Below are 139,946 nucleotides of genomic sequence, written 5' to 3'. Positions count from 1 at the left end.
TTGTTGAAGCTTTCAAGGCACTTAATGTAGCTGAACACTTGCTTGACCGCTCGATTTCTCCTCTGATAAGCTTCTCCGGTGATATCGTGCAACCTTTGGGAAGCATACACTTACCTTTCACCATTGGTACATGCCCTTACACAACTACCATTACCACTAACTTCCTGGTGGTTGATTGCCCAACGGCATACAATGTCATTTTTGGACGCACAAGCATCAATGATCTCAAGGCCATGGTATCCACACATATGTTGTTGATGAAATTTCCAACCCCCTATGGCAATGGTTGCATTAGAGGAGATCAACTTAGTGCACGATCATGTTACAACACTTCGGTCAAGCAACATCACCTGCATGTGCCCAAGGAAACCCTTTCTATACATGACCAAGTCATAACGACCAGCCTAGACGAAGCCAACTTGGATTTTCACGGTGTCAACAGTTAACCCGACGATCCTCGAGATGACTCTTTCACCCAGTAAACACAACCCGCTGAAGAGTTGGAGAAGGTCTCTATCTCAAAAGATTATCCAGATCGCATGGTGAAGATTGGTACCACCTTGTCACCACCCATTCGGTTGGCATTGATCTCTTTTTTACAAGAGAACACTGAGGTTTTCACCTGGTCATACGAGGACATGTTAGGCATCTCTCCCAATATAATCTGTCCTTGCTTAAGTATTGACCCCAAGACCAAGCTAGTGAGACAGAAGCGAAGATCTTATGACGCTGAACGGTACGAGGCAATGAAGGCAAAAGTTGAAAAACTCAAAGGCATAGGCCTCGTCCGCAAAGTCAATTATCCAACGTGGGTAGCAAATGTTGTCCTTGTTAAGAAGAATCCGACCAAGGAAAGTCTCATGCTCTAAAAGGTCTTATGGAGAATGTGTGTCGATTACACCGACCTAAACAAATGATGCCTGAAGGATAGCTTTCCTCTTCCTCTCATAAACAGACTTATAGACTTTACGACAAGGTGTGAACTCCTAAGCTTCATGGATTCTTACTCAAGATACAACCAAATCCTCATGAACCCTCCAGACCAAGAACACACAACTTTCACTACTGACAATAGACTATATTGCTATAAAGTCATGCCCTTCGGCCTAAAGAATGCAGGAGCGACTTATCAGAGACTGGTCAATTCAATGTTCGCCGAACAGATTGGGAAGAGCATGGAAGCTTACGTTGATGATATGCTAGTCAAGAGCAAACATGCTGACCAACATATCACCAACCTATCTGAAACTTTCACCATTCTAAAGAGGTATCGAATGAGGTTGAACCCCAATAAATGTGCCTTTGGCGTAGGCTCTGGTAAATTCTTAGGCTTCATGATAAGCCAACGAGGCATTGAGGCTAATCCCGAGAAGATCAAAGAAATCCTCGACATGAAGGAACCGGTAACTTCAAAAGACATCCAGAGCCTTACTGGCAAGGTGGCAGCGTTAACTAGGTTCATCTCTAAGGCCACAGACAGATGTGCTCATTTCTTCAAAGCACTTAAGAGAAGTAAGAAGTACATTACATGGACTGATGAATGTGCTAAGGCATTCAAGAACCTTAAAGACTACACGAGTAAAGCCCATTTGCTCTCCAAACCTGAGGTTGGTGACACTCTCAGTATCTATCTGTCGGTATCGGCTTCAGCAGTAAGTTCCGTTCTCATTCAAAATGATGGTAATGTCGAACGGCCTGTCTACTACACTAGCAAGGCCTTACAAGATGCGGAGACACGATACTCCAACGTTGAGAAATTGGCTCTAGCATTGGTTATGTCTGCTCGAAAACTTCGCCCTTACATCCAAGCACACTCCATCATCGTGCTTACCAATCATCATCTTCAACAAATACTCCAAAGTTCTGACACTTCCGGGTGAATGATCAAATGGGTGATAGCATTGGGTGAGTTTGACATCTCCTACCAACCAAAGCCAGCTGAGAAGGGCCAAGCAGTAACAGACATCATCGCTGACTTCACATATCATGTTGACATTGTTTCTACGCCTAAAGAAGTGGTTACATTACCCTCGGAAGCTCAAAAAATAGAACCAACAGCTTCAGCATAGAGTCTATATGTTGATGGCTCGTCCAACCAATAAGGTTATGGAGCAGGACTAGTCCTTACAACCCCTGACAAAGTGGCGATGAAGTATGCCCTTCGTTTCAAATTCAAGGCGTCGAACAATGAGGCCGAATATTAAGCCCTCCTAGCAGGCTTACGTTTGGCCAAACACTTTGGGGTTAAACGAATTGATATCTTCAGTGACTCCCAATTGGTGGTTAACCAGGTCATCAACAACTTTGATGCTAAGGATAGCTCCATGGCAGCATATCTGGCACAAACACAATTGTTGCTCAAGCACTTCCACTACCAGATCACCCAAATTCCTCGAGCTGCAAACAGTCATGCAGATGCTTTGGCTCGCCTCGCTTCAGCAGTGGAAGACAAGATTGGGAGAAAAATTCAAGTCGAATTGCTGGCAGCACCAAGCACCATGGCTGCGGAAGTGTGCAACTTATAACAAGGAAATAGTTGGATTACCCCGATTTATAGATTCCTTGCTCATGGCACCCTTCCAAATGACAAAGTCTAAGTTAAGCAGATTCGATACAAGGTTACCCGTTACTTGATCATTAATGACCAACTCTACAAGCGGGGTTTTAACCTACCATACCTAAGATGCCTTACGCTCGCAGAGGCGAAAACTCTCATTCGGGAAATACATGAAGGAGTCTGCGGAGATCATGCTGGATCTCGATCCCTAGCACACAAGGCTTTTCGCCAAAGATATTACTGGCCAACACTCCACCAAGATGCCATCAGAATATCCTGCTCATGTGATAAGTGTCAACGCTACGTAACTATTCCTCACTCACCTCCCGAGCCGCTCACTCCTATGATCAGCCTTTGGCCCTTCGCCCAATGGGGACTTGATTTGATCGGCCTAATGCCTACAGGGAAGGGCAAGGTTTGCTATGCAATCTTTGCAGGTGACTACTTCATAAAATGGGCCGAAGTATAACCCTTGGCAACCATTACTGAGGCAAAAATAGAAGACTTCGTATGAAAGAACATCCTTTGCAGATTTGGCATTCCCAATGCGATAGTCACTGACAACGGGCGATAGTTCGACAATAATAAGTTCAGGATGTTCTGTTCTAAGTTCAACATCAACTTATGTTTTGCCTCCCCAGCTCATCCCCAGTCTAATGGATAAGTTGAAGCCATCAACAAAATAATCAAGCGAACTTTGAAAACCAGCTTGGACAAGGCTAAAGGTTGTTAGCCAGAATTTGTACCCCAAGTTCTTTGGTCATACCGCACTTCGTATCGAACATCAACAGGAGAAACCCCATTCTCACTTGCCTTTGGTACAGAGGCAGTTATCCCAGTTGAACTTGAGCAAGCAACGTTCCAAGTCTAGAACTACGTGCAGAGCGAAAATGACAAACAACTTACCCTCAACTTAGATATAGTCGAGGAACACAGAAACCAGGCTCACTTGAGGAATGTCGCCTACAAGCAGTGCATCTCTAATTACTATGACTCAAGGGTCAAACCTTGTTCTTTCAAAGTGAGGGATTGGGTATTGAAGAAAAGATTACTCTACGACAGAGTCCCGAGTGAAGGAACACTTAGTCCAAACTGGGATGGACCGTTTGAAGCTGTTGGCTTCAGTCGCCCTGGCTCCAACAAGCTTAGAAGCTCCGATGGTAAGACCCTTGGCCATCCATGGAACGCTGATCACTTGAAGTACTATTACACGTAAACTTACATTGTACAAGTGTTAAGCTTCAGTCGTTCGGCATCCTATGTAACGAAAACTATTTGGCATGAATTCAATAAAGAGGTGATTTAGACAACTAGATCCTAATCCTCTTACATTCCTAGCAATGAAACATTCGGGTTCAAAGCTTCAACATGAATGCTTCCTAAGTATATGTCAACAAGACTATACAAATAAATGAACAGCTTCACAGTATATTCGTTCAATCATACATTCCAACGCATTCATACATAAGCCAACTGTGCTTTGAAAGGGTTCAACATATTTTGTGTCATTCGACACTTGCTAGAATGTGCCTAGAGACCTTACCATTAGTCTCACCAACAAGGTGATGAAATGTGAAGAAGGAACTCATCTTCATACCACAACCAAGTGATGAAATGTACAACCCGTACTCTCCTTCATGCCACCAACCAGGTGATGAAATGTACAACTCGTACTCTAATATCATTTGGCAACTTGCCACTCATGCCACCAACCAGGTGAAGAAGGAACTCATCTTTATGCCACCAACCATGTGATGAAATGTACAACCTGTACTCTTCTTCATGCCACCAACCAGGTGATGAAATGTACAACCCATACTCTAATATCATTTGGTAACTTGCCATTCATGCCACCAACCAGGTGATGAAATGTACAATCCGTATTCTCCTTCATGCCATCAACCAGGTGATGAAATGTACAACCCGTACTCTAATATCATTTGGCAACTTGCCATTTATGCCACCAACTAGGTGATGAAATGTACAACCCGTACTCTCCTTCATGCCACCAACCAGGTGATGAAATGTACAACCCATACTCTAATATCATTTGGCAACTTGCCACTTATGCCACCAACCAGGTGAAGAAGGAACTCATCTTCATACCACCAACCAGGTGATGAAATGTACAACCTGTACTCTCCTTCATGCCACCAACCAGGTGATGAAATGTACAACCTGTACTCTAATATCATTTGGCAACTTGCCATTCATGCCACCAACCAAGGGAAGAAGGAACTCACCTTCGTACCACCAACTAAGTGATGAAAGCAACTCACCATTCATTCCACTTACCAGAAGACGAGTGGTACAACTTGTACATGTGAACTCCTAGCATTCACAAATAATCGAAAACCCTTAAGCTTGACAACTCAACTAGGGGAGCACTTATGCCCAACAAGAGTTATGTTCACCAACAAAGTCTTATTGCAAGCCAACAACAACTTCAGTGCATGGCATACGAAGATCAAGCTACTCAGCCCTCTTGCATCTGTTTCAAACATTTCCCCTCTGTAACAATACAAACACTACAACTCGTAGAAAGCTTCACACGCTCTTGATCAAGACAGTGTGAAGCAAAACCAATTTATGGTGTCAACAAGAGCTTCATCAATGGAAGGCAACCACAATTCTCAAAAGCTTCACACATTCTTGATCAAGACAGTGTGAAGCAAAACCAATTTATGGTGCAAACAAGAGCTTCATCAATGGAGGGCAACCACAATTCTCAAAAGCTTCACACATTTTTTATCAAGACAGTGTAAAGCAAAACAAATTTATGGTGCCAACAAGAGCTTCATCAAAGGAGTTCAACCACAATTCTCAAAAGCTTCACACACTCTTGATCAAGACAGTGTGAAGCAAAACCAATTTATGGTGCCAATAAGTGCTTCATCAATGGCGGGTAACCACAATTCATAAAAGCTTCACACACTCTTGATCAAGACAGTGTGAAGCAAAACCAATTTATGGTGCCAACAAGAGCTTCATCAAAGGAGTTCAACCATAATTCTCAAAAGCTTCACACACTCTTGATCAAGACAGTGTGCATCAAAACCAATTTATGGTGCCAACAAGAGCTTCATTAAATGAGTTCAACCATAATTCTCAAAAGCTTCACACACTTTTGATCAAGAAAGTATGAAGCAAAACCAATTTATAGTGCCAACAAGAGCTTCATCAATGGAGGGCAACCACAATTCTTAAAAGCTTCACACACTCTTGATCAAGACAATATGAAGCAAAACCAATTTATGGTGCCAACAAGAGCTTCATCAAAGGAGTTCAACCACAATTCTCAAAAGCTTCACACACTCTTGATCAAGACAGTGTGAAGCAAAACCAATTTATGGTGCCAACAAGAGCTTCATCAAAAGAGTTCAACCACAATTCTCAAAAGCTTCACACACTCTTGATCAAGATAATGTGAAGCAAAACCAATTTATGGTGCCAACAAGAGCTTCATCAAAGGAGTTCAACCACAATTCTCAAAAGCTTCACACACTCTTGATCAAGACAGTGTGAAGCAAAACCAATTTATGGTGCCAACAAGAGCTTCATCAATCAAGGGCAACCACAATTCTTAAAAGCTTCACACACTCTTGATCAAGACAGTGTGAAGCAAAACTAATTTATAGTGCCAATAAGAGCTTCATCAAAGGAGTTCAACCACAATTTTTAAAAGCTTGACACACTTGTGATTAAGACAGTGTGAAGCAAAACCAATTTATGGTGCCAATAAAAGCTTCATCAATGGAGGGCAACCATAATTCTCAAAAGCTTCACACACTCTTAATCAAGATAGTGTGAAGCAAAACCAATTTATGGTGCCAACAAGAACTTCATCAAAGAAGTTCAACCACAATTCTCAAAAGCTTCACACACTCTTGATCAAGACAGTATGAAGCAAAACCAATTTATGGTGCTAACAAGAGCTTCATCAATAGAGGGCAACCACAATTATCAAAAGCTTCACACACTCTTGATCAAGACAATATGAAGCAAAACCAATTTATGGTGCCAACAACAAGAGCTTCATCAATGGAGGGCAACCACAATTCTCAAAAGCTTCATACACTCTTGATCAAGACAGTGTGAAGCAAAACCAATTTATGGTGCCAACAAAAGCTTCATCAAAGGAGTTCAACCACAATTCTCAAAAGCTTCACACACTCTTGATCAAGACAGTGTGAAGCAAAACCAATTTATGGTGCCAACAAGAGCTTCATCAATGGAGGGCAACCATAATTCTCAAAAGCTTCACACACTCTTGATCAAGATAGTGTGAAGCAAAACCAATTTATGGTGCCAACAAAAGCTTCATCAAAGGAGGTCAACCACAATTCTCAAAAGCTTCACACACTCTTGATCAAGACAGTATGAAGAAAAACCAATTTATGGTGCCAACAAAAGCTTCATCAATGGAGGGCAACTACAATTCTCAGAACTTTGAAGCAAATTCAATTTATATGGTTCATCCAAACCTTTGACTACTACAAGGTGTGGCTTGCATCACAATCTCTTGCTCAACAGTGTGGAAGCAAAATTTGTATATGTTGTCTCTTCCACATTTTCAAATTCTCAAAAGCTTCACACTATCTTGATCAAGATAGTGTGAAGGAAAATCAATTCATGGTACCCAACAAAAGCTTTAACTCCAAAGATTCACCTACAAAGCTTCAACTCCAAAGCTTCACTTACACAACTTCAACTCCAAAGCTTCACCAACAAAAGCTTCATCAATGGAGGACAACTACAAATTCTCAAAAGTTTCACATTATCTTGATCAAGATAATTTGAAGCAAAATCAATTCATGGTACCCAACAGAAGCTTCAACTCCAAAGCTTCACCTACAAAGCTTCAACTCCAAAGCTTCACCTACAAAAGCTTCAACACAAAAACTTCACCCACAAAAGCTTCAACACAAAAGCTTCACCCAAAAAAACTTGACCCACAAAGCTTGACCTACAAAATCTTCACCCACAAAAGCTTCACCTATAAAAGCTTGACCCACAAAAGCTTGACCCACAAAAGCTTCACCTACAAAAGCTTCACCCACAAAGCTTGACCCACAAAAGCTTGACCCACAAAAGCTTCACCTACAAAAGCTTGACCCACAAAAGCTTTACCCACAAAAGCTTCACCTACAAAGCTTCAACACAAAAGCTTCACCTACAAAAGCTTCACACTATCTTGATCAAGATAGTGTGAAGCAAAATCAATTCATGGTGCCCAACAAAGCTTCAACCTCAAAGCTTCACCTAGAAAACTTTAACACCAAAGCTTCACCTACAAAGCTTTAATATATATATATATATATATATATATATATATATATATATATATATTCGGAAATTCGAAAATTCAAAAATTCGAAAATTCAAAAATTCGAAAAATAAAAAGAAAAAAATCGAAAAAAAAAATTGCCTAGGCCTCCTCTTCTTTGGGCCTAACAACTTTCATAACAAATATATATGAAGAAGGAGTTTTGGGCTACCACTTAGAAAGGAAATGCCTCATTCATCAACTCCCTCGACCGGAGATTTGGGGGACTCCTACCATATGCTACTGCACCTTAATACTCGGAAGTCTCACGACCACTCAGTGACTTGGATTTTTCAAGTCTCCAAACGAGATCACTCGGGAAATTAAGGGAGCATTACCTCAACGTACATGCTTCATTCACAAAACTTCAACATACAAACTTCAACAAAAGGAAAAATTCAAAGAACTTAGTGAAGAAGGCCTTGGTGTATTTAACACAATACGTTGAAATGAAGCAAAACTTGTTTATTGATATCTCCGATAAGTTACAAATATGTACATATACATGAATAAAAATAAACAAAAAAGAGGGTGCCTTCACAAAGGTTGCTCAGGAGAAGTCTTAGTAGTCGGCAGAGCTCTAGAAAGAGGAGGCACCAGTGGGTGATTATTTGGAGCCTCAGTACTAGGCAGAACCCCAGAAGAAGGAGGCACCAAAGGTTGATCATTTGGAGCTTCAATACACGATACAGTCCCAAAAGACAAAACCAATAAATGCCTTTGGAACAAACCTACAAACCTTTAATGATCAAGTAAAATCTGACCATCAGATTCCTGCAGCTGGTCGAGCTTCCTCTTCCTGTTTGTAGCATAGTTATGTGAGAGCCTGTGCAACTGTTTATTCTCATTCTTGAGCCCTCTGATCTCCTATTTGAGACTTATCACTTCAGCCGCCAATGATTCAACTTGGCGGGTTCGAGAAATAGGCATTGAGCCATATTAGACACAGAACCTACACACTGGACACTGAGAGCCAAAGAATCCTTAACAGCCAACTCATCAAACCGTTTGGAAAGTAGTCTGTTATTTTTGGGAGTGAGAAGGTTCTTGGCCACCACCGCAGCGGTCATATCATTCTTCATCACAGAGTCCCTAACGGTAAGATGACCAATAGGGGATAAAAATGATGGGAGCCATAAGTTGTCTTGAGAAGGCATGGCTGCCTCTTCACCAAAGTTCAAGTTAAAACGACGGTCGGATGGGCCATACATTCTCAGAAATGATGAAGGAGAAATGAGGTGCAATAAATCTCTGAAGTAAGGGGAAAATTCCTACAAGCAATAACTCTTTGAATGTACTCCTTGCACATAATTGGTGCCCTTATAAAAGAAAGGGCAACAGGGACGTTGGTTCAAAAATCGAAGAGGCACCACTCTCCGGATTTCGAAGAGGCACCACTTTCCACACTCAACATCAGCTTCTCGGGTACTATAGATAACTTTGCCAAAGATCTCTGTCAAAGTTTAGACACATAAATTTTGAAGGTCCAGCTACCCTACTATTACCCACAAGGGTAAAGGAACAGCACCATTGCTTGATAACTAGAAAGTCCCAATGTGCGTCAACCTCTGTGCTCTGTGGCAAGGCAGACTGGCAAAATGCCCAACCTTTACTCACATTCGAGAAAACACTCCCAACAAGATTGCTTGCTTAAAAATGGAAGAAGAACCATTCTTCGAATCTCGAGAGTCAGACTCCCAACAGGATTACTTTCTCAAAAATCAAAGAGACATTGCTCTCCGAATCTCAAGAGTCAGACTCCTAACAGGATTGTTTTCTCAAAAATTGAAGAGGCACCGTTCTTTGAATCTCGAGAGCCAGATCCCCGATAGGATTGCTTGTTCGAAAATCGAAGAGGCATCGCTCTCCGAACTTCGAGAACCAGATTTCCTTGGATAAAGCTTGTCTGCAATCTTCACACGCAACATCAGCTTTCCAGATACCATATACCACTTTTTCAAAGCGCTCTGAAAGTTAAAACATGTGACGTTTGCAGCTCCCACTACATTGCTATGACCAAGAAGAGTAAAGGAATAGCATTATTACTTACTCAAAAATCAAAGAGGCACCACCCTCTAAATCTCAAGAGCCAGACTCCCAACAGGATTACTTTCTAAAAAATCGAAGAGGCACCGCCCTCCGAATCTCAAGAGCAAGACTCCCAACAGGATTGCTTTCTAAAAAATCGAAGAGGCACCGCTCTCTGAATCTTGAAAGCTAGATCCCCGACAGGATTGCTTGTTTGAAAACTGAAGAGGCATTGCTCTCTGAACTTCGAGAGCCAGATTTCCTTGGATAAAGCTTGTCTGCAATCTTCACACACAACATTAGCTTTCCAGATACCACATACCACTTTTTCAAAGTGCTCTGACAAAGTTGAAACACGTGAAGCTTGCAGCTCCCACTACATTGCTACGACCAAGAAGGGTAAAGGAATAGCATTACTACTTGTTGTTAGGGAGACTCCTATATATGTCGACCTCCATCCTCCACAGACAGGCAGACCTACAAAAATGCTCAACCCTTCCACATATCTGAGAGGGCACTCCCAACGAAGCCTTTTGAAATACTCAGTTTTCTTCCCCCTAATAATACCTAAGCAAACCAGCCACACCAGAGCAAGAGTATCTCATATCATCAGGGTCCAAAGTAAGAATATCACATATCATGTTTTTTCCCTGTCTTTTCCTTTGCCCTTGTTCTTACCTGCAAGACAATGAGAAAAAGAGCAATCAGTCAACACTTGGAATCAAGCTTCCAGTTAGGAACTGACTGCCTGGAACCCTTTGCTTGATTACTTACCTGGCATTGCTCTCAAGTACTCATCTTCAACATCTTATGCTTCCAGAAAAGATACCACATTTGCCTGAGGAACAGATAGGGCAAGTGAGAATGATACAAGGAAGCATGTGGAGACAAGCACAACAGAACACATGCTGATTCATCTATTACTTCGTCAACAGCAAAAGTATCACATATCATTAAGGTCAAACGCACTCTTAATTTGATAGACTTGTTTTGACCCTCAAATTCTTGAGTCGGCCTTATACTCTGGAAGAAACCAAAAAACCCTCCAGCCCAGTTCAAGAATAAGCCTGTGGAAAGTTACTTCTTCAAAAGCAAAAGTATCTCGTATCATCTCTTCTCCATTTGCTTCTCCTTATCCTTGTTGTTGTTTACGACACAAGGAGAATGAGAACAATCAATCAGAAGCTGAAGTCAAACCTCCAATCCAGGTTGCTTGCTTGGAAGTCTAATTGCTTACCTTGTCTGTTACCTCTTTCGACGAATCTCCTAGCTCGGCGACTTAGGGGACCCCTACTATAGGATTTTGTATGAGATCATTATAAGAAAATATTGTGAGAGAATGATCTCTATTTATAGAAGAAAGTTTCTAGTTTCATTCTGACATTGACACGTGTCGTGTTGTGATTGGCTTCTGATGTTGACATGTGTCGCGCTATGATTGGCTACTGATGTCGACACGTGTCGTGCTGTGATTGGCCTCCTGGTTGGAGGGAAACTCTTCTGGGTCCTTGATGGTATAACATTGACCGATGCTTAGTAGTTTCAGGATTGGTTAAGTATGGTACAAACAGTGCTCCCCTAAGTTCCCGAGTGAGGGAAGCTCCTCGGTTAGGGACTTACAAGATCCAAGCCATTGAGTAATCATGAAACTTCTACGTACCGAAGTGTGGTATCACTTTCACTTGCCTTATCTGTCTCATATGTAGATGTGGCATCTTCTCTGGAAATACTTTTCCTTCATCCAGGGGTGGTATCTTTAACCGATGAATATGCACAAGGTAATGTATCAATTTCACTTGAAGCTTACTTGTAGTTTCGGGCTTGGTCAAGTGCGATACAAACTCTATAGTATGAGTCCCCCAAGTCATCGAGCTAGGAGATTTGCCGAAGGAGGTAACAGACAAGGTAAGTAATCAGACTTTCAAGCAAGTAACCTGGATCGGAGGTTCGACTTCGGCTTCCGGTTGATTGTTCTCCTTCTCTTTGTGTCGTAAATAGCAACAAGGATAATAAGAAGCAAATAAAGAAGAGATGATATGAGATACTTTTGCTTTTGAAGAAGTAACTTTCCACAGGTTTATTCTTAAACTGGGCTGGAGGGTTTTCTGGTTTCCTCCAGAGTATAAGGCCGACTCAAGAATTTGAGGGTCAAAACAAGTTCATCAAATCTAGAGTACGTTTGATCCTGATGATATGGGATACTTTTGCTGTTGACAAAGTAGTGGATGTATCGGCACGTGTTCTGTTACACTTGTCTCCACATGCTTCCTTGTATCATTCTCACTTGGCCTATCTGTTCCTCAAGCAGATGTGGTATCTTCTCTGGAAGCATAAGATGTTGAAGATGAGTACATGAGAACAATGCCAGGTAAGTAATCAGGCAAAGGGTTTCAGGTAGTCAGTTCCTGACTGAAAGCTTGATTCCAAGTGCTGACTGATTGCTCTCTTTCTCCTTGTCTTGCAAGTAAGAACAAGGCCAAAGGAAAAGACAAGGAAAAAGCATAATATGGGATACTCTTGCTTTTAACCCTGATGATATGAGATACTTTTGCTCTGGTGTGGCTTGTGTGCAGAGGTATTATTAGGGGGAAAAGAAGCTGAATATTTCGAGAGACTCTGCTGAGAGTGCCCTTTCGGATGTGAAGAAAAGTTGAGCATTTTTTTTATTTACAGGTCTGCCTGACTGTGGAGGATGGAGGTCGACATATATAGGAGTCTCCCTAACAACAAGTAGTAGTGCTATTCCTTTACCCTTCTTGGTCATAGCAATGTAATGGGAGTTGCAAGTTTCATGTGTTTTAACTTTGCCAGAACACTTTGAAAAAGTGGTATGTGGTATCTGGAAAGCTGATGTTGCATGTGAAGATTGAAGACAAGCTTTATCCAAGGAAATCTGGCTCTCGAAGTTCGGAGAGCGATGCCTCTTCGATTTTCGAACAAGCAATCATGTCGGGGATCTGGCTCTCGAGATTTAGATAACGGTGCCTTTTTTATTTTTGAGAAAGCAATCCTGTTGGGAGTCTGACTCTTGAGATTTGGACATCAGTGTCTCTTCGATTTTTTAGAAAGTAATCTTGTTAGAAGCCTGGCTTTTGAGATTCGGAGGGTGGTGCCTCTTCAATTTTTTAGCACGTAATCCTGTTGGGAGTCTGGCTCTCGAGATTCAGATAGCGATGCCTCTTCAATTTTTTAGCAAGCAATCTTGTTGAGAGTGTTTTCTCGAATGTAAGTAAAGGTTAGGCATTTTTACCAGTCTGCCTTACCATGGAGCACAGAGGTTGACACACATTGGGACTTTCTAGTTATCAAGTAGTGGTGTTGTTCCTTTACCTTTGTAGGTAATAGTAGGGTAGCTGGACCTTCAAAGTTTATGTGTCTAAACTTTGTCAGAGATCTTTGGCAAAGTTATATGTGGTACCCGAGGAGCTGATGTTGCATGTGGAAAGTGGTGCCTCTTCGGAATCCGGAGAGTGGTGCCTCTTTGATTTTTGAACCAACGGCCATGTTGCTCTTTCTTTTATAAGGGCACCAATTGTGTGCAAGAAGTACATTCAGAGAGTTATTGCTTGTAGGAATTTTCCCTTTACTTTAGACTACTTTCCAAACGGTTTGATGAGTTGACTGTTAAGGATTCTCTGGCTCTTAGTGTTCAATGTGCAGGTTCTATGTCTAATATGGCCCAATGCCTATTTGCTCGAACCCGCCAAGTTGAATCATTGGCGGCTGAAGTGATAAGTCTCAAATAGGAGATCAGAGGGCTCAAGAATGAGAATAAACAGTTGCACAGGCTCTTACATAACTATGCTACAAACAGGAAGAGGAAGCTCGACCAGCTGCAGGAATCTGATGGTCAGATTTTACTTGATCATTAAAGGTTTGTAGGTTTGTTCCAAAGGCATTTATTGGTTTTGTCTTTTGGGACTGTATCGTGTATTGAAGCTCCAAATGATCAACCTTTGGTGCCTCCTTCTTCTGGGGTTCTGCCTAGTACTGAGGCTCCAAATAATCACCCACTGGTGCCTCCTCTTTCTAGAGCTCTGCCGACTGCTAAGACTTCTCCTGAGCAACCTTTGTGAATGCTCCCTTTTCTTTGTTTATTTTGATTCATGTATATGTACATATTTGTAACTTATCGGATATATCAATAAACAAGTTTTGCTTCATTTCAACGTATTGTGTTAAATACACCAAGACCTTCTTCACTAAGTTCTTTGAATTTTTCCTTTTGTTGAAGCTTTGTGAGTGAAGCATGTAGGTTGAGGTAGTGCTCCTTTAATTTCCCGAGTGAGGAAAACTTCTCGGTTGGAGTCTTGAAAAAATCCAAGTCATTGAGTGGTCATGAGACTTCCGAGTATCAAGGTGCAGTAGCATATGGTAAGAGTCCCCCAAGTCTCCGGTCGAGGGAATTGACGAAAGAGGTGTCTTGCTAATAGCCAAGCTTCTAAAGTAACAAAACTTCATCATTTTCCTTTCTAAGTGGTAGCCCAAAACTCCTCATTCATATATATTTGTTATGAAAGTTGTTGGCCCAAAGAAGATGAGGCCTAAGCAAATTTTTTATTTTTTTTTTCTTTCGAATTTTTGAATTTTTGAATTTTTGAATTTTTGAATTTTTGAATTTTTGAATTTTTGAATTTTTGAATTTTTGAATTTTCGAATTTTCGAATTTTTGAATTTTTGAATTTTTGAATTTCTGAATTTTTGAATTTTTGAATTTTTGAAAAAAAAAAAAATATATATATATATATATATATATATATATATTAAGCTTTGTAGGTGAAGCTTTGATGTTGAAGCTTTGTAGGTGAAGCTTTGAGGTTGAAGCTTTGTTGGGTACCATGAATTGATTTTGCTTCACACTATCTTGATCAAGAGTGTGTGAAGCTTTTGTAGGTGAGGCTTTTGTGGGTCAAGCTTTTATGGGTCAAGCTTTTGTAGGTGAAGCTTTTGTGGGTCAAGCTTTTGTGGGTTTTGTGGGTCAAGCTTTTGTGGGTTAAGCTTTTGTGTTGAAGCTTTTGTAGGTGAAACTTTGGAGTTGAAGATTTGTAGGTGAAGCTTTGGAGTTGAAGCTTTTGTTGGGTACCATGAATTGATTTTGCTTCACACTACCTTAATCAAGATAGTGTGAAGCTTTCGAGAATTTGTAGTTGTCCCCCATTGATGAAGCTTTTGGTGGTGAAGCTTTTGTATTAAAGCTTTGTAGGTAAAGCTTTGAAGTTGAAGCTTTGTAGGTGAAGCTTTGAAGTTGAAGCTTTGTAGGTGAAGCTTTGGAGTTGAAGCTTTTGTTGGGTACCATGAATTGATTTTGCTTCACATTATCTTGATCAGGATAGTGTGAAGCTTTTGAGAATTTGTAGTTGTCCTCCATTGATGAAGCTTTTGTTGGTGAAGCTTTTGTGTTGAAGCTTTGTAGGTGAAGCTTTAGAGTTGAAGCTTTTGTTAGGTACCATGAATTGATTTTGCTTCACACTATCTTGATCAAGATAGTGTGAAGCTTTTGAGAATTGTGGTTGAACTCATTTGATGAAGCTCTTGTTGGCACCATAAATTGGTTTTGCTTCACACTATCTTGATCAAGAGTGTGTGAAGCTTTCTATGAGTTATAGTGTTTGCATTGTTACAGAGGAGAAATGTCTGAAGCAGATTCAAGAGGGCTGAATAGCTTAATCTTCGTATGCCATGCACTAAAGTTGTTGTTGGCTTGCAATAAGACTTTGTTGGTGACTATAACTCTTGTTGGGCATAAGTGCTCCCCTAGCATAGTTGTCAAGCTTGAGGGTTTTTTATTATATGTGAATGCTAGGAGTTCACATGTACAAGTTGTACCACTCGTCTTCTGGTAGGTGGAATGAATGGTAAGTTGCTTTCATCACTTGGTTGGTGGTACGAAGGTAAGTTCCTTCATCACCTTTCATCACATTTCATCACCTGGTTGGTGGCACAAGGATGAGTTCCTTCTTCACCTGGTTGGTGGCATGAATGGCAAATTTCCAAATGATATTAAAGTACGGGTTATACATTTCATCACCTGGTTGGTGGCATGAAGATGAGTGCCTTTTCCACCTGGTTGGTGGCATGAGTGGCAAGTTGCCAAATGATATTAGAGTATGGGTTGTACATTTCATCACTTGGTTGGTGGCATGAATGAGAGTACGGGTTGTACATTTCATCACCTGGTTGGTGGCATGAAGGAGAGTACGGGTTGTGCATTTCATCACCTGGTTGGTGACATGAAGATGGGTTCCTTCTTCACCTGGTTAGTGGCATGAGTGGCAAGTTACCAAATGATATTAGAGTACGGGTTGTACATTTCATCACCTAGTTGGTGGCATGAAGGAGAGTACGGGTTGTACATTACATCACCTGGTTGGTGGCATGAAGATGAGTTCTTTCTTCACCTAGTTGGTGGCATGAGTGGCTAGTTGCCAAATGATATTAGAGTATGGGTTGTACATTTCATCACCTAGTTGGTGGCATGAAGGAGATTACAGGTTGTACATTTCATCACCTGGTTGGTGGCATGAAGATGAGTTCCTTCTTCACATTTCATCACCTGGTTGGTGAGAATAAGGGCAAGGTGTCGAGGCACATTGTAGCAAGTATCGAAGACACAAAGTATGTTGAACCATTTCAAAGCACAGTTGGCTTATGTATAGATGTGTTGGAATTTATGATGTTTATGTATGAATGTGTTGGAACGTATGATGTTTATGTATAAATGTGTTGGAATGTATGATGTTTATGTTGATTTATATGAGTGATGCTTATGAATGTTTTGCTATGCATGAAGGGATTCATGCTTTTGATATGTGAACCATGTTAGTTGTAACACTTAGTATCACATACTTTGTGTCAAAGTACGAATGTTGAAGCTCTAAGTTGGAGTATAAGGGTAGGTCAACATAGACCAAGTGTTCCAGTGCTAGGAACGCATAAGACTCATAAGAAGTTGTCTGAATTCCCTATTCTTTAAATATTTTCCGAATGGCTTGTGTGACAAAAGATCTTAAGCGGTTGAGAGTCAAAACATTTGTAATGTGTATGCCTTTTTATAATAACGTTTCATTCAGTACCTAGTCCTCCACTTTGAAAGAGTGAGGATTGGCCCCATAGTCATAATAGTCGACGGTACGTTCACCCCTGGTTGTCTTGATACGAACTTTTATCCCTTTTGTTGTAATGGGCTTGCTAATAGTAAAAATCTTTCCTCTTACCAAGAGACAGATACGTTTGGTGACTTATCGAGTAGCTAAATGAGGCAGTAGATGATACAATGGGAGTCTGAATGGCCAATATCTCCTCACGTGGTAGAACTTGACTTCCACTTCCCACTTGTTGATAGGGGTTAACCATATAGGGGTTCCCTTGGTATGTCCTCGCTTCGGCGAATGAGTGGTTGTAAACCTGTGCCATCACCTCAAAGTAAGTATTCCATGTGTTGGCATTGATCATGTACTTGAAGAAACAATCACGTAGGCCTGCCGTGAAGGCCTTGAGGGTGGTCTTGTCATCTGTCTCAGTGCAACGAGAATACTCATGGCTGAAGCGACCGGCATACTCTCGTAGTGACTCGTCCGGCTTCTGGCAAACAGTGTACATCATCTGCAGAATGCAAGCGATCGGTCTGGAAGATGTGTTGAGAGATAAATAGTTTCCTCAGTTCCTCAAATGAGTCTACTATCTCAGGTGGAAGACGGTAATACCAATTTAGAGCTCCGTTAGAGAAGGTGGAGGGGAAGAAAAGACATCGCTCTTCATCGGTGTGCATCCGATATGCCATGGTGGACTCAAAAAGGTTAAGATGTTCAATTGGGTTCTCCTTTCCAGTATAGAGTTGTAAACTAACCTTTTGTTTTATCTTTGCTTGAATGGGGTGTCGATGATCCTTCTTGTGAGAGGGCCAGGCCTGGGTTGGTTCCAGCCAGGTATATCGGCCTGACGTTCGGCCTTCAACTTGTTTACTTCCTCAAATAGCTGTAGGACAAGGGGGTCCTGAGTAGAGTCATGTGCCACTGGAATTTTCTTTCGTAAGTCTCCATCGCCTCTTGGAAGTAGGAAAGTTTGAGCAAGGACATGCGGTTTTTTCTTGGACTTGTCGTACTGACTTCTAGGCAAGTCTGTCGGAATACTTATGAGTCCCATGTAAACAAGCTTGGCAAAGATGAAGATAGTGGGAATAAGTGTCGTTCCCACAAACGGCGCCAAATGTTGATGCACAAAATCAGTGAAGACTTTGGTACAATAAAAAGTGTTAAGATTGTGACCTTCGCTAGATTGCTCTGGTCACTAGTATGGATAAGTATGTGAATGGATAGAGAAAGGGAAGCAAAATACAAGATGTACGTGGTTCACCCAGATTGGCTACGTCCACGGAGTAGAGGAGTTCTCATTAGTTGTGAAGGGTTTACACAAGTACATAGGTTCAAGCTCTCCTTTAATGAGTACTAGTGAATGATTTAGTACAAATGACATTAGAAAATATTGTGAAAGAATGATCTCTATTTATAAAAGAGAGTTTCTAGTTTCATTCTGACATTGACACGTGTCGTGTTGTGATTGACTTCTGATGTTGACACGTGTTGCACTATGATTGGCTTCTGATGTCGACACGTGTCGCGCTATGATTGGCCTCCTGGTTGGAGGGAAACTCTTTTGGGTCCTTGACGGTATAACGTTGACCGGTGCTCAGTAGTTTCAGGATTGGTCAAGTATGATACAAACAAAGTTTGTCATCCCAAAGTCATAACATGTCACGTAACCTACAAATTAACATCATGAAAAAAAGTATCAATAGATCAATATGAAAAATAATTATAAATAATTCATCTTAACATGACGATAAGAAGTATCAATAGATCAGTATGGAAAATAATTATCGATAGTTTGATAAGATGCCAATATGTGTATTGATCTCTTTTTTTTTTCTTTGCTTTTTTAGTAAGATATTCATTTTATCAGTGATTAAGTTTTTAGTAAGGTATCTCGACGTGTCCCATTCAAAAAACAACATGCCAATTAAAACATTCCATGACTAAGTCTTAAAATTGTATCTCAACGGTTCAATCAAATACAAAAGTATACTTTATAGATGTACCATTTGGAAAATAAATGAGTCATAATTGTTAGTTAGCATCATGCTTGGATCATCAGCTAGTTAATTAGTTTAATAATATCAAGCTAAGGTTGACTTTTGAAAAATTGAGAGGGGTTGTGACTAAGTCTTAATGTTATTGTTCAAGTTTAGTGTTAATGTGGGTTCACATACATATAATAATCTAAAGTTTCATTCAGTTTTCATTGTAAAAATGTATGTTGGACAACAAAAATGCCCAAAAAATAACAACTATTGATGAAACTGGCAACACTATTTCGTAACAAAAACAATTGTTTATTAAATTCAAAAATATGTTTCATCAAAATCAAATAAGCCTCCTATTACATACTGAGAGTTTATATAAAGTTAAAGCCATTGCACATAACTATCAACTAATTTCAAAACTAAACGAAATAGTAAATAGATATTGAAACCACAAAGCCATAAACTTGGCTACATATTAACTGTTTATCTGACTCAACACACTGTTTCTGTGACAACCCATCCCTAATTTCATGATTTTATAAATTTTAAACGAATGATTTTACGAAAATGCCCTTAGAAGCAAGGTTATTGACTTCTGTTAACCGTCATTTCGTGACACGTACGAGTTACTATTTTACTGTGTTCTCGAAATACTCGATGGTACGAACGCATAGGCGAAAGCCAGTTGTGAATCAGGATTGTAACGGAAAAGTTATGGACATTTGGAATCATTTTATTACATTTTAGATTAGAAATTAATAAGCTCCCATCTTGTGGGAAATAGGCCCAATTAGATTGTTGTTAAGTGACCAATCAGAAATTTAGGGGAAAAAGGATTAGACCAATCAGAAATAAGGGGGAAAAGAAAAAACCAATCAAGATAGGAGAGAGAGAATGACCTCCACAACCTCTTATTTGACTCGTGCACTTAACTCGTTCGTCCTGGTGTAATTCCAGCAAACTTCCACCATTTTTCAGACGAAATTCATCCATCGATCACCTGCAATCTCTTCCTCAACCTCCCCTCTACCATTTCCACCCAAGATCAAAAGGTTTTTGGTTTAAAACTACAAAGAACAGTGTCGGAGAACCCGGGGGTGTTCGACAGCTATTCCGCCATTCCGGCAAGTTACACCACCCACCACCACCCTTAATCAACTCCCTTTGAGCCCAGGAGCAAACCCCAAACAACCTTGGAGGCGGTGGAGCATCAGAAAAGACGAATTGAACACACTAATTTCTAGGGTTCCGATGGGTGCGAGCCAATTTGGGGCCTTTCCCGGCCAAATTGGACTTAGCCATAGGTATAAAACTTGCTCTCTCATTGAGATCTTCATTCCTGTAAAATTTGGGAATTTTTGGAATTGTTCGATTTTCTAGTGAGTCAAGGCGACCGACCGCCACGTGCGGGGGCATGTGGCCAGTGGGTCGACGTTGCCTTTTTTAGTTAAATTTGATGTTTTGATGTCAATTTGATAACTGTTTGCTATAGTTCGATAGTTTGAACCTAGTATGGTATACTACGTCACTTGGCCATTTTATGATTCGACAATCCGACCATTGGATTGTCACCAAACTTTAATACGTTATACTATGTAATATTTGAGGACATTAGGAACTTACGGATCGGGAATCTAACGTACGGATCTTATCCGAATTGGATTTGTAAGTTCATAAAATAAAACGTTGACCGTCACTTAAATTGCAATTGGCGGAGATCCGACCGTTGAATTGTTTCGAAACTTTAGGATGTTATTCTTGAATCTTATTGAAACTCTTGAAAAGTTACGGATTGGAAATCTGAGGTGCAAATCTTCCGAATCGAGTTACGTAGGGTTGTAGACCCTAACCTTTGACCGACGATTGACTTTTGGTCAATGGGTTAAAAATCATTCTAGAACGTCCTTGGGATGTGTTTTATATAAGTTACGTGTTATATCAATAAGAATTCTAAGACGTGATATTTGTTCTAGGCAACGATCGTTCGTGACGCCTCGATATTCGTGCTAAGGAATTGTAGTGCAGACTTCAAGTAAGTGGGTTTTTTCCTTTTATTGTGTGTGTGTGTGTAATTAATAGTTTCCATTTATGCAGTTGAAAAAAAAAATTTCTTAAGTTCACCTAGATTAGACTAAAGTTTATAAGAATTAACGAAATGACAGAAGTTATGAAATATGCTACATCCTACAAGATGCAAAGGTATGCTTATAATCTTTGATGCCATAATTATATCTACGGCTATGAATGTTAGTATGTTGATTAGAACAATTAAATCACTGTGGCATGACTATATTTGTGTTATCTGCTCATCGTTTGTTGCACACGGTGTTAGTGCTTGCCCAGGGCTAGGGCCAGTCTTTCACATGTATGTTCACATCTGCACCACACGCTCACCTTGGATTAGGCAACTCCAACTTGTATGTGACCGCGAATAGCATCAATCTTCATGTGATTGTAGCACTTTAGCTTATATCATTATTACACCCAATCTTGTTCATGTTAGAATAACTCTGCATGAACTCGTGTGTCAGCATGTGTCGATGAGCACTTGGTTTGATATGTTTGCTTATACGAAAGTATAAGATTACTAAAGTCATGCACTTATATATGATCTATTGTGCCGTATTGATATCTTGATATTTTGCAGGCTACGGTGAGTATTTTCATACTATATGTAGTATGCATATTTTGAAAATTATACATGTTTTACGATGAGGAGTTATAACATTTTGAAAGGTTTTTACTAAAACTTTATTTTGCAGGCCCACTCACCATTGTTTTTCACCCCTCTATGTTTTAGTTGCTAAACTTTTGTATCGACGAGGATTCTTGGAAAATCTCAGTATAGATGGCTACCTTTGAGGGTATAATCCTTATCTTATCTTACTGTACTTTACTTATGCTCTGACATCATATGTGAAATGGGTTCACTCCCGCTCACCACACTTTATTGTATTTAGGCACTTTTAGGTTTAAATTTATTCACATTTTCCATAGCACTACACTTTATGGCTTCATCACCTTCTAGGTGTCGGCCAAAATAACTTGATTCAGACTCCAAATGGACATTCCGAGTCGGGGTGTGTCAATTTTGTAAAAACTGGAAATAATCAAACAAAGGTCTAAAACCAGAATTACATCCTCCAAAACATCAATTCAAAACAAAAATAAATAGTCTCCCAAATGAAAATTTGTTACATATCACCAATAAACTCTCATATCTCAAAAGATCAACCATCTTGTATAACAAGTTTACATGAAACCTTGTTATGTCCCGAATATCCATACTTGCTACAAGTGACGATCTTTTTTATCCCACTAATTTCACCAGCAGATTTAATCCTACTTTTCTTTGGTCTTCCAGATGAAATCTTCGTAATTGGAGGCCTCACACTATTTATGATAGTATCAACATTCAGCTTATCCAAATCTGAAAATGGATGCATAAAAAACTGGTATGTTTTTCGATAAAAGCTTGCTTTCTAGTAATCATCAACATACTCATATACATCACGACTATCATGTTGCAACACTTGCAATGCATGAGAACATGGAAAATCATTATGCTGCCATTGCACACAAAAGCATGTCTTATCGTCCAAACAAACAACAAACCGATTCCATTCCATCTTAACTTCAAAAACATCCACATCAGAATGACTAATCCTCTAATGCATATAAAATGAACCCAAAACTAACAATATTTCTAAAACAAAACATCACAAAACAAAATTAAAAAGCAAAAAGTACTTTAATAACAACTGTTTCATAAACTATTATAGAACTACATCCACTATTTATGAAAAATTAAACACATCCAGCGTGATGAATAAATCAAGACTTACCTGCAAATTATTCAAAACAGTAAGATCAAAACTGAAAATTTCAAAAAAATAAAATCAACTACCTTATATATTGTAATTTGAACACAAATTAAGACAAAAATATATCAGTCAATGCAAAAACTTAAAAAACTATGAAACTAGAATCTCATAACCTATAATACAGTGCCAATTACATCCAAACAACGAAACTATGAAGAACGGCGATCAATTACAGAACTCCAGTGAAACAATGAACAACAACGAAGATCACGAATAAAAAAAAACAAAAATCTAAGAACCTTCAATGAACCTGTAATTGAAGAATAATTCTTACTTCGAAAGACCTAAACGAACAACAAAAAAATCAGGATTTAAAAAAAAATCGACTCTTAAAACCTTCACCCAGTTCACAAAAAAAAAAAGTAAAATCTGCAGATTGAAGAACTCTGCAACGTTCGGTTGTGCTAATTTCAAACTAACTAAACAAACAGATTAATTAACGTAAGTTAACCAAAAACCGTTAAGGGAAAATTTGACAAATCAACTTGTTATTTAGGTTGGACCATTTAAGTTGGGCTCATTTAAAAGTGAGTTTTGTACTAACCATTAAATAAACTTACAACATAGTTTTTTTTTTTTGTTAAAAATCAAAATTTTGAAACCTTTTTTATTAGTTTCCTATAAATATATTCAAACAATGTTGTATATATGTGACAGGTAACAATTCCTTCATAAGTAGATTCACTATACTCTAATGTTCTTGAAAAGAACATTACCTACAACCATTAAGTAACAGACACTTATATTAAGAAATGAGAAATGTCTGTCTCTATCTTTATTATTATTTTTGGATAGAAGTGGCCGGTCATGCCCATGTATTAACTTTCCTTTCTTTCTTTTTTTTAAAGTATTGAGAACACAAAAATAAAAACTATTTTTTCTGGGAAACTGTTAACCTAATTTGCTTGAATTCCAAGATAACTTGAACTTTTCAAAAAGGGGCCCCATTGGCCATTGCAAGAAGAAGAAGTCTCAGTTCACATACGACGACCAAGACTACAGAGTCAAAATCGGGCGGTGACACGTGGGATGCTAACATAGGTAAGGTTGGTCAACTCCCTTTTTTGTTGGTAGTAAGAAAATTTTAAAATCGATTTTTTTTATTTTTTATTTTTTATTTCGAAAATAAGGCTTCTCCTGCTTTCGTACGTGCATGTCTCATAGATTTATCTTATTAATAATATAAACTTGTTACATGACGATGGGCACGAGGACTACATATATGCGCATAACACTAAACAACGGATAGTTGATTTGGTAATTTGTCTATTATTAAACAAGGATATTGTTTGCAAGGATGAAGCTAGAAATTATATACAGAGGCAGCTTCCGCTCTTTTGGTACTACTTGTCTTTACTAAATATACTTATACAACATTTCTTTTCATGTTTTGGAAATTGGGGTGGGCTAGAGCCTATGACATACACTACATGACTATACTCTTGATTGTTTGCACATATGTTAGACGGTTGAATTTTAATTTTAATTCAATTTTCAGAATTTTTAGAGTTTTACTGACAATAAAATATGTCATTATATTCAATAGATTTCTTTCTTGTAACAAAATATTCCAAACTACATGCAAGTTCAATATATTCAATAGATTTATTTCTTGTAAATAGAATTTCTTACCCCATATATTGAACCACCTATTAGTCTTCTCCACATCCCTAGACTCTACTAAATGTACGGCGAATTAAGAAAATTAAATTACATGATTCCAACATTTAGTCAAAAAAATCCGCCTAACCAAAAATCACACAACAAACAAGAAACAAAATAAAGAAAGGTCTTCAATTTCCTCCCACCGTATTCCAAATAAAAAAAAACCCCCCGCAATATTCACACAAAACTCATTTAAACTATTCGTAAAATGCAAATTATTCTCTTGGAGATGGTAAAAAATTATGAAAAGTATAAAAAAAAAAATTAAAATTAAAACACAATTAAGTGAAAATTACAAAGAAAAAAAAAGGGGGAATCAGAACAGTCCACAGTTTTTAGTTTACAATTACAAAGGTGGGTTAGAGAGAGAGAGCGAAAGATCCGTACCAATCAAGTTGTATCAGACAGCAGTGTGGTCTGTCGAGGAAAGATACAGAGAGAAAAAAGACACGCAGCGCGAACAAAGAGAGAGCGAACACCTTCCACTCCCTTCTCTTCCTGGTACGGCGCACAACCCGAGGCAGATTTTTGCCCTTTTTCTCTGTTCTTTTTTGTTTTATTTTACTTTTATTGTTTCAGTTTGTTTGATTTGTTTAAAGTTCCATGCTGTAGTTATTCTTTGCTTCTCCAAGTGGGAACTGTTGTTGCTGCTAGAGAGAGAAAGGAAGTTGGAAGGGGTTGGGAAAGTGGAAATCCCTGTGACAAATTAAGATTTCTGGGGTTTGACCAAAGTTTGTTAGTGACCCAGGTGAGCAAAACTCTGCCTTTTCAATTGTACCTGTTTCAGATTTTGATTTGGTTTTTGGAAACAATTTGTTGGGTTGGTTTTTGATTTGGGCAATTGGGTTTGTCTTTTGTTTTGAGAAAGTCATATGCTTGGACTTGGGATAAGATCATTTCAGGATCTGTGTTGGGTTGTGTTTGGTTTTTGCAGTTTGTGGATGTTGTTGTTGGGAAAAAATTTTGAGATTTCTGGTTCTGGATAAGGGAAAAGATTGAATTTTTGGGTTCTTCTGGTATCAAATTCAGAGATTTGATCATAATTTGAGTGTCTGAATTTTTCTGATATTTTTTGGTTGGTTAGATTTTGATTCAGGATTTCATGGGTTGAAAACTGAAAGGAAAATAAAACAGTGAATTGATGGGGACCTTGGGGAGTCCTAGTGAAGAGCGTGAGGATCATTTTTATGATACCCGAGAGGACCTCTCTTCGGTTTCGGATTGGGGTTCAGATTGCTGTGAGGACTTTAGTTCTGGTGCTTCAGGTTTCATAAGGTATGAGGAGGTTTGGGCTAAGAACCTGGAAAGTGTTCATGAGCGCCGCCATAAGTTCCTGGAGTGGATGGGTGTAGATTTGGATACGCATTCGACGATGACAGAAGACTCAGAAGATATCTTTGTTGACCGAATTAAAGTTATTGATAGATTTAGGGAAGATAGAGGGGTAGTCTTGAGAACTTCAGGATTGGAAGTGGCTTCTTGCTCAAGTCAGTCTACAGTGTCTTCTCTGTCAACTGAAGCTCGGGAGCCACTAGGAAATGGTGCTTTGGATGATACACATTCCACATCTGCAATGAGGAATTTGAACAGAGGAATGAATGTCATTGTGAATGAATTAGGTCATGATGGAAGGCTTGGCAGATTAGGTCAAGCTGCGTTAAATCAATTGGTTAATGGGGAAATTCATAGTGCACCGGCACCATCTCCTTCGATTCAGCAATTATTACAGAGAGAAGTTGATAACGCTAGGTTCTTTCTTGATACGAAGAAGAAAGTTAAAAGGGGATGGTTAAGTAAATTAAGAATTGGGATTTGTGTTGCTGATAAACATGAGGCTCCGTTGAGCCCCATCAGTCTTAAATCTGCATCAGGGGTAGGGATGCGAAGAGTCCGAGTTCATCCAAGTAAAAAGCGGACCAAGGAACTATCTTCACTATATGCCGGGCAAGACTTTTCGGCACATGAGGGTTCAATTTTGTCCATGAAGTTCAGTCCTGATGGGCAATACTTGGCCAGTTCTGGTGAAGATGGTATTGTGCGAGTGTGGAAGGTGATTGAGGATGAGAAATTCAACAAATTTGATATTGCTTCTGATCCTTCTTCTCTATACTTCAAGATGCATCCATTTTCCAAGTTAAATTCTCCAAATGTGAATAAAGAAAAACAGACTAAGGCGCAGCAATTGGGGCGATCATCAGAGTCAGCTTGTGTCATTTTCCCTCCAAAGGTATTTCGCTTATTGGAGAAGCCTATTCATGAGTTCCGGGGACACAGAGGGGAGGTCTTAGATCTCTCATGGTCAACGAAAGGGGTTAGTAATACTTTTGGCTGTGCTATCTCGTTTTTAATATATGCTACTTTACTTTTAGAGTGGTAGGAAATTGGATTTTATTTCCTATTGCAATTATTCATTGCACCAGAGTTAGTGTTGATTCACTGAACTTGATTGAACTAATGGTAATTTTTGTGTGCGCAGCAGTTTCTGCTCTCATCCTCAGTTGATAAGACGGTCCGTCTATGGCAAGTGGGATGCGACAGATGCCTGAGAATTTTTTCTCACAGTAATTTTGGTGAGCCTTGCCGCTTGTTGGCATTATCTTTAAGACTGTAGTATATCAATAACTTCGTTTATCTTGGTTTTATATATATATCGTTTGATCTCAATTCTTTTTCCCATTTTGGAAGTGTTCTGCAATGTCTATCTAAAGATGCGATATTTGATGCAGTGACATGTGTTAATTTCAACCCTCTGGATGATAATTATTTCATCAGCGGTTCAATAGACGGAAAAGTTCGCATCTGGGAAATTGTTCGTTGTCTGGTTGTTGATTATATTGATGTTCGCGAGATAGTCACTGCTATATCTTATCGTCCTGACGGAAAGGTCTGTTGGATTTTTTGCTTTGGCAATGAAAAATTAAGCATAAAACTACTTGGATTTTGGTTAACTTTGTTTCTTGATACTTGTAGGGAGGAATTGTGGGTTTGATGACTGGAAATTGCTGCGTATTTAACATCATAGGTATGGAGACCTGATAGTGATTTTTTCTGAATAGTAGGCCACTATAACGCTTCTAACTACAACCCAACTCTTAAGCATAGCAGAAAACTGGGAATTCCTGATAATTAAATGCTAGTTAATCTCCTTTTTTTCTTGAAAATCGTGCTGACTTGAGATGATTATCTTGGTATGTCATTGCAAAATATCTTTTGTTTTGTTTTGTTTGGTTTGATATTGCAAAATATCGAATGTTAGATCCTTACATGCCCTTTGCGAATGTGCTTGTGATATGTTGAAAATGTCTCACGTTGAAAAAAATAAGAACATCTGGGGTTAGTGTATGAGCTCTTGCAAACCAATTTTGCAAGGGCGAGATCTATCCACGGGCCCTTACAACGTTTGCCCATTTTTGTTATTCTGTCTTTGTAGTTTGTGATCGTGGTTTCAATATTTTCAGATGACCATATGGAATTGGATGTTCAGATAAACATACAGGGCAAAAAGAAGTCACCTGGAAAAAAGATAACTGGCTTTCAGGTTTTTATGGACAAAATTTTTTTAAGTTTTTTCTTCAATTTTCACTTTATGGAATGTGGTGTACAGTATACTAATGTAAATATGATTCCTCAGTTTTCTCCAAGCAACCCAAGCAAAGTTATGGTGACGTCTGCTGATTCAGCAGTCCGTTTAATTTCTGGGGGAGATATCGTCTGCAAATATAGGGGTATGCATCATCTTTTATTTATCTTCTTAATTGTTTAAAGTTATTGTTACTCCCCACCCTCCAAAGTCTTTTCATTAAATGTTTTATCATTCCTCATTAGGTCTTCGAAATGGAGGAAACCATACATCTGCGTCCTTTACCACAGACGGAAAGCACATTGTCTCAGCAAGCGATGATTCAAATGTACACATCTGGAACTTCAATAGCCAGGACATGACCTCTTCGCGATTGAGGAAAATATGGTCTTGTGAGAGTTTCGTGTCCCACAACTCCATCATTGCTATACCTTGGAATGGTGTAAACAGCTTGCCGGGAACACTTCCATCCCCCAGATTCATTGGGGATGTGCCACAAAGTAGCATTGATTATCCACTAAAGCATCTCAACTTTGATGAGAAATTAGAACAGAAAATGCACCTCTCTTCGCCCGATTGCTTCTCTTTGGGTCGGGGGTTTTTGCTCGAGTCCTTGCCAAGGGGTACCCCCACTTGGCCCGAGGAGAAGCTTGTAAACTCAAGTCCAGTCCCCGTTTCCCCAACGATGTGTAGCTCCGAGTATAAGTTTTTGAAGAAAGCTTGCCAGAGCATGTCTGGTTCTTCTCACATGTGGGGCCTTGTAATTGTCACTGCCGGCTGGGATGGACGGATTAGAACCTACCACAATTACGGGTTACCTATTCGTCGTTAAAATCCCAGAGACTGCATTTTTTAGGCAGTGGTTTTGCATCCTTGCAAACACAGCTGGTAATTGTTAAATAACCCTTGGTGCTTGTCCGATGCAGTATTACTGACAGTTTGCCAAAAGATTGCTACAAGGTGGATTTACCTAGTTTGTACCCCTGAAGATTTCCAAATGTGTAATAGTCCAGTCAGGTCGTGCCGGGTGGCGACCGTTTATACGATTCAAGTGCAGTCTCACCAGGTGGCTGGGGGATTGGTATTTTTTTTTGTATTTGATCATCTTATACAAGTCAATTATATGATTCTTTAATTTGTTGGTTTCTCAGCTCAAGAAATTCTGGATCCCTGGAAGTATACGTGTATATAGATACAAGTGTGTATGTATAGGTACAGGTGCCCGTGGGGCATCTTATAAAAGCCTGCATTTCGAAATACTGTGTTCTTGACATTCCCTTTATCAAAATTAAATTTTGGGTGGTTTGGGGGGCAGTTGCTCCAGTCTCCTTCCTCTCTCTCTCTCTCTCTCTCTCTCTCTCTCTCTCTCTCTCTCTCTCTCACATCTGAATATCAGAACTGCGAATATATCTGATAGCATTGATGCTGTTCTATTTTATTGTTTTACATACAATGATCTTCATGCTAAAGGGGATTCGAACCCTCGATAGTTCTTTGTTTTGAACTATACCAAATACTAATACCACACAACGGATCTACCATAATATTAGGGTTAAGCTACACATAACTGACACTCTAATACAGACGAGTGGTATCATTGTGGTCAATTTGGTGCGTTTAATAAGTCTGAGAGATGGAATAGCTCGTAGCTAGGATTTGGAGGATTATAGACCAAAGTGGCATCTCTTATTGATGAAACTTCGTCTAACAAGGATGGGGAAATATAGTCATGTCACTCTTGCGTTCATATGAGTCACTTGAGATCGTCTCAAACCAAACAGAAAGGACTACTACTAAACCAAATGCTAATTGGTAATACAAGTTTGGTAATTAAATTATGAAATTTAGACGCAATTATCTCGAAAGACTAACAATTCGACTTCAACTGGAATTACTCCAAAATTCCTCCGTTTCATTTCATTTTTCCCAAAGTAATTCACATGTCCTACAATCAAAATACAAATCAAAGTATCAAAACTCTCCCAAAATAACCGATAAATTACAACTAAGATTAGGATGAAAATACTCATCCTAATTCATTCCCAGTAAACATGTCCTACGAACAACCAATGAGCTATGGCCTCGATACTCACCGACACAAACTCTACGCAAGTCATGTATTGTTCCCATGGGAAGTAAGGTAAATAGAATCAAATAATAAACATCCAACATAACATCATAGTTCCATATATATTGCGGTTACAACGTGAATAACTACGGACATTTACATCTTCAGAAAGGCCACAAGTCTCCCCATATAGACTTTCGGGCCTGCAGATGTAATGTAGGGTTCTTACTCTTTGTGACAACCACTCTCTGAAGTTCACCTTCTGAACCATCCCGTTTGGTTGATCGACAAACATCCATTGTAACCTGTTTGCCCCTTCGTACAGGCATATAGATAATCCTACCCCAACCGCCACCAAGATCAGCATGACCTGTTTCATCTTCCTCTTCGTTGTTTTTGTCATTTTCATCCACCATATCAGTTTCCATAACATCGGAATCATAGTTAACTGGATTTGGTTCTTCAAATGGAACGAGATCAGCTTGCTGCGAGCTAATTGACTCATCTGTCCAGGTCAAACACAAATTCTCAGAACCAAAGAAATAATTGTTTACAAATGGCCAGAACGTTAGTATTAATGCAATAGATCACAGTTCGTAACGTGTTGGTGGTGGGGGGGGGGGGGTCATCAAGATGTTTATACTGAAGGATACTCATTTTAGAATTACCAAGGTCTATCTCGAGATCTTCTGGACTCCGTTTAGCATGTTGCTCCTTTAAAGTCTCAAATTTCATACCATCAAGCGGCCAAGGTTCCCTAAACACATTACCAAGTGCAACCATCAGAGAAAGAATTCACAACACAAAAGTATATTTGTGAATAAAAAGAACCAAACTGTGAGGGAAGTACATATTTGGACAGGAATTATTTTACTTAAGAAGTTATTGATTGGCTTAATTCAAAATGTTTATGATTGTAATCACTTACTTAAGGTCATGAACAGTTAAAAGAGTGGTTATAAGAAAGACACTAAGTTAGCCAAAACAAAACCACATGGCGAAAAATTAAACCAGAATAAAAATTAGGGAGTTTTAACGAAAAGCCCACGGTACTGTTCACTTTAACGAAAAACCACATTTTTACACTAAAAAGTCAAATCTGGTACTATTCACTTTACCCTTTATTTTGTCCTTATCATTAAAACTCAAAGTTTTCAAGCCCTTTTCGTTAGTTTTCCTTAAAAATTAACTAAACCATTGTATAACTGTATGGGAATGGGTTTTCCGGCATCCATTGTCTAAGAAGAATATTAGAGATCCCACATTCCACAATTTTGAACATGAACACAAAAAGTACTAACCGTGGTCTTTGTCCTCGCCTGAATGCAACAAAGCTAAATTTCTCATCTTCAAAGCCACGTAATGGTTGCCCACCCTTGGATCGCTACAAAAATATCAGGGAAGGTAATATCAATTAAAGAGCAGGTTCCAACTCATAACTGGATCCAATGATTGTGGATGGGTTTAAGGACGAACCTTGAATGCACGCTGAACAGATGTCCTCTCCAAGCGCTGAACAAAATGACAATACTTTCCAGCTTTTTCCAGCGGACATTGTCCATCATGAGAGCACTGCATAAAAAAACTACAAAATAAAATGAGAGAATTCACAGTTTTAATGAAAGCAAAGGAGAAGCTGGGCAACATATTAGTTTCGAAACAGAAAAATATGAGCTAAAGAGCTCTTATACTCACCGGAGCAACTATAAATGCACCACTCTTTTGAGTCACCAAGTCCTTTGAAGTTTCTTCAGATCCATCTTTAGATTTACGGCATTTCTAAGAAGTGATTAGTGTGTCAATTATGCATGATTGTTGAGACGCAATCCCAGTACATAAATTGAACAAGCATCTTAACTCAAAATTCATCTCAAAGAACAAATACAAGAAAAACAACTTACCCTTTTTTCCATCCATAATATATGAGAACGCATCTGAGAAATGATACTAGATCCTTGCGGTGTTCCAGGTTCAATCAAAACCTACAAAATTTTAGGAAAATCAAAGGGTAAAAATATTAGGCTAAAAATTGGAAAGTTCCAAACTGAAAATTGCCATGATAACAATTAAAACATGGATAGTGAACAAGATTCAGTATGTCTTTCTTTTGCCGCTGTTTTCAAAATTGTTTGTGAGAAGAGCATAAACCACATAATACTTGTCCTCTTTGTTAATGGCATAAACCAGAGCATAAGATCAACAAAAAAAAATTGTTCTGTCATGAAATCATAGTGAAACATGAAACTCATCCATAAGCAAAAGTAAGACATACCAGGACATCCCGTGTAAGATCCCATAGTTGGCGTACTATAGTAATTCGATCCTTGAGCGATGGTATCTCTCCAAGCACATAGGACTTCACCCCCATTGCAACAAGTACAAAGATAAGTTATTATTTGTACCCAATATTCCAAGGCAAACATGTTGTTTAAAATTTATGGAACTTACAGCAATTACAAGGTCATGTTCTCGCTCTGACTTGGTGAAACTTTTTGTCAATGACTGGAGGCTATCATAACTATGAATAAGTGGCAAGTTCTTCTGACCTAAAATAACCATGCCATACAGTGGTCAGATTTTTTATTGAGCTCCATGGTACTCTTTGATAATGCATGAAACATTGCAATAGGAAATGAAAGGTTTTAGTAGATTGGTTCTTTAACGACTGCAGGTTATAGACAATTTATCTGGAAATACTATTACAAAAATAAGTTAGGCAAAATAATATCAAATGACTAGTTTGAACATTCAAATCGTCAAGAACCTTGTGTAAGCTTCTGCCCAGCCCGCTGCATTGATTGGGATGGCTCCACTAAATTAACTTTCTCCAAGGAATGTGGCCAGACTTCTCGTAGTGCCCTATATCATTCAATTTACATCATAACCAAATTCATAGTTACACACAATTAACAATCAAAAGATAACACCGAATGCGCTTATCACCAGAAAGCCGAGCCCGTGCCAGCTCCAAAATCCAACACTTTAGCTGGAGAGAACTCAGGTATCCTTCTACGAACCTGTAAAACAGCAAAACAAAAAACTTCACCAAACTTATTCCATCGAAAACCGAAACTTCAGAACAACTCTACATCCAATTCCACCATCCACACTCTTAAGCACGATAACGTATCAAACTCAAGTTAAGCACCTCATTTCTAGCAAAATTGAAAATAAATTCCTCTATTTTCCACCATTTCTCAGCTACCAACCAAATACAGCACCAATACGCATAATTCAAAATCATCCAACACTACCCGGATAAAAAATTACCCAATTCATACCTCCTTGAGAACTCTGTGACAGGCAGAGAAAACAGCAGGCATTCTGGAAGCAACATAAGCAATGGTCTCGTCATCTCTGTAGGTGAGTCCGATATCTCCATAGTTGCTCCTGATCTTCCACCTCTGCGATTGGTCGACAGACCGCAAAGGGTCCTCAACGAGCTGCTGTGAAGTCGCCGTAACAAGCTGCGAGTTCACATCCTTGATTTGGCTGAAGGATTCCGATAGCCTCAGCACCTTCCTCTTCATGTGGGGCTCATCCTGCTCTAAAATCCCAAAACCCATAAATTAAATTTGCATAATTTACACAGATAATAGACATACATGGTTTTAGAGAGAGAGGGGGGGACCTCGGAGGTATTTTTTTATGGCGCGGCGGAGGCGGACGGGGGTTGTGAGGCAGCGCTGGGATTGTTTGGCAGCGGAGCGGAGGGCTTCTCGGGTTAGGAGCTTTTGGGCGGTCTCCGGGAGCAGAGTCGTCGCCATTTCCGGTTGGCGGGAGGAGATCGATCGAGAGCTGGGATGGTTTGAGTTTTGTTCACTTTCTTCGGGGGTTATGCGATTTTCAGGGTTTTAGCATTTTGGGCTTGATTGGGCTTAATGTGGAGGTGCATTCACATGTGGTTTGGGCTTTTTTTAGGGCTTAAACAAGGGCCTTGTATTGATCAAGTGTGACTAATACAATACATTAAGCCGGGGTTCACTTAATTGTTCATATATGAGATAAACAAGCATTCTTTGGTTGTATTACCTTAGGGGGGAGAGAGAGAGAGAGAGAGAGAGAGAGAGAGAGAGAGAGAGAGAGAGAGAGAGAGAGAGAGAGAGAGAGAGAGAGAGAGAGAGAGAGAGAGAGAGAGAGAGAGAGAGAGAGAGAGAGAGAGAGAGAGAGAGAGAGAGAGAGTTTTCTCAATTACTACTTTTTTGTGCTAGATCATCCTATATTAATGGCATTGGATTTAGTTGGAGCGGCTGCGATAGAAGCATTTTTTAGAGAAGTGTACGAGCTTGTTTGGATGTGCTTTTAAAACGACTGAAAGCATTTTTAGTGAAAATATTTTTAGAACCAATCTTTAGTAAAGATACAAGTAAATCCTGGAAAAACACTTAAAGTACTTCCTGGAAGAAACACATAATTGGTGTTTCTTGCAAAAAGCACTTTAAGTGCTTTTGGAACCCAAAAACATTTTCATAGGTGATTTGGATTTGTCTCTTAGAAGATTGTTGATTTGGATTCCTGGTTAGCCTTACCAACTTGTTGATTTGGATTTGTCTCTTAGAAGATTGTTGGATAGACTGAAATCCCAAGAAAGAATGGCTGGTAGAAGACTTGCTTTTAGCTAGGAAGACCAGTAACAAGCTTGATGAATTGATAAAAAGAATGCAGTTAGGTAGCTAAGGATGTCGGAGTAGAGTTTTCGGGAGGTAGTACAATGATGGATGTGTGCGAGCGAATTGAAGGGAATGGTATCCAAAGTGTTGGGAATGAGTTCCACATTAATAAGAGGAAAGACTTTGCATGAGTTTATAAGAGGTTGGGATACTCCCCATATTACCAATTGGTTTTATGATGGAACCTCAACTTTCTTCATAGTATCAGAGCAAGTTGTCCCACTTGTGAATCCAAACGGTCACATGTTCTCCACGTCACCCCGTTGTGTTGTCCACGTGTTAGGCTCGAAAATTCGCCACACATGAGGGGGCGTGTTGAGAATGAGTCTCACATTAATGGGAGGAGGGACTTTGCATGGGCTTATAAGAAGTTGAGATCCTTCCCATATTGCCAATTAGTTTTATGGTGAAACCTCAACTTTCTTCACAAAGGTTGCCCTAACACAAGTGTTTGAGAGCTCTATATATGGTGCTATTATACAAGCGCAGGACAAGACTTTTTTTCACTTTCTTTTTTTCATATCAATCGGGGACGTATGTTACAACTAATTTGTAGAGATAACTATGTAATTTTTTTTAATTGTTTCTTAAATTCTAGCTCCAAGAGTATTTTCACAGATGTTGAAAAGTTTGCGATCTTCTTTAGACCTGGAGTTCTTGATATATGGTGGAACTTTGACAATGTGCAGGAAGATGTGCCCCTAGCTATTCTCTATATACTATTTATAAGGAACGAAATAACAGAAAATTCATAAACGTGAACCTTTTCATCCCTCTGGTGTTCCCTTTCAAGACTATTGCGGCCTCACTTTGTTTAGCATTACGATAATATAGTTTAATAATATTTCTCTTTGATCACTCATAAATGTTATAAATTCAACTCTCATAATTAACGAGTTCGATATCATAATATTGTTGATCCATTTTGTACCCGACTCAGTAATCAACTGAGATACATGAAAAATATTAGGCAGAGACATAGACAGAGATGATACTAACTGTAGGGAGAAGCAGACCATATTAATTGTGGAGAGAGAAGACTCAGACAATTAACTGCTCTGTGTTTGGTCTGCATGCTCAATTTGGACAAGGATTGTATGCCCTCCCACTTTCGATGTCTTCCGTGCCCTCATGTTTGTGTGGTCACGGTTAAATCACGTCAACATTTTATATTACTATTTATTTTTGTCTTATTATCTCTATAAAAAAAATAAAAAATATTGACGTGGTTTAACCGTGATCACACAAAACAGAAGAATATAGAAGGGCACCGAAAATAAGAGTCAGGCAATCCTGGTCCGCTCAATTTAGCCTTGGTTTGGGAATTCGTGTGTAAAAAGAGATAACAGGAAGCATTAATAAGTCCTTCTGATCGAGACACTTAATAGCTAGCTAGGGTTTCTGTAAACCGCGGCTTTATGTTTTTCGACCTAACCATTTCACAGACAGACCCCTCCTGTCTTTCTTTGCAATAAAAGGTCCCCCCCTCGTCTTTTCCTTTATATTTATTTTGAGAAATGTTTTACTGTGACCAGCGCACAAAATAATCCACGACCTTTTTTTTGTTAATTTACATATTATAATATAAGAAAATAAGATAAGTATGTTATATTTCAAGGACATAGGACATGTACTAACAAGATACATACGTATATTATATATAACATTAGTGAACTTAAAATACCACAGATGCAAGATCGGATTCGTATATATTATGGCAATAATGGAACCTCGAAAGCCTCCCTTAGAGCAGCTCCAGTGTATTAAAAGCCCTCCCGGTCAACTGCCAATTGAATCCCCTCCAGTGAATAGTAATTGTCTTTTACATCTCTACCCTTAAACTGAATAGATGCAATATGCAAGAAAAATATTAGTATTTTTTATTTTATAAAATAATTTTATTTCAAATTTTGGATATGATTTTTAATCGGTCTCATTGTACCACGTTTCATTAAATAAGAAATTACAACCCAAAGTATTTGAGAAAATATAAAATTGTGGTGTAAGGTGGAAGATAATGATAAGATATTTATAGAAATATTTTTTATTTATTTTTAAATTTTTTTCCGATTTTTTATTAATTGTTTACATTTTTTTTAATTTTTACATTTTTTATTACTTTTTTACATTTTTTATTAATTTTTTTACTTTTTTATTAATTTTATAATGTGACTGACATCAACCTTGCATCAGCTTGCCCAAATACACTCGAGCCTGCAATTCGAGCCTACCCTCTGACTCAGGGCCCCCGCTCAGCCCAATCACCCGCATGGGTTAGAGCAAGTAGCTAGGGCAATTGGATAGAAAAAGCAGCCGGTCCACCGAGCTACTACAAACACTGGACTTGCTCTTACTGAACAGAACTTTGCCCGCCCAACAGATGGTTAAGCCCACAATGGGCAGTACAGGCATGCACGAAAGCAAGAAAGAAAGCTCATTTAACTAAAATTCACTTATTTCACTATTTTTCTATCTCAACTTCCTTCTTTAATTCCTCCGGTGCCATGACTAAATCCCAACTTACCAACATACTTTTATACCTTGTCTACCTATGAAAAAATTTCTGGATCCGTCCGCATGTAACGTCACACCGAAAAAACACATATGGAGATTGCAAATTTTCCTTTTGGAAAGGCTTTTGAGGACTTGGAACTTCCTTTCCTTGAACACATGCATCAGATGTTACAGTCACCAGACTCAGCACGCATGTTCGTAGTACACCCCATCACAGTAGTCCCAAAGATACTCTTCAAAATACAACCTCCACCACCACCACATGCAACTAACTGACCCCATGCATGTCCTTAAATCTTAGTCTCCTCCATATATCATTTTTTTCTTCTAGTCCATATACACAAACATAATATATTTCCTCCACATTCATGCCCAGGAAAAATAAAAACAGATATTTTCCGTGAAGAACCAATGTATATCTTATTCCATAATTAAGTACATGCATGTATTAATTAACACAAAACTAGGGCTCCAAGAACTTTCTTGATCTCCAACCAAAGTCCACAGTTAACTCTAAATAATTCGATCAAATCATCGTTTATGTATACATTAATGAATGCAAAATACTTGTAGTTTAAGTAGTTAAGAACATTACTTGAGATCTTAATTTCAAATTTCTCTACTCTAACATGGCTTGTATTGAAAAATAATATTAAAAAAAATGCACCAATGACCGATCCAATATTCTAAGAGAGTAAGACCAGCATCATCTAATAACGTACACCTCAAAAATGATATAGAACCCAACAAAATAAACAACTTTAATTTCATTGGTCATGACTTGATTCCAACTAAGAAAACCAATCATTCACTTCATAATATATATTCATCCACATCAAAAGCCTTTCCTTTATCTAAATATTTATAGACTTTTTAGCCAAAATAGTTTTTGAGATTGTCATAACTCCTCATTTTGGTCTCTGAGATTTAAAATCGATAGAATTGGCCCTTGAAATTGTCCACCATCAATCATTTTGGTTTTTTTGTGAAAAATCTCCGTTAAATTGAAGAAATCACCAGTTCAGGAAGAGAGATTTATTTGACAAAAATACCCAAATTAACGGATATTTCTCATAGAAGCACTACAGCAAAAATGGGCTAAGAACACAATTCATTTGTGCCATACGTATTTGTGCTTTTTAAATGTCAATGAGCACCAAAACCATCTCAAATGTGCGCTCTAAACAAAGGGCACATTAGTTTGTGTCGAAAAAGAAAAATAGAAAAGTTTATTTGTGCCTACAAAAATTTGAGCACCAAACTATTGTGCCTAGTTTGTGTATGTCATTTTCATGTCAGAAATTAGATTTTTTTATTAATATACAAGAGCACAATAAAAGTTCTCGTGCCCTCTAATTTAATATATTTAAATAAAAAAAATCTTTCCATGCCCTCCCCCCCTCTTGCTCTCTCTATTAGTTTTTTAATTTTTAATTTTTAATTTTTTTTTTTTGCACGTAAAATGAAAGTAGCAGAACAAAAATGAAAAGAGAAGGGACATAAACCACCTAGTTTCGAACTCATGACCTGGAAGCAGTGAAAGGCATAGGGCGTGCACGTATAAGTGATCTGCAGCTCCATTTGGTAATTTCTCAACCCTAGCAGCCGCTCCACCTCTTCTCTCTCATCACCCTAGAAACACCACTTCAAACCCAAACGCCTCTACCCTAATTTCTCTCTCGAACACTCGAGAGTTCTCTACTTTTAAACACCTCAAGGCCTTCATTCCAATTTCCTTTTTGTGACACAAATTTTAAAAATTGTGTCCAGTAAATAGTAATAAATAATAAATCATTCCACTTCTCATACAGCAAAAGAATATATTGTCACAATTATGTATTTGTGCATTTGAATTATTTTAATATTGTTTATGTTTGAATGGTGTGTCGTGGGACCCACCCACGTGTGAGTCCCTCTTCCTCGTGCAAACCCCCTCATTTTCCCCTCACTCTCTTTCTGCCACCCCCATTCCCCACACTCAAACTCTACATCTCTCATGTTGGCACAATTATGGATTTGTGCATTGAAATTATTTTAATATTGTTTATGTTTGAGTGGTGTGCCGTGGGACCTACCCATGTGTGAGTCTCTCTTCCCCGTGCAAACCCCCTCATTTTCCCCTCACTTATTTTTGCCATCCCCACACCTGTCTCTCTTCTCCCTCGGTTCCTCTTCTCTCTCTGTCCCTCATCCTTCTCTTCTCTCTCTTGGCTCGCTTCTCCCCGAGCAACACATCCACCACGTTCTCTGGCGACTTCGAACACCAAATCACCACCATCCTCGTCCCAACCTCACACCAAACACGGAACTAGAACCCAAAGTCCCAAAACTTAGACTCGAACCTCAAATCGAAGAACCAGAGCTCCGTCTCGAATCCAAAAGAGTTCTGACGAGTTCATCGCTTTCCCTACCGAGGTAAGGTCTATAACTACCTACGTTTAATTCCTTTCGATGTTCTAAGTTGTTTTCTATACTTGCATGTGAAATTTGACACAGCCTCCCTTCTCAATTCCTAATCAGATGGAGCCTCTCTTCAAACCCTAGGCTCTCTCTCTTTACTTTTTTTCCCAAATTTTTCTAGTTCCTTCTCTCTCTCTCGATTCTTCTTTGGCTCCTTTTGAGGTTATAGATCTCGACTTTCCTTCTCTAATAGTGGATGGATCTTCCTTTGTTGTCTCGGCGACGCTTCCATCAACAGTTTCACCTCCGCTTGCTCGTAGTCGATTGAAGATCTACTCGCTTAGACTAGCTGTTTACTCACGTGTTCTTGCTTGACTAGTCGATGGCACACCATCCATACTTGACCTAAGATTTTGTTGTGGTCGCTCCGAGAGCGATGGGTTGGTTTTTTACATTTTGTTAATAGGTAATTTTTAGTTTAATTTGGTTTTTTATTTTTGAATTTTCGATTTAATTATTTGCCTCCTATTACCTTACTCTTGGTAAGTGTGTTGATATCAGATCTCTTCAATTGTTTCTTAATATAAGTTTTATTTTGAATGGGTTAAACAGGGTCTGAGTTTGAATTATTTGCCTCATATTACCTTACTCTTACTTATTTGGCATGTTTGTGATGTTATAGGAAACAGGGTTTGAGAAATTTTTAGTAATTTTGAAAGGAAGATAGGTTAAGTGTTTATGAATTTTGTAATTCTGATTTCAAATTTTTTTTATTCTATTTTTGAATATGTAGTTTAATTTGTTTGAGGACGTTGATTCTTTGGGTACAATGCATGTTAATTCTAAGAAGAGGAGATTTAAATCTGTAAAGTGCATGTCTCTAATTGCTCCGCTCTCAGTGTAAGTACATCTCTGCATATCTTTATCTCCTCAATTATACTTGACTTTGTTATGTTGAGTTGCCAAATTAAAGATATTGCACTACCTTTTAGATACTACACTAAATCTGGAACATGCGAAACATTTTTTGAGTTTTAATTATCGGACAGGGCCTGCATCTTAAATTTGTAAACATCCACAATAATGGTTTAGGGCTTGATAGTTGTACCAAATCTTCTTTTTTGTTTTTTAATTCCCATGTGCATCTCCATGTGTAGACCTTTTTGTAGCTTTCTAAAGTTCGAGTTTTTCTTGATGTGTGCTTACTGGTGCTTACATGGTTTGGGATTACTTTACATTGCAGGCCTGGGTATTATAAAAGCTTTGCACTTTCAGATTAAGATAAGGTTTGATTATGTCTTACAGTTAATTCTGATGCCCATGGCGAGGTGTACATTTTTTTTATGTTTCACTTGTGTTCTATCAATTAAACTCCAGACCGACTACTAATCTCCTAAGTTCTTTAAATTTGTGTTTGTTAAACGTTGTAGGAAGTGACCTATTTTGAGATATTCTGCATCTGTTTCTTTAGTTCTTTACATTTGAAAGAGTGAGAATCACATTAGTTGGACTCTGGAATAAATTCGTGTTTGTTAAAAGTGGCCTATTTTGAGATATTATGCATTTGTCTATTTAGTTCTTTACATTTGAGAGAGAGAATCAGTTGGACTCTGAACTAATTTTTTATGTGCTAATTTGAGTGATGATTGCTTGACATGCATATAAGAATGTTACTATGTGGCAGGCAAAAGTCTTTATGTTTCAATCACAAATGAGTGCATGTATACATAGCAGAATTACACCAATTAATCTATGGGAGGAAGGATATAGAACAACTCATCAAGTAAAGAAAAAGAATCCTGATTTGAAAGTTTGGAAGCCATTACATACTCATTTCTTGCTGCTCTCTATAAAAGATGTTTTCAAGAGCTTCTTGGTAATCTAAATTTATAGTTCCTTTTTTTTCAATGATATCCAATATGATTATGTGTTTTACTGCTCGATATATTTCCTACTCATGATCATTTTTCAGAGGTTGTCAATACTGGGTTATCTGCGGTTGTTGAGGGTTGTTTGGCTTGCGACGAACTCAAATACAATAGTATTAGGAATTATTGGTTTAAATCTCTGTATGAATTGGTTGTTTGTAGAAATAAATCATAAAAGCTTGTTTTAGCCCTACCCATAGTTTAATTGGTATTTTGGATGTGCATGTAAAACCAAGCTGAATAATTTCTTACCAATGGTATTACTATTTGATTTGATTTGATTTTGTAATATTGGAATTTATGTTTTTTTTTAATATTTAACCTATTGGGCACAATAATATAAGTTGTGTTAATATGGATGGGAAAGTAAATCTGACAACTTGGTCAGAACGGAGGCACAAAAGCCATTTATTTGTGCTGACATCATTGAGCACCAAAAACAGTATTGTGCCCTCTAATCAATGGTAATGCCCATAGAGGGCACATATAGAAACATAGTTGCTGCATTATTGTCATTGACCTATGAGCACATATGTTGGTGCCCTTTGGCGTTAAAGGGCACATATAATTTATTGTGTGCAGTGCCCAGTTTTGTTGTAGTGAAGGACCAAATTGATTGACGGTGGACAATCTGAAGGACCACTTCTATCAATTTTAAATCTCATGTACCTAAGTGAGAAGTTATCTCAATCTTAGAGATCATTTTGAATAAAAAGACCACATTTATATATTCATGTCACTAAAACTACTATTTATGTTCAAACCTAGCTGTGTATTATACATATTTCTCCTTCTTCTTTCCTAATTAACTCTCCCCTCCACTTTACTACCGTATTTTAGCTAGCTAATTTAACAGACACTAAGAAGTAAGAACTAGCTAGTTATATAATTAAGATGCTTTTCTGTTTCTCTATATATATAATTGACGATCCGTTTTCCATTCTTTTAGTGCTCCAGCTGGTGGCTTGGATCCAAGATAGCACTGGAATCCTTGGACACCATGATCTCAGAGGCGGACCATAATCCAGCAGCTTCGCTTAAGTTCGACCCCATCTTCGACGGCAATGTCTCGTTGCAATCAGCAAAGTACTTCCCGGACACGCCCACCAGCCTAGGATGAGTCGCAACATAACATGTCGTCGCACTAGCCTTCAATATACAAATAACGAAACTAATGTTATCACATGCCGAATGTAATTAACAAAACCGTTATCAACGCTCCAAAATAATCATCCGGTTATACTCATAAACTAACCTGAGGGATTGTTTTCAAGAGCTTTGAAGCAAACAGGAACACCAAATCTACATTTTCAAAACTATTTTAATTCAGTACAACGTATTACACAAAAATTTCAACTATTCAATTCGTAGTTTCTTGTGACGAAAACCGAACCTGTGGCGAGACCTTCACGTTCTCGGGTGAGGCGGGTCTTAACAATACCCGGATGCACACAGTTAACGGTCACGTTTGCCTCCATTTCCTGATTTTAGTAAAACCAATAAATTAATTACAAATAAATAAAACAAAATTAGGAACATTAATTTGAAGAAAAACACAGAAAAAACAAAAAACAAAAATCGCTTTTTAATCATCAAACCTTGAGTCTGCGAGCGAGTTCCTTGGTGTGCAAGACGTTGGCAAGCTTCGAGAGCGCGTACGCACGTGTCTCGTCGTACTGGCTGTGCTTCCAGACAAATTTTCCAATTCAGATAAAAAAAATTCAAACTATTGAAGACAAATTAATTATAATCACTTAAACAACTTAAACAATAACAATGAAATCCAACTCGATCGATCGGCTACACTTCCTGATCTCTCATATCAACTTGACTAGTGTTACTAATCAACGTGTTATGTACCATTCGTTACATAGTCATGCATTGTAAACCTAGAAAAGTCATAATACTAATAAACAACAAAATTCACATGTTATAATATAAATTATGTACCTTCCACTTCTGCTTATCTCGCCAAGATATCGGATCATATCGCCGGAAAACCAGCCGTGAATGGCCGACGACACGTTCACGATTCGCCCTTGAACGCCGCTAGCCGCAGCCGTTTCAATCATTGTGTTGAGCAACAGCTTCGTCAACAGAAAATGACCTGAAAAAGTATTAATAAATATTGAATAAAAAATCCGCAAATTTAACATTAATTTTAGATTTAGCGGGAGTAATAGTAATAATTACCGAGATAATTAGTAGCAAAGGTCATTTCGATTCCGTCTTCGGAAATCGCGTGCTCGTGCGCGAACTTTCCGGCATTATTTCTGAGACAAAACCAAAAGTACACTTTTTAGTCAGTTTTCTTTTTCTTTTCCTGCATTTTCTCGGCAACCAAACAGAAAACAAGATATTCACAAAAAAAAAAAACAGAAAACAAGAAAGAAAGAGAACATTCACATGAGAAGATTGAGAGGCAGCCGGAGGGACTCGAACTCGGAGGCGAAGCTCCTGACGGAAGCGAGGGAGCTGAGATCCAGAGCCATGACGATGATCTCGGAGCCGGGAAACTCGGAGAGGATTCGAGCCTTGGCATCCTCGGCAGCTTTGAGGCTTCGAGCCGGGAGGACCAGCTTGGCCCCGCGCTTGGCTAAAACTCGAGCCGTCTCGGCTCCGATCCCTGACGTAGCACCTGACATAATCCGAAAACCGCACGATCGTCAGAGATTGTGAAAACTGTGTTGGAAAATTCGTAATCCGACGTGGGAGTACGTACCTGTGATGATGGCGGTGATGTGGCGGAGATCGGGGGAGGCGTCGGTGACTTGCTCGGCTGTACTCTTTGAGCCGTAGCCGCTGGCGCCGGGGGAGCCGATTAGGAACTTGACGGTGTCGAGCATTTTTTGTGCTGTTATCACTGATACTAGTGTATTTTGACCACGTTGACTATAACACAACAAAACAATGAGAGAGAGAGAGAGAGAGAGAGAGAAAGAGAGAGGCAAAGCACGTACGTGTTTGGTTAGGTTATTTACTGTGTCTGAAGAAGTAGGAGCCGCCTTGCATTAAATACATACACAGACTGTGAGATGCAGAGAGAGAGAGAGAGAGAGAGAGAGAGAGAGAGATAGAGAGAGATAGTTGGGAAAGAGAGAAAACCAAGAGACAGTGGTTTGGTTACGGTGGAGGGAATCAGGCAAGTTTGAGAGAAAGGGAGGGCAGAGGGAGGATTATATATTTGTCAGTGATTGCTAGATCAGATTAAATTTTTTATTTTGCATGATTAGGTTAATTCGGTGTTTTTAAAATTTGGGGTCCGAGCTAATCCATATCCATTCTACTTAATTAACTATTACTCATTTCTAAATTTTAATAAAGATGATATTCGAATGAAGATTTAAAAAATAAACGTTTTGAACATAAAAAAATATTGTAAAGGCTAAAACGCGTAGATAATACCGTAATAAGTTACTAGTAATTAGCGCTTGAACGCTCATATTTATGTAGAGAAATTTTTACAACATGCAACGCGAACTCATAATAAAATCACATCGTAATAAGTATCGAACTTATCACATGTATAAATTTTCGTCGTATATGAGTCAAACATGATATCTCATCCAATCAAATGGAGACAAATTATTTCTTTAAAGATTGAGGGGCGGTTGAATTGGTTTTATATACTTCTTTGGGAGATGAGGGTTATGATTGATTGTACTAATGGAAAAGAATCAAGCAATAATGTGTGAAACTATTTACTACATCTTTTTTATAGCATCTAAGGCCATCTCCAATCGAGGGCTGGTCAAAGGGCTCGTTTTAACCCTCTAACCCTCCAAGATATTAATATTTTAATTAACAATACATGGTTATATTTGCCTTCGTCTCCAAGATATTAATTCAATCTTTTTCAATTCAAGTTTGCAATGAATTCCAACTATGGATCCTCTTCGGATTCCAACTGGGGGTCCTCATCCAATTCCAAATTGGAAGCAAAATGGGCGCAAATGAGACGAGAAGATGAGTAGTCTGATGAAGAAGTTCAAGTAAGGCACAACAAACAAAATAGAGCAACATCCATGGCTGTGGCCATGGTGTGTCAGCCAACTGAGGAAAAACCTCAATGAGGTGGCTTTATTGATGGTCGCACTTACAAACCACGAAACATAGCGATGTCGCATGCCAATCTGATGAACAACTACTTCAACCCCAACTTGGTGTACACAAAAGAGGATTTCAGATGTCACTTTCTGATGAGGCGTCATGTCTTCGAACGTTTACTTCGTGATGTCCAGCAGGTCAATCCATACTTTCGACAGAAGTGGGACAGAGCAGGCCATCCTAGTTTCTCACCTTAGAAGAAGGTTATTGTTGCACTCCGAATGATGGCTTATGGCTCCCCAGCTGATTCGATGGATGAAACTCATGGTATGTCTGAGCCTACATGCCTTGATACTCTTGAACAATTCTATGACATAATTGTTCAGGTCTACAAAGACGAGTACCTCCGTGAGCCAAATCAAGAAGATCTGAATCGGCTCATTCGCAAAGTTGAAGACCGTGGGTTTCCGGGCATGATAGGGTCATTAGAATGCATGCATTGGGATTGGAAAAACTGTCCCACAAGATAGCAATGAGGCTTTAGCGAAAGGTCGAGAAAGCCAACTGTTGTGTTAGAGGTCGTTGCCTCATATGACACATGAATCTGGCATGCTTTCTTTGGAGTCCATGGATCCCAAAATGACATTACAATTCTTGGGCATTCACCCTTCTTCAATAACTTGACGGAAGGTAAAGCACCTCAACTTGACTACTACATCAACAACCGTGAATACAATACGGGATATTACTTGGCAGATGGCATCTACCCAAAGTGGGCAACACTTGTCCAAGCAATTCCAAACCCTAGGAATGATGCAAAAAAGTTGTTTACCTTACACCAAGAGGCATAATGGAAAGATGTTGAGAGAGCTTTCAGTATTTTACAAGTACGGTGGAAGATCATTAGCGAACCGGCAAGAGGGTAGAGTTGAGAAAATTTGGACTCCATCATGATGTCTTGCATCATATTACACAATATGATAGTGAAGGATAAGAGAGATGGGTATATTGATGGAGAGTTCGATGATGACCAAAAAGATCCAAATGGGTCAAGAATGGCTCGTGCAAAAATATATGATTAGCCTAATTTGCATTTCAATCCAAGAACTGGTAGTATCTCTATAAATGAGTACATGAGGCGCTATAGAATGATACGTTCTCGTGCCACAAACAAGTACCTACAATTGTAGGATCTTGTTGCACATCTTTAGGCCAAAAGAAGCATGGAGTAGGCGTTTAAGTTTTATGTTGTTAAATGTTTTTAAAAATATTGTTTAAGTTTCATGTTGTTAAATTTTTTTTATGTTGTATAATTTGTATGTTGGTTAATGTTATTTAATGTTGTTTCATGTTACTTAATTTAATTTAATGTTGTATAATGGCTTAGGAAGTTATAGGAAAAAATATATAATTTAAAAAAAAAATATGAAACAAATTTTGTGAAATAGAAGTTATAGGAAAAAAAATAGAATTTAAAATAAAATGAAACAAATTTTGTGAAATAGAAGTTACAGGAAAAATGGAATTTAAAAAAAATATATGAAACAAATTTTGTAAAATAAAAGTTATAGGAAAAAAATAGAATTTAAAAAAAAATATGAATAATAGAAGTTATAAGAAAAATTTTGTAAATAAAAAATAATAATAAAACTGTAAAAAAAAAATTCAAATGCAACGGCTAGCTCATCAGCTAGCCGTTGCATTTGAATTTTAGCTTAAGGATTCCTATCAGCTATAACCTACAGGAATAATGATTTTTCTGGCCAGCCTTCCAGCCCTTTCAGATTCCGTGGGGTCTTCTGTCAGCTAGCCGTTGCATTTGAATTTTAGCTTAAGGATTTCTATCAGCTATAACCTACAGGAATAATGATTTTTCTGGCCAGCCCTCCAGCCCTTTCAGATTCCGTGGGGTCCTCTGTCAGCTAGCTGTTGCATTTGAATTTTAGCTTAAGGATTCCTATCAACTATAATCGACAGGAATAATGATTTTTCTGGCCAGCCCTCCAACCCTTTCAGATTTCGTGGGGTCCTCTCAAATTCTATGAGCCATCTGGCCTAGCCTTCGGTTGGAGACGGTTTTCGGGCTATTTTCACTCCTCTGGCCTTCTAGACCATTCGGTTGGAGATAGTCTAAGGGCTCGTTTGGATGTGCTTTTAAAATGACTAAAAGCGCTTTTAGAGAAAATATTTTTGGGTTTCAAAGCACCTTAAGTGCTTTCTGCAAGAATCACCAGTTATGTGCTTCTTCTAGGAAGCACTTTAAGTGTTTTTTTAGGATTTACTTGCATCTTTACTAATGATTGGTTCTAAAAACATTTTCACCAAAAGCGCTTTCAGTCATTTCAAAAGCATATCCAAACGATCTCTAAACCATTAAAAACCTTTTTTTGAAATGAAGGGAACCATTAAATTAAAGAAGTAGCAATAATGCACCAAATAATCTACTTCTATTTCTTGTTATATTTTTCTAAAAATCTTTTAAAAAACTAATTTCTAAAACCTTGTTTGAGATTTCCCTTAACAACCATACTTACTTTTTTGAGATATTTGTCAGTGTCTCTAGAATACAGGGTAATACATCACTTGTCATTATATAAGTGAGGAAATACTTATCTTAAAAATCAACAACTTAAAAAATAAAACTTCCCTTCATTATATAATGACCCGTCATATACCACCCGTGTTTTGGGGCATAATAAAAAATTTCTCTACTTTTCTTGTATAATTGTGTTAACCCTAAAAATTACCAAGCCTACATGGCGTGTAGGCTGAGTAATTAATAAGCTAACTACGTCCTTAGGTTATATGCAAGGCGTGCCAACTAATCGGTCGAGCTCGGCCGGGGAGTAAAATTTATTGGTGTTGCGTTGAGCGTGATACTTGACTTCTTGACTTGCGACTGCGGCCGAGAAAGGAACTCGCCTTGGCCTTCGGGTTCTAGAGCCTGAAGACAAGGCTGCTACTCTTGCGAAGTTCACGGATCGTCGGCACCGGGTTCGGTCACGGTGACTATATTCGTAAAAGTATAAGCACGCCAAATTGGCTCTAAACTATACGGACACAAGTACTCAAAAGAGATATATGTCTTGATGGTGAATGTGGTTTGGCCGTCAGAATGCTGAACTCTAAAACTTACTTATGAATATCCAATCATAAAACAACTCAGCATTCAATGCGCCGAGCCCAGTAATCTGTAACACCTCACTTCGCCGAGAAGGCTAATAAGATGACCTCTACCAATAAGGATTCGAAAATCCTTCTCGACCGAGACTTGGATAGATAATCAGTCGGCCTCGACACAGTGCTGTTTATCCAAACTGAAGGTGCTCCGTGGTCGGGTGATTGTACGACAATAGTGATGTTTATCTAAACTGAAGGTGTTCATCGGTTGCCTTCATAGTGCTGTTTATCCAATCTAAAGATGTGTCGGTGAAAAAGAAAATAAAAATCTCAAGGTTGTTGAGAGGTTTCGCGTAGAGCGAGAGTTTGCGTAGGGCAGTTTGTGTGTTGAGTTGGAGGCCCCTCATCTTGTCGCGGTCCATCTTGTATTTATAAAGCTTGCATGTTTGACGACTACCTTGTATAATTGCATTCCGAGAAGTACGAAAGATGCCAATAACATTCCTAAGAATATCCTTTAATAACCCCATGGATTACCATTACACTATTTGGGCTTAGCTTGCATGTAATCCAATCTTTATTTTCAATTCCTTCATGTGATGCCATTTGACAAGACTTTTGGCAGGATGCCAAGGATATTATGTCCCACCATCACTTCATAATCTTTATTCATGCATGCAAGCTAATCTTCTGCCACATCACATCACCATTTCCTTATCTCATCCGTAGGCTAAAGCCTATCATGACCATCACATCCCAGCCATGCCACGTGATAAGAATCCCAATTCGAACTGTGTTGTTTACTTCCAGATCGCAGATATAGTTTGCATCCCATTTATCTTGGATAGGAAGACGTTAAGATAATTCCTTATTAAAAGATAATTATTATGATAAAACAATAATAATATCCTTTAACAATAACAAAATTATCTTCACTTTCTCATTCAACGTTCTAAAATTATGCTCATTCAATGGCCTCGATTACTCGGACCGATAGTGTAAAATTGGGTCCAAATATGGCCCCCCAGTTTCCTTAAGCTTCGGCTCATAAGTCGAATGGTCAAGGAAATTATTCGTTAATGCATATCAAAATTTTCCTCAACTTCTGCTAGATGGCCTTGAAACTCGTAACTTCGTTGAATGACCAAGAAAAACATATAGCCGAGAACTACTGAGAAACCATCGCTGAATAAAAATTTATTCGGAAAACTAATTTCTAAAATTCCATTCCTTTGACCAAAATTTGAGATGAGGTCCACCGAGAAATTAAAACAAATCCCCCATTTAGATAGCTTTTTACTGTAGATATCATGATATGGAAGAGATCCATGATTTTACTGTCGAGCACCAGCTCATGTTCGCTGAGCTTGGCAAAAGTTGGCCAAACAAAACAACAATAAAACCCAGATTCAGCTGACACTAACTCATATTTGTTGTTTCTGTTGTGGCCTGGCAAATGAGGCCCACATTTTTTCTCCAGTTTCTTTGCCTTCAAAAGTTAAGTCCATAGACTTGGTTACATAACTTGAAAAGTATATTTTGACGAGTTGGCCGAGCTCGGCCTAAATAAATAAATAAAACTTCTGTCTTTCCACTACAAGAAAACATGGCTTAGGTGGCAATAGACATTTGTCACATAAACATGAAAATTCGTCACATTTGATTATATGTGATGAAAATCCAACGTTACTATGTTCGTCACCTATACAGTGTCACCTATAGTTTATGTGACGAATTTTACATTCATAACATATTTTTAGTATTTGTGACGCCAAATTCGTCACTTAATAACTTTAACTGTGACGAAATAAGCGTCACCAAACATAAAAGTCAGTGACCTATAAGTTTGTCACATAACAAATGTATAAGTGAGGAATTTATTGTCACCCAATTTGATCCTAGAATGCTATGGCTAAGAATAAGTAAGACTGAAAGCGTCACATTGACATGTGGCGCAATTTGTGTCACATGTGTCAAAATCATAAACCTATTAGAAACAATTTGTGACGAACCAATTACCACATATTCCCTGCTTCGTCATCTAGAATTAAAATTCATAACAAATATGAGGCAATACTTTAGTTAATCACATTTCATTGATCAATAAGTTAGATTACATTCAATACATACACCAACTGTATATCTCAAAAGCTAACATAAACATCCTAACACCTCTAAGCATATTGAGATGCTAACAAGATTCTAAGGCATTGAGTCGGTAACAAAACAAGTATACCGAGTGCATATTTGAAACCAACAATACATAATATAAGTCATCAGCCATGTCATGGTCTTTAGTTTAGCACAAGTATCATTGTCATTTGTAAGATCACCATCACTACCTCAAGTGCTTCTTGAATAATTTCTCCTTTAACTCCATCCTTCTTTTTCTTCATCTTATCCTTACATAATAAAAGAGAAGAAAATAAATATTGGTGTCTAGAGAATAGCAGGTGCATTGAGAATTTGAATAACAAAAGAGAATAAAATAAGAATTGAAGGAATAGTTAACAATAAGAAGAATGAAACATAATAGATGAGCCTATCTAAATTACACAATGAGTTTTATATGTACTTTAATTTCATTACCTTGCGAGCCTTCCTTGCATGTTGGATGAAATGGTTTTGCCCCTCCCTTGTGCTAATACTTTTGTTTCTTACAATTATATGAATTTTGCTTGAAAACATCCTACATTAAAAGGCCATTAATTAACAAGAAAAACATATCTAGTTTCATACCATAGACTACTTATTCACTGTAATTTTAAAACATTCAGCTTTTATAAAGATCAAATTGATATCACTACTAATGAAGGCTAAATTGATGTCACTACCTCTGGAGATGTTGTTGGCCCGCCCTTGGCTTGCAATCCTTCAGTTGTGCTATCATATCCTCATTTTCCTTTTGTGTATCATAGCCTAGTTAGTAAGTTACCAAGACTCCAAATGTCAGGACTAAATAATCTACTAACAAAAGATAAAATTAACAAAAAATTACTTAAATTATAATTAAACTTCCAAACCAATCTGCGATTGCAAGAATATGAAGATCTACCAAAATTTAATAAAAACCCAACTCCAACACCATTTCTAAAAAACAATAAGACCAAAATCTAACTTAGTATAGAAAAAAAAAGGTGAATAACATTTTAGTTTTCCAAATTCAATATCCTTCAAAAGGTGAGTTCTGGAAGTTTTGGCTATCACTTAAGTTACCAAGTATGTTGATAAAGTGAGATTAAGATGAAAATACTAAAAGCAGAACAACCCCAAAACTTGCAGAGTATAAAACCTATACCGACAACATCTTGGTTTAAAAACACAAGTAAGAGAACTGCCCTTGTCAAAAACCATGACCAACCTGCAAACAATACAATCACAACAACAAATTACTTTGGAAATAAAAACATTAGTGTGCTTAATACAAAAAATAGGCAAAAGAGGCATAAAGAAGATCTAAATCAGGATACCATTTTCCATGCAGATAAAGTTTTCAATAATTAAAATTTTACTCTGCACTGGATCACATACAACCAAAATGAAACCAACTTTGGTATTACAAAGGTGGTTGTGCTCTTACTAAACAACCCAATTGATATATTCACATGAGGTAATGGCCTCCAGCCAATAGAAGAACAGAAAAAACACATTGGCTGAATTTTGAGCAAGTCATATGGTCACTAGTTGGAAGAATTACTTAAAGATCAGTGCAAAGTCATAATAACCAAACTATGACAAAAGCTTTCAACTATTTTGTATCTAACTTAAAAGGAAGTAAAAGCCAATGCTTAAACAAAACTGTGGAAATTTTAAGTTTGTTTTAATGTATTTTTCATAGATTGATTGAATGTACAAGGGGGGATATATAATGAGGTAAGGTTACAAGCAACCCTACCTTGGCAAATCCTACTAACCCGGTAAACCCTAAAGCTGTCACTACTTAAATTAAGGGAGTGCAGCAATTAGCTAGCACACAACTATCAACAAGTCATCTAGATGTCAATCTTCCTCAAATTAAGGGATTAGACTTAATAGAGAATCCCATGGAAAGATGAAACATAACATCTGACAGCATCAATCATCCCATATCGTCTAATATCCATATGCAGCATCAGTCACCCCATATCGTCTAATAAGAACTGAGTGACTGAAAATATATATAGGATAAATATATGTGTTTCTTAAATCTTTCTTTAAATTGTTTTTCATGATTTTCTAGGATCAAATAATAGCACCAATAAATAGGAAAGACATTGCCACTAATACTTAGAAGAAGGAAAATCATCTATGATGGGGGAATCATTTTGCTTGCCCAAGAGACCATTTTCAATCTTTTTCAAATGCAGAGCACTTAAAAGAATTATGATTCAAATTTCAGAGAAATTCAAAGCCAAATTAAACAACTTTCCTTTTTAATAAATGGTATCACCAACTCAAATTTTTTTACCTTCAATCACCATGTAAAACCAATAAGCCCAGATAAAAATACCAACTTGCAAGTTCATAACAAACAAAAAATTGAAATAGAAAGACCAAATAAAATAACTTATTAAAGCCTTCATATGTGCAAATAAATTATTTGAATAATCCCCAACGATTACCCAGAATAAAATAGCCTGGGACAAATACATATAATCTCACAAGGAAACAGAATGTAGCAAGAAAAAAGAAGAAATTTTGACAACTTTCTTTGCTAAAGTTATTGATTAATGTTCGTTCCTTCAATTTTTTTTTTTGTTTGTAAATTTGTGAATGTAAACTTGCAAGTTCCAAAAACAAATAGAAAAAGCCAGGGATATATATATATACACACACACACACACACACTATTTATATATAAATCTAAAAATTAAAAACCAAATTTTACCCAATTAAAGTCCTTGAAAGATGGATGAAGAGGTCAAAGGCTGTTGGCGTGCTCAATTTGGAGGCAATTACCTGCAAATCCAAAACCCTAAGTTAAAAAGAATGATAAAAATTGAATTCGTTAACCATTTGGCCACATAGTGGTCTTGTAGGCATGGAGAAATTTGGCATAGATTTATGTAGTTGGTGGAAAGGGTTTCTATGGTTCTTGGGTTTTCAGTGGTGGCGTAAGAAACTAGAAGAAGGTTGAGACGCGACATGTTGTGGATTTAGCTTGTTGGTTGAATTGGTCTCTAGGGTTTTTGGTTGTGAAGTGTGATAGACAACGAATAGATGAGAGAGGGTTTGAGCATTTGGCTTAGAAGATCCCGGTAATGTTGCGGTTGAGAGAAAAGAAGATTAAGAGACGCGTTGGTTGGCTTGGGTCATAACGATGAGACATGGGAGAAGTCTGAGAGACAGAGAAAGTGAAAGCGAAAGAGAACGGTTTATAATTTAGATGGGCTTTCTCAAATTTGTTTAATACTTTACTATGTTTTTTTTCTTTTTTTAATTATTTACTGTTGAAAAAGTGATGAATCACTTTCGTCACCGAGAATACACATATGTGACCCTTTTGCAACTCCTCACATATCATACTTCGTTAGGGCGCCATTGTTCCTCGCCATCAAATTTACTAAGGACTTCAAAAAATTTGTGTCACCTCCTTTTCATCTTAAAAGGTATAAAATAATTTAAGTGATGCTTATGATTTTCGTCACTCCATTCTAGAATATAGGACGTATTTATCGTCACCTAAGTGTTCTCAAATTTCATACCTAAAAATCTAGTCATGTGTGACGCTCTGAACAATTCGTCACATATAGAAAAAATATGTGACGAATTTTTGGGCGCCACATAAAATTTGGTCACCTATTCCATGTTTTCTTGTAGTGTCCCAATTGTGTTCTGACATGACATGAAAGCAAACCATGACTCCTCACTAGCCTGGTACCTTGAAGCAAATCATGATCCTCACGCCACATGTCCATAGGCTGAAGCCTACTACCTATTTTGAAGAAATTTGGGGGACGAACTCCAAAAACTGGCCTCAAATGTTCTTTTATTAGGTAGGTCGAGAAACATCGGGTCGAGAAAAACCACTCTTGGCAGCTCACTACCCACCAATCATGAATATGATACTGGTAAAAAAACAAAAAAACAAAAAACAAAAAAAATAAATAAAAAAAAAAAAATATATATATATATATATATATATATATATATATAAACCCAATGTTAGTAACGCAGCAAATAATCCTAACCACCAACTACTAACAACTTTGCCCCCTTATTTTCTTATGCATCGGGCTGAAAGGCCGAATGGTTAAGAAAATACTTTATTATTATTTTTTTAGATGAAAATAAAAGTGGCCAAACTATAATCAAGAGGAGGCCAACGATGCGTTATTCCGAGCCGAGATCTTTTTGTATCAAAATTCTCAATTTGATTTCGTTTTAGGCCTAATAGAATAACATCTCCAAATATGTTTGGCTTGACGAAAAAAAATTTATTGGCCGCCGAATGTGTTGAACAATTGTTATGCCCCTCATGCATAATTACTTCGTTAATTTCGGCTTTTAACTTGAGTTGCTCAGCCGAATAGGATTGCTCCATATCGACTTTATCGCCAATAATCATATCAATTGATGTGGTTTTTTCGTCCGAAGCCGTGTATCGCCCTTGTTCTTCATTGGAACACTCCTCTGACGAATCATTTTTTTGAGTCAAAATTTGGCTTAGAAACTTGAACTTTTTCTTCTAGGCTTACCACACTTTCAATCTCGACTAAAACAATAGGTGGCCTAGGTTTTTCTTCGGTCAAATGAACAATTTTTTTAGGCTGAAGTTTGATTGTGGCCGAAGCGGAAAATTACCCCTGGCCTTTGGACTTAACCGTTTTTCAAATGGAATTGATCCATAGTAAAAAATGTAAGGAAATCATTCTTCATCTAGCCAGGCATTAAATCAAGCCCTGTCTTTGTTTACCCATTGCTCTTTTAGGGTAACATGAGCTTTTATTCTCAACATGTAGGCGAATGATTTTTGCCTGGCTCTCACGCCACGAAGAACTTTTACCGCTTCCCATGATCTTTTATCCTCCTCAAGGCTTTTTCTATCCTCCTCAAGACGTTTTGTACCCTCTTCACTGTTTCTTTTCAATTGCACAAGAACCTCATGCAATTGGCAAAATGAAGCCGGATTGGAATCTTGATATATCATATGAACTTCGTAGTTTTAGCACTATGTCCCACCAGGTGTGTCAAAATGTTGACCCTAAAAACTACCAAGCCTAAGTGGCTTGTAGGCCGAGTAATTAATAAGCTAACTACGTCATTCGGTTATGTGTGAGGCGTGCCAACTCGACGGCCGAGCTCGGCCGGGGAGTAAAATTTGTTGGTGTTAGGTTGAGCGCGTTACTTGACTTCTTGATCTTGCGACTGCGGCCGAGTAAGGAACATGTCTCGGCCTTCGGGTTCTAGGGCTTGAAGACAAGGCTGCTAGTCTTGCGAAGTTCACGGATTGTTGGCACCGGGTTCGGTCACTATATTCGTAAGAGTATAAGCACGCCGAACTGGCTCCAAACTATACAGACACAAGCACTCAAAAGAGATATATGTATTGATGGTGAATGTGGTTTGGCCGTTAGAATGCCGAACTCTAAAACTTACTTGTGAATATCCAATCATAAAACAACTCGGCGTTCAATGCACTGAGCCCAGTAATCTGTAACATCTCACTTCGCCAAGAAGGCTAATGAGATGACCTCTGCCAATAAGGATTCAAAAATCCTTCTCGACCGAAACTTGGATAGATAATCAGTCGGCCTCGACGCAATGTTGTTTATCCAAACTGAAAGTGCTCCGCGATCGGGTGATTCTACGGCAACAGTGATGTTTATCTAAATTGAAGGTGTTCACCGGTTGCCTTCATAGTGCTGTTTATCCAAACTGAAGATGTGTCGACGAAAAAGAAAATAAAAATCTCAAGGTTGTTGAGAGGTTTCGCGTAGAACGAGAGTTTGCGCATGACAGTTTGTGTGTTGAATTAGAGGCCCTTCATCTCGTCACGGTCCGTCTTGTATTTATAAAGCTTGCATGTTTGACGACCACCTTGTATAATTGCATTCCGAGAAGTACGAAAGCTGCCAATAACATTCCTAAGAATATCCTTTAATAACCCCATGGATTACCATTACGCTATTTGGGCTTAGCTTGCATGTAATCTAATCTTTATTTTCAATTCCTTCATGTGATGTCATTTGACAAGACTCTTGGCAGGATGCCAAGGATATTCAGTCCCACCATCACTTCATAATCTTTATTCATGCATGCAAGCTAACCTTCTGCCATATCACATCACCATTTCCTTATCACATCCGTAGGCTAAAGCCTATCATGACCATCACATCCCAACCATGCCACGTGATAAGAGTCCCAACTTGAACTGTGTTGTTTACTTCCAGATCGCAGATATAGTTTGCATCTCATTTATCTTGGATAGGAAAACATTAAGCTAATTCCTTATTAAAAGATAATTATTATGATAAAACAATAATAATATCCTTTAACAATAACAAAATTATCTTCACTTTCTCATTCAACGGTCTAAAATTATGCTCATTCAACGACCTTGATTACTCGGGCCGATAGTGTAAAATCGGGTCCAAACAAATTGACATTAAGATATTAAAAACAAGAAAAGTTCCTATGAAAATCTAAATCCATCATCTAATGAAATTGAAAACTATAACTTAAAGGGATCTGTTGCTTTAATATTAAGGACACTTATCCACTATCTCACTAGGACAATTTGATGGTCGATCTCTTGAATAAAGATAAAAACACAAAGAAGCTATAGAAACAATTTATTTTTATCATTCCTAAGTTGGTTTAGAAAAATAATCTTGTAAGAAGGATATCATTAATCAGAAATGAATTGAGAAGAGAATTTTTTTTCTCAATTTCTGATACCAATTAAAACATATTGAAAATGTTATATACAATTTATTTGAATGGTTTCACTTCTAATTGCATTGAGATCTTACATGATAAAATCAAACACTTGACATCTGACGATATATGCAAGTGTCTAAGTTAGAACAACATATGTGTTATTAGAAACAGAGTGCTCACCCAACTATAAAATCTCGACAAAGCATTAATCAAATTAAAAAGTATAAGATGTATGTAATATTAATTCTTCACTGCAAAATCTTGTCTTTCCCTTCTGAATTCAGATATATGTAATAATTCTACAATAAAGAGCTTGTAAAACAATTTGAGGTGGTGGAATCATTGAATCAAAACATTGTTTTATATCCTAATGAGAGTATGAACAAGGCAAAGGCATGGGCACTGGCTATTTATTAATGAAAAATAATAAGCAATTAAATTCAATATAATCAGTCTCGAATAAAAATAGGTTACATCCTCGTGGGATAGTTGGTAAACCATTTGGGATCGAATCGAAATTTAATTTATTAAGAAAAAAGAAATAGATAATAAGAGAAGAGAAGACACAAGTGTCAAGGAATTAAGTGAACGAAATGAACTTATGAGAAAGTGTGCCAATTGCAGTAATTTGTCAAAGGGGAATCGCACGTGAGGGTTCCAAGTTTCTGCAGATCGGTCAAATCCTGCCACCTCGAAGCTTGCATTTTCTTGGGATATAAAAGTCGCCTCCGGTCAATCATTCTTGTTCAAACCTCCTTTTTTTCGTTTTTTTTTATTATTTATTCCATTTTTTTAACTTGCTAATCAATTAGGTTTTTGGTTTTATTTTGTTTTGTTTTGACTCTTGAGCCACTAAAATCAATTATCCTTTAATAATAACCTAATAACCTAAGACACTTTTTAAAACATAACTTTTAAAAAGTCACTAAAGGTACTTAAGACCATCTCCAACCCTTGGCCTAAAAGCCAAATTTTTTAGTCCGGAAAATTTAGCTTTTAGCCCAGAAACATCTTTTCTACTCCAACCCTTTTGCCCTAAAATTTTAGCCCGGAATTATTAAAGAATGAACTTAGGCTAATTTTTTTCTTAAATCAATTTTTTTTAAATAAATATGTAGATTATTGTAAATTAATTTTATGAACATTTTAATCTAAAAAAATTTAAATTCCGATAAACATTTGGCATTTAGCCCGGGGGGAAAGCTGGGCCGGGGGGGGTATTTGGTTTAGAAATAACATTTGGCATTTAGCCTAAAATTTTAACATGGGTTGGAGAGTGTTTGGGGGGTAATTTGGCTTTTAGCTCAGGTTTGAAGATGGTCTAAGGTTTTGTGTTTAGATTTAGGTTTATAAAAAAAAAGCAATAGATGGGTTATGCATATATGAATATGATGATCGTTCCCACTGGACAACTTTGTGTAAAATAGATTCTCTACTATTCAACTTGTAAGGTCAAGAATATATAGTGCATCGGCATCATTTGATTATTTCTTACATCTAATAAAACGATCTTTAGTGCAAAAAGAAATCCACTTATGTCAAACAATCACATATCTATGTGCACCATTTCATTTCTCGTCCATATATATGTCTTTACATTTGGAAAAATCTGACCTAAACTAATGAATATAATAAAAGTTAATTTGCATAATTGATCAAAGAGAATATATTATTTCTTTTAGGACACTTTAGTTGTGATGGGCAATAGTTTGAAAAAAGTTGAGTACAAGAGGTAGTAGCTCCTTTATATTATTAGCCAAAAGGTGGATAATAAAGGGCAAAGGGAGTACTGATTTTTTAGCTTTTTGAAGCACTTCTCTATTTCTATAGTGCTCGTGCCTTCCTGCGGGGACCTTATGACATCATATCAATATTCCTTCACAATTAATTAAGTTCCATATATAGTTTCCACTTAACGTCGAGAAAAATACCCAAATCCTGAATGTTTAGTTCACTGAGTAGCGAGTAGCATGTATTTTTTTTTTTTTTAAATCGAGTATGCGATCGAGCAAAATATTATGTATATAAGTACTTGGGTATGTTTTCGTTAAAAGCCGGTTTTGTAATAAGGATAAGTTGTACTCGTTAGCGGTAGTATCAAAGTTTTCATCGCATAAGTGGGATTGATATAATAGGCTATATATGCTCTGATACTGTATATGGCCAAGGAAGATTTCTAGTAAATGAAGGTCAATGAAAAAACCTATCATCAGCTGCACACCGAGTCCTTATCGATCGAATTGTCCGAGGAAGATGTCTAGTTTGAAAGTTCGACGTTCGAATTGGCATGCAAACCCAAACGCATCACATTGAAAGGATAGAACCCTAGCTATAGTATACATGTAAGCTCTTATAGTAAAGCGGGTTTGTTGTTTTTAATCCTTGATTCAGTACAGAAAGCATTAGGTTAGAATTAATATGGTGATCATGAGATCCTAACCCTACAGATCCAGTTCATCGGCCCCCAATCCATATCTTAATAGATGTCGGTGTATCATTTATATATATGGTTCTGTTTACTTCAGACATTATCTGTAAATTTCAAAAATCATGAAAAAGTGTTCTTATCCTATCCTAACATGATGCATGATGGGGCACCTCATACATCTTGCTAGGTATTTATCACGCCCTGCTATCTCTAAAGGTGGAAACATTTATACAGCACACCTTCTTAGTTGTTCGTTGGCCCCAACCCTAAAACCAGAAAAAGAAAAGGGTACAATTAATTAACTTAAATCTTAGTCTTCTTTCAACAACCGGAAGCCAAAAAAGAAAGAACTAAATTTAACTTTTCGAGTTGCAGGAGTTTGATAAATTATATATAACCTGTATTATTTAGAACATTCGCCACTACTCTCGAAGTTCTGTATTTAACCTCTCATTTTCCGAATATCCAGTTGAAAAATTAATAAGAAATGAAGTTTGAATTGAAGCCATGCATGATGCACCGACTAGCTAGGTGTGATCAGTGCCGGCCCCTGAGGAGGTGCAATAGGTGCCACCACATAGGGCTCCCAAATTGGAAGGGCCCCCGATTTTTCAAATTTGCATGTATTTACGTATATATAGTAGCATGGGTAGAATATTACAAACTTGAGTCTTAGCGCAAGTGGTATTATTGCTTCTTTATAGCGGCCTAGGAAATGAGTTTGAAACTTGTCTCCATCATCTTTTTAGTTTATTTTCATTAAATGCATAAGTTTCCACAAAATAATATAAAACTTCCACACAATAACATGAAAATTCAAACCCTGACCCTCTAAATAGTTAAGGAAAAACAATACCCCACATTTCCATTTGTTGATTTGTTGATTTGTTAAATTTATTTGTGCTATTAGAATTTATAGAAGCTCAATTGAAATATAAAATTATTTTTTTGAACAAAAAAATTAAAAAAAATAAAATTCTTAGTGTTTTTTAGGGCCTCTAATTCACTTTCGCACAGGACCCTGAAATCTCAGAGCTAGCTTGGGTGTGATCTCTTAACATGCAATTTTAAAAATGAACGAAAATCATTTTGGAGTGTAATAAAAGGTTTAAAATTAGTGGCTGGCTAGCTTTTCCTTCAAGTTCAAATGCTTCTTATTAGAGCACTTTCATTAAATATAATTCCTAGCTAGAGACAAGAAATAAATAAAAAATTATGTATTAAGTATTGGGGTTATGGTCCCGTTTTGTAAGCTCATCTGTTGCAATCCAATGAAGCCTCATAATCTGTGAAACTTACATGGATCAGACCTTCTCAGCGGCCCCAATAAAGTTGTTTTTCCTTCTGATTTGCCCCCTAATATTTGATTCGATATGTGAATACAACCCACCCACCTCCGATCAACACATTGGATTTGGGTCTTTTGTTAGTTCGCCAACTTTTTTTGACTAATCAAATTAAAGCGATTAAGAAAGGACAAATACCGTAAGACCATTGTTTAACCTTGTTTACATCAGAGGTAATCGGAGCAGTAGTCTTTGAACTTTAACTCAATTGGAGATTTGGTCATTGAACTAAAAATATGCGAGTATTTGTCTTTTGAACTTGTTATAATGCAGAACTATTGTCCTTTTGGTTAACTCGGTTAGAACTTATATCCATTTTTTGTCCTTTTATAAAATAGATGGAAGTTTTAACGGAGTTGGCCAAAAAGACCATTGCTTCACATTATAACAAATTCAGAGACTAATATTCATAAATTTTTAATTCAAAAACCAAAATTGCAATTGGGCAAAATTTAAAAACTATTGCTCCAATTTTCTTTATATAATATGCAAAATCTTGGAGCCTTTGGTCATTATATATTTTCCACTCACTCATTTCCCAATTCAAATATAAGAAAGAAAAAAAACCCGTTTGGTATTATCAAAAGCATATATGCATTATATTTGAGGTGCCATTTGAATACTACAATGATTCAATGATTGCCACTCTCTCATTTGTGCATACCCTGCAGAATCTTGCTGGGTCCCTCTTCCCCTATGGTTAGGGCTCAGGGATTCCAATCTTTTACTCTAAACTAATCTCCATTTGATGACTTCAATCATCCCTTTAACTCAATCACAAATTAATTAATAAAATCTTTGGTTTAATATACAATAATGTGTTAAGGAGTTTCTTATAAACCAAGATTACATCATTTCACCGACACACCATTTTGACACATACATACACAGAAAAAAAATTGTTCTTTTGCTATGGGATATATATATATATATATTATAGAGTTAGTAACATAGGGGATTAGCCGAGGCGGCTACATATATGGACTCAGGTGGTTCCGGAATCACCCAGAAGTTCGAAAAAGTGTCTGTTAGGATCTCTAAGGACCACCCAACGGTCTGGGCATGTGGTAGAAGAGAGAAGACCATCATTGTTGTGCAGATGTTGTGCAACATACTCTGCTATTCTTGGACCTTGGTTTCAATGAGAATGAAGACATTTTCTCTCCATTTACCATGTGACAAGTCCCCATTTTTCTTTTTCTTTTCTTTTCTTTTCTTTTTTTAATTGTTTTCAAATCATGTAATGCCCCATGGCATTTTAATTAATAAAGGAATGATGTATTACTCAACTAATACTTTTTATACCTTTTTTTTTTGTCAAACGATAGATTTGTTAGATTAGGGAGCCGACGGGATTTGAACCCATGTAGTGATGCAAGAGCAACACTCATCTGTACCACTGTGGTAGAGGGCCACGTGCCTTTTTACACCATATTGACACCGTAATTTCTTTTAAAATTCACTATAAATTCATATGACATCTAGAAAATATTTCATAAAGTACTACAAACTCGTAATCACTTAAATTATCATCTCATACCATCGAATTCACTAAAATACTAAAGCAAAAATTATCATATTTTTGTATGTTATATGTTACATAAAAACCCTAATTAAAAAGTAAACTCAAATCTCAATACAAATATAGTTTTTTTTAATGTAAATAGGCATTTATTTATAAGATATATAATAGATGTACTCAAATCCGCATAGTCCGCCTCAGCCCCTGCATAGCGCCCTTCAGAGCCCTATCTAAGCACATAGGCGCTAGGCCTCAGCCAGCCCACTGACTAATACCTATTGTACCTTGATTATGACCATCTGATATTAGAATTCTGGATCCGCCGCTGGGATGAGTATAATACTTATAAAACATGTACGTGTATAATTTGGTAAATTTTACAGAAAAAAAATGAAAATTTTCTTCATTAAATATTATTTTTTATTTTCTATAAGAGATATCATTGATGTCACATCCCCGCCCAGCCTCCGCAGTAGCACGATATTGTCCACTTTGGGCCCCAACCACACCCTCTGGGAACTCACATGAGAACTTCCCAGTGAGTCACCCATCCTAGGATTGCTCTCGTCCGGACTCGCTTAACGTCAGAATTCCAATGGAACCCGAAGCCAGTGAGTTCCCAAAAGGTCTCGTGCTATATGAAGGTGGCCATGTACATATAAGGCACATCATCCCATCTCCATTGGTCAATGTGGGATGTTACAATCCACCCCGCTTAGGGGCCGTACGTCCTCGTCGGCACACTTGTACAAAATGTTAGAGTGGCTCTAATACCAAATTGTCACATCCCAGTCTCGGCTCTACCATAGCACTATATTGTCCGCTTTGGGCCTCAACCACTCCCTCACGATTTTGTTTCTGGGAACTCACACGATAACTTCCCAGTGGGTCACCCATCCTAGGATTGCTCTCGTCCGGACTCGCTTAACGTCAGAATTCCAATGGAACCCGAAGCCAGTGAGTTCCCAAAAGGTCTCGTGCTATATGGAAGTGGCCATGTACATATAAGGCACATCATCCCATCTCCATTGGTCAATGTGGGATGTTACAATCCACCCCGCTTAGGGGCCGTACGTCCTCGTCGGCACACTCGTACCAAATGTTAGAGTGGCTCTAATACCAAATTGTCACATCCCAGTCTCGGCTCTACCATAGCACTATATTGTCCGCTTTGGGCCTCAACCACTCCCTCACAGTTTTGTTTCTGGGAACTCACACGATAACTTCCCAGTAGGTCACCCATCCTAGGATTGCTCTCGCCCGAACTCAATTAACTTCGGAGTTCCAATAGAACCCAAAGCCAATGAGTTCCCAAAAGGCCTCATGCTATATATGGAGGTGAGCATGTACATATAAGGCACATCACCCCCTCTCTGTTGGTCGATGTGGAATGTTACAATTGAAACATGTGAGAAAAAAATGTGCTAATACAAGAGTAATATGAATGTGATAATTACAGTCAATAACATCTTTACCATCTAGAGTAATGATAAGTCAAAGAATACCATGCATTGATAAGTGGTGGGGGGGCCATATTGACTATCATAAGATCTTTTCTTGTAGCCAGTATATTCATAAGTTTTTTCTCGATTCATTCTTTCATGAATTGTTGAAAATGAAGAAAAACTCATTAAAATTCAAGATCTAAAAATAATAATGAACACGTTCATTCCTGTTACTTGTTGTGGAACTTCAACGTTTCACCTTTGATAGATCTAGGAAGGGGTTTGGGAAGGGACGAGCCTTTATCTCTTATGATCAATCCAAAAAAGCATAGTGCTCGAAATACGTTTAGTTAAAAAAAACAGAAAAGGTATTTTTTTGTATAATTTTTCTCTTGCCAATGTATTTTCCGTATAATTGAGAAGTGTACACAAAATGGAAATATTTTTCAACAAATTTACGCACGTATATGGTTTCCTAAATTTACTAACCAAGCTTGCTACTAATCTATACTAAAAAAAAAAATGGTTTAAATCCAAAATGTAAGGGGTTGAAGAAGACAACTCTAACAACATATTTTTAACAGAAATCCTCTAATTTACCACATTAATAATGGTTTTTTTCTTTTCTCTTTTAGATGAAAAATAATGATACCGCACCACGATCAAATCCAATTGCTTCACTGGGGAATCTGTTTTATCTGATCCGAGTCAGAGCATGTACGTGTGATGAGTAAGTTGTGTGTGCATATTGGTTTTCTATTGTTGTTATAAAGTCATTATCCTCCCCTAAACCCCAACACGAACTGCTAATTACTACTTAGAACGCAACAGCCAAACCCACTCCTTACTTAAACAAACATCTCTCCATCATTTAGAGGATCTATTATCTCTTAAACTCACCCACCACCCACTATATACATAAGATTCGGCCCTAATCAATTAATTAAGGGGGTGTGATATCCACACCTCATTTTATTTCTCACACATCTTTTTAATTTTCAGTCGTCGGATCGGATGAATTGAAGAAGATCAACGGACAAAAATTATCAAGGGGTGTGCATGATAAGTAAAATGAAGTATGTGGATAGCATACCCCTTAATTAAGATATATAAAAATAAAACTTGAATTGAATATTCTAGCCTTAATTATTCTAAATCTTTCCAAACTACTTCAATCAGCTAATTAATTAAATATTAATTATTTGTCATACATGAGTTGGAGTATGATCGAGATCAAATTTTCTACACCCAAAATAGGTGTGGCATCTATGTAGTCCTAATAAATGTTTGACACATTTTAAATTTATAACAACAAAATTAAGAAAAGTTAAGATAATAAATATCATGTTAATCATTTATTGGGCCACAAAGAACCTACACCTATTTTAAGTGCAAAAGATTTGATCTTAGTATAATCAAACAAGTATGCAAAATTTTGATTAACTAATTAATCAACTTCCACCTTGTACAGTCAATCAATCAAAAGATCCCAATCGGTGTTAAGAATCTGAGTGGAAGCTGAACCCCCCAAAGTGCATCAAGCAATACAAGTCCCTATCATGACCCGGATACCCAACCATATATGACCCGAAACAATTGGCTGATTAATAAGCCCACACATAACACGTAATGTAGCCCATGGATACTGACATTAGGTATTTATCATGTCATTGATACCATCAATACTGCAATTCCATGGTTGTTGACATCGTGACATCTTCTCATTTGTCCAACAAGCAAACTGGTGATACAAGATTTTCTCACATATTGTACACATCAATAACGCGATCCGTCATCTGACAAGAGAGAGACATACAATTGGGAAAATTTTCTTGTGGAGGCCTAGGCCTCCATGCCATAAATAATTTCAATTTTCTACATCCCGAAACTAGTAAATATAATATCAAATCATCTCGACCCTCGCAAAGTAGAGAGCATGGTTGGCTTGGGTCACTCTTTTAAAATACTGTGTACTAGTGCTTAAGGGTCACAATCTATCTTTCTGTCTTGAGGCCATCCAAACTCCTCCAAGAATGCCAATGCAACTCCATTTGACCACCCAAATCCAGTCTGCAATGCAATACACGCAAACAGATTTAAACAAATCATATTAGTCTGATAGCACCTAAAGAACATCTATATAGAGTATAAAACAATCACCTTAATTTCTAATGCAATTAAAGTGATCAATTTTGAATCCCCTTTCCCGAAAGATTTAGACTTGTTTAAGATATCGTCTTTGTTAAAAAACATTAAAAAAATTAAAAAAAAGTGATTAAGTGCATACCTGGGGTATGTATTCACCACCACCACCGGTTGCTCCGCACTCTCGCACATCATATTTTTCATGCATTGTGTGTGTTTTCTGGAAGGCAACATAGTTGGTTCTGATCCACCTCGCAGCAATGTCTTCCGCCATTGATTTCGCTTCTTCTAATCCAGAATTTAACAGACCTTCAACTATCATGTGTTGGAGTGGGGCCCAACCATTTGGAAAATCCCTGTTTTTACAAGCTCCCATCAAGCAATTTGCAATATAATTCCAGAGAAAACTAAAACATATTCGAATTTAGTTCGTCTTCGCTTACCATTGTTGTGTTGAGTTTGTGAGGGATGTTGCAATACCAGCAGGACAAATCAGTCCTGAGCTTCGAAGACTTTTTGTAACTTTCTCTACCACAGAAGCATCTTCACTCACACGAAGGGTAAAGGCTTTCTCAGTTTACAGCGTATACGAAAATAATATATGGAAATAAGCATCTAAACCAACATTCAAAATGACAATTTATTTCAATGATGGATAGCGGAATATTTTCATGTTTAGGGTTTCGGGTTTAGCAAGATGGAATTTTGGAAGCACAAACCTGAGTAAAACGGCTCAAGCCACAAAGGGACAAAATTTGAAGCGTATACATTCTGATTCTGGTTACAGGCTTCCCATGTATGATCTTCCTATAAGCATATCAATGTGAAGAAATTAAGATAACCACCATCATAAGTTCATAACTATCAGAAAATTAAAGAGTTATACGATTATTATACCTCATTGCATGTGTTTCTGTTGAGCCAGTAATCTAGCCATTGTCCCTTCTTTGCATCCCAGAAAACAGCTTTTATGGCCTTATGCCTTGCTTCGGAGGCTTTCAGGAAGCGCTCAGAAATTTTAGAGTCTCCTGTGACTTTTGCAAGGAAGGCAATGTCATGTTCCATCTGCATCAACAGATAAAGCAGATTGTAATGTTTGCAGATAATAAGATATACAGGGGCTTCTTTTGTTAGGAATCAATAGACGTGCCCTGAGTAAGAATGCATTCAAATCAACAGGTAAAATCCATGTGGTAGCCAACGTTGTAAAATCCGAATGGTTCCTGCAACAAGAAAACAAAATCCTCACTATTATAAGGCATCCTAAATTTTAAAAGTCGACTTGTTCCTAGAAGATACTGAATATAAAAACTTCTTCGTTACATCATCCATCTTGTACTGAAATCCCATCCAGTCTCGGCAGTTGATGCCACTTCCCGGTAAAATTGCTGTTTCTCAAAAAGGTTCGAGATATTGGAAGCCAATTCCTTGTCCTGACAGGCATAAGATGTTAAAAGGGATACACTACATAAATGTTTCCCGCCATTGATATAAACAACAGAAATGTTTCTCAAATAAAGCATGCAGAGAGGACATACAATGGTTGAAGATTCAGGCCTCGGTGTGTTCCACATTGCGTAGTATCGACTCAAAGTATGATTCTGAGCTTCAGAATCCTGAACAATTACCTTATGAATACCTACAGCAACAGAAAGCCAAATTAGAACTATGTAAAACCCACTGCAGATAAGTTTATCAAAAACGCCAAAGAAGGCAACCAAGACAATGTGAACCTTTCATCGAAACAGATTCTCACCATACCTGAATTCCAAAACTCATGTTCTTTCATCAGTGCAGGGAGAGCCTTCCGTGCCAATTCCACATTGCCCGTCCGCTTGTATATTTCGTGAACCATTGCACTCAGAAGTGGTGGCTGGCTGCAAATTTTCCCAAAGGAGAAGGAAGAAAAGTGGTAAGTGACAAATGAATATAAAAGCTTGCTTGTATTAGAAGTTATAAAAAGTGTAAAACAATAAAGGTAGAAAAATAGGAAGTAAATGAAGCATTACCTTCTGTTAGCGTAATAGGTCCTTGCACCATTTAGGACATATCCATATTCTTCTATCAAGGAAAGGAGATTGGTCACAATATTTTTTGCTGTATCATACATTTTACTCGCTAGCAAGCCCCTGCACAACATCTTAACACCATCAAAGGGTACTTCATCCATGTTTGGCAACAATGAACAAGCAACGAAAATTTGTCTATGAATTATACTCGGAGTTGCATTTTCGTCATTGAATTCCTGTAATAATTGATGTTGTCCTGAAATTAAGTCACACGTTGCACTCTAGGGCCTTTCCGTCAACTGTCTCAACAACTATTATTGTAATTTAGGGACGAAAATGCAACTTGAGGGTATGATTCAGTGACATTGCTACAGTTTATCCAATGAAAAACCTTGTTTCTGAGCATTAAACTTCTACGAACTATCCCCTAGGACCCCTACCCTGCAAAGAAAAAAAAAAAAAAACAAGACAGGAACCCACTATGCATACAAGGCTTCTATCAAAAGGGACTTAACCATCCAAGGTAGTCTTACACAAGAAGGTCGATTGGATTTTTGGCTCAAGTAATCAATAGAATCAGATTCTCAACTCACATTATAAATTAATATCACCTTTTCAAAAAGAAACAATAATGCAACAAATGGGCGGCTACCATGTGACATGCACTGTCAAGCAAGTGTATTAATGAAGGTTTTGAACTCTTTACATAAGAAGCACTTTTATTCATAAGCACATTTACTAAAAGCATTTTTATTAGAAATACGTTAAAATTTTATTAAAGGGACGAAGTGCACTCTGAAAATAGCATCTAACACGTGCTCCTCTAAAGCGTTTTTATGACCAAGCTATAAATGCTTTTAAGTTTTTTCTAGCCAAACATTTGTCATAAACATTTTAAGTCAATAGAAAGCGTTTTTAGCTATTTCAGAAGAAATTTCAAACCTGTCTAAAATAGTATATGACCAAGCTTATAAAGAAAAAGAAAGAAAGCATGAATACTCCTGGATGAACACAATGCTAATTCATGATTTTTGTGCACATGATTCAAACAACATGATTAAAACTTTGATTTTCTAAAAAATTAAAACAAAAAGAAAGGGAAATTAACACTAATGACTTACCTAATCACCCAGTAAGAATCCCAGTAATAAACCTCCCTGAACCTTGAACCAGGAATCACAAACTGCTCAGGCAGAGGAAGCAGTGTGTGCAGCTCAGGCTTCTTGTGGACCCCACCACAGACCTTCCTGCTCAAGTTCTTCCAAAGGGAATGCACCTCCAGAGCCCAAGCCCTCACTTCCGGGTGCTTCACCTTCGGCAGGAACCCCTCCGGCTCCGGCACGAAATCCACCGGCTCTGCAACCACCATATCCTCTCCTGCACCACCGAAGTACTCATCCACATACTCCTTCAAATCTTTGGCCGACACGGACCCACCTGCCGACCGTGGCAGCTGATCGAAAGCCTTCTGAGTCGCCGGCAATTCGAGCTTTAGCGACAAGTCAACGTAGTATTTTGGGTCGAAATCTTTTTTCCCGAAGGTGGCAAGGGCGGTTTCTTGGAGTTTTTCGAGGAAGGCGACCAATGGGGTGGTGGGTTTTACGGGGACGGAATCGGAAACGCAGGGAGGGGGTGCTTTAGCGCCGGTCATGGTCGAGGCTTTTGCCACCGTTGCTGTAGTCATGACTAATAGAAGGAAAAGCAGAGAAGAGAGGAACGGGAATGGAGAGCTGTTGTCACAGTTGGGAAACCGTGATTCCGGCATTGATGGAAGAGTTGTGATGGGAGTGGAAACAGAGTGGGCAAATGGGCAACATGATGAAGGTGGAAGAAAAATGACAGAAGTCGGAATCGGAAAGAGGACAAAAGCCGGCGCTTTGGAATTAGGTTGGAATCGGGTTTTTTCTTCTCAGTATTCGTTGAATGGAGAGAGTGCCTTTTGGCTCTCGACAAATACAATGTTCAATCTTTTGATGGGATGCTGCGACAAAGATAGAACCAACAAAGGGAAATGGTTGGTTTGAAGTTTTGAGCTTTGACCTTATAACAATACTTTTTTGGAGTACATTGATATCTTTATCCAAAAGATTCAAATTTAAGACATCTTACTTCTAAGTGAAGAAAAATACTATCAGACCGTAATACCGAATGACGATCTTATAACAATACTTGTATCATGGTGGATTATATATAGCCTCCTTCTTCTAGAAATATAGTTTAAAAAAATTGTGATCATTTACTGTTTTGATATAAAATTAACTGTGGAGGAGAATATTTATTGTTATTTTGTTGACTGTTGGAATAGATCTGACCACATGTGACAATAAATTTTTTAAACCTGAGTGTGCTAAAAGACGAGATTGTATGTGTGTGTACATGTTAAAGGATAAAGTAATTTTTTTGTTTTGAGGGATTCAACCTAAAAGAAACTTATCTATCATGTTCGACCATTTCTTTCTTACAAAATGAGTAATGTTAGAGAGATTAAATTTTTTAAATTAAATTTATAAACTAAATAATATGATTGTAAATAATTAGATTATTAATTAAATATCAATTAACGTGTTTATTTTTTATTAACAATACATCATTTAATTTGTAATTTGATTTAAAAAAATTAATCTCTCTGACATTACTCATATTGTCATATTTAATATATGTTTGTAGGAAAGAAATGGTCCAACATGAGAGATAAGTTTCATTTAGGTTGAATCCCTCAAAAACGAAAAAAATTACTTTATCCTTTAACTTTAGGCCTAATCGGATAAATAGTCCCCGTGGTCATAAGGTATTTGGATGATAGCCCCTGTGGTAAAAAAATTCGGATTTAAACCCCTGTGGTCTAACTCTGTTAGGATTTATGTCATTCTGTTAAATAATGCTGACGTGGCTGCCACATATATGCCACGTGGCTGCCAAATGTCTGCCACGTGGCAAAATTTTTTTTTTTTTTTTAAACCTGAATTTTTACAAAAAAAAAAAAAACCCAGATCTGCAAGAAGAAGAAGAAGAAGGAGGAAAAGGGAGAGGGAGGAGGGTCGCGCGGGGAGAGGGCTCCGGCGGGAAGAAGAAGAAGAAGAAGAAGGAAGAGGGAGAGGGAGGAGTCGCGCGGGGAGACCAGCGGGAAGAAGAAGGAAGAAGGAGAGGGAGGAGGGTCGCGCGGAGAGAGGGCTCCGACGAGGGGGGGAGCTGGTCTCCGACGGGAAGAAGAAGTCCGGCAGGGGGAGCTTCTGGGTTTTTTTTTTTTTTTTTGTAAAAATTCAAGTTTTAAAAAAAAAAATTAAAAATTATTATTTTGCCATGTGGCAGACATTTGGCAGCCACGTGTCATATATGTGGCAGCCACGTCAACATTATTTAACAGAATGACATAAATCCTAACAGACTTAGACCACAAGGGTTTAAATCCGAATTTTTTTACCACAGGGGCTATCATCTGAATACCTTATGACCACGGGGACCATTTATCCGATTAGGCCTTAACTTTAATATACCAAACGAGGCCTATATAATTAGGATATTATTCTTTTTGTCGATTAGCATAACTTTTGGTAACATATATGCAACACAACTTTTCAGATATGGGTTCCGTCAATTTAAATGTTTTTATTGTAAAGATAATTTTGAATTAAAGATTAAAAAATTAAATGGTTTCAATTATTATAAATTTACAGGTGAAATTGAAAATACAATATTTACAAGGAACGAGATATGGCTGACCATCAGGTTTTAGGCCGAACCACCACCCGTCCGCCCTTTTTACTTGGATTTTTCCCATCTTCCATTTATCGATTGATGACAATTGCGACCTCCAAAATCCCCAAAAGAGAGAAGATAAACATTGTTTGCTTCTAAGGATTTTCCAAACAAACGACGTGTCGTCCAATTTTCATGTTAATTTATTGTTAAAGGGAATAATAAAAGTCAGAAAAAGAACAAGGGAAAATAAATAAAAAGGGGACAAAAATAAGGGGGAAAGAAAACGAAAGGAGGGAGGGGTGGGGTGGGTATTTGAGTATTTTGGTTAAGCTCCTCCCTCAGATGTCCCTTGAGTTCCACACGGAAGGAAGCTGCGATTCTTACAGCTTCAGAAATTGGAACGATATTTTTATATTAACGAGCAACAAATTCATCATCGGAGGGAGCTCACCCAAATAATCCACTCAAAAATGCAATTCCAAAAAATAAAATAAATAATAATAATTAACTAAAAAACAATAACTACGGACTCTTTCTACATCGTCTGCGGAGAAGAACAAAGAGGCGGAGGTGCTGAGGTGGTCACCTGGGGGTATGTACGTAATTATACGCAGCGATGAGGGTTTTGTTTAGGCTTCGTGTTACTACTTTTTGGATCTCAACACTTTTAGTGGACCCATTTCAAACCCAAAATCAGCCCATTCATTTGAGCCCAATAATAACCCTCACCTGCCTATTTATCTTAAGACTTGTTTGGATGTGATTTTAAAATGACTGAAAACGCTTTTAAAAAAAATATTTTTTGTTTCCAAAAGCACTTAAAATGCTTTCTGCAAGAAGCACTAGTTATGTGCTTCTTTCAGGAAGCACTTTAAATGCTTTTTTCAGAATTTACTTGCATTTTTATTAAGGATTGGTTCAAAAATCATTTTCACCAAAAGTACTTTCAGTCATTTTAAAAACACATCCAAACGACCACTAATCCTCCCTCACCACCTACACATCCAGTTCATCGAAAATATGGACCGCTCGTTGGAGTATTCAAACCAGTTCATCACCAATTCACGGAGTTCTCAACCGGTTCAGGACCGCTTCGGTTGGTTTTTTACTTTTAAAATATTGAAACCAAACTGACCAAGCGGTTTACCAAGGGTAAATAGTCTTCCAAACCCATGAAAAGAGGACTTACCTGTAATAGGTTCACTGCCACAAGACGTCCCAGTCCATGTAAGTTGCTCTCCATGAAAAGGTACTGAGTTGGGTCTCTAGGTCTCACTATAAACGCACCTTTACAGCCGATTCATTGCATCAAAAAGAAAGAAGATAAATTTATGTTGGACCATTTTCTATGTTGGACCATTTTCTAAAGAATCTTAGATCTCTCAGGATAAAAGCATTGAATGGAATTTGTAACGCTCAGAGTCAGGTTCATCAGAACCTGACTTCTTCAGGATAACTTATAACTGGTAAAGAATCATGACCACAATCTAGCTCCCCACCCTGATTGAAAAAGTTGTGTTCAACTTTGAAAGGATCTATGGCCGGTCAAAAAGGCGTACAATCTCTCACTTACGAGACTGAAAGTTGTCATAAGGACACCTAAGCAATCCAACTATCTAGCAGTCCTAAAAACAAATAAATTCATGAACCAAACCGACTTCCAAAAAATTTCTAAAAAGGGATCTTGCGGTCCATGGTATCAAGCAATAAATCCTGGAAGCAGAGCAGTAAAAATAATGGAAGGTTTCGCAGACCACCAACCTGGAAATCTGGATATTGGACCAGGCGGAAGCAGAGACAGCCTTCCGGAACAGAAAAGCAGCACCACCCCGGTTGACTGGTGGACTCTCTCAGGGCCTTGTTTACCGCCCCACGACATAATTTACTGACTTTCCAACTGAAACTGATGTCAGCCAATAGTAACTCACACAACGTAAAAGATTCCTCTCCTTTTCCCCCTTCCTTATAACCTGGGTGAACAAGGCACAAAGTGGTTATATAGAATAAGGTGAAAATCCAGGAGAGGAGTGAGAGGAGTCAAGTTCATGGAGAAGTCCACTTACCCGGAGAAGAAAACCAAGGTTCAGGCATCGAAGAGAATGTTGAAGGAGAAGAAAGCAAGGTTGTACATTATCAAAAGGTGTGTGTTGATGCTACTGTGTTGGAGGGAACATGCAGACTAATAATGGCGGTGAAACGGTGAAGTCTCACCATCCATTTTTACCACTACTTTTGTTCTAGTGTTTGCAGTAGTTGATTAGAAATGTTTCTTCTTGTGTATTTGCAGCATTGTTGTTAATAGCACTAGGATTTTAGAATGTGGGATGCTAGACCGTGCCACCTACAGGCCCAGTTACAAGCACAATCAATGATAAATAACAACACTGTCAGTGTTCATATCGAACAAGTGATCGACTTTGAAATGATCTGTTCACCGCTCTGAACAAATCCAACGTAAGCATCTTTTGGTTATTGGCTCTATCCCCAGCCCCTTCATATTCCGCATCCTTCTGCTTCTTTGCTTGCTTTCCTCGATCAGGGACTGCGTCCCATTACGCCAGTATGATATATTCTCCACACTCCCTGAATGTGTAATCTACTGAGGATACAACCCTCAATCATGAACATAATTCCCTGAATGCATAATTGCAAATCAAAGATCTAAAACCATAATTATAAATCAACTTGAAGAAATTCTGTCCATCTATCCATACATTTGTTTGTTTCATGAAACAGTGGAACCACCATTACATGCCCTTCCAATCCAATGATGCTTATCAATTCAACTCGATAAAAACGTAGAATCTGAATAATTGACGATTAAGGCCAGACAAATCCCTAATTTGCAACTTCCTACCTAATTCCAGAGATTCAATCCTCAGTTCCTACAAGTTCATGCATGATTCAACCAACAAAATTGCAATGCCAATGAAACAAAGCATGAATTAATCATCTACAAAACTGGATTCAAGAGGACCAAATTTATTAATCAACAATTTCAATATGTTCTACTGCAATCCGTATTATGTAGCTCATACATTCCCCATCCATTACACATTGACACACCCGCATGAAATTCAGAACCACAAGCTGTTTTCGATAAACCCTAATTAAAATACAAACGAAGATAATACCGCAGAGAGAGAGAGAGGGGGGATAGATCAGACGGGGAGATTAGCGACGTCGTTTGGAGGTTCGTTGTTGTGATTGGTGAGGGTGAGAGGGCGGTCCTTGGCCTCGTCGTCGTCTTCGTAGTCGGAGTCGGTGGTGGAGAGGTTGACGCACGAGAAGCGCTCGAGGGAGGAGAAGAAGGCGGTGGACACGGTGACGCTGAGCCAGCTCGCCACCTGGTCAAGCGTCTCCCGGGATATGATACTGTTCCCGTTTTCCATTGTTTTACTTTTCACTTTTTTCTCAAAATTGGGATGGCAGGTTTGATGACGTGATTTTGGATTTATATATATATAGTTGGGACGCGGTTTTAATTTGAATTGGGCTATGGAGAGTGTAAGGCCCAATATAATCTGAAATTTAATTGGGCTTTATGAGATAAGAAACAATCGTTCACGCATGAGTGAATGAGTAGTTATTAATTATCGTCAAATGAATGAAATAATAACACGTTACAAATCGGCAACGACCAAGCAAGGAGCATGGGTTATGGATGTTGCCGAAGTCAAAGGTCTTCCGGTGGAAATTGGTCGGATTAAGGAGGAGAAAGAGATGGGGTTGTAGCCTGCATGAGTGTGTCCGTTTGGAATGAGAAAAAAACTTAGGCAACCTGAGTTTGAAACCTATAGCACTAGTTCTACCCTAGTGTGAGTTCATTGCATGTGAGAGTCATACTATAAAACCTACTAGTTTATATCATACTCATGAATTTAATATATTGAACTCAAATATATTAATCTCATGAGTTCAATATACTGGTATCATACTCATATATTCCAGCCCATTGTAGGAGTGTATTCCAATATGAGCTCAATATATTGATATCACTCACTATTTATGTCCTACTGCGAAAGGCATAATATGAAAATTTTAGAGTCTGATTCTTGATTTTGGGTGGATCTCATATGTATCTTGAATCTTAAAATGTTAATAAACACATACCCTTTAGAATGAGTACAATTTCATTTTTCCACATTCCATCATCGATTAGTACACACGCCAAAAGGGAAGGGACACTCTTCTTTATTTTCTCTCCATCTCGAGTTAAAGCACACATTAACATTGTACCCAAATATTATAACAAGCGCATCTGGTGTAGTGGTATCATAGTACCCTCCCACGGTACTGACCAGGGTTCGATTCCCTGGATGCGCATTTATTTTTGTTTATTTTATAAACCAACTTTTGAATGGCCAAGTGTTTATTTTATGAGGAATTTTTTGTTCTAATATCAATTCTATGGGCTAAAACTTCTATGTCATTTGCATACGTGCGTTATCCCCAATTGGTTAGTGGGCTATCTGCCCATTTCGTTGTACTTAAAGTTCATGTCCCGCTTTTTGTAAATTAAAGTAGTTTTGTCCCGTAAAAACAGATAAGGTAACTCAAGAGTTAATTATAGCACATATGAATCTTGTTGCACATTACAATAGATGCTCTTCATTTTTGTTCATTAGCTTATAAACCTTAAAACAGACAACGTAAAATTGTCACAAAAAGAATACTTTCAAATTATAAAAGAAAAGGCTAGTAAGGGCATATCAATCCAGTTATATTGCTCAACCATTCGATTTAAGGAGGAAACAAAACTACAACACGTATATGCTATCTTAAGACGCTCTGGATTGCGTGTTCTTCCGGCAGTCCTGTAGTCATCGGCCATGAGATGGATGAAATGCTGATAACTTTTTTCTATGACGACTGCAGTATCTTCTTGTAGTCCTCAAAACTGCCATGGAATGGTTGTATCCTACCTTCTGATACCACCCATAGCTCGTCCACACTTCCAGAGATCAGATGCTCGTCGTGACTAACCTGTAAGAAAGAAAATCACGCTTATGAGTCATACTAGTTCATCAAATAACTCCCGTATACAAGCCCTCGTTGCAAATGGAAATTGTGAAGATACTAGAAATGAAATACCATGAGAATGCCTCCTTGGAAGAGCACAAGACCTTGTATTAGTGCCTCCACAGCATCCAAGTCCTGCATGTCAACAGCCATTGCAATGTGAACAAACACGCAATCAGGCAAGCCAGTGTTCTTCGGTTCATTTTATACAAGAAATTCGTAATCCAAAATATTGTTACTTCTTTCGAGCAGTAAAATCATGAGAAGGATTAAGACTTACCAGATGATTGGAGGGCTCATCAAGCAATATTATGTGCGGTTTCTTGAAAGTTATCTTGGCAAACGCAACTCTGCTCTTCTGACCACCTAATATACCCCATTTAAGTATTTCGAGAATAATGTTAAAAGCCATAGAGCAACACTGGAATTGACTCTTTCAGTAAAACTCACAGCTAGCATAGGATGGTAAAAAATGAACAGTAAATATCTCAGTAGTCTACAAAATTAGCATACGTGTCCCGGCCAGTCTTTCAACTTGGCAAACCATGCCAATCTTAAAGAGGTTCAAGTAAAATAATAGTTCTAGAAATCAATTAATCTCTTTAAACAAATTCAAAGTATGGAATAGAGAATACCAGACAACGTGTACATAGGCTGAAGTGCAAGATTTCCAGAGACACCTAAAGAACCCAAGTGAGATCGGAGCTTTTGTTCAGGTACTCCCTGCAAAAAGGATTCTTCATTACTTCACATGATTAATTTTAACAAAAAATAGTAAAAGCATGCTAAATCTGATTAACAAGATTGTTCGCTCTAATGAGACAAAAGCACCACGAAGGATTGATCCATAAGAGACCTACCCCAACCCAAAACTAAATTTGTGCGAGTAGTGAAGTTACGATATTGAATGGAAACTTGTCCCCATTGGCAAATGATTAACAGGTATCAATTCCAAGTCTTGTTCAATGATATACAATTTGAGAGGGAAAGTGGCGAAATATTCCTTTTAGGTTGCAGATAAAATAGATCAGGTCCACTGATTATATTCTAGATTTTAAAGCAAAATTATCCTATTCTGGATATGGAAAAGGATTCAGAGGGGTTCACTAGCAGGATCCTAGAAAAGAGAACTCAGTATACCACCTCTAGAAACATGAAATGTTTTTCCATACACATAGAAAAGAGAAGGAAAATGGTATTATCAAGAACTCACTGGGAAGCAGCGCATCATATACAATAAGGGATTAGAAGATAAATCAAGCCCGTCAACATGGTGCTGACTGAACACAGCAATCCGTACCTGTAAACAGTGAAAGAGATGCAATGGTCAAGAGTAGTTACCTTGTGTTCTTAGTACACAAGGCACATAATGAAATTAAGTAGCAGAATACCATATTTGCTTAAATAAACAGTACTATAAAAAAAGGTCGTACCCAGTGCACAAGGCTCCCGCTTTACGCAGGGTCTGGGAGAGGTGAATGTCGGCTAGCCTTACCCCCATTTATAGAGAGGCTGCTCCCAAGTCTCGAACCCGAGACCTACCGCTCATGGGCGAAGGCACTTGCCATCGCACCAAGTGCGACCTCTAAAACTAAAATAACTTAGTTATAAACAGTACTATCTATAACTAAAATAACTTAGTGGACAGCCCTGTGGCATGTTAGTTGAAATCTGAAATTCATATGATCAATTCAAAATTGTTACCCAGTAAAAGTAATCCCAAGAAACATGCAAGATACCTTAGCCGAACGGAAAACTGTCCCAGAGATTGGTTGTAGCTCCCCTGCAATTAGTTTGAGTATCGTTGATTTACCAATACCATTTGGCCCAACCACTGCATAAGAATCATGACAAGCACAATAAGTATAGCAACACATAAATTCCAACTTATTCATCCAGAGAAAAGAGAAAAGAAGAATCCATATTTCCCAAGAAAATGAGGCCTCAAAATTAAATTATTGAATGAATTGTCATATTTCCACTAGAAACACAAAATATGAAGATACTCTCAATAACAGAACACATAATATATTAATATGCAAGCTATCAAGCAATATATCAATTTTCAAATAGACAAGATTAACTTAGCATCCTTACTTGCAATGCGGCTGTCAAGGTCAATTCCAAAATTTAAATTCCTAAACAAAACGGGTCCGCCAGGATAACCGAATGATGCATCACTGCAAACACATATCACCAGAAAAATACAATAAGCAATTGATCTAAGAGATGAAAACAGCATAAACCTGAAAGTAAAAAGTAAAACAAGCGAAGGATCTCATGTGAGTCGCTGAAAGGGGGCAAAATTGCACTGTATGAGCTGACAAACCTGAAACTTATTATAGGAGGACCAGGTCTGTCGTCTGGAGTTGGGAACTCAAACTTATAGCTGCAAATGAAAAGGCCAGAGGCATTACATAAAGCGGGAAAGAGAACTAGAAATATTGTTTTTACATGCTATTATCCATATAAGCCACGAAGACAAATCAGTGCGTACTCAGGGTCATTTACAATTTCATCCACATGTCCCAACCGGTCCAAAGCCTAAACAAAAGTAAAAAGAGGGAAGATCAGCTATTTCTAACACAATAAGATCAATACAGCAATCCAATTTAAACATGTAGAATTTTTCTATATAAAAGTTGTTAATGGCCACGAAAGTAGGATTCATAAAAGTAAGCATGCAAGAATACAATAAAATCACCTTAATTCTTGACTGAACAAGTGCGGCCCTCTTGGCATTGTAGCGGAACTTATCAATAAAAGTCTGTAGATCAAAGTAAAAAAAAATATTTGAATGTCAAACATAAGTTACTAAAATGCAGAACATATGTCAAAAAGAGGGGAACAGGAAGACAAAATAAGAGAGTAGTTGGACATCTGTCCATATGTTTTAAACAGACTGCTGCACTGGTCGAAGTAAACAGAGGCTAACTACCCTAAATATCTTTTCCAAAGCTAAGTTGAACTGCTGTAGATATCACGAAAATAAGAAAATGCATAAATAATAGCATCAATTTGTCATTATTGTATGATGAAAAACCTGCATATGTGCTCTTGAACGCTCATTGGCCTCAAAAGCTTTCTGTTGGTTCTTCACTAGTTCTATTCGTGTCCTCTCATATGTATCATAGTCCCCTTTGTAAGCAGTTAACTTTTGCCCATGAAGATGTAGGATATCAGTGACTACCTGCCAAAAAAGAAAACATGGAATGACGTATAAAGCATATTCTAATGTGCTATAGAAACCATACTAATTAATAATGCAGTTGACATGAACAAATAAGAAAATAAATCACATAAATTACCGTGTTCAAGAATTCTCTAGCATGAGAAACAACTATGCATGTTTTTGGCCACTTCACCAGGTAAGCCTCCAGCCAGAGGACAGCATGAAGATCAAGATGGTTCTGAAAAGAGAAAAGGAAATACACATGAGGGTGGGAAAAAAAAACCATGCACAAAATTGGCTGAAAAAATGAACAGAGGGCCGGTTTGGTATTGCTGTGCTTTGAAAAAAAACTGTTGTGAGAATAAGCGGCTGTGCTGTGAGAATAAGCGGCTGTGAAATAAATCAGCAGAATGTTTGGTAAATTTTGTTGTAAAAGTGCTTTTGGAAAAAAAAGCAGTCTGATAGTGGGTCTTTTCATTAAAGGAGCACTGTAGTTCCGTGTGCTTTGAAAAAAAGCCAGTTTTCCAAAGCTGCAAATAGCAGCTTCAGCTTTTTCCTTTGATTTCAGCTTATTCTCACAGCAGCTTCCAAAATAAGCCCTTTTTTTTTAGTTTACCAAACACCTAAAACCCTCACAACTTTTTTTCATGGGTGCTTTTTTTTTAAGCACCACACTCCCAAACCACCCCTAAAGAGTATGAACAATAGACCGTAGGTTCATCAAGCAGTAACAAATCAGGCTCTATAAACAGGGCACGAGCAAGAGCTATTCGCATTCGCCATCCTCCTGAAAATGCTTTAGTTGGTTTTCGCTGCATCTCCGGAGAGAAACTAAGACCCTGTAAAATTCCTTGTCAGTAGGATGGCAACTCAGATAAAGAACAAGATGACAAGCATTTCTCCATCCAAATGTACCTAAATGGCACGGTTCACCACCAGCAGGCAGAATTTTCTATTTCATTTGTTACTTAGTATTGATGGCTTGGTGATATATCATTATTTATAAGTTCAGTATAACAGCAAAGAAATTCAACCTAGAACGAGATGGCATTTATAACTTTCCTCACTTCTTTTCGTCGCTATTTATTCTAGTTTTTTGAGAGTTGAATCAGAGCCCTAAGCATCATAAATTTCATAGACCAGGCTTAAGCCAAGCAGATAATTGTACGAGACTTATGCAGCAACAAATGGAGAACTGACCGCAAGAATGGAAGCTGCCCGTGACTCTGCTGAATCAGCATCAATGAACTCAAGCCTTTTGTATATCTCCTGAAGTCTCCGCCCAATGGCATCTTTCTCAACTTCCCCGTTGCCCTTTTCTGTTGAGTCCTCAAATTCCACTGCCCTCTTCAGGTTAAAATAATTTATTAAGCATAGTGAAAGAGCAATATAAACTTCTAATTCATTCAGAAATTTTTTTCGGTGCCAAAAATAAAAAATAAACAGAAAAGCTAAATTTTTCAACATCAGCAGCTCCCTTCTAATTAAGAAAAATGTGCATTCAACCTGTTGAGCAAGAAGACTAGCTTCTTCTTCCATAAGCTTAGTTCTTTCAACATCAGTGTTAAGAACACACTGCAAGGCTGTTGTATCATCACCCACCACTTCTTGCTCCACATGCAATATTTGGAAGTTCCTAGGAATGCCATCAATGGCATGCATAGCCAAGTGCCTAAGAAAAGTTGTTTTCCCCGTACCATTTCTTCCAACAAGGCCTTCATGAATCGTGAAAAGATCAATAATGTCAAATGCCTACTGAAAAGTTATATTACAACTACAGATGGCCCTCTCAACTTGGAAACAAAGGCAAGAGGATCATAATACACTGGAAAATAAACTCACCATAATGCCTTCCATAAGAAAGTGTTACTGAACCATCCACAATAAGATCACGGCCACCCACAGAAACATTGAAGTTTTCCAGACGGATATCCCTGACATTCGGGCCACCAGCACTTTCATGATTTACACTTACAACAGGCATTCCAGCCCTGACTGCTTCCATTTCTGCTAAATGTATTTGATATTGTTGCTGTACATTGAAAAGGAGAAAATATAAAAATTAGAAAAAACAAAACCAATCTTTCAAATATTTAAATCCTCAGCACCAACAACAACCTAGCTCGAATACGACCTCAATCTAAGCACATAAACTCAACATGGACCAATAATCTTGCTCCTCAATATCACAACAAAAAAAAAAAAAAAAAAAAAAAGAATAAAAACCTTCACATAAACATTAGGATACAATAATACAACTCACATACTAAAATTCTACCAATTTCATCGACAAAATCATATCTCACGTAGAAACATTACCTCTCTTTGGCGATCATCCTTCCTCTTTTTCCTTTCTATCTTAGCTCGGTCACGTTCAGTTAACACAGGGCCATCAATCACCTCAACCTTCTTCTTTGGAGTTACCTTCTCATTCATCCCATCATCCATTCTTACAGGTGCTGATAGGCTCCGCACAGTCGGTTTCGCTTTAACCAACCCATGTTTCCCGAACTTCTCTGTTATTATACTACAAACCTACATCAACCCACAAATGTCAAGAACAATACAAAACTCAAGATTGCAAAACCACGTTTCCAAGAACCAATATAACTAGCATTTCCACAAGCAAGCCTCGTCTCCACAATGCCTAATCATAATTTTTCACTTAGCTAAGAACAAAATGCCTATTCAAACAAATGATTTAGAGTTTAGCGTAGCAAATAATCCAGTAATCTACTCATACGAAAACCAGTTTTAAAAACTTTCCTATACAGCATTTTCTGACTGGCCAAATGGACCAAATCAAATTAAATGAAAAAACGCAAACTTGTCAAATATCATACTACAAACCTACATCAAACCTCCACAAATTCCAATAATAATACAAAAATCAAGCTTGCGAAACCACGTATTCCGAAATCAACATAAGTAGTATTGTTAATTTCTACAAGCAGCCTAATCAGAAATCTTTTCACTTAGCAAACAACATAAACCCAACAATTCCGAAAAACACAAGTCGTTTATGATCAACCAGATTCAAAATAAACGTTTTACAGCTACCAGTTTTACTTTCTTTTCCACTTTCCAGCATTTTCTGAGCAGCCAAACAGACCAAATGAAATTAAAGGAAAATACAAAACTTACGGAGCGACACTCAGCGAAGTCGCTAACGCAGCCGGCGCCGACAAGGAGCTCGCTAAGAGCTTCGAAGGCGCCTTCACCGTCTTCGCCGAAATCGAAGTCCTCGTCGGCGAGGACGTTGACGATGTACTCGATTATGGGCTCGTCGACGTCCTCGGCCCGCCGGCCCAACACTTCATGGACCACTGAGCTCGCCACAGTCATTGCTCCGAATCCGAATCCGAATCCAGAAGAACGAAATATCCGTTTGGTTCACCGCGCAAGGGTTTTGGGAGATTCAAGGAAACCGATAGAGAAGCTCGGCTAGCCTTACTATCTTTGCAGAGAGGAGAAAGGAGGGTGCTTGATACGACGGCGTCCTGGCCGATAAGAGGCATGTAAAATTGGCGGGTTTTGGTTCGGCCCAATATGTTTGGGCCAGGGGAGGAGGGCTAACAATCGGACTAGATTGGATTGGCCCGGTTGGAAAGTTGGGCATTGTTCATCTCTATTTTTCATATTAGTAGATAGAGAAAATTGTAGCAATGGTCCCTTAACTTTAATCCAATTGGAGCAATGATCATTCAACTAAAATTCCATGATCATTGATTCCTAACTCATCAAAGCATGCATCTATGATCTTTTTTGTTAACTCTATCAGAATCCTGTCAAAATGAGAATACGTACATCTATGACCATGGATTTTATATAGTATTGTGGAGCATGGGAAATTCTCGGTGTTTTTGAGGTAAAGTACGATGGGTGCAATTAAATGGGCCTCGATAAAAATTTTGCTGGGGATTTCAAGCTGGATGAAGAAAAAAAGAGTGTCCCACACCAAAATTAAATATGAGTTATATCATCAAAAAGAATGTCACAAATGACATCGAATGGTTCTTCAAACCTTCAAATCATGTTCGTTCCACCTCATAATATCCTATAATAGTCTGAAGAATATCGACTTAATTTTTCAAGTTTGAGGTGAGTTTCAAAATGAGGTCTTAATTTTTTTTATTGCACATATCAATACATTATAGTGGTATTTCTTTTCACTTGCAAGTGAGAGATTTTAGACTCGATTTTTATCAAAGACAAATTTGAACCACATTATTGCTAACTTATTACGAGACTTAACTCACTCTCTTACCCCGTAGATAATATCGTTTTTTCTATAAAAAAAATACAGCCGTATGTGACTTACTCATTAATCTAGTACGAGTTGCCCTCTCTTTTCAAAGAAGTTTTCAGTTTTTTCAATATGATCAGAATATGAGTTTGTGCATCTACGTAGAAAAAATCTCAGCTCCTTCCGATTTGAATTTTCACAAGCGTGCGCGTGACGGTTCCGCATCAGCTTGGAACCTCGAAATTTCAAACGTGTCAAAACCGGAATAACTAGACCGGCTTGACCCGTGCAAGGATCCAGGAAACACAAGGCCACCAATTGTCGTTCACTCACTGCTCCATTGCTCACGTGCCGAAGCCTTATATATATCCAAGCTTTCTCTGATTCTCTCATCCAACGAATCGATTCAGAAAACCATAGAATTCAATTCGCGGAGAGTTGAAGGTGTTCGAGATGAGGCTGCTGAAGGTCGCAACCTGTAATTTGAACCAATGGGCTATGGATTACGACTGCAATATGAACAACATCAAGGAGTCGATAGCTCGGGCTAAGGAGGCCGGCGCCGTGATTCGTCTAGGTCCGGAGCTTGAGATCACTGGCTATGGCTGCGAAGACCATTTCCTCGAGCTTGACACTGTTAATCATGCGTAAGTTCTCACTCCATACGTTTCAAATCATCCGTTAAATCTTTGTTTTTTGAAGAAAAAAGTGATAAATTAGAATAAGATTAGCCCGTATTTAGTTTAATTAACCAAATTAGAAATTGGGTTTCGCATTTTGCGTAAGAATTAAGTTTTAAGTGATAGAAAGACAGAATTTTTGTGGATGAATTAAGTGGTAAAAGTATTTTAAAAGATAAATTTACGGTGGAGGTTTTAACTTTAAGTTTTTGTTAATGGTAATATTTGGTGGTGATTAAGAAATGTGATTTTTTTTTTTGGCAGATGGGAATGCTTGAAAGAGCTGTTAGTTGGGGATTGGACTGATGGCATATTGTGCAGCTTTGGGATGCCTGTGATCAAAGGGTCGGAGCGTTACAACTGTCAGATAATTTGTATGAACAGAAAGATTATCATGATACGCCCGAAAATGTGGCTTGCGAATGATGGTAATTACAGGGAACTTCGTTGGTTTACGGCGTGGAAACAAAGAGACCAACTTGTGGACTTTCAGTTGCCAAATGAAATTTCTGAGACTTTGTCGCAGGAATCCGTGCCTTTCGGTTATGGGTACATACAGTTTCTAGACACGTAAGTACCAATATTACTTGCTTTATTGTCAGTTGGTCAGTTGTATTACGACTTTGTGTATAATATGTTGCTTTTGTAGCAAATCTAATGAAACTTAGGATTGGTTAGGCGAGATAAATTATTAGAAATTTCCCTCCACGTCAGTTTTGTTACTGTTAGATATAAAGAATGAGCGCCGCAACTCCCTTGAAAATCGCCTTAATGATATTTCATAAGACATCCTGAGTAAACTACACAATTCATGATTATTAAGCAGTTGCCCGTGTTTTGGTATTAATGTCATCACAATTGGTAAATTCGTAACACATTGTAAGGTGTGCCTTGTGCAAGAAGAAGTTGTTGGTCGATCCTATCACCTTATCTAAAATGTGCTCCAATTCAGATGACTCCAAGGCCAGTCTTAGTGTTGTAGGAGTTGTAATCTTATTGCAGCATAGTATTCTCTTCCAGTCGAAACCTGATTTGTGGAAATTCTAAATCTTAAGCATTGTTCCCTTATTAGAGCTGTTGCTGCTGAAATTTGTGAAGAACTTTTTACTCCTAGTCCTCCTCATGCTGAGCTTGCATTGAATGGGGTTGAAGTTTTTATGAATGCAAGTGGGAGTCATCACCAACTTAGAAAGCTTGATATTCGCCTTCGTGCTTTTATAGACGCTACTCACACTCGTGGAGGAGTGTACATGTACAGCAATCACCAGGGGTGTGATGGTGGTCGCCTTTACTATGGTACGTGATAATACATTAATTGATGGATGTTTTTATTCAGGCCGGCTATGCATTTTGCTTAGTAAATATATGCATCAGCACTGTATGCTCAAGGAAAAAACTTGTAAATGAATGTTGTCTGGTTATTGAAATGTGGTTAATTTTTGGCAGATGGATGTGCTAGTGTCGTCGTAAATGGAGATGTAGTTGCTCAAGGCTCACAATTTTCTTTGAAGGATGTTGAGGTTGTGATTGCCCAAATTGATTTAGAAGCGGTATGTTATTCTTTTCACAGATTGTAAGTGCAGGAGCGTCTTTGTATCTGAATGTTCCACTTAAAAGCTACATTAAATTTCAGTGTCTTTTTATTCTACCAAATAACGCATACATGGTTGCTCATTTTGTTGAATTTGGATTTCTTCTACTAACACAGATTCCTGGAATTTCCTACAATGACTATATCTTACTTTTCTTTTTCCTTAATGGCAGGTTGCTAGTCTTAGAGGATCGATAAGTAGCTTCCAAGAGCAAGCGAGCTGCAAAACCAGGGTTCCTTTCGTGGAGGCACGATACAACCTTTGTCAGTCTTTTAATCTGAAAATGTGCCTTTCTAGTCCTCTGAAGGTGAGTTCCAGTTCCAGCAATGACCAACTCAAGTAGTTGGGGTAGTGATATATTTATTTATTTATTTTGTCAAAAGGGTAGTGATTTATTGAAACGTTGTAGAAAATCCTTTGGTTTCTCAATGTTGGTTTATCAAGAATTTGCCTAAAAATATTTATAGTTCGCATCTATGTGTATTTCTGACCCTATAAAAAAAATTTATCATGATTTCTTTGGAAGACTTCCGTTTAAATTTTAAATTCACCTGAAAATTTAGTTATGTGGATAAGCTGTGATGTTTTGACAGTACTTAGTAAACATGGTTTTTATTAATGCAATTGAATATAACTTATGATTTGCAGATTAAGTATCACTCTCCTGAGGAGGAAATAGCCTTTGGTCCTGGTTGCTGGCTATGGGACTATTTAAGAAGAAGTGGAGCTTCTGGGTTTCTTCTTCCTCTTTCTGGTGGAGCTGATAGCTCCTCAGTAGCTGCTATAGTTGGTTGCATGTGCCAGCTTGTAGTAAAAGGTTAGTTTTTCAATCCTAAATTTGTGTACAATAATTTCATTTTTTGTTGCCATTGACTTTTGGGCTATGCACTGCATTTAATGAAGGTCTACTTACTGGATGGGTGGATGGGGTCTGTAACCATTTCTTACAGGCGTATGATAAACATTACATGCATTGATCCTTTGACTTTCAAATACTATTGTCGTAGAAATACATATGCCATATTTTGAACCGTAATATTTTCAATTAAACTTGAGTAGTCTAGCTCACAACTTATTCATAAAACCAGTATCTTAGGTTAGGATGAACAGAGGTATCAGGTAGTCTCTCCTTTGAACTTATACTAGTAGTGAGGGTGCAGAGGTAGAAACGACATCTCTCTTATCCTACTGGGAAAATATTGTCCTCTGAATGTGTGTCATTCATTTCTGATGCATATATGCAGAAATTGCAAACGGGGATGAACAAGTCAAAGCTGACGCGATACGGATTGGACAATACAAGAATGGACAGTATCCTACTGACAGCAACGAATTCGCAAAACGCGTATTTTATACTGTTTTTATGGGATCTGAAAACAGGTGGGTTCAGTTTACACATACTATGTCCTTGTGTGAGCCATGCGCTACACTGTGTGCGTCTGATTTCCTTATGTTGCAAATTCCAGTGCATTAACTGTTTTTCAGGTAGGAGCACCAAAATCTTCTCTTGGATGCTACAACAAGATTAACATTTAATGTTTTGTGGTTTCTATTGAACATTGAATGTCATCATTTAATATGACAATGAAATACAATAAAATGGGGAAGGCATCATAATTTTTTCTTTCTTTGGATTTTAGTAACGCCTGAGAACCAATTATTTACAAATTAGTGAAGTTTCCATTGTAGACTTGCAGCAGATTTGTCAATATCACAACATCTTGCAGATATGTGCTCGTAAATGATACTAAAGTAGTTTGTTCCTTGCAGCTCTGAAGTAACAAAGTCACGGGCGAAAGTTCTAGCAGATGAAATTGGCTCATGGCATCTTGACGTTCCCATAGATGGTGTTGTTTCCGCACTTCTGTCGTTGTTTCAAACAGTAACAGGAAAACGACCAAAATACAAGGTAAAAACTGTCTGGCATCAAATTACTCCATTTGTTATGTTTGCACGTCTATATAATGGTAATTGGGATTTGATCATAATTGCATTAAAACTGTAAAAATTGTCCTTTAAATTGATTCCTCAACCTCATTTTATTTTGACAGGTAGATGGCGGATCTAACAGTGAGAACTTAGGTTTGCAAAACATTCAAGCTAGAATAAGGATGGTGCTGGCTTTCATGTTTGCATCACTACTACCTTGGGTTCATAACAAACCTGGGTTTTATCTTGTTTTGGGTAGCTCCAATGTGGATGAAGCATTGCGTGGTTATCTCACCAAGGTATTGTATAAATTTTTCTTGTGGTGTATGCTAATAAATTCTATTACTTGTGGGCAGTTTGTCGTATCTTAATAAACTTGATCTGCCTACTGGTTTATATCTGAGTACTCTTGTTTATATCTGAGTACTCTTCTTTTTCCTGCACAGTATGACTGCAGCGCAGCTGATATAAATCCTATTGGAAGCATTAGTAAGCAGGATCTTCGGGCATTTTTGCGATGGGCTGCCACGCATCTTAGTTATGCTTCACTGGCAGATATTGAAGCAGCTCCACCCACTGCTGAACTGGAGCCTATACGTTCCAATTATAGTCAGGTAATAGCTCATCCTTACCTATCCAATTGCATTATCAGTAATTTTTCCTCAACTGTGGAAACATGTTAAATGTAATAGGGGGGTACCTGCGGAAAATGTTTTCTGCTCCCAAGTCCTGGCACCTGTCCTATCCATACGAGATAGGTGAATTTAATAGCGTGTTCTGTGTATAACAGCTGGATGAAGTAGACATGGGAATGACATATGAGGAACTCTCCGTCTATGGAAGGTTGCGCAAAATTTTCCGCTGTGGTCCCATGTCCATGTTCAAGGTTAGTCTAATGCTTTATGGAAACCGCTGAAGTAGTATGGGCTGGTCTGTTGCCATTTCCGTCGTCAAATAGTATTTTTCTTACATGGAATTCTCTCAGAGGACACGTTTACATGTTGCATTGTCAATTCTGTAAAGTAGTGAAATCTTTTGCAGTTCTCTAAGGACGTTCATCTTACAATACGATTTCCTTGTTGCAGAATCTCTGCTACAGATGGGGTGCAAAATTGACTCCAGGAGAAGTGGCCGAGAAAGTGAAGCACTTTTTCAAGTACTACTCTATCAATCGACACAAAATGACCGTATTAACACCTTCCTATCACGCCGAGGTATAAACATGACGACTTTAAGAAACTAATTTCAGTCTAAAATGTTATCCGTGTTGTGAAGCATCAAATGGAATATCTCATTTTATTTCAACTTCATGCAGAGTTATTCACCCGAGGATAATCGGTTTGACCTTCGCCAATTTTTATACAATGCGAGATGGCCATATCAGTTCCGGAAGATTGATGATCTCGTACGTGAGTTGGGCGGTGACAGGGTTCATTTGGGAGATTCAAGTGACCAAGACCAGTTGGTTCATGCTCCACATGGTGCAGGTGGGATGGGAGTTGTGGCAGCAGGCTCAGGCAATCCAAATGTTGGACTCTAGGGTTTATTTTCTTCGTCTTCTTCTTCCTCCTCCTCCTTTTCTTTCTTCGAAAGAGAAATAAAAAATGATAAACTAACAATTTCTGATAGCTGTGTATGAAACCTTCATTGCTCGTGTAATATGAAACCTTCATTGCTCGTGTAAGGTTTCTGTACATAATTTCATTGAATCTAATAAACAATTCACGTTATTCATAGTGGTTAGAATTGGTAATTTTGCAAATGTCGGAAATTATTGCACATGCATTATTTTTCAAGAGTTGAAACCCCAGTAGCTTTGTAGCACAATAAATGAGAAATCGTTACTCGAGAGTTTGAACCCCGTCGACAAGAGCCTAAGAGCCAATGTTAGCAAGGTCATGTTTAGTAGAAAAAAGCTCATCTATCACGGTCGATGCCCGTGATAAATTGCAATCCACCACGGACATTGTGCCCGTTAGTAATCTGGATGTGATAGAAAGTAACAGATTCTACCACAGGTTATGCCCGTTGTCAATTGTAATATAACCACAGATTGTGCCCGTTGTAGATTAAGATCTAATACCACGTGCACTATAACCGTTGTGGATTACAAATTGGTCACGGCTAATGCCCGTCATAAAAAAAATTCTATAAATAAAAAAAATTAATAAATATTGTTTAATAAATGTATTATATAATATTTATAAACAAAATTACACATTTACTATAATACAACAATTAAATAAAAAAATCATAGATTCAAACATTACAGTTGTACACTAAGCTAAAGCTAATAACAAAACGATGAGATATACAAAGAAATACCAAACTATCCAAAGACCTCCAACAAACAACGACATTGTCACTTGAAGACTTCACATTTCTTTGAACACCTCCAAACAAAGGACCTTGAGAGTGAACTACTGCCCCTAATGCTTGAGCCTTAGTAATTGTTGCCTCTCTCTATCTCGATGAACATAAGCATATGGATCAAGAAAAAAATCTTGTACCTGTATAGGTAGAAATATACATTTGATCTCAATCAAGAAAAGTGAATAGAACTCTTGAAAAATTACATGTTCCTTTACCTGCTAGGATGCTCTCATATATACTTTAACAACCACTCTAGGCTCTGTCAAATGTAGCACATTGACAGCTATGTTAATATACAATAAAAGGTCGTACCCAGTGCACAAGGCTCCCGCTTTACGCAGGATCTGGGAGAGGTGAATGTCGGCTAGCCTTATCCCCATTTATGGAGAGGCTGTTCCCAAGTCTCGAACCCGAGACCTACCGCTCATGGGCGAAGGCACTTGCCATCGCACCAAGTGCGACCTCTTATGTTAATATACAATGATTATATTAAATTGCAATCGAAACTCTTAGGAACTTAAATGGAGAAATGAAAATGCGATCAAAATTCATGATATCAGAATTCATCCATACCTCTATGCATTCGTGTAGATCATCACCTTCTGTTCTCACATGACATGAGTCTGCAAAACCATGAGATCGCGTCAATGAGTAATTGAGAGCTGGATGTGTGCAAGACTAAACTCCTTTACGTGTTCGATCGAAAGGGACCACACATTGATTGTCTCCCGAGCGCCATACACTCCTTGGGATGTTCCAGTGTACGCGATTGCATGCTACATAATCAATTAATCACCATTTACTTGGAAATTGAAAATCTGTATTTTTTTGTGACATTCTTACACTGAACTGTTTGTTTGTAAATTGACTTTGCTGTAGAAATTTCTATCCTTTTAGGACAAGGGGAAGGGCAAAATTCCCAAGTTTCCAACCTGTACAGTTGCAGCAGTCACTGTATCCAAAAGGATGTTGGCAGTGTAACTATTTGACTGCATTTGAAGAAAAATAAACATACAAATTACTTTTACCTCAATACATAAATTAGAAGTTCCTTAACGAACTTGATGCTAAAGTAAAATGAACTTACATCACATCTTGTAACGGTGTCGAGGGGAAAAACTGGGGATAATGGATAAATAGAAAACGGAGAATCGAAGAAAGCGATGAAAGTTGAAAACCAATGCACGATTACAAATCAGTTTTCTTTGAGAACAAAAAACAAACACCTAGTGTGCAAGTCTGAAAGTTGAAAACCAAGCTCTGATGCTTCACCTGATGATTAAACCTTGATGGTGGTGAGCGCAGATATCAGAGAGGTGCACTGCCGTACCTGTTTTTCTCAGAAGTAGAATCGAAGAAAGCAAGCCAAAGTAATTCATTAAAAATCATCTTATATGACTCCCTAGTCGCGATAGAGTGATGATTTGCAGACAAATATGGGAGGACTTGCCTGTTATTGGACAATTATAACTAAACTGAACCTATCATAATGAAATTGTCTATCCCTCCTAAAAACTAAACCTTCTATGCTAACAAACGAATAGACTTCAAATGCAGAATGTCTACATTCCATTTTGGGCACTCAAAATCACCACCTATACGGCTCCACCTTATCACCTTCGTAAGCATAAACACAATCACCATACCTGCATCAGGACCAACATCATACTGCTTCCCATATGGATCCGAACCTAAATCCGATCGGCTTCGGTTGTATCCCCCATACCTATCATCTATATAGGAGCCGCCGGAGCCACCACCGTGATCGAATTTCAGAGAATTCTCGTATGGATTTTCATATACAGAACACATACATGAGCATATTGGAACAAGCTTTGGGATTTTTACCTTACAGAAGAAGCCGCGGACTTGGGTGCGCAGTTGACGGAAGGGAGGACGAGTTCGGGAGGAAATCGCCGGGTCTGCAATTAGAGATGGTTTTGTTTCTGACTCCGAAAAGGTTGAATTGGGCTCGAGTATGCAAAGGTGGAGGCGTTTGGAAATTTCTGAAGAGAACAGAGAAGTTGCAAGAGATATGAAAATGAGGAGGGAGAGCTAACGCTCTCTCTTTGAAAATAGGGAGTTAGAGATTTTAGGCGCCATGCCAAAATTTTGGCAGCCCTCCAAATTTTTAATCTCCCGCCTCCTCCAAATGTTTTCAATTATGAAGATAAAAACATCCACCACGGGCCAAAGGCGTGGTGAATTCACAAAAGACGATGTGGTAATTTGAAGTAACCATTACGAGCATATCTCGTGGTAATTATGATATTTCATCACGGATATAAATGTTCGTTATAGATTATTCGCTTTTAACAACGGGTCAAAATTTGACCGTGGTGGTTAATGTTATCTACCACGAGTTAAACTTGACCGTGGTAATTGAATAGTTTTTACCACGAGCTATATATGCCCGTGATAGAATTGACGTGGTAGATGAACTGTTTTGTTCTAGTGCTTCCCTAAAAAGGTCTCAAAGAGAAGTGGGAGTTTTCCTTTGCTCCCGTCAGTCGTCAAGGCCTTCTTAAGCGATTATTAATATTTATCTCTATTTGCTGACATCACGAGTCTTTCTTTTCTAATACCCAGAATAAAAATTCCTTTCTAAACAACAACAACAACAACAACAACAACAAAGCCTTTTCCCACTAAGTGGGGTCGGCTATATGAATCCTAGAACGCCATTGCGCTCGGTTTTGTGTCATGTCCTCCGTTAGATCCAAGTACTCTAAGTCTTTTCTTAGAGTCTCTTCCAAAGTTTTCCTAGGTCTTCCTCTACCCCTTCGGCCCTGAACCTCTGTCCCGTAGTCACATCTTCGAACCGGAGCGTCAGTCGACCTTCTTTGCACATGTCCAAATCACCAGAGCCGATTTTCTCTCATCTTTCCTACAATTTCGGCTACTCCTACTTTACCTCGGATATCCTCATTCCCAATCTTATCCTTTCTCGTGTGCCCACACATCCCACGAAGCATCCTCATCTCCGCTACACCCATTTTGTGTACGTGTTGATGCTTCACCACCCAACATTCTCTGCCATACACCATCGCTGGCCTTATTGTCGTCCTATAAAATTTTCCCTTGAGCTTCAGTGGCCTACGACGGTCACACAACACGCCGGATGCACTCTTTCCATCCAGCTCGTATTCTATGGTTGAGATCTCCATCTAATTCTCCGTTCTCTTGCAAGATAGATCCTAGGTAACGAAAACGGTCGCTTTTTGTGATCTTCGCTAGATTGCTCCGGTCATTAGTGTGGATAAGTATATAAATGGATAGAGATAGGAAAGCAAACACAAGATGTACGTGGTTCACCCAGATTGGCTACGTCCACGGAATAGAAGAGTTCTCATTAATTGTGAAGGGTTTACACAAGTACATAGGTTCAAGCTCTCCTTTAGTGAGTACGAGTGAATGATTTAGTACAAATGACATTAGGAAATATTGTGGGAGAATGATCTCGTAATCACGAAACTTCTAAGTATCAGAGTGTGGTGTCGTCTTGACTTGCCTTATCTGTCTCATAGGTAGATGTGGCATCTTCTCTGGAAGTACTCTTCCTCCATCCAGGGGTGGTATCTTTAACTGGTGGAGATGCACAAGGTAATGTATCAATTTCACTTGAAGCTTACTTGTAGTTTCAGGCTTGGTCAAGCGCGATACAAACCATGTAGTAGGAGTCCCCCAAGTCGCCGAGCTAGGGGGTCTGCTGAAAGAGGTGACAGACAAGGTAAGCAATCAGAGCTCCGACTGATTGTTCACCTTCTCCCCATCTTGCAGCAGCATGAAGGATAAAGAGAAGAAAAATGAGAAGAGATGATATGAGATACTTTTGCTTTTGAAGAAGTAACTTTCCACAGGCTTATTCTTGAACTGAGCTGGAGGGTTTTCTGGTTTCCTCCAGAGTATAAGGCCGACTGAAGAATTTGAGGGTCAAAACAAGTCCATCAAATCTAGAGTACGTTCCACCCTGCTGATATGGGATACTTTTGCTTTTGACAGAGTAATGGATGTATCGGCACGTGTGCTGTTACGCTTGTCTCCACATGCTTCCTTGTATCCTTCGCACTTGCCCTATCTGTTCCTCAAGCAGATGCGGAATCTTCCCTGGAAACATAAGATGTTGAAGATGAGTACTCGAGAGCAATGCCAGGTAAGTAATCAGGTAAGGGGTTCCAGGTAGTCAGTTCCTGGCTGGAAGCTTGATTCCAAGTGATGACTGATTGCTCTCTTTTTCCTTGTCTTGCAGGTAAAAACAAGGCCAAAATAAAAAACAGGGAAAAAGCATGATATGGGATACTCTTGCTTTTAACCCTGATGATATGAGATATTCTTGCTCTAGTATAGCTTGTTTGCAGAGGTATTATCGGGGGGAAAGAAAGCTGAATATTTCGAAAGGCTTTGTTGGGAGTGCCCTCTCAGATATGATGAAGGGTTGAGCATTTTTGCAGGTCTGCCTGTCCGTTGGGGATGGAGGTCGACATATATAGGAGTCTCCCTAACAACAAGTAGTAATGCTATTCCTTTACCCTGCTTGGTCATAGCACGGTAGTGGGAGCTGCCAGTTTCACATGTTTTAACTCTGTCAGAGCACTTTGAAAAAGTGGTCTGTGGTATCTGGCTCTCGAGATTCGGAGAACAATGCCTCTTCGATTTTTGAGAAAGCAATCATGCTGGGGGTCTGACTCTCCAGATTCGGAGAGCAGTGTCTCTTCGATTTTTGAGGAAGTAATCATGTTGGGAGTCTGGCTCTCGAGATTCGGAGGGCGGTGCCTCTTCGATTTTGGAGCAAGCAATCTTGTTGGGAGTGTTGTCTCGAATGTGAGTAAAGGTTGGACATGTTTGCTAGTCTACCTTGCCACGAAGCACAAAGGTTGACACACAGGGACTTTCCAATTATCCAGCAATGGTACTGTTCCTTTACCCTCTCTTCGATTTTGAGAAAGTAGTCATGTTGGGAGTCTGGCTCTCGAGATTCGGAGGACGGTGCCTCTTCAATTTTGGAGCAAGCAATCTTGTTGGGACTGTTTTCTCGAATGTGAGTAAAGGTTGGGCATGTTTGCTAGTCTACCTTGCCACGAAGCACAGAGGTTAAAACACAGGGACTTTCCAATTATCCAGCAGTGGTACTGTTCCTTTACCCTTGTGGGTAATAATATGGTAGCTAGACCTTCAAAATTTATGTGTCTAAACTTTGTTAGTGCTGTTTCTTTGCTATTCTTTTACCTTTTTTGGTCAGAGCGATGTAGTGGGAGCTGCAAGCTTCACGTGCTCAACTTTGGCAGAGAACTTTGGCAAAGTGATCTGTGGTACCCATGAGTTATTGTTGCGTGTGGGAAGTGGGTGATTGAACAGTAAGATTCATGTGCTTTCTACTTCACCAGAAGTCTTCGACAGAATGCCCATAATTTCTGCAAAGCTGAGTGTGCGTGTGACAGGTGCTGACAAGGCTAGAAAAGTAGGTGCCTCTTCGATTTCTGAGATCGGCCCTCGTGGTCTCTGAGCAGCCCAGCTTTTGAGAAAGCGAGCGTCTCTTCGATTGATTCGGAGAACGGTGCCTCACCGATTTTTGAGAAAGCAATCATGCTGGGGGTCTGGCTCTCGAGATTCGGGGAGCAGTGTCTCTTCGATTTTTGAGAAAGTAATCATGTTGGGAGAGTGGCTCTCGAGATTCGGAGGGCGGTGCATCTTCGATTTTGGAGCAAGCAATCTTGTTGGGAGTGTTTTCTCGAATGTGAGTAAAGGTTGGGCATGTTTGCTAGTCTACCTTGCCACGAAGCACAGAGGTTGACACACAGAGACTTTCCAATTATCCAGCAATGGTACTGTTCCTTTACCCTCTCTTCGATTTTTAAGAAAGTAGTCATGTTGGGAGTCTGGCTCTTTAGATTCGGAGGACGGTGCCTCTTCGATTTTGGAGCAAGCAATCTTATTGGGAGTGTTTTCTCGAATGTGAGTAAAGGTTGGGCATGTTTGCTAGTCTACCTTGCCACGAAGCACAGAGGTTGACATACATGGACTTTCCAATTATCCAGCAGTGGTACTATTCCTTTACCCTTGTGGGTAATAATATGGTAGCTAGACCTTCAAAATTTATGGGTCTAAACTTTGTTAGTGCTGTTTCTTTGCTATTCTTTTACCCTTCTTGGTCAGAGCGATGTAGTGGGAGCTGCAAGCTTCACGTGCTCAACTTTGGCAGAGAACTTTGGCAAAGTTATCTGTGGTACCCATGAGCTATTGTTGCGTGTGGGAAGTGGGTGATTGAACAGTAAGATTCATGTGTTTTCTACTTCCCCAGAAGTCTTTGACAGAATGCCCATAATTTCCGCAAAGCTGAGTGTACGTGTGACAGGTGCTGACAAGGCTGGAAAAGTAGGTGCCTCTTCGATTTCTGAGATCGGCCCTCGTGGTCTCTAGGGAGCCCAGCTTTTGAGAAAGCGAGCGCCTCTTCGATTTCTGAGATCGGCCTTCGTGGTCTTTGAGCAGCCCAACTTTTGAGAAAGCAAACGGCTCTTCGATTTCTGAGATCAACCCTCGTGATCTCTAAGCAGCCCAACTTTTGAGAAAGCAAACGCCTCTTCGATTTCTGAGCAGGCGCCTCTTTGATTTCTGAAGCTCCGTCGAGTGCAGATTTTTATAGGGGCTGGCATTAAGTTCCAAAGCACACTTGAATCTCCACCAGTAGAAGCTTCATTCTTGCACTTCTAAGATCTTGATTTGTCCGACCTCTTCTCTCTTCAACACCTTTGAAAATGTATGGCCCCTCCGACCGTCGTTTTGACTTGAACCTTGTTGAAGAGGCAGCCCCGCCTTCTCCAGACAACATATGGCGCTCATCCTTCGTCTCCCCAACTGGTCCTCTTACCGTTGGGGATTCCGTGATGAAGAATGATATGACCGCTGCGGTGGTGGCCAGGAACCTTCTCACTCCCAAAGATAACAGACTACTTTCCAAACGGTCTGATGAGTTAGCTGTTAAGGATTCGCTGGCTCTCAGTGTTCAGTGTGCAGGTTCTGTGTCTAATATGGCCCAACGCCTATTTGCTCGAACCCGCCAAGTTGAATCATTGGCGGCTGAAGTGATGAGTCTCAAACAGGAGATTAGAGGGCTCAAGCATGAGAATAAACAGTTGCACCGGCTCGCACATGACTATGCTACAAACATGAAGAGGAAGCTTGACCAGATGAAGGAAACTGATGGTCAGGTTTTACTTGATCATCAGAGATTTGTGGGTTTGTTCCAAAGGCATTTATTGCCTTCGTCTTCTGGGGCTGTACCGCGTAATGAAGCTCCAAATGATCAACCTCTGATGCCTCCTCCTTCTAGGGTTCTGTCCAGTACTGAGGCTCCAAATGATCCCCCTCCGGTGCCTTCTCTTTCTGGGGCTCTACCGACTGCTGAGACTTCTCCTAAGCAACCTTTGTGAAGGCTCCCTCTTGTGTGTTTATTTTGACTCATGTATATGTACATATTTGTAGCTTATCGGGGATATCAATAAATAAGCTTTCCTTCATTTCAACGTATTGTGTTAAATACACCAAAGCCTTCTTCGCTAAGTTCTTTGAATTTTCTTTTGTTGAAGCTTGTGTGTTGAAGCTTTCTGAGTGGAGCATGTAGGTTGGGGTAGTGTTCCCTTAATTTCCCGAGTGAGGAAAACTTCTTGGTTGGAGACTTGGAAAATCCAAGTCACTGAGTGGGATCGGCTATATGAATCTTAGAACGCCATTGTGCTCGATCCTGTGTCATGTCCTTCGTTAGATCCAAGTACTCTAAGTCTTTTCTTAGAGTATCTTCCAAAGTTTTCCTAGGTCTTCCTCTACCCCTTCGGCCCTGAACCTCTGTCCCATAGTCGCATCTTCTAATCGGAGCGTCAGTAGGCCTTCTTTGCACATGTCCAAACCACCGTAACCGATTTTCTCTCATCTTTCCTTCAATTTCGGCTACTCCTACTTTACCCCGGATATCCTCATTCCTAATCTTATCCTTTCTCGTGTGCCCACACATCCAACGAAGCATCCTCATCTCCGCTACACCCATTTTGTGTACGTGTTGATGTTTCACCGCCCAACATTATGTGCCATACAGCATCGCCGGCCTTATTGCCGTCCTATAAAATTTTCCCTTGAGCTTCAGTGGCATACGGCGGTCACACAACACGCCGGATGCACTCTTCCACTTCATCCATCCAGCTTGTATTCTATGGTTGAGATCTCCATCTAATTCTCCGTTCTTTTGCAAGATAGATCCTAGGTAACGAAAACGGTCGCTCTTTGGTATTTCTTGATCTCCGATCCTCACCCCTAACTCGTTTTGGCCTCCATTTGCACTGAACTTGCACTCCATATATTCTGTCTTTGATCGGCTTAGGCGAAGACCTTTAGATTCCAACACTTCTCTCCAAAGGTTAAGCTTTGCATTTACCCCTTCCTGAGTTTCATCTATCAACACTATATCGTCTGCGAAAAGCATACACCAAGGAATATCATCTTGAATATGTCCTGTTAACTCATCCATTACCAACGCAAAAAGGTAAGGACTTAAGGATGAGCCTTGATGTAATCCTACAGTTATGGGAAAGCTTTCGGTTTGTCCTTCATGAGTTCTTACGGCAGTCTTTGCTCCTTCATACATATCCTTTATAGCTTGGATATATGCTACTCGTACTCCTTTCTTCTCTAAAATCCTCCAAAGAATGTCTCTTGGGACCCTATCATACGCTTTTTCCAAATCTATAAAGACCATGTGTAAATCCTTTTTCCCATCTCTATATCTTTCCATCAATCTTCGTAAGAGATAGATTGCCTCCATGGTTGAGCACCCTGGCATGAACCCGAATTTGTTGTCCGAAACCCGTGTCTCTTGCCTCAATCTATGCTCAATGACTCTCTCCCAGAGCTTCATTGTATGACTCATTAGCTTAATACCCCTATAGTTCATGCAATTTTGTACGTCGCCCTTATTCTTGTAGATAGGCACCAAAGTGCTCGTTCGCCACTCATTTGGCATCTTCTTCGTTTTCAAAATCCTATTGAAAAGGTCAGTGAGCCATGTTATACCTGTCTCTCCCAAAACTTTCCACACTTCGATTGGTATATCGTCTGGGCCTATTGCTTTTCTATGCTTCATCTTCTTCAAAGCTACAACTACTTCTTCCTTCCGGATTCGACGATAAAAGGAGTAGTTTCTACACTCTTCTGAGTTACTCAACTCCCCTAAAGAAGCACTCCTTTCATGTCCTTCATTGAAAAGATTATGAAAATAACCTCTCCATCTGTCTTTAACCGCGTTCTCTGTAACAAGAACCTTTCCATCCTCATCCTTGATGCACCTCACTTGGTTTAGGTCCCTTGTCTTCTTTTCCCTTGCTCTAGCTAGTTTATAGATATCCAACTCTCCTTCTTTGGTATCTAGTCGTTTATACATATCGTCGTAAGCCGCTAACTTAGCTTCTCTGACAGCTTTCTTCGCCTCTTGCTTCGCTTTTCTATACCTTTCACCATTTTCATCGGTCCTCTCCTTGTATAAGGCTTTACAACATTCCTTCTTAGCCTTCACCTTTGTTTGTACCTCCTCATTCCACCACCAAGATTCCTTTTGGTGTGGGGCAAAGCCCTTGGACTCTCCTAATACCTCTTTTGCTACTTTTCGGATACAACTAGCCATGGAATCCCACATTTGGCTAGCTTCCCCCTCTCTATCCCACACACATTGGATGATTACCTTCTCTTTGAAAATGGCTTGTTTTTCTTCTTTTAGATTCCACCATCTAGTTCTTGGGCACTTCCAAGTCTTGTTCTTTTGTCTTACTCTTTTGATATGTACATCCATCACCAACAAGCGATGTTGATTAGCCACGCTCTCTCCTGGTATAACTTTGCAATCCTTACAAGTTATACGATCCCCTTTCCTCATTAGAAGAAAATCTATTTGTGTTTTTGACGACCCACTCTGGTAGGTGATCACATGTTCTTCTCTCTTCTTAAAGAAGGTGTTGGCTAAGAAGAGATCATATGCCATTGCAAAATCCAAGATAGCTTCCCCATCCTCGTTTCTCTCCCCAAAACCATGGCCACCATGAAAACCTCCATAGTTGCCTGTCTCCCTGCCCACGTGTCCATTTAAATCTCCTCCTATAAATAACTTCTCCGTCTGAGCAATTCCTTGCACCAAGTCTCCAAGATCTTCCCAAAATTTCTCCTTCGAACTCGTATCCAACCCTACTTGAGGTGCGTACGCACTAATCACATTGATAAGTTCTTGTCCTATTACAATCTTGATTGCCATGATTCTATCTCCTACCCTCTTGACATCTACAACATCTTGTACCAAGGTCTTGTCCACGATGATGCCAACACCGTTTCTCGTTCTATTTGTGCCCGAATACCAAAGTTTAAACCCTGAGTTTTCTAGATCCTTTGCCTTACTACCAACCCACTTAGTTTCTTGTAGGCACATAATATTTATCCTTCTCCTCACCATAACTTCCACTACTTCCATAGATTTTCCCGTTAAGGTTCCTATATTCCACGTTCCTAAACGCATTTTGCTCTCTTGAACTCTACCCTTCTGTCCTAGCTTCTTCACCCTCCCCCGTCTAATAGGATCAAAGTACTTCTTTTGTGTGTCCCGGGTAAAGTTGATAGGAGCATATGCTCCCAAACAACTTTGAGTGGAGTCGTTCGAAAAGAAGTTTCTATGGCCCCCTTGCTCATTTAACACTGCATCCGGGTGCCGATGGAGATACAGCGACCCTTGCTCACTTATCACTGTGCTCGGGCCACACAGCGCGCCACTTACGGGTGACGCCCTAGCTTTAGCGCGATTTTGTTCTGGATTCATTTTCATAAGGATTCGACGTGATCATGGAGTGCCGGCTGTCGACTACCTGACGCCCTCCCCCTCCTCCTTTATCCGGGCTTGGGACCGGCCATGTAAGACATAGGCGGAGTTAAAAATTCCTTTCTAAACCCAAATAAAAATTAAAAACCGATGTAGATTTATTCATTCGTGACCTACAAAAGAGATTTCGTGGAGAATGAACTTACACCGGGCATGTTTTTTAAAACTAACATTCAATTTCGTGTATTTTAAAATAAAATTATTATTCGCACTCGTTTGCGCTTCAAATTTTTTATAATTAAAAACAAAAATACTAATATCAATTTCCTTTTATATTTTCTTATTAATTTTGGAACAAACGGCTGTACGGTACAGCCGTACAGGCACATAAATACTCTATCTTACTGTGACTCGTACTTGGTTCATCAGATGTGACGTAAAGCAGATTATGCATGCATTTAATCATCTTTTAAGCCCTACTAATTATTAATTAATGGATATCTTTTAGAGATGTCAAAATATTCAAATCAGCAATAACAGTAAAAAGAAACAGCAGCAATGTTTTCCAAAAAATCAAATCTGACGTGGCATGATATGGAATAATAGCTCTCCCTTTGCTGTCAAATATTTTTTTATTAATTTTTTTATATGCAACTCTCCTCTCTCACTCAAACCTGAGAAGCGCCGCTCGTCCACTCTGCCGTAACCCATCTTCACCGCCTGCTTCGCCGCCGTTGAGAGCATCATCTTCCCCCAGCCCCTTCCTCCTATAGCACTCCCTCACAAACAGGTCCTCTATGTAAAACCCTGGCTTCCCCAAAAAGGTGGAGTAATTTGGGAAAAACAGCAAAAACCCAACAACGATAGCATCCTCGCCGTTGGATCTGAACAAATTGCGTTATGGGTCGTCGATCGGAAAGTCCAGATAAAGGGTTTTGATGGTGGGTGAGTAGGGCGAGTTGTTGCACTGAAAGTGTTCGACGAAAGGCATCTCAAAGACTTCGAGGATGAAGATGGTGAATGATTGGAAGGGAGGGGAGGTGAAGAGGGTTGACGAGAGGGAGGACTCGTTAGCAACGAAGATGATAGGAGAAATCTAGAAAGAAAAGGGCATAAAATAATAGGTTAATAAAATAAAAAGAAAAGAAAATATTGTAATAAAATAATATTTAATTTAACATATGGGATGGAAAGCAAAATTTTGAAAGATGTCAAAATACCACATAAGCTGTCAGATACAAATTTTATGTTTAAAATTTAACATTTATGGGAGATGCTTTTAAGTAGACCTGTAAACAGGTCGGGTTTATTGGGTTTGAATCAGGTTGAACCCGACCCGTTAAGCTAACAGGTCATCCCAACCCAACCCGTTAAGCTTAACGGATCATCCGAACTCAATCCGTTAAGCTAACGGGTCACCCGTTTCAACCCGTTTCACCCGTTAAGCTAACAAGTATACCCTCAAGCTTCTCGGAAAATAACATTCAAATATAGGAGATTTTATTACTTTACTGATCAGAAATCTTCCCAATTTCATCACCAAGGGCATCCACTTCGTGTACAAGTTGAGACTTTGCTCAGGATCTCTCCTCTTACTCTCCCCCTACACTACATGCACCTAATCAATGCATGTTCTTTCTCTCATCGACAATCTACAACAGCCTCAAAACTAAAGATTTAACCTAAGAACTAATCAATGCAAAAACAAGAGACATAATTTAAAAACAAAAGAGAGAAGGAAACATCATTATGATTCAAAACCCAAAAGAATGGAGAGTTTATCCATCCATAATGTCTATGTCCCCAAAAACTTCATGGCTTAAATACCATTACCACTGCCAGTTCTCGATCCACAATCATGAGACAGTGCAAAATATAAAGTATGACTTCAAATTAATTACTAAAGTTCAATGTAATAGAGGAAAACAATAAACATCCAACCCAAACTCCAGAGTCTCAAGTATCAATCAAATTAATTACTAAGCAGTAGGCACCTATGAATATAGAATATAAGAAGCACCTAAAATGGAAACATTTCGAAGGCCAGGAGAAAAATAGAAGGAAATATATAAGTATGAGCAGGATGCCTACACAGGGAGGATATAGAAACTTATTGAGCAGTAACTTATGTTGTTCGTATCAATTTCAGTAAAACCAAACAACAACAACAACCCAATTCCAATCCAAAAACCAACCAAGACAAAGCAAAAATACTTTTCAATGCATGAGCCTTAACGAATAAACAATAAACATCCAACTCAAACTCCAAAGCCTCGAAATCACAAAACATGAGCCTTAACGAATTACAAAACATTTCTTTTCAATCCCCCACCTCGGCATAAAGTTTATTCGCAAAACAAAGCAAACTCAATTCTTTTCAATCTCCCACTTAACAAAGTAATGTAATTTACACACCTCGGCATTAATGAATCACAAAACATTTCTTCTTTCGTCATCCAAATTACACACCTCGGCATTAACGGCTCCAAATTACCCAAAAATGGAAATTTTAATCGGAGAATACAAATGAACAAATTTTACACAAAACCCATGAACAAAAAGCAAAACCCATTGTAACCAAAAAATTTATAAAAAAAAATAGAAAAGAAAAAGAAAACCAGAGGTGGAAGGGAATGAGCACAACCCATGAACAAATTTCAGTCTGTATATTGTTATGCATGAAAGAAGAGGTGGAAGGGAATCAGAGCTTACCAGAAAGAGAGAGTGGTGGATTCGGAAGGGAAGGAGCACAGCGATGGCCGATGAGCGATCTCTCAGTCTCAGAGAGCAAAGTCGTGCGACGATGCGACTTGCGAGAGAGAAGTGAGGAACCTAGGTGCTGAGGGTTTTATTCTAGGACTGTTGAAATTACACAAAAGTCCTCAATAACGGGTCTTAACGGGTGGTTAACAGAGGTTTCGCGGGTTCACCCAAAATAATCCGTTATTAAACGGGTGATTAACGGATTGACCCGTTAACCACCCAACCCGTTTATCACTCACCCGAATACTAATTTTAACGGATCGGATAAGATGGGGTTAATGGATCGGGTGAAAAATGTCAGATCTACTTTTAAGAGCATACGCATGATATTAACCAGCAATAAAGACCGACGACAAACCAAATTTTGAAACTGTTTTTTTTATCAAAATAATGAAATTACACGTTCTAACAAAAAGACCCGATAAGCCGAGAGAGTCGAAATTCGTCTCCCTCAGCTTCTTCTATTCCCATCGGAAAAATTACAGTAAAAGTCTTCTTCCCCTAAACCTATAACCCCTCTCTCTCCTCACTGCTTCCAACCGTGTTCGATGAAAATGAAATAAACTACTCTTTTAAAGCTCGTCATGTGACTCATCGTCCTCCTCCGAGGCTCCGGCACCACCCGGGGCACCTCCTGACCTCTGGTAGACGGCTGAGATTATGGGGTTGCACACGGCTTCAACCTCCTTGAGCTTCTCGTCATAGTCTTCCTTCTCGGCGGTCTGGTTGTCATCCAACCACTCGAGGGCTTCCTTTGTCGCGGTCTCAATCTTTTCCTTCTCATCGGACTCAAGCTTGTCAGCAAGCTTGTCTTTGTCATTGATCTGGTTCTTCATGTTGTAGACATAGGTCTCGAGGCTGTTGCGGGCATCGATTCTCTCCTTCACCTTCTTGTCTTCCTCGGCAAACTCTTCTGCCTCCTTAACCATGCGGTCAATCTCCTCCTGGCTGAGACGGCCCTTGTCGTTTGTGATGGTGATCTTCTCGGATTTGCCTGTGCCCTTGTCTTCTGCCCTGACGTTCAGGATACCGTTGGCATCCACTTCGAATGTGACTTCGATTTGAGGAGTTCCCCTGTTCACAAGAGAGGAAAGAAATACTGTTAGAATCATTGGAAACAAATGGGTGGCAAATCATAAGGGAAGATTGAATGCCAGCGTATACAGACCTTGGAGCTGGAGGAATTCCGGTAAGATCAAATTTACCAAGGTTCCTGCAATCCTTTGTGAGACTCCTTTCACCCTCGAAGACCTGAGATCAGAGCGGGATAGAATCCATTAAGAAACCGATATCCATTTGCATGAAGACACTAAACTAATCATTTTATCATCATCAAATTGACAAAATACAATTACCTGAATGGAGACGGTTGTCTGCTGATCCTGGTAGGTGGTGAAAACCTGGGATTTCTTGGTTGGGATCACGGTGTTTCTTGGGATAAGCTTGGTCATCACTCCTCCAACAGTTTCAATACCGAGGGTGAGAGGTGCGACGTCAAGGAGAAGAATATCTGAATACCACAGTAAACTTGTCAGAAGTTGCTACAGCAGTTCATCTAATTACCGCTTTATCAAATATATCAAAATTATCTGTATAAGAAGAGAAATGAGTATTACCTTTGGTTTCTTCACCACCCTCTCCACTCAAGATGCTTCCTTGTACAGCGGCACCATAAGCAACAGCCTCATCAGGGTTCACACCCTTGTTTGGCTCCTTGCCATCAAAGTAGTCCTTAAGAAGCTGTTGGACCTTGGGAATCCTGGTACTTCCACCAACAAGCACAATCTCGTCAATCTGGCGCTTCTCCAAGCCAGCGTCGTCCATAGCCTTCTTCACAGGTCCCATGGTCTTTCTGAACAAGTCATTGTTCAACTCTTCGAATCTAGCTCTGGTGAGGGGTTCAGAGAAGTCCACTCCATCAAAAAGGGATTCAATCTCCACACGGACTTGGTGCTGGCTACTGAGTGCTCTCTTGGCACGCTCGGCTTCCCTCCTGAGTTTTCCAAGGGCTCTGTTGTCCTTGCTGATGTCCTTTCCGTGCTTCTTCTTAATCAACTTGATGAAGTACTCCATGATCCTGTGGTCAAAGTCCTCACCTGCAGAGAAGCACACAGACGTCAGCAACCGACCACAATGACAAAATATAAGCAAGTAGTTAAAACAAGTGAGATTTCTCACCTCCCAAATGAGTGTCTCCATTTGTGGAAAGAACCTCGAAAACACCATTATCAATTGTCAAAATACTGACATCAAAAGTTCCACCACCAAGGTCAAAGACAAGGATGTTCTTTTCACCGCCCTTCTTGTCCAAACCATATGCGATGGCGGCTGCAGTTGGTTCATTGATAATCCTAGCAACATTCAGCCCAGCAATCACACCGGCATCCTTGGTTGCCTGTCTTTGGGCATCATTGAAGTATGCTGCGTATTGAAAAGGAAAACAATGTCAGATTTATGACCAATACAATCATATATACTTGGAAGGATATTAGGTTAAATATATGTTTTACTCACCAGGAACAGTAACGACGGCATCCTTGATTTTCTTCCCAAGGAATGCTTCGGCTGTTTCCTTCATCTTAGTCAAAATCATGGCGCTGACCTCTTCGGGGCTGAAAACCTTGGTCTCACCATCCTTGATCCTCACTTGGATATAAGGCTTTCCATCTCTGTTAACAATCTTGTAAGGAACAAGCTTCATGTCTTTCTGAACTTCCTTGTCCTCAAACCTGCCAAAGAATAAGCACCAGTCAGTATTACTTCCAGCCAGCTCAAAAGATTTTAAATCATCAACATACAAAGAAAAGCACATACTTTCGTCCGATAAGTCTCTTGACATCAAAGACAGTCCTTTCAGGGTTCACAGCTGCCTGGTTCTTAGCAGCCTCACCGATCAGTCTCTCACTGTCAGAGAAAGCCACCCATGAAGGGGTGATACGGTTACCCTGGTCATTGGCTATAATTTCCACGTGACCATTCTTGTAAACACCAACACAGGAATAAGTGGTTCCAAGATCAATTCCAATGACTGTTCCCAACTTGGTCGCTTCTTCTTTCGCGATGGAAATTGCAAAAAGGCACCCTGTATTGCAGATCTTTCCATGTTAGTACATATAAGTAGCACATACGGTAAATGATAATAACGTATTGCTTCAAAACAAGAAACCATTGCGTAGTAACACGTAACGTGGTATAATCAATCCACCCGCGTGAATTGGTTATAATAACACAAAACCTAACGTATAAACCCGCTCACCCAATATTATAACACGTGCATTGATTATATCACGTGACAATGTTCAATCACCACACGAAATAATTTCCTTCCAAACAAGGCATTGGCACGTCGCGCATTTAGCAAATGACACAACAATTTAACAGAAACTAGCAGCAAGCTGTGCAGTGATTATTATCGTAACATTTATAAAGCATAGTTTCTTAGCAATACAGCCAACAATTCTTATGACATTGCCATAAGAAACGATACCACAACGGTTGCAAGATCTAAGTCTCCTCGCCGTTAGGAAATTCCATTTCTTAACAAAATTCATCAAATTATCAGTTACTAAACCCTAATATCTGATATAAAAATACTAAACATTGTAATTCTTCCCATCTTTCATTTCGATTTCACCTGATGTAAACGAAATCATATGAATAAAATTCAAACAAATATATTTACACAGCCAAATATATCAATCGAATCACTTACGGATCTCAATCATTACACATTTAAATCAAGAACAAACAATTTTATAACTTTTTCAATCCAGCTAGATCTGCTCCAACACTTCAACGTAATTATGCATAAAACTATCATCCACTAGTTCAAACGAACACCAAAATTCACCATCCATTAACAAAAATCCACAAAAAATCCAACCTGGATCCATAAATCTCATCGTTTCCGAGCTCAAAAACATCAATAGACAATCAGATCCACCGCATTTTCCCGATTAAAAACAAGAATCCACAAAATCTCAAACAAAATGCAAAACCAGATCCAGCACTCAGAAACCGAAACACTCACCGAATGTGACGATCGCAAGCACGACGAGAGATCCTCGAGCTCTCCACGAGCCAGCCATGGCGTCTGCGCAGAACGAAAGCTCTCCGCGTCTTCTCTCTGCGTCCGAGATCGTAGTGCAATGAATGATGGCTTCTCTGACCTCTATGGGAATTTGGAGGAGTCCTTGGTGTTTCGGTTCTCTGTTTCTGAGTGTTGGACCGCGCGTGGTACTCGAGCTTTTATAGGGGGAGATACGTACGCTGTCCGCATCTGTGACTCAGTGTCTGTCATCGGACGATAGCAATTCGTGGAACCATGTCATTTGTGATGAAGTGGACCAATCAGGTTGCGAGGCCTGGGAGCTTGGCCAATCATATTCGACCCTCATGTGGGATGGTCTGGTCCGTTGATCTTGGTAAAGGTGGTACGTGTATGGCGAAGATGCGAGAAGTGCTCGTCGCTTAAGAACCAAGTATACCTCAAGGCTAGGGCGAAACGCACCGTATGAAGAACTCTGGACGATTTCAAACGGTATTGTTTGCTCATCCTTCAAATTTAGGTAATAGTTCTAGGGTTTTTTTAGAGAGCTTAGTTATATTTAATCTCATGTTTGGAATTTGTTTTATCACACTACATTAGACATTGTGCATTAAATTTAGATGTCATTTTGCGCTAACGGGACCAATCAGCTTTCAAGGCCGATTGATTTACTCGATAAAATTAGGTTTACGTACGTTTGGATGGACGAATCACTTTGTTAAAAAGTTGAAGGATCGATGATAGGGACATAGTTAAAAATTTCTTCTAATGGAGGCAACCTGAAAAACAACTAAAAAACCTTACTATGGTATGGCTTATGCCCATATGATAATGTGAATGGTTTTAAATGATGATATATCAAGAATCAGTGCTACAAAATTTTTGTATAGTGATGGAAAGTGGCAAAGTCAAGAGAAAATATTAATGCATGAGAGGCAGGAAATGGGTTTTTCTGTTGGTATAATAGAAGAAGAGCACTTTTTCTCGTATAATATTTGATATGAGGGCATGCTTGATATTAGATACATATACTTTCTTCAAATATGCAGTCTGCAACTTAACAATGAATTACATGAGTGGGGGCGCTTTTGCCCCAATAAGCTTTCATTAGCTCCATCCATGGTCGATGATATCATTAATGATACTCGAAACTTTCACACATGCTTTGCATGTGAATTTTTTTTTTTTCATATGTATAGATAAAAATTGAACAAACATAGATGCATCAACCATATGTGAAAAATAAAGACTGAGAGTCTTCAAATCATTTACCAATTTGATGTTTAAAAATAAATTATTTAGCTTAATGTGATTTGAGTAGAATTGAATTGATCTCTCAAATGTTTGTTTATGTCTCTCTTAAAAATATATAGTATTGGCAAAATACCTCAGCCTAGGTTTTCAGTTTTTTCTTCAGAGAAAAAATTTATGCATATATATGTCATATGACTCATACGATGTACTCTATAGGTTGGTTAAATACAATTCAAGAAAGAAAGAAAAAGTATGAAAAAGCTTCATTTTCACTAAAAAAAAAATGTGAATTATATGCATTTTTAGAAGGCCAAGGCTCCGAATATATAGTGAGTATAGGCTATAATTTGCATGTTGCATGTGCATGAAATTGATAGATTATTCATGCACACATTGGACGTTATTACTACGTAGATTGCGAGTAATATTCATCCAACACGATAAGTATTTAAAAACTAAAACTTTAATCATCAAAATTTTCACAAATAGTTGTTACAAGCATTGAAGCCCGCGCGATGCTGCGGGTTTCAAAACTGTTGTAAACGTGTAAAAAGTAAGGCATATATACGTGAGAAAATATGTCCCAGAGAGTAAAAAACCCCAAGATGGATTTAAGCAAAACCCATATCAGATTCTAAGTGGGTTTACCCTTCCTTATTTTTTGTTATTTCGTAGATGCCATTGGTATCCACGTGTTGATGTTAGATGCCTCTCGAACACTCCAGTCTTGCGTGTGTTTAATTAGGTCTCCTCTAGAATTGCTGCCACGTTTAAAAAGATATGGCGTGGTGCTGCCACGTTTTAAGGGAGATTGATATCAAGGGAGCTCTCAACCTCCGACTGCAGAAGGAGCACCGCCTCACCTCACCAACCCTCCACCTGCCTCGATTGCTGCAAGCAAAGACTGTAACAAAAATCACAGATGCAGAAGAGGGAGGGAGGGAGGGAGAGAGAGAGAGAGAGAGAGAGAGAGAGAGAGCGAAACCATGTCTAAACGTCAGAACGATCTCGATCTCCTTCTTTCTTTTAAAGATGGGGTTTTGGAAACCCCTCTTGGTTTCTACTTCCCATTCGCCAACCCATCACGTTAAATTTATCTGAATATTTAAACAGAGGTGCACCAGAAAATTATAAAACTTAAAATTAAAAAACCCCAAGATGAATTTAAGCAAAACCCATATCAGATTCTAAGTGGGTTTAAGAAAAATAGTATTAATCAGATATCAACACAGTAAATAAATAAATTGAAATTTCCTACCTTTAAGTTTCAAGGTTTTTACTTTAGAATCCAAGGAAACCCCAAATCAGATTCTAAGTGGGTTTATCAAAAATAATAATCTAATAAGAAAGTAACATTGAAAGTAAATAAGAAACCGAAAACAAAATTGAATTTTCTTACCTTTAGTTTCTGGGTTTACACTGTGGAATCCAATTGAGAACTGAAGGATGAGACTGGTGATGGTTTTCGGTGTTTCTGGGTTCGTGGGTGCTGGGTGGGAAGAGAGAGCGAGAGAAAGAATGACGTTCACTTAAGAGGAAAAAGAAGATAAAAATGGACGGACTGATTTCTTATCACAGTGCCCCAAATAAATGGACGGTCCAGATTCAATTAGATTTACATCGGAGTAATATATTGAAATTACACAATTAAGGCAGGGGCATTTTCGAAATTACACTGTTCTTATGAACAGTAAAACAGTTTGTTTTCAGCTTTAGTATAGATTGAATTTTTACACCAACTTCCCAACTTTTTTTTAGTAAATTTCAATTTTAATTTTATTTATTCCACATATGTTACTAACCAAATTTCATTTTATAATTTCACACCAACTTCCCAGTTTTGATTTTTTTTTGTACCCATCACCAATTTTGATTTTATACAGATTCTATAGTAGTATTTTAGAATTATCCTTTGATACATTCCTATCTATGTACGGTAATTGTATCTCTATTTATTGTAGTATTCTAGAATAATAATGAGAAATTTAACGAAAAACTTCTAGTACTGTTCACTTTAACGAAAAGCCACAATTTTACATTAAAAAGTCAATCCTGGTACTATTCACTTCACCCTTTATTTTGTCATTTTCGTTAAAACTCAAAGTTTTCAATGTCACATCCCAGACCGGCTCCACCGTAGCACGATATTGTTCGCTTTCGGTGATGCCCTCACGGTTTTTTGTTTTTGGGAACTCACAAGCAACTTCCTAGTGGGTCACCCATCCTAGGAATGCTCTCGCCCGAACTCGCTTAACTTCGAAGTTCCGATGGAACCCGAAACCAATGAGTTCTCAAAAAGTCTCGTGCTATAGAAGGTGTGTATGTACGTATAAGGCACATCACCCCCTCTCCGTTGGTCGATGTGGGATGTTACAATCCACCCCCCTTAGGGGCCCGACGTCCTCGTTGGCACACTCGTACCACACGGTAGAGTGGCTTTGATACCATTATATCACATCCCAGACCTGCTCCGCCGTAACACGATATTGTCCATTTTGGGTCATGCCCTCATGGTTTTGTTTTTGGGAACTCACGAGCAACTTCCCAGTGGGTCACTCATCCTAGGAATATTTTCGCCCGAACTTGCTTAACTTCGGAGTTCCGATGAAACCCAAAGCCAGTGAGTTCTCAAAAGGTCTCGTGCTATAGGAGGTGGGCATGTACATATAAGGCACATCACCCACTCTCCTTTGGTCAATGTGGGATGTTACATTCAAACATTTTTCATTAGTTTTCCTAATAATCTATGGGTGAAAATATGAGATATAAAAAAAAAAAATTGTTGTATTCCTAATTTAGTTGGGAATATGATTGTGTAAATCCTAGTAAATTCTATTGGATTCTACAATATCTTTTAGATAGTTTTATTGATTGTGATATATTACTTGAAAGACAATGATTCTTCCTTCCTCATTACTACAAATAAAGGCACAATTAGTTAAAATTCAACCATAGTGCGATAAATTCAATTATACTCATATCACATTAAGCTATATAATTTATTTTGAACATCAAATTGCTACAAAATTCACCCAGTTCTCAATTTCTCTCTGCTTGCCGTCCCTCTCACCCTCTCTATAATTCTTTAGTTAAATAGGCCTACAACACATTATCAGCATGCTTATAACGTTGCGTTTTAGGAGAGTTTGTCTATCTTCAATCATGGGAATATTAGGTTTCAATCATTCTTCTTATGATTAACTTTTTATTTATTTAATTAATATACTTGCTATTGGTTCAATTTGTTATTTTCGATGAAATTCCGGATTTCTGATAACGATCTTGTACAAATTGCATTCAAAGGCTTTATTTCGTTTTTAGCCAATCAAGTTCTTCTAAAACACTAATAGTTGACTGTGTTCATGCATCATGGTGAATATTTTCATGCAATCAAGGGCTGATAAAATATCAAATTTGTTAGTTTTACAATTATACATATCCAAAGATATTCATGACTTCTTCCTAATCAAAGCCCGAACATGTTTCCTATGCTTGGGAGACAAGCAACCCCTTCATGGAATTGGTCATGTTTACCACTCTATTGCACGTTGAACCACCCAAGTCCGAACTGTACGATTTAGTGAGCCTTAGTTTGGTTTTGCATACACACTTATGGCATTCTGATCACTCTAAATTATACGCGTTAAGGCTTAAAAATTCATGATCATACGATTGCCCTTAACTATTCTTCCAAAAAAGTAATGCCTAAATGCACGCTACTTGAGTGTGTGTATCCTAAAAAGACTAGCTAGTCACCAATAGTAACAGATTCCCTAATGTAGCTTATTAAGCACATATCAACCCAGTGAACAAAATTAAAAGTTGTTAATTGTATTTATAATGCTGATTTTATGTGCTTTTTGTGTTCCCGAAACTATACAACATTTGTTTATTTTGGGGGAATTTTGCCAAGTGTGAGTAGAATTATGTTTTTTCTTAGTCATTTGAATGTTAATATCTAAACGATCTATTAACAAAATTTTATTTGTCAACAAAAAAAGAGTGAAAATATAATTTGATCTTCTATCACACAATAAAATCATGGATAGTAGTGTAATTTTGCACAAACCAAATTTCATTGTTTATAACATCACCCACATGTCATCATAGCATCTTTAATTTTTTTTTTTTTTTAAAACCACATTTTCTCAATCTCTTTCTCTATCTCTCCCTTTTTTTTTTTTAATTTCTCACTTTTCCATATATTTTTTTTTCTTTTTAAAAATTTTATGTTTATACACACACATAGTGTGTGAACCTAATCTAGTTACTCATTATAATAATTCGATTGCTATTTTTTCTTCTTTTACCAACTCGTCTTGCAAAGAGTTCTTTGAGGCAAATGTGTTGCTTCTAATTCATAATTTAGTGCTAGAAGATGAACACAACTTGGCTGCTGAAAAATCAGCAGCAGCTCCTGTGGCTAACCAATTACAGATGAACACGTGTCTAAGTAATTGATTTTTAAATTACATATTGGACACGTATCTATCTGTGATTTACTAGCAGCAGGAGCTGCTGTTGATTTTTTCAACTGCCAAGTTCTGTCCCTGGAAGATATGCTCAAAGTATTAAATGGATCTTACTTTCCTCAAATATGATCAAAATAAAGTTTGACCTGTCAGTAATGAATCAACAGTATGCAGGATTTTATTATTCATGATGAGAGTTATATTTTAGCCTATGTTAGGAATGTCAGTGGATCTATTATTTCCGTTGAAATTTGCGACGTTATGAGATGTCTAGAACTTCGTTGATAAAAAAAAATTAGAAAATGTGCAAGTGGAGGGCGACTCTAAATTTGTCATAGATATTTTTATCTGCGATGTGTAACTCCATGGAGGTCGAAACATCATTGAAGACATTCACATCTTGGCACAATGAAAGCTTGAAAAACTTTGTTGCATATGCGATTAGTAGAGGCTTTTGTCTCTAAGTTAGGCTAAATTGTAGTAGAGGTCCTTGAACTATGCTACGAGTTTAGTTTTCGTCCTTGAACTTTACTAGTAATTTCTCACCCATCCTCGAATTATATCATTTTTTAAATAGTAGTCCTTTATGTTAACTCTATCACCTTTTCCATTAAGTTGAGAGATAAAATAGAAATTTCATAAAAAAAAAAAGTGAATTTTTCAAAGAGAAAGACTTGACTCCTCAAGGATTGAGGAGAAACTCCTTAAAATATCTTGTGACCTATTCACAGAATTTTGTGCTTATAGTTGTAATTTCCTAAGAGTTGACTAAACAGTCTTAGTTTTAAGAGTAAATTGTAGCAATGGTCCCTCAACTTTAATCAAATTGGAGCAATGGTCCATCAATTAAAAATCAATTACCATTGGTCCCTCAACTCATGAAAATGCGTAGCTATGGTCATTTTCGTCAACTTCGTTAGAATTTTGTCAAAATAAGTTGTGTTGAAAGGACCATTGCGACAATTGGGGTCCCTCAACTCATCAAAACGTGTAGCTATGATCATTTTCGTCAACTTCGTCAGAATTTTGTCAAAATGAGTTATGTTGGAAGAACCATTACTATAATTGAGTTAAAGTTAAGGGACCATTGCTCCAATTGAGTTAAAGTTGAGGGACCAATGGTAATAGATTTTTAGTTGAGGGACCATTGCTACAATTTACTCTAGTTTTAATTGGTATTTTATAGAGATAATCTTTACCTAATAATTTATAATATGAACTATTTTGAGCATAAGTACGAAATTCTGTGAGTAGACCACGAAGTGTTTTGATGAGGAACTCATCCTTAACTTTTTAATGAGCCAAGCTCTTCTCAATTTTAAATAAATTAGATTGTTTTTTTTATGAATAGACCACTATACCCTTAAGTTTGAAGGAAAAGAAGACAAATTTGGCGGAAGGATCATTCATGCAATGTATAAGTTAAGTTAGAGAATGAGAGAAACGAATATGAAGAGTTCAAAGACAAAAACTAAACACGAGGTAACATTTTAAAAACTTTGCTGATAAATGAAATTACGAAGAAGTGCAAGTGGAGAATGACTCTAAGTCCGTCATTGATATTATTGTTGTGCAATGAGTGACTCCGTGGAAGTCGAAAGTCATCATTGAAAACATTCACATCTTGGCACAATGAAAGCCTAAAAAACTGATTAGCATGAGAATTGACGTTTAAATGGTAGGTGACAGAGAGAGTCCCATTACTCCTTAGCATTTCTCATGTTTAAATACAATGAATAAATTGCAGTTGAACACAAATTTGAGAATACAACATGTAAATTACAAAATGATTTTTTTTTTTTTTTGAAACATACAAAATGAATTTTTTTAGCAAACACTGATTAGCGCCTTTCATTAGCGCCTTTCAGCGGATCAAACCCCATACAAAATTAAATAAACAACTGTAATAATAACGGTGCTAAATAATACAGTGACAACCAATCCCACACGTCCCACAATAACGTACGAACCACGCCCAATCAAACCACGGCCAGCCCAAGCCCATCCTCGCCAAAACCCGTGGCCCCACCAAACCGCCTCGCCTCCAATCCCCTTCTCCCTCCTTCTTAAACCAGACGCTCACACTCGCCGAAGACCCCGCGTGGAAACCCTGGAGAAATCATAAAAACAAGATATCGTTGTTTTTCGCAAATCCCAGCTTTTACAATATTGGCATATTTGCTTTTGTTCCCACACTCTGCTAGGGTTTTCAGAGTCGCCGCGCTTCTGCTCTCCTCCTCCGTCTTCTTCTTCCGTCAACTCGGTCTTCGACTCGGATTGATCACTTGATCGCTCTCTCACCGAGTCCACCCACCAACTCGGAGTAAGTTCGAATTTCGATCCTCCATTTTTGTGTACATTTAGTGGCACTTCTGCGTTTTCCGATTCCAGTTTTCTCGCTGTGATCTGAAATCTTTGATCCGAGATTTGGATTAGTTGTTTGCTTATTCTGTTAATTCTTTGTATTAGAATCAATCAGTAATTTTGTAACTTTTTTGTTATTGAAATTCAAATGTTGTTTGGGGAAAAGTGGAGGAGTCCATAATTTTGAATATCCGATTGTTTTTAGGGTTTTGAAAGTTATCCGTGCTCAGTGTGCACCGTATGATGCTATTACTTTTTCGTTTCCGCTCAGTTGGGAAGCTTTTTCGGAATAGTTAACAAAGAGAAATGTTATGCTTGATAAGTTTTTGGTTGTGTTTTCGTTTCGGCTAGCGAAACTAGGTTTTTATGAGGTTTAGTGAAGGGGGTTAGTAAGTTTGAATTTCGATCCTCTCTTTTGTGTAATGTTTATTTGCATTTTTGTGTTTTCTGATTAGTGATTACAGTTTTCTCGCTCAGATATGAAATCTTTGATCCGAGATTTGCAATTGTTTTCTGCTTGTTCTGTTAATTTTGATCTTAGAATTAGGCTGTTTGTGTCTGATCAATTCAAATTATGTACACTGTAGACTGCTTTACTAGTTTCGTGTTGCTAAGTTGGGAAGCGTTTTGGGAATAGATAACAAGGAGAATTATATGCTTGATAAGTTGCTAGTTTCGGTTATCAAAACTAGGGTTTTATGTGGATTAGTAAAGGAGGTTTTTTTCTTCTAATTGTCGTGAGTGATTTTTTTTCCTAATTTTGTTGTAATATGGAATGCGTTCAAATTTTTACTTGGGTGTTGTGAGTAGGGGTGATTAATGGATGCATAGGATTATTGTCTGTCACTCGGTAATAGTTCTGATAAATAAGCTGGGGATACTCTGTGATATATTTTGGATTATCAGGATTACTTTCTATCACTGAGTTGTGTGCCGAATGTCCTGATACCCTCTCTCTTAAAGCTCTGTTCCTCTGAGTTGTCCTGATACCTCTATGCGTTTGATATTTGTACTAATTGTATGATTTGAACTGCTAGTTGAATCATAGACAAGATGATTTGTTGGTTGATTCAAGGTTTATTTCATTTGCCTGAAATGCCTTTTCTTCGTTGGATAACAAAAATGGTTTATGTAAAGAGTTCCATAATGTTCAGTGCTACTTGGTTAGGGCATAGCAGCATATGCCTTCTCCCTAAACGTGATTTATAAGATATATTTATAGAACTTAACAAAGTTTAGTTCTACGTGGTGCATATATGATTACAATTTGTTTTGGTGTCATTAATAATTTGATTGGATTATTGATTACAGATTCAAATGGCGATGGAAGTTACCCAAATACTTTTAAATGCACAAGCAGTTGATGGGAATGTACGCAAGCATGCAGAAGATAGCCTCAGACAGTTTCAAGAACAAAATCTTCCAAGTTTCTTGCTCTCTCTTGCTGGAGAATTGGCCAATGATGAGAAGCCTGTTGAGAGTCGTAAACTAGCGGGCTTGATCCTCAAGAATGCTTTGGATGCCAAAGAACAACATAGGAAGTTTGAGCTCGGACAAAGATGGTTGTCCTTAGACCCATCTGTGAAGGCCCAGATCAGAGCTTGTTTGTTAAAGACCCTTTCTTCTCCTGCCCATGATGCTCGGTCAACTGCATCTCAAGTTGTTGCAAAGCTTGCCGGGATTGAGTTGCCACTCAAACAGTGGCCTGAACTGATAGAAGCTCTATTGTCAAATAATAATCAACTTCCAGCTCATACCAGACAGGCAACTCTTGAAACTCTTGGGTACATATGCGAGGAAGTATCCCCAGATGTTATAGAGCAAGAGCAAGTGAATAAAATGCTTACTGCTGTAGTTCAGGGCATGAACTCTACCGAGACTAACAATGATGTCAGGCTTGCTGCCACTAGAGCTTTGCATAACGCTTTGGGTTTTGCTCAGGCAAATTTCTCCAATGATATGGAGCGTGACTACATAGTAAGAGTTGTATGTGAGGCTACTCTTTCCCCTGAAGTGAAGATTCGACAGGCAGCCTTCGAGTGTTTGGTTTCTATATCTTCAACCTATTATGAGAAGTTGGCTCCGTACATCCAAGATATATTTAGCATCACTGCTAAGGCTGTGAAGGAAGATGAGGAACCTGTTGCACTTCAAGCCATTGAGTTTTGGAGTTCAATCTGCGACGAGGAGATTGACATATTAGAAGAATATGGGGGTGATTTTACTGGGGATTCTTCTATTCCATGCTTTTACTTTATCAAGCAAGCACTTCCTGCCTTAATTCCTTTATTATTGGAGACTCTTCTTAAGCAAGAAGAGGATCAGGATCAGGATGAAGTGGCCTGGAATGTTGCAATGGCTGGTGGAACTTGCTTGGGCTTGGTAGCACGGACAGTTGGAGATGATGTTGTTCCACTTGTAATGCCATTTATTGAGGAGAATATTACAAAGCCAGATTGGAGGCAGAGGGAGGCAGCCACTTACGCATTTGGTTCAATTTTGGAAGGTCCATCCCCTGACAAGCTCATGCCTCTTGTCAATGTTGCTCTGAGTTTCATGCTAAATGCTTTGACGAATGATCCAAATAACCATGTGAAGGACACTACTGGTTGGACTCTTGGAAGAATTTTTGAATTTCTTCATGGGTCAACTTTGGAGACACCCATAATAACCCAAGCGAATTGCCAACAGATTATCACAGTTCTTCTTCAGAGCATGAAGGATGTTCCAAATGTGGCTGAGAAAGCTTGTGGTGCACTCTATTTTCTGGCCCAGGGTTTTGAGGATGCAGAACCTTCCTCCTCCCCTCTGACTTCCTTTTTCCAGGAGATAGCCCAGGCCCTTCTGGATGTTACTCATCGAGAAGATGCTGGCGAATCCCGCTTGCGAACTGCAGCTTATGAGGCTCTGAATGAAGTTGTAAGATGTTCCACTGATGAGACTGCTCCATTGGTGATGCAATTAGTTCCTGTCATAATGATGGAACTCCACCAGACTCTTGAGGCGCAAAAGCTTTCAGCTGATGAGAGGGAGAAGCAGAATGAATTACAAGGCCTTCTTTGCGGTTGCTTGCAGGTCATCATACAGAAGCTAGGGTCATCTGAACCAACAAAATATGTCTTCATGCAGTATGCTGACCAGTTGATGGGTCTGTTCTTGAGAGTATTTGCCAGTAAAAGTGCGACAGCTCATGAGGAGGCCATGCTTGCCATTGGAGCTCTTGTCTACTCAACAGGCTCTGATTTTGCCAAGTACATGACCGAGTTTTATAAATATTTGGAAATGGGTCTCCAGAATTTTGAGGACTATCAGGTTTGCGCCATCACCGTTGGTGTGGTGGGGGATGTATGCAGGGCTTTGGAGGATAAAGTATTACCTTATTGTGATGGGATAATGACCCAGCTCCTCAAGGATTTGTCCAGCAACCAGTTGCACCGATCAGTGAAACCTCCCATATTTTCATGCTTTGGTGACCTAGCTTTGGCAATTGGGGAGAATTTTGAGAAGTATTTGATGTATGCTATGCCCATGCTTCAGAGTGCCGCAGAGCTATCTGCCCATACATCAGGTGTCGATGATGATATGATAGAGTACACAAATACATTGAGAAATGGAATTATGGAGGCGTACTCTGGTATCTTGCAAGGATTTAAGGGCTCCCCAAAGACCCAATTGTTGATGCCGTATGCACCTCATGTTCTCCAGTTCTTGGATAGTTTATACATAGAGAAGGACATGTAAGACCTTCTGGAACCTTTCGTTTATAATTGTTTTCTTTTGCTTCCGCCTCATATTAGTTTCTGGTATTTATTTCTGGATTTTTTGTTTGCTTTTTCAGGGATGATCTGGTGATAAAGACTGCCATTGGGCTACTTGGAGATCTCGCTGATACGCTGGGTAGTGCTGTCGGTCCGCTAATTCTGCAATCTATGTCAGCCAAAGAGTTCCTAAATGAATGTCTTATGTCAGATGATCCTTCGATAAAGGAATCTGCAGAATGGGTTAAGATCGCTATCAGTCGGGCAACTAACTTTTGAGGCGACTGCTGCTTAGCATATTCTCGTTCGTACATGCATTTGGGTGTCATGAGTCGGGGTCTGGGATTGCATATCATGAGAGTCAGGTCATCACCATTTTTGGGCTGATACGTTTGCGTCAATGGCAGTCAGTATACCAAATCAGCATCGGGGAGTCAGTTTTTTCGTCTTATTTTTTAATTATATTTTGCTTGCATTGCATCGGAGGAAGTTGGCGGTGATGACTTCTGTGTCTCTGCTATCTTGGCAGAAAAAGATGAATAGAAAACAGAAACTGGTCCAATGGTATCGGAGAAATGAGATATAAAAAGTTACCCCATCATGCCCCCACCGCTGCTGTCTTCTGTATGCCGGGAGAATAGCTGTTCCGTCTGAAGTCGATGGTGGTAAAGGTTTTGAGCAGCAGTTCTGTAAAGTGTCTGGATCTTTGGCCTTCTCCGTTCTTCACCGGAATTTGGTGTCTGAAAGTCCTTATTGCATAATTGCATTGTTACATCATACGTCAAGTTGTCATAGAGTTTTGTAGCCCTGTATACTCGCGTGTTATGTAGGATCGGCGAGGTCCGCATAATATTTGGGCAAGATTCATGCATATTTTAGTCATATTTAAGTCATATTGTTGTACTCACAGGAAAATTTCCCAAGTCAAATGTTAAATCTCATGCATTTTGTTCATATGAAAGTTCTTCTTCTGCTGCTGCTTTGTTATGCCTGGGATTGGATTTTGTAAAGCTTTGTGTTTCTATTTTCGTCGGATCCGGGCTGTCTTGTTGCTTTGATCTTGTCAAAGATAGATTCGTTAAATGGTCTTTGAAATTAGACCTTAGACCTTCTTAATATCTTCTGATGCAAGTCTATGGAAGTAATACTGCAGCCCAATTTGATTTTATTTTACTTCTTTTTTATTGGTTAGAAAGGAGGGCTTCGAAAAGGTGGATTGATGTAAAATGCCAAAATTACGAACTCGGATAAAATTACCTCAATTGCCATCAAGTGAGAAACTTGATGAAATAAAAGGTGTGAGGATTAAATATGGGACTTTGTTCAAATTTTGGAAAGTGAAGTTGTTGACCCTAGAAGATGCATGGAGTATTTATCATTAATAGCCAAAATTTAACATCTAATTTCATAAATGTCACTTTTTATAAACACTTTCAAATATAGCAGAAAACTCACGTGAATAGATCTAAATACCCTCAAAACTCATTTACATAAAGAAGCCAAAACACTTTAATAAATCTCCTTGGCATTGTTGTTCAAAGTGCGAGGCTGCTAGTGAAGTTGGTAATATCAAACTTTTGCAAGTTTATGAAAGATCAATCCTAACCGGCTTAAACTCTAAAGCAAAAATGGATTCCAAAAATAGCATTTTCAATCCTAACTCCTTGTTGTTCCTCTTTCCTCTAGCCTTCTCAAACTTCCATCCCTTGGACCGCACATAAGGTTTAGTGTGGTTGTGTGGCACACCAGGAGCTGGACTAAAGTGCTTCACTACTTCACGAGAATTCTTAGGACCTCTGAGGAGAACCATGTTCTGACCCAATCGTGCTCTCAAAGCAAGCTGATCAAATGTCAAGCACTCTCCTATTGGCTTCTCAATCCTAGCCTTCGCAATCTCCTTGCTTCCAGTCTTCCAGACAAGAAAACAATACAGCTTGACGAGAAGCTTGAGATAGATATCATCGGACTTGAGCACAGTGTGATTCGTCTTCTTGCTCTTACCTCCTGCCACGAATTGATCCCTATTGTTGCCATTGTTGTTGAAGCTTGGGTGCTCGGGATGCTGCTTCGAAAGAGTGATTGCCCCCACGAACTTGTACCCATGAGAAAGGCTTTTAATGGTACTTTCATTGCTGGCAGTAATTTGTTGCCAGTGGTTACGACAAGGAAGATGGGAACAATCTGAGGGTTGTGTAGATCTTATGCTCATGGTTGTTGGTTCTTGGCTAACTTTGACTTTTTTCTCATTGAATTTAGTTTATGTTTTTTTGAAATTAATTTGGAGGGTATTTAAGTCTATTTAAGTGGATTTTCTGTTATTTTTGAAAGATTTTATAAAAAGTGACATTTGTGAAATTGAGTGTTAAATTTTGTTTATTATCAATAAAAACTCATATGCAAAGGTGGCGCTCAGACTGAGCAACTAGTGAGCAAATTACATACTTTTAGTGAGCTAATTAAATTAATCAATGTAGTGGTGTAATGTCGAATGCGTTGCTGACTTCTGCACTAAGCAATTATGGCTGATGAAGGAACCCTCTCGACTCAGGGTTTTAGAACTTGAAGACAAGGTTATTCAGTTAATTATGGCACCAAGTTCGGCAGCTTCACCTATATTTGTGAAATATAGGTGTGCCGAATCGGTATCAAGCTATAAGAGCAAAAATACTAAAAGGAAGTGAGTGTCTTTATCTTGAATGTCGTTTGACCGTTTGTATGTCGAACTCTGAAGTGCACTTGGGAGTAACCAATCATTGAACATATCACTTCCCTGGAAAGCTGATGAAGTGACCTATTTGGGTGAAAGAATTGTAAACTTTTTGTCAGTTGTGACTTGGATAGATAAGCAAACAAAACATAAGCAGTGTTGTTAATCCAAACTGAAGTTGCTCCTCGATCGCTTAATTCTACGGCTCCAGTGGTGATAATCCACACTAAACGTGTTGTTGGTTGAGCACAGTACTGCTAATCCAAACTGAAAGTATGTTGATGAGAAGCTTATGATAATTAATATTTTTCTCACGGTGAAAAGATTTCGCGTAGAGTATTTAAGTTATTATTTGAGTTGAAGGGCCTCTCTATGTTAGAAATCACTTATTTATAAGGCTGAATATGCTTTGGATGATAAGCTTGAGAAGCAATTTCGATTGCACCATGCCATCTCCTTCCTAATTAACCGAGCATCCATGCATAAAGAATCTGGTTGCATAAAAGACCAAATTCATTTTATTTTTATTTTTTAAGGGGACAACTGGTGGCAAGTCATGGTTATCCACTACTTTCAGGAGTCGGAAAGACTCACAAAGACATTTCAGCCTCCCCTGACCACAAGTCTGGCTTCCACACCAGCAATGGGTTTCGAACCTGAGACCTTAAGTTTTTAATTTTAAAAAAGTCTCGTAATCCGTCATTTATCACTGAACCACCAGCTCGTGGTTAGACCAAATTCATTTGGCTTATGGGATAAAAGCACATGCTAAAAAGCTCACTCACAGAATTATACCATTTGATGCTTCCAGATTTATTTAAGGAAAACTAATGAAAATGGTTTGAAAACTTTGAGTTTTAATGATAAGGACAAAATAAAGGGTAAAGTGAATAGTACCAGGTTTAACTTTATAATGTAAAAATGTGGTTTTTCATTAAAGGAAACAGTACCGTGAGCTTTTCGTTAAAACTCCCATTTATTTATCCAAGTATCTTGCATAGGAAAATGTCAAGATAATTCCAGTATACCATTAATTGATAATTACAACGATTAAATCATTATAATATTATATTATCTGTCAAAAAAAATTGGAAGTTATCTTAACAAGCTGACGATGCAGAGTCGGGTCCAAACATCACACTACTGGGCCAAAACTACCGAAACTCAATTCGGCCGAAAATTTAAATTTAGGTACAGTAGAAGTATAATTCCGAGTGACTTGGTGAATTTACAATGCCCGAATATGCCAAACTGCCAATTACTTGTTTGCTCAACTTTTGAAGAGCAACTTACATGAAATAGATTTACTGTCACGATGTTTTGGTTCAATAATGTAATATTTTTTAGAAAGAATATACACATAACATTATATATAGGGGTCAGAATGCCACGTTGATAGTAAATCAGTCTTATATAAGCCCTCCACGTTGATACCCAAACAGTAAATCGTCTGTATTTATCGTTTATTCATATTATAACATGTGAGTTTGTGACACTGCATTTGTTGTTAGTTATCAAAAAACCAAATTACAACATCAACCAATGCTTAAAATATCTACAAAATTGTCGATAGTTTCGTCAAAATAGCGAGGTATAGGAAAACATTGAATATCGATGATATTCACCGATTAACTACATAAAATTTGCTGAAACTCATTGTAGATTTCAAACTTTTGAAAAATTTGAAAGAAATTTTTCTTTAATTTCGACCTAATATGAATGAGTTGGTATACTCATACCATTATAAACTTCCATAATTTTTATCAAAGACAACTGATATCAATATATTCATCAACATTTTCATATATTTACATATGGATACTTCCAGTTAGATCGGTGCTTGGATATTATACGCATGTCGGCATAGGCGATAAGAAACAAATGGGCTTGGATAGTATAGGCATGTCGGCATAGGCGATAAGAAACAAATGGGCCTAATAACAAAAGCCCATATTCCCCGAAAATGCTATAATTTGGTAGTATCTCTCTCTCTCTCTCTCCCTCTCCCCTCTCGAGCCCTGGCTGTGGGACGTGCGAGTGTGTACCTACACCCGCGTACGCGTTCGCACCGCAAACGCAATTTCCGTCACCGTCTCTCCTTCGCTCATTCATTTCTCCCAAAAAAACCACCACACACCACCATTTTTCGATTCCCGAAGGCCTGAGCCTCCATCAATGGCGATCGCATCTCCATCCCCTCCGACCTTCTCCGCCTCCTTCTGCCGCACCCGTACCGAGCCTCCCTCCACCTTCACTCGCATCCCTTCCATTTGCTCCCGCGCTCACCGACCCAAGCCTCACCCCCTAACTCGCCGGCTTGCCCTTTCCGCTCGGCTCAACTCGTCCATATCTTCCGCTGCCGGCGGCTCGGTCTCGCCGGACAACGGCGACCTCCAGTACGAGCTCTTCCACGGCTTCTCGCAGCAGCGTCGCCGGAGAGGATCGCCGGTGTTCGTCACGCTGCCTGTGGATTCCGTGGGGTCACGGGGCGCAGTCCGGAGGCCCAAGGCCATGGTTCAGTCGTTGAAGGCCCTCGCCGCGGCCGGAGTGGAAGGCGTGGTCATGGAGGTGTGGTGGGGCCTGGTGGAGAGGGATCAGCCTATGCTTTACAATTGGGAAGGCTACTTGGAGATCGTATCTCTGGCTCGACGCTGCGGGTTGAAGGTTCGGGCCGTCTTGGCGTTTCATCAGTGCGGCACTGGGCCGGAGGACTCTCATTGGTTAGTTTTGTATTTTTTTTTCTCAGGTTTCAATTAATTTAATTTAATCGTGTTATTTATATGACTAATTGGTCTTTATTTACTGCGTTTTCTTTATTTGTATTGGATATGTATTTTTTTAATGGGATTAATTTGCTTGCTGTTTGGAATCTTAAATACAACAATTAAACAGTATAATTATGTATTGTATGGTTTGTTTTGGCCAATTGTGTTTTTTGAGGATTGGGTATACTGCAAATTTTGAACTTGAAATATGAAATGAATGGTTTGTCACCCTATAAGGATTCATTGGTTCCAGGAAAATCTGCAGCGATTTTCTTTTAATCCTTATAGATTTTGTCTCCGCGATAATAAATGATCTAAAGCGGATTCATTGGTTGTAATTGTTTGAAGATTTGAGATAATAAATGATCTAAGGCGGATTCATTGGTTGTAATCGTTTGAAGATTGAGATTTACCAATTAAAGTCTAAAGTCCATAGTATTGTAAACAATTCGCAGGTGATATTCGTTCTAGTCTTTAGATATTCGGAGATATCTTGAGTGTCCTCGTATTTGGATCAAATGAATTATTACTTACATGGGCACAGATTGCTTGATCTTCGGGGAACTTTGAGATATAGCTCGAGACTTAAAGGTAGCAATTAAGACCAGTTGGCTGATGTACCTTCTCTGGCATTTTGTTGTGCTGTTTCACCGAACTTTATTTGCTTCTTACATATCATTTACAACTTATGAGGTGAGTGATTTTTTAGAGATTGAGTTGTGCCACTGCCATTAGCCACTTTTTTCATGAATGTTCTGTTGGCTAGTTTATAACCTACTTGCATGCTGAATCTTGTCCTTTTGTGCACTGAAGGATTCCTCTTCCTCTGTGGGTACTGGAGGAGATTGATAGGGATCCAGATTTAGTATATTCGGACAGATTTGGAAGAAGAAATGTGGAATACCTTTCTCTCGGGTGTGATATGCTTCCTGTTCTGCGGGGACGTTCACCAGTCCAAGCATATGCAGATTTTATGAGGAACTTCAGAGACACTTTTAGACCTTTTTTCGGTCTTGTCATAACAGTAAGATAATACGAAGTGAATGGTTGAGCACATCAAGGCTGTAGTCATATTTGTATAATCCTCAAAAGTTAAATTAAGCGATCTCCTCTTGCAGGGAATTCAAGTTGGGATGGGTCCTGCTGGTGAATTAAGATACCCTTCCTGCCCTACCCAGAAGTTAACATGGGCTTGGCGATCTCGTGAGCTTGGAGAGTTTCAGTGTTATGACAAGGTAGGAGGGAATGCTAAACTTCATTTACTAGCTAATACTTGGATTTCTGTCTATGCCTGAATGAGGATGCACTAGTGACCGTCGTTGCTACTCATTTGACCTGATAATTGTATTATTTTCCCCTGTATTGATTCAGTTTTCTCTTTAATTTTCTGGCCAGTATATGCTTGCATCTCTCAATGCATGTGCAAGAGAGATTGGGATTCCCGAATGGGGAAATGGGGGCCCTATTGGTGCTGCCAATTTGATGCAGGATCCTGAACTGACAGAGTTCTTCAGAAGTGATGATGGATCCTGGAATACATCATATGGTACATTTTTTCTTGAATGGTACTCGGGAATGCTGCTTCTGCATGGAGAAAGGATATGCAGGGAAGCCGAGACCATTTTCCGGGGTACAGAGGCTAGTACATCAGTAAAATTAGCCGGGATGCACTGGCATTATCGCACTAAATCTCACCCATCAGAGTTAACAGCTGGCTATTTCAATACTTCAACAAGAGACGGATACTTACCAATTGTTCGCATGTTGGCAAAGTACGGCTTTACTTTGTGCTGCTCATGTTTTGAATTGCAAGATGTGGAAGAGAGGAAGATGAACGCAGTCAGCAGCCCGGAAAGCCTTCTCAGACAGCTGCTCTCAGCTGCTAGGGTATGTGATATACCCTTGGAAGGTGAAACTTCTGCAGCCAGATTGGACAGCCAATCGCTTCAACAGGTGGTAAGGATGTCAAAGTATTACTCATCTGGTCTAGAAAAACCCTCTTTTTCGTTCAACTTTGTGAGGATGGACAAGAACATGTTCGAATTTCATAACTGGGTCCATTTTACTCGTTTTGTGAGGCAAATGTCTGATGCCAACGCCTTTCGAGCCAAGCTGGAAGTTGATGCAATGCCTGATACACGTCGGTCTCCCACTTCCCTTTCAGATGTTGCGAAATTTGGAATGGCTTCTGCATATTGTTAGGGACCGATTGTCGACCACTTACATCATTCATAACAAATGTTATATTCTTACACCCCCTGTTCCGCGTTTGATGTGAATACGTAGTAATGCGTCAGTTTCCCGTCGGTAATTCTGTTAATTACAGTTCTTCTGCAGAGAGTTGATACATTGTGTTGTAAATTTGTAATAGCATCATTGCCTTCCTCATATTTTAAGAATGGTTGGCCTATCGTTAGCTCAACTGTAATTCAAACAATAAAAATCTTTTTTCTACTTAAAGCTGATATTTATCGTGAAATTTCAGAGTTTAAGGTGTTAATTTTTGTTGGGGCCAAAATGCTCGAACCTGCGTGGCCTCCGATTGAAATGTAAATTGTACAAGAAGTATACGAGGAAAGAAAAATGAAAACTATTTTTCCCCGCTCTCACCACCTTTCGATATCTCGTATGTTCTTCATATACTTTTCTCAATAAAAACTAAATACTAAAAACGAAATAGCTATCGATGATATCATTTGTATTGCAAAGTGTTTCCGTTTCCCCCATGAGCTCTAAAGGCAAATGCTTATAGCGTTTTTATTCACTCTTTTTAAGAACGTTTTATTCACATGTTATGACTTATTTTCAAAAAATTAGTGATGCACACATCATGCTTTAACCAATGGTTCAAAGGGTACAAAAAATTGGTGTAAATATAAAAAGAGTTAGAGAGGAGAATAACTAAACTTTAGAGCTAACTTCATTTTACCCCCTTTAAGTTTTGAGGTGATTTTTATAATGGGTCATGCAGTTCTAATTTTTTCATATTGCAGTCTGATGTTTTGAAATTGTATCAATTTATACGTTTTGTCTCCTTGAACATCTAATCCTCTATTAAATTGAAAAGTTATTTTGTCAATTTGGTGCAAATATGACCTACAAGTTAACACGAATAAGGATATGGTACTCACCATGTCATCAATTATACGATGGATCCAACAACCACTCCGACCACATGTATAAACTGATACAATTCAATACCTTACAATGCAAATGAGAAAACTAAAACTTTATGACCTATTTTGTAAATACTCCAAACTTCAAAAGGTATAAAAGTTTAGTAAACGCTAAATTTTAAATTCTAGACCTCAACGTATATGAAATTGTTTCATTTATTTGTCATAATATCTTATTTTGTGATATTCTGTGCCACAACGGTAGACAATAATAATAAAAAAACCAATGCTAAGATCAATGAATCTTGTCTTTTATATGTAAATTACTCATAGAGCAAGAACAATCAAATCATCGTAAGTACCGCCTGCAAGTGCATGTGCACGATTGACCTAACACTCCTCAAATATGCATCACAAATAGATTTGGTGCACATATTAATTGTATGGTGGTTATCAACTCTTGCATTTCAACATGAATACATGTTGATGTAGCTGGCATATTCCACAGCACAAGAGGGATGATTTACATTCTTCAGGCCCACTGCCCCCCATCATGAAATATGTTTAGGACAAGTGTTGGTCATCTGAATCTGATGGAAAAAAGCAGGAGAAGGACTCATGAATCTCTTCTCTTTGTCGCCCTTTATTTATCTCAGACAGCAGAAGCATGCATATTGATATAGCACTCTCGTCACCCACCTTTGTAGCGACGTGACTTCATCCAAATTGATTGAATCAACAAAGTCAGCTATGAAAAAAGTTGGCTCTTCTGTTTGGTATTCATCATCAAACATCGAGAATTTGATTCACATATTGTGCTGCCGACAGAGAACAGTGTGGTGATTGGTGCTAGTTTCGGGGGGAAAGAGAGGAGGAATTTTTATAGATAAAGGAAACACAAATTATGTGGTGTGTTTCACGTATTATAATCAAGATGAATACATGTTTAATGAAAAGAAAATTTACATGTTATAATTTGACTATAATGATAATTAATATCATGTGACGTCTTTTTAAAAAGGGTGATCCCAAGCCAACAATTTCCCCGCTTTGTGAGGATCGGGAGGGGGTTCGTGGAAATGGTCTTACCCTTACTTTGTAAAGAGACTGTTTTTATGACTCGAACCTGTGACATTTTGGTCACAAAAAAAAAATTAAAAAATTTCTATTGCGCCAAGGCTCAAACCTGTGACTGACATGCCCCGGGGACGAAATTGTAAAAATTACATAAACTTTAGGGGAAATATAAAATTTACAAATAATTGAGGGTGGGGTTTAACAGTGACCGTCTTTTTAGTAAACAATGATCGAAAGAGATGGTTCAGTTGAGAGTTGTACGGTCCACTTTAAAATGAGAGATGACATATTAAAATATCATCATTTGATTCTGATATACAGCAAGCAAAATGAAGTGGATCTCTGCATTTTTAGATCATTCCTTTTCTCTCCTAATTGGGACCTTGAGAAAATGCAGTCTGCTTATTACTGCACAATATGAACTGTGACAGAAGAAAGAGAAAAGCTATCATGCAACTGCAAGGTATAGGAAGAAATATACACATATATGTGGAGAATTATTGTTACTTGTGATAAAAGTTGTAAGCATGCAAGATGAACAATAATTTTATGATGTATGATCTGCAGAAAAGTTGAAAATAGGACAAATTAAGCTAAAGAAGGGCACACGTGCATATACTACTAAAAAGGGGGGTCAATGGCCATGGATGCACCTATATAGATGCATATGAAAGTGCTTTTTTCAAGAGTGCTTTCAAGCCTCCCATAGTGGAAATCAAGGAAAACTGTTTCAGCTGTTCTTCTGATTGTGCATACTGCATAGTTCAAAGGGTCACTCACTCAATCAAATCTTTGAAATTATTGTCCACCTATAGAATGATTGATTGAATGCACCTTTACTGTAAGCTATTGATTCGATGTACATTTACTGTAACCAGGATGTTTTCAGTGCGAATCCCAAATTAAGGTGCGTGTAATCTAGCCCTTTAAATGCTTTGGCAATAGTTCATAAGTTGGAAACTTCAGTTGATGAGCAAGAAAATAGATGAAAAGCAACGGTTACTAATCTAATAGTAATTGAAAGTTTGAAAATTGGTCAAAATTTCGACACGTTAGAGACTAGCTTACTTAAGATTCTAAGAATATAATTTGAGAATTTTAACCATTCAAGGAGTGTTCAAACATTACTCAGAGGAAAGAAAGAGAAGGCTCGAGAAGCGCTCGAAGGGGGTTTGAACACTAGGAATGAGTGCGAATGACGACCCTGCCAATAACATCTTCAAATAGTTATTTACATTAACAAAGTTGTAGTCCATTTTTCAAATATTATAATTAGCATATCAATAGCAAAAGTAAGTTTTTGCAACCCAAGTGGCACCTCCCCGTTGCATGGAGCTTGGTAAAAAGGAAAAGAAAATAGAAACAAAGGTTTGAAAAATACCAAAATAGAGATCGAGTGACGCAATATATCCTACCAGTAAAAGCAACAAGAGAAAATGTGAAGGTTAAGCCATGCATGCAAGAATCAATTTTGTTTTTGTCGATAAATTATTAAACTTTTTGGATAAGTCCATATCTGATTTGGTATCTTAATTAAAACTTTAGGGCATAATTACACAAGAGAAGTTAGTGTGGTTGACTTTGTAATGGCTGGGAAAGAAATGGATCACCACTATTGAGTAAGTTGCAGTTGCACCATGAAAATAGTGATGGATCGATGCATCTCCTTTACCAACAATATAAAAGCTAGCTAGCACAACCCTCTTCCTCCTCAAATCTTAGCGTGCCATTCTGACATCGCATTCAGCATGGATCGTAGTATCAAAACCTTTGTTGTCATTCTCTTACTCCTTTTCGACATTTCTTCAGGTCTGAGCATATGTTAATATAATATATATGTGTTATCGGACTACCAGTTAATTAGGTTTACAATGAGTATTATATATATATATATATATATGTGTGTGTGTGTGTGTGTGTGTGTGTTTATTTATTTAATTATTTATTTCCTGCAGGCAGCAGAGTCAAAGGCTTCAAGCATGGTGTAAGTCCTGCAAACCCTTCGTCAAGCAAGGTAACTAATATTTTTCATGCATGAAGAAAGGAAATGAAATCCACACACTCCCGTTTCTCTTTCTGCACACTCCGTTTCTCTCTCTACACTCTCTTCTTTTACTTTTGTCCCTTTATTATTTTTTTATTTATTCAGCCGAAAGACTAAACATAGAGAACGGTGTGTAGGAGAGAATACGTCTCCCCATGAAAAAAATGTTTATATGTACAGATATTCTTTTAAAAACATTTTGGTTAATTTGATAGCTAATTTGTACTCTATATGTTTATCTTGAAGGTTTATGTTGAGATGGAGATGAGAGAGCTGGTGGCAGTGAATGCAATGCTGGACTATGAAAAGCCAATACCAAATCCCAGGCATGAAAAGAGGCCAGGTGGTGCTAATTAGTCGAGACCTACCTGATCTCCCTCCATTTTCTTATTGATGCCAAAACAAGCATGCAATCAATAAAATACTGCAGCTATGCATGCCTATAAGACTATAACAAGGGGAAGATCACATCATTATATATCTTTAATTGGTAATTAGTATCTGTTTTTACTATATAGAGTACGTTCTCCTTTTTATGCCATAAATAAAGAAGGTGAAATTTATTTTTGAAGAAAGGCAACAATGGGGTTATTGGTCGTGATAGAAATGACCGGAGACACTACAGGAATAGAAGAGGGTTGTTAACTGAGCAAAATGTACCAATGGTCAATGGATTGTATTGTTATTAATAATTAATATTATTCTCGAGATTATTGTATTGACCTATATATATATAGTCTTCGTATCTTCTTGACGAGTCCTATTGCATATTACAAATCATGACTTCCATTAATGAAATGACTTTATGCAATAATATTACACCAATACTCAAATTTTAAAGATGTAAACCTACGTGAAAGTATATTTGCTAAATTCCTATTACTTGATGTAGTTTTAGTTATTCGATGACATACTCTTTTTCATTCATTCAGTAACATGAGTGGCATGCATGTTTACTTACACCTAGAATCACTTTTTTAAAAATCTCCGCCTAAGCTCCGTCTAGGTGTTAGGCAGCTGGTCATCACTCTAATTAATTCTTAGGTGTTTGAAAATTAAGAAAATGTGCCTAGACCGGCCTAGTTGCCCACCTAAGCGACCTAGGCGCCCTGCCTAGGTTGTGACTCTCACTTAGACAGAAAATAGATAACTTTTATTTTGCATTTTATTTTTTCAATAAATTATAAGAGACTTGTTGAATACTTAGATGAACACTCATTATATGCTTGTTTCACATGTTTTTAATATGTTCTAATACTTTATAATCTACATGTCGTTCTACTTTGCAATTTATGTATCCCAATACAATTATGTGTTTTTTTTAAGTATAAGTAGACATTTATTTATGTTGTATAATAAATTTAATTAAAAATAAAAAAAAAGGGTCTATATGTCCCCGGTTAGATGCCTAGACGCTAAGTCCTTACCCACCACTCGACTAGCGCATTTTTAGAACCTTAGCTAGAATATAGTTATTGAAGTTATTATGTTTTTTGACTTTTCATGAAAGTTTTTTCAGTGTGACCAGAATACGAAGTGGTATACCACATGTTATTATACAAATGATGAGATATGTGTGTTAAAAAGTTAATAACTTAAAAAATAAAATTTCTCACCACTTGTATTAAAACACTAGTGTACCACCCATGTTCTAATCACAATGAAAAATTTCTCCTTTTCATGGATTTACTAACACATACCGAATAAAAAAGTTTGCGGGTCTCACGTTAGCATCGATCAGTAATACAATACCTGAAGAAAAATCATGATTTAGTTTGATTAGTATGAAGTAGTTGAAATTAGCATCTTGATATGTTGATGTCCTGATATAATTATAAAGCGCTGAAATGAAACGTGTTAGCATTAAAGCAAAGAGTAAAACTTAAGCTACAGTGGATGTGGATAATAATTAACCAATTGCAGAAATTGTGTACTAGGATGGCACTGAGAGCCAAGTAATGTGACTAAATTCCTTCTTAGATCGATGAAGCTGTCAAAGTTCACAAGTCAACTCTTGAGAACGTGTTTGTGGGATATAATGATTTGATAACCACCATTGAAATGCATCACGGATCCCTCTCTATAAGCATGATGAAGTAAAGGGATGACATTTCCAACGCGTTTTCCATGGAATGCCATGCTAGAAATAACCTAAGAGTAAAAACGAATATTAACAAAAAGAAAAATTAGTATCTGGTCTCTAATTATTAATATTCATTAACCGAGATCTTATTAGTTTTTAAATTTTGATCGAAGTCCCTAGCATATATATTAATGAATTTACATGTCAGTTAAATAATTTTTTAGAATAAAAATTAGTAATTGATTTAGATTTTTAATACTCACACCTTTATTAAACTCCTAATTAATTTTCAACTCAAAACATTTCCAAAATAAAAAAATTTAAATTAAAATAAGTTTGTAGCCATTAATTTTTTGTAAAAAGATTTTCAAGTTTTTAATCTTAAATGTACCAATTCATTTAATTTTTGAGGTTTTTAATCTTAAATGTATTCATTCTTAAATATACCAATTTGTTATATGTAAAAATGTACCATTTTTTAATATAAAATGTACCCATTTTTTTTTTATATATAAAATCCATTCAATTTTTTTCTAATCCTTTTAAACTTGTATGCCTACATTCTTTTTCGTTGCTTTAAGAATGCATCCATGACAAGTTTAATTGAAGAAATTTACTAATGTTACTAAGCCTAATATCTTTCTTTTTTTTTGTGGTTTCGAAGAATGTACCAATGTTTATATCGATATATATGTACAATATATTAGAAAGTATAATTTATCTTTTAGTATTTTTAATTCCACAAATTATGAGTTATATTTAAAATCTCATAAAGATAAACAACTACAAATTAAAATTTTAATTTAAAAAATAAAATAAGCTACATAGAAATACATTATTACATTAATATTAGAGACTTCAATAAAAAACTGAAAACCAATAAAGGTTTCAATAAAAAAAAATATTGATAGTTAGAGACCATATCCAAAATCCGAAAACCAATAAGGTTTTAGTAAAAAAAACATTGATAGTTAAAGATCGCATCCAAAATATTCCTTAACAAAAGTAGAAACATGAGTTTATACCAAGTCACCTCTAGAACAAAGAAATAACTTCCATAACAAAAGTACATCATTACTGTGGCGTAACGTGCTAATGTTATAACGTAACATGATCGTGTGTTTTATGCATGAAAAAAATAAAACACAGAAGGCAGAAGGATTTCTAATTCTTTCTTATCAGTTTCCTGGGATGAGCGCATTGGATTGTTAATTCCAGGAAAGCTTTTTGCGTTTGGGAAGTAGGCCATTGTTATGATGTTTCCCGACATCTGAAGGAATCTTCATCATTTTAACCATTTAAAAGCATTCCTGCAAGGGCCAGCATAATCAAAATAAAACCCTCGTTAAATTAATTGGAAGTGATTAATTTAAAAGCAACAGGAGCCAGCTTAACTCATTAATTAAACTATGAATCCTCATTAAAAATGGTTTTGGGAATTTTTTGTGCCACCCTTTTAGGACTCATGCTCATAAGATGTGAATAATTAAGTTGAGCAAAGGGCAATAGGTGTCGGTTCTACAGGTTATTGCAAAAAGAGGGAGAAAAAAAAAATTAGAGACCGAAGAAGCAAACAAAAGGGATAAACCCTAATTTCAAAATTGTACTGAGACGGATGTAACGAACAGTGTGATCAGTTAGAACAAAAGCACCAATACTCCTTCTTTGTCCTAAATACTTTTAACACGGAACTCCAATTTATGCTCTATGATCAACAGCAACGTCATCATAAGGTGCACAGAACTTGAGTTAATCGTCACATCTTTATTATAATATATAATTTGTATACGTGGGCTTTTTTTTTAGCCAAAAGACAAATTAATATCAAATAGGGCTCATGAAATAGGATTTGGATCCTCTCCTGAGCTAATGGAGAGGATCCTTCTGATCAAGTGTTATGAACCGTTGAATTTTCATCCAACGGTTATAATTATTATAACTTAAAAGGACACATCTGTTTGTAATCGTTGGATAAAAATCCAACGGGCCATAACACTTGATCAGGAGGATTCTCTCCATTAGCTCAGGAGAGGATCCAAATCCCATGAAATAAACTAATTGCACAGAACTTGAGTTAATCGTCACATCTTTATTATAATATATAATTTATATACGTGGGCTTTTTTTAGCCAAAAGACAAATTAATATCAAACAGGGCTCATGAAATAAACTAATTGCCAGAAGGTACACTAGATATATGTATGGAACGAGACCTAACACCTGAAAGTGACCCACAAATTAAAGCTAGAAGCTTAATGAATAGTTTGATATATCAAAAGGGGAAGTAAATTCCAAAAGATGAAGAAAACCCACAAGCATATGTGTTGTATTTGTCCCACACATTCCATCCTAATGCATTGTGTGTCACATAAAAGAAGAAGCAAAGCATTTCATGTTAAGGAACTTGAGTGGAGTTGACTTTGAGGTGGGGGATAAGGTGCATTGTATATATCTAAACTCATATCTTTTGTGTTTGGTAAGTAATTTTCAAAATTATATCAGAGAAATTTTTTATGAGGGGCTGGAAACACAAGTCACGTGGTGTACTCATCACGTGTTATAATTTATAATGGTGGATGACATGATTAATATGTTTATCAAAAACCAAATTCACGTGTTATAGTGTAAGTTGCATAACAACAGTACATGATTATGTATTTCGAATACAATAAAAAATTTGAGTTGAAATTACCCATTTTTTTGTTTGTAGCTTCTCTGTTACATATCTACTTGATTGACAAATGTCCTTCTACTAACTCCAACTAACACTGGTAAGGTAACTTGACAATATCAAAAATAAAAATTAAACTTACTATTCAAGAAAATATAAATAAACCCTAGCAGCCACCAGCATCCCAACCCCGATGACAGCCACCAGCATCCCCAACCCCGACGACAGCCACCAGCATCCCCAACCCAGACGACAGCCACCATGCCCCGCCGCCTGTAACAACCAATATCCTACCTATTTTTTTTTCCCAGGGCTAAGAGATGTCGACACGTGAAGATATCATATCGAGAGTTCGTTAAGTTCTCGGGCCGCCGATCCACCACAAACCATAATAAATAATTTGGGATTTGGTTTGCTTGACTTAAGATTTGAAATTTGAGAAAGGAGATCTAGAAGCAGGAATGAAGAGCCCATTTGGGTGGTCGTGATTTTTATGGTCTAAGCACAAGTAATTTGAAATTAATCAACCAAACTGAGACTTTAGGAACTTTTGAGATAATTTTATATCTGGGATTTTGGTTTGGCTTTTGAACTAGTGATGTTGTAGACAGACTTTCTCGGGTCTTGTTCTGGGAGGGACGTGATGTTACAGAGAGAGAGAGAGAGAGAGAGAGAGAGAGAGAGAGAGGGAGAGGTACACGTGAGCGAATACCACGGAAGTGAGATGACGCGGTTTATTTGCAAGGAAGAAGGGGGTGGGACTTGCCGCTAGAGGATGCTGGGCTGGCTGCGGGTGGTGGTGGACTGTGCGTTTAGGCGACGAATGAGCAGCCGTTTGAGAATATGTGGTTGCTTTGGTTGCATCGCTGGTTAGCAGAGGAGGGAGAGTAAACATCAACGATTTTGTTTGATTTGGCGGTAATGGGTTCGATCGATATCTATCTGAATCTTAATTATGGTGCGGCAATTTTGAGAGAGGAAAACGGCCTGTTAGCCGATGTAGATGAGAGGAAGTACGGCGGCGAGGTATGGTGGCTATCGTCGGGAATGGGAATGCTGGTGGCTGCTAGGGTTTATTTATATTTTTTTAATATTTAATTTATTTTTTATTTTTGGTATTGACAAGTTAACAGTTGTAGTTGAAGTTAGTAAAAGGACATGTGTGCATATGGTTCAATATCATAGTGGATATAGTGTTAAATTTCTATCCATACATTTTGGATTGGAAACTTATCATTCTCTAAATTATGTTTCACTCAAGTAAATAGGTCACAGAGAAGCCACATGCAAAAATAGGTGCAGAAGATTTGAACTCGAAAAAATTATTATTCAAGAAGCTTTTGTGTAAGAGTCATTATGACTCTACCTCTCTTTTGGTTCCATTTCCTCCCACTTACAATTATAAAAAGCAAGACTTCTGCACTTCTCCAAGCACTGAACTAGGGAAAGAAAATAAGCTAGGGAAAGAAAATACAAACCCTAAGATGCTTCCTCAAGTCAAGATTTGCATCATACTCCTCTTGCTCTTCAACTTTTCGGTTTCGGGTAAGATTTGCAAATATCATTCATTAGCTTCAAGTTTTCTGAAGCTGAGTTAGAAAATAAATCAAACCCTTTTGTTTTAATTAATCTGTAGGCACAGCTGACAGCTTCAAGGATGGAATGGAGCTCACTTACTCAAGTGGTCCTGAGCTTGAGGTAATTAAAACTATATAATCGATATTTGATCATACAAACAAACCGTATGATTTAGGGATTTAGTTTGATCTTGTTCTTAATCATATTTATAAGGTGGTTAATCCGCAGAAGATAAAAGCTGGGAGAAAGCTGCTCATTTCACTTGATGCAATGTTGGATTACCATGAGCCAGGGCCAAATCCAGGTCACGAACCACATAAAGGAGGGAATGCTGGTGGTAGAGGTGGGAATCCCTGAATAACTAGATGATCGCCTCCTTTTATTAGAAGCCGTATGATCTCTTGTGAAAACCCTAGAGTGAGTGTGTGTGAGAGAGAGAGTGATGATGCACGTGTTTCTTATGAACTAGTGATATGGAGTGAGATTGTTTTATATATTTGGGTGTGGAACTGTGAATTACCGTGATGAATGTATAAATTATTGGAATAAAATGTTAGAAACTCAGTAATATATATATGCTTGCAAGTACTGAAAGGGGTTATCAAACATGCCCTTATTGTGTGGGAAAAAAAGGAAAAAAAAGGTACAAAACTTCATTAAAACTATTGTTTTGGTCTCTGGAATTCTGGCATTGATAGAAAGTACTGCTGTCATGATTTTTGGCTCCTTTTCAACTTGTCCTTGCATCCGAATTTCTTTCTTTTGAGAAGCCAAATATAATTCTTTCTTTAAACTTTGTTTGCCATGTGCTGCGGCTTCTTTGTTCAGCTTTCCTGGGTTTGCATGCAGTCAAAAAATGAAAAAGAAAATGTAAATTTCATTACTTCTGCACAGTGTATAACTGTATATGGTATTATGGTTGATGTGTATAAACGGTATTTTCTATTGTACTGAAGAGTATCAGTTCAGCCTTTTTAAATGTTAAATATATGGTTAAAAACACAAAAACCAATCTAACGGTTAAAAAGTTCTAAATAACTATACTCCAAATCCCCATAATTTTTTTTGTA

The 139,946-nt window shown here is 38.2% G+C and overlaps 15 protein-coding genes, 1 long non-coding RNA gene and 1 other non-coding gene across 26 annotated transcripts; 7 read left to right on the top strand and 10 right to left on the bottom strand.

Moving 5' to 3' along the window:
- The first annotated feature begins 24,878 nt into the window (after positions 1–24,878).
- LOC126626498 (uncharacterized) lies at positions 24,879–29,445 on the top strand. 4 transcript variants are annotated; one of them, XM_050295843.1, is made up of 9 exons: positions 24,879–25,040; positions 25,152–25,287; positions 25,624–26,850; positions 27,019–27,109; positions 27,266–27,423; positions 27,510–27,561; positions 27,998–28,077; positions 28,171–28,264; positions 28,365–29,445. In XM_050295843.1, the coding sequence occupies exons 3-9, from the start codon at positions 25,681–25,683 to the stop codon at positions 28,949–28,951; spliced, it is 2,232 nt and encodes a 743-aa protein (XP_050151800.1). In that variant the 5' UTR covers positions 24,879–25,040; positions 25,152–25,287; positions 25,624–25,680; the 3' UTR covers positions 28,952–29,445. The 4 variants fall into 4 exon arrangements, with proteins under 4 accessions (XP_050151800.1, XP_050151797.1, XP_050151799.1 ...); XM_050295840.1 differs by having other exon boundaries at positions 27,016–27,109; XM_050295842.1 differs by having other exon boundaries at positions 25,474–26,850; positions 27,016–27,109.
- Positions 29,446–30,010: 565 nt separating this feature from the next.
- On the bottom strand, positions 30,011–34,011 carry LOC126626500 (uncharacterized). Of its 2 annotated transcripts, none has more exons than XM_050295844.1 (12): positions 33,819–34,011; positions 33,469–33,734; positions 33,131–33,204; positions 32,952–33,046; positions 32,636–32,733; positions 32,460–32,543; positions 32,089–32,169; positions 31,883–31,966; positions 31,664–31,759; positions 31,489–31,571; positions 30,856–30,944; positions 30,011–30,692 (listed from the first exon to the last, which is right to left on the bottom strand). In XM_050295844.1, exons 1-12 carry the CDS (start codon positions 33,952–33,954, stop codon positions 30,352–30,354), a joined length of 1,527 nt encoding a protein of 508 aa, XP_050151801.1. In that variant the 5' UTR covers positions 33,955–34,011; the 3' UTR covers positions 30,011–30,351. The 2 variants fall into 2 exon arrangements, with proteins under 2 accessions (XP_050151801.1, XP_050151802.1); XM_050295845.1 differs by having other exon boundaries at positions 33,469–33,729; positions 33,819–33,965.
- Positions 34,012–42,401: 8,390 nt separating this feature from the next.
- Positions 42,402–44,853, bottom strand: LOC126625124 (short-chain dehydrogenase TIC 32 B, chloroplastic-like). Of its 3 annotated transcripts, none has more exons than XM_050294203.1 (9): positions 44,660–44,853; positions 44,422–44,591; positions 44,106–44,337; positions 43,893–43,972; positions 43,650–43,806; positions 43,298–43,379; positions 43,093–43,180; positions 42,955–43,001; positions 42,402–42,848 (listed from the first exon to the last, which is right to left on the bottom strand). In XM_050294203.1, the coding sequence occupies exons 2-9, from the start codon at positions 44,543–44,545 to the stop codon at positions 42,645–42,647; spliced, it is 1,014 nt and encodes a 337-aa protein (XP_050150160.1). In that variant the 5' UTR covers positions 44,546–44,591; positions 44,660–44,853; the 3' UTR covers positions 42,402–42,644. The 3 variants fall into 3 exon arrangements, with proteins under 3 accessions (XP_050150160.1, XP_050150161.1, XP_050150159.1); XM_050294204.1 differs by having other exon boundaries at positions 44,681–44,853; XM_050294202.1 differs by having other exon boundaries at positions 44,422–44,853.
- Positions 44,854–51,001: 6,148 nt separating this feature from the next.
- Positions 51,002–53,676, bottom strand: LOC126626877 (uncharacterized). Its single transcript, XM_050296275.1, has 4 exons — positions 53,314–53,676; positions 51,701–51,785; positions 51,456–51,555; positions 51,002–51,268 (listed from the first exon to the last, which is right to left on the bottom strand). Exons 1-4 carry the CDS (start codon positions 53,495–53,497, stop codon positions 51,161–51,163), a joined length of 477 nt encoding a protein of 158 aa, XP_050152232.1. The 5' UTR covers positions 53,498–53,676; the 3' UTR covers positions 51,002–51,160.
- Positions 53,677–66,168: 12,492 nt separating this feature from the next.
- LOC126626291 (probable trehalase) lies at positions 66,169–70,555 on the bottom strand. The gene is made up of 11 exons (XM_050295560.1): positions 69,745–70,555; positions 68,624–68,743; positions 68,376–68,491; positions 68,153–68,253; positions 67,938–68,047; positions 67,765–67,837; positions 67,512–67,679; positions 67,334–67,421; positions 67,058–67,157; positions 66,757–66,970; positions 66,169–66,539 (listed from the first exon to the last, which is right to left on the bottom strand). Exons 1-11 carry the CDS (start codon positions 70,386–70,388, stop codon positions 66,450–66,452), a joined length of 1,824 nt encoding a protein of 607 aa, XP_050151517.1. The 5' UTR covers positions 70,389–70,555; the 3' UTR covers positions 66,169–66,449.
- LOC126626292 (uncharacterized) lies at positions 70,456–75,170 on the bottom strand. Of its 3 annotated transcripts, none has more exons than XM_050295561.1 (5): positions 75,037–75,170; positions 74,932–74,956; positions 74,386–74,901; positions 74,084–74,292; positions 70,469–70,604 (listed from the first exon to the last, which is right to left on the bottom strand). In XM_050295561.1, exons 3-5 carry the CDS (start codon positions 74,411–74,413, stop codon positions 70,533–70,535), a joined length of 309 nt encoding a protein of 102 aa, XP_050151518.1. In that variant the 5' UTR covers positions 74,414–74,901; positions 74,932–74,956; positions 75,037–75,170; the 3' UTR covers positions 70,469–70,532. The 3 variants fall into 3 exon arrangements, with proteins under 3 accessions (XP_050151520.1, XP_050151518.1, XP_050151519.1); XM_050295562.1 differs by having other exon boundaries at positions 74,386–74,663; positions 74,758–74,901; positions 74,932–75,142; XM_050295563.1 differs by lacking the exons at positions 74,386–74,901; positions 74,932–74,956; positions 75,037–75,170 and adding an exon at positions 73,512–73,609 and having other exon boundaries at positions 70,456–70,604; positions 74,084–74,352.
- Positions 75,171–75,284: 114 nt separating this feature from the next.
- On the bottom strand, positions 75,285–75,772 carry LOC126626293 (uncharacterized). The gene has a single exon (XM_050295564.1). It carries the CDS (start codon positions 75,712–75,714, stop codon positions 75,484–75,486), a length of 231 nt encoding a protein of 76 aa, XP_050151521.1. The 5' UTR covers positions 75,715–75,772; the 3' UTR covers positions 75,285–75,483.
- An 805-nt stretch (positions 75,773–76,577) lies between these two features.
- On the top strand, positions 76,578–76,648 carry TRNAG-CCC (transfer RNA glycine (anticodon CCC)). The gene has a single exon. It is a non-coding gene; the product is annotated as a tRNA-Gly (tRNA).
- A 226-nt stretch (positions 76,649–76,874) lies between these two features.
- On the bottom strand, positions 76,875–83,998 carry LOC126626709 (ABC transporter F family member 3-like). The gene is made up of 18 exons (XM_050296103.1): positions 83,661–83,998; positions 82,836–83,051; positions 82,359–82,548; positions 82,023–82,231; positions 81,717–81,863; positions 81,227–81,355; positions 80,653–80,754; positions 80,388–80,534; positions 80,049–80,111; positions 79,842–79,888; positions 79,674–79,733; positions 79,442–79,524; positions 79,084–79,178; positions 78,558–78,644; positions 77,980–78,067; positions 77,625–77,710; positions 77,417–77,479; positions 76,875–77,308 (listed from the first exon to the last, which is right to left on the bottom strand). Exons 1-18 carry the CDS (start codon positions 83,859–83,861, stop codon positions 77,186–77,188), a joined length of 2,136 nt encoding a protein of 711 aa, XP_050152060.1. The 5' UTR covers positions 83,862–83,998; the 3' UTR covers positions 76,875–77,185.
- Positions 83,999–84,892: 894 nt separating this feature from the next.
- LOC126626874 (glutamine-dependent NAD(+) synthetase-like) lies at positions 84,893–90,693 on the top strand. The gene is made up of 13 exons (XM_050296273.1): positions 84,893–85,409; positions 85,707–86,012; positions 86,515–86,738; positions 86,889–86,992; positions 87,207–87,341; positions 87,683–87,851; positions 88,279–88,414; positions 88,805–88,943; positions 89,086–89,262; positions 89,410–89,577; positions 89,754–89,849; positions 90,049–90,177; positions 90,279–90,693. Exons 1-13 carry the CDS (start codon positions 85,216–85,218, stop codon positions 90,501–90,503), a joined length of 2,202 nt encoding a protein of 733 aa, XP_050152230.1. The 5' UTR covers positions 84,893–85,215; the 3' UTR covers positions 90,504–90,693.
- Positions 90,694–97,358: 6,665 nt separating this feature from the next.
- LOC126625904 (uncharacterized) lies at positions 97,359–99,174 on the top strand. The gene is made up of 2 exons (XM_050295025.1): positions 97,359–98,795; positions 98,943–99,174. Exon 1 carries the CDS (start codon positions 98,089–98,091, stop codon positions 98,761–98,763), a length of 675 nt encoding a protein of 224 aa, XP_050150982.1. The 5' UTR covers positions 97,359–98,088; the 3' UTR covers positions 98,764–98,795; positions 98,943–99,174.
- A 6,069-nt stretch (positions 99,175–105,243) lies between these two features.
- On the bottom strand, positions 105,244–109,170 carry LOC126625895 (endoplasmic reticulum chaperone BiP). Its single transcript, XM_050295014.1, has 8 exons — positions 108,970–109,170; positions 107,754–108,021; positions 107,454–107,668; positions 107,118–107,360; positions 106,556–107,035; positions 106,295–106,449; positions 106,108–106,190; positions 105,244–106,013 (listed from the first exon to the last, which is right to left on the bottom strand). The coding sequence occupies exons 1-8, from the start codon at positions 109,025–109,027 to the stop codon at positions 105,512–105,514; spliced, it is 2,004 nt and encodes a 667-aa protein (XP_050150971.1). The 5' UTR covers positions 109,028–109,170; the 3' UTR covers positions 105,244–105,511.
- A 1,516-nt stretch (positions 109,171–110,686) lies between these two features.
- LOC126625906 (uncharacterized) lies at positions 110,687–111,769 on the bottom strand. 2 transcript variants are annotated; one of them, XR_007624501.1, is made up of 3 exons: positions 111,641–111,769; positions 111,227–111,338; positions 110,687–111,145 (listed from the first exon to the last, which is right to left on the bottom strand). It is a non-coding gene; the product is annotated as an uncharacterized LOC126625906 (long non-coding RNA). The 2 variants fall into 2 exon arrangements; XR_007624502.1 differs by having other exon boundaries at positions 110,687–111,132.
- A 5,041-nt stretch (positions 111,770–116,810) lies between these two features.
- On the top strand, positions 116,811–121,796 carry LOC126625894 (importin subunit beta-1-like). The gene is made up of 3 exons (XM_050295012.1): positions 116,811–117,036; positions 118,389–120,814; positions 120,916–121,796. Exons 2-3 carry the CDS (start codon positions 118,395–118,397, stop codon positions 121,112–121,114), a joined length of 2,619 nt encoding a protein of 872 aa, XP_050150969.1. The 5' UTR covers positions 116,811–117,036; positions 118,389–118,394; the 3' UTR covers positions 121,115–121,796.
- Positions 121,797–122,420: 624 nt separating this feature from the next.
- Positions 122,421–123,044, bottom strand: LOC126625547 (60S ribosomal protein L18-like). Its single transcript, XM_050294611.1, has one exon. It carries the CDS (start codon positions 123,042–123,044, stop codon positions 122,421–122,423), a length of 624 nt encoding a protein of 207 aa, XP_050150568.1.
- A 2,482-nt stretch (positions 123,045–125,526) lies between these two features.
- Positions 125,527–128,786, top strand: LOC126625898 (beta-amylase 1, chloroplastic-like). Its single transcript, XM_050295018.1, has 4 exons — positions 125,527–126,262; positions 127,121–127,331; positions 127,426–127,542; positions 127,703–128,786. The coding sequence occupies exons 1-4, from the start codon at positions 125,718–125,720 to the stop codon at positions 128,507–128,509; spliced, it is 1,680 nt and encodes a 559-aa protein (XP_050150975.1). The 5' UTR covers positions 125,527–125,717; the 3' UTR covers positions 128,510–128,786.
- A 9,433-nt stretch (positions 128,787–138,219) lies between these two features.
- On the top strand, positions 138,220–139,464 carry LOC126625546 (uncharacterized). The gene is made up of 4 exons (XM_050294610.1): positions 138,220–138,369; positions 138,567–138,843; positions 138,935–138,996; positions 139,105–139,464. The coding sequence occupies exons 1-4, from the start codon at positions 138,220–138,222 to the stop codon at positions 139,231–139,233; spliced, it is 618 nt and encodes a 205-aa protein (XP_050150567.1). The 3' UTR covers positions 139,234–139,464.
- The last annotated feature ends 482 nt before the right edge of the window (positions 139,465–139,946 follow it).

This window comes from Malus sylvestris, chromosome 6, assembly GCF_916048215.2.
Source record: "Malus sylvestris chromosome 6, drMalSylv7.2, whole genome shotgun sequence".
In the NCBI taxonomy this organism is placed as follows: Eukaryota; Viridiplantae; Streptophyta; class Magnoliopsida; order Rosales; family Rosaceae; genus Malus; species Malus sylvestris.
The sequence above is the reverse complement of the archived record's forward strand: the minus strand, read 5'-3'. Positions and strand labels throughout refer to the sequence as shown.

Coding starts and splice junctions, on each gene's coding strand:
- LOC126626498 (XM_050295840.1), top strand. CDS start 25,681: ATGGGGACCTTGGGGAGTCCTAGTGAAGAGCGTGAGGATCATTTTTAT. Junction 27,424..27,509: donor CTTATCGTCCTGACGGAAAG/GTCTGTTGGATT, acceptor TGATACTTGTAG/GGAGGAATTGTGGGTTTGAT. Junction 27,562..27,997: donor CTGCGTATTTAACATCATAG/GTATGGAGACCT, acceptor CAATATTTTCAG/ATGACCATATGGAATTGGAT.
- LOC126626500 (XM_050295844.1), bottom strand. CDS start 33,954: ATGGCGACGACTCTGCTCCCGGAGACCGCCCAAAAGCTCCTAACCCGA. Junction 33,735..33,818: donor CATAAAAAAATACCTCCGAG/GTCCCCCCCTCT, acceptor TTGGGATTTTAG/AGCAGGATGAGCCCCACATG. Junction 33,047..33,130: donor GGCACGGGCTCGGCTTTCTG/GTGATAAGCGCA, acceptor TGAATGATATAG/GGCACTACGAGAAGTCTGGC.
- LOC126625124 (XM_050294202.1), bottom strand. CDS start 44,545: ATGCTCGACACCGTCAAGTTCCTAATCGGCTCCCCCGGCGCCAGCGGC. Junction 43,380..43,649: donor GAGATAAGCAGAAGTGGAAG/GTACATAATTTA, acceptor CTGGAAGCACAG/CCAGTACGACGAGACACGTG. Junction 43,002..43,092: donor ACGTGAAGGTCTCGCCACAG/GTTCGGTTTTCG, acceptor TTGAAAATGTAG/ATTTGGTGTTCCTGTTTGCT.
- LOC126626877 (XM_050296275.1), bottom strand. CDS start 53,497: ATGTATTTGTCCCAGGCTATTTTATTCTGGGTAATCGTTGGGGATTAT. Junction 51,786..53,313: donor GTTTTACATGGTGATTGAAG/GTAAAAAAATTT, acceptor CTTACTAACTAG/GCTATGATACACAAAAGGAA. Junction 51,556..51,700: donor GGCCAACAACATCTCCAGAG/GTAGTGACATCA, acceptor CTTTTAATGTAG/GATGTTTTCAAGCAAAATTC.
- LOC126626291 (XM_050295560.1), bottom strand. CDS start 70,388: ATGCCGGAATCACGGTTTCCCAACTGTGACAACAGCTCTCCATTCCCG. Junction 68,254..68,375: donor ACATGAGTTTTGGAATTCAG/GTATGGTGAGAA, acceptor CTGTTGCTGTAG/GTATTCATAAGGTAATTGTT. Junction 66,540..66,756: donor GTGGTGAATACATACCCCAG/GTATGCACTTAA, acceptor ATTGCATTGCAG/ACTGGATTTGGGTGGTCAAA.
- LOC126626292 (XM_050295561.1), bottom strand. CDS start 74,413: ATGCCTGAACCTTGGTTTTCTTCTCCGG. Junction 74,293..74,385: donor ACCTTGGTTTTCTTCTCCGG/GTAAGTGGACTT, acceptor TTGTTCACCCAG/GTTATAAGGAAGGGGGAAAA. Junction 70,605..74,083: donor TCCAATATCCAGATTTCCAG/GTTGGTGGTCTG, acceptor TCTTTGTCGCAG/CATCCCATCAAAAGATTGAA.
- LOC126626293 (XM_050295564.1), bottom strand. CDS start 75,714: ATGGAAAACGGGAACAGTATCATATCCCGGGAGACGCTTGACCAGGTG.
- LOC126626709 (XM_050296103.1), bottom strand. CDS start 83,861: ATGACTGTGGCGAGCTCAGTGGTCCATGAAGTGTTGGGCCGGCGGGCC. Junction 81,864..82,022: donor CTAGTCTTCTTGCTCAACAG/GTTGAATGCACA, acceptor TTTAACCTGAAG/AGGGCAGTGGAATTTGAGGA. Junction 79,525..79,673: donor CCTCCTATAATAAGTTTCAG/GTTTGTCAGCTC, acceptor ATGTGTTTGCAG/TGATGCATCATTCGGTTATC.
- LOC126626874 (XM_050296273.1), top strand. CDS start 85,216: ATGAGGCTGCTGAAGGTCGCAACCTGTAATTTGAACCAATGGGCTATG. Junction 86,993..87,206: donor CCCAAATTGATTTAGAAGCG/GTATGTTATTCT, acceptor CCTTAATGGCAG/GTTGCTAGTCTTAGAGGATC. Junction 88,944..89,085: donor GAAAACGACCAAAATACAAG/GTAAAAACTGTC, acceptor TTATTTTGACAG/GTAGATGGCGGATCTAACAG.
- LOC126625904 (XM_050295025.1), top strand. CDS start 98,089: ATGTATGGCCCCTCCGACCGTCGTTTTGACTTGAACCTTGTTGAAGAG.
- LOC126625895 (XM_050295014.1), bottom strand. CDS start 109,027: ATGGCTGGCTCGTGGAGAGCTCGAGGATCTCTCGTCGTGCTTGCGATC. Junction 107,361..107,453: donor TGCCGTCGTTACTGTTCCTG/GTGAGTAAAACA, acceptor TTCAATACGCAG/CATACTTCAATGATGCCCAA. Junction 107,036..107,117: donor TGGAGACACTCATTTGGGAG/GTGAGAAATCTC, acceptor GCTTCTCTGCAG/GTGAGGACTTTGACCACAGG.
- LOC126625894 (XM_050295012.1), top strand. CDS start 118,395: ATGGCGATGGAAGTTACCCAAATACTTTTAAATGCACAAGCAGTTGAT. Junction 120,815..120,915: donor TTATACATAGAGAAGGACAT/GTAAGACCTTCT, acceptor TTGCTTTTTCAG/GGATGATCTGGTGATAAAGA.
- LOC126625547 (XM_050294611.1), bottom strand. CDS start 123,044: ATGAGCATAAGATCTACACAACCCTCAGATTGTTCCCATCTTCCTTGT.
- LOC126625898 (XM_050295018.1), top strand. CDS start 125,718: ATGGCGATCGCATCTCCATCCCCTCCGACCTTCTCCGCCTCCTTCTGC. Junction 126,263..127,120: donor GGGCCGGAGGACTCTCATTG/GTTAGTTTTGTA, acceptor TGTGCACTGAAG/GATTCCTCTTCCTCTGTGGG. Junction 127,543..127,702: donor AGTTTCAGTGTTATGACAAG/GTAGGAGGGAAT, acceptor TTTTCTGGCCAG/TATATGCTTGCATCTCTCAA.
- LOC126625546 (XM_050294610.1), top strand. CDS start 138,220: ATGGGTTCGATCGATATCTATCTGAATCTTAATTATGGTGCGGCAATT. Junction 138,370..138,566: donor GAATGCTGGTGGCTGCTAGG/GTTTATTTATAT, acceptor TCAAGTAAATAG/GTCACAGAGAAGCCACATGC. Junction 138,997..139,104: donor CAAGTGGTCCTGAGCTTGAG/GTAATTAAAACT, acceptor GTTAATCCGCAG/AAGATAAAAGCTGGGAGAAA.